Source organism: Leucopleurus acutus (genome assembly GCF_964270905.1).
Source record: "Leucopleurus acutus genome assembly, chromosome: 4".
In the NCBI taxonomy this organism is placed as follows: domain Eukaryota; kingdom Metazoa; phylum Chordata; class Mammalia; order Artiodactyla; family Delphinidae; genus Leucopleurus; species Leucopleurus acutus.
In genome coordinates, this window is record NC_139146.1 from 144,527,933 (window position 1) to 144,672,111 (window position 144,179).

General features: G+C 36.2%; 2 protein-coding genes across 4 annotated transcripts; one reads left to right on the forward strand and one right to left on the reverse strand.

Annotated features, from left to right (window-relative positions):
• Positions 1 to 958: 958 nt before the first annotated feature.
• HPGDS (hematopoietic prostaglandin D synthase) lies at positions 959 to 29,614 on the forward strand (the record flags this gene model as incomplete). Its single annotated transcript, XM_082838457.1, has 5 exons — positions 959 to 1,091; positions 7,784 to 7,876; positions 13,209 to 13,318; positions 18,071 to 18,169; positions 29,450 to 29,614. The coding sequence occupies 5 exons, from the start codon at positions 959 to 961 to the stop codon at positions 29,612 to 29,614; spliced, it is 600 nt and encodes a 199-aa protein (XP_082694583.1).
• Positions 29,615 to 34,385: 4,771 nt separating this feature from the next.
• SMARCAD1 (SNF2 related chromatin remodeling ATPase with DExD box 1) lies at positions 34,386 to 103,994 on the reverse strand. 3 transcript variants are annotated; one of them, XM_082838448.1, is made up of 24 exons: positions 103,948 to 103,994; positions 103,095 to 103,333; positions 87,936 to 88,113; positions 80,566 to 80,737; positions 77,512 to 77,578; positions 72,903 to 73,003; positions 65,804 to 65,905; positions 64,740 to 64,821; positions 62,884 to 63,275; positions 54,003 to 54,202; positions 48,354 to 48,444; positions 45,751 to 45,850; positions 44,940 to 44,999; positions 44,755 to 44,830; positions 43,872 to 44,007; positions 43,196 to 43,333; positions 41,922 to 42,017; positions 41,708 to 41,825; positions 41,392 to 41,513; positions 40,161 to 40,349; positions 39,480 to 39,598; positions 38,405 to 38,587; positions 37,173 to 37,282; positions 34,386 to 35,665 (listed from the first exon to the last, which is right to left on the reverse strand). In XM_082838448.1, exons 2-24 carry the CDS (start codon positions 103,282 to 103,284, stop codon positions 35,604 to 35,606), a joined length of 3,084 nt encoding a protein of 1,027 aa, XP_082694574.1. In that variant the 5' UTR covers positions 103,285 to 103,333; positions 103,948 to 103,994; the 3' UTR covers positions 34,386 to 35,603. The 3 variants fall into 3 exon arrangements, with proteins under 3 accessions (XP_082694574.1, XP_082694572.1, XP_082694573.1); XM_082838446.1 differs by having other exon boundaries at positions 72,903 to 73,006; positions 103,948 to 103,993; XM_082838447.1 differs by lacking the exon at positions 103,948 to 103,994 and adding an exon at positions 103,614 to 103,641 and having other exon boundaries at positions 72,903 to 73,006.
• Positions 103,995 to 144,179: the final 40,185 nt, after the last annotated feature.

The following is a 144,179-nucleotide window of genomic DNA, read 5'->3' on the forward strand; positions in this document are numbered from 1 at the left end:
ACTTTTAAAATTTTATTTTATTTATTTTTTAGCGGTACGTGGGCCTCCCACTGCCGCGGCCCCTCCCGTCGTGGAGCACAGGCTCCGGACACGCAAACTCAGCGGCCATGGCTCACGGGCCCAGCTGCTCTGCGGCATGTGGGATCCTCCCGGACCGGGGCACAAACCCATGTCCCCCGCATAGGCAGGCGGACTCCCAACCACTGCACCACCAGGGAAGCCCTTAGCAAATTTTCTAAGAAATGTTTGCTTTCTTTCTTCCTCGCTCCTCTATAGAGAGAATAAACAAGTATGCCCACCATTGTCCCATCCCAGCAGCGGTCCCCAAGGTGGGGTGTGTTTGTATGTGTAAGCAACCCAATAAAACCCAGCAGCATGGATGCAGCAAAAGAAGAGAGAAATATTTCCTCAAGTCTTTTTGATTCTCTGAGGGAAAAGCAACAGGGGAGGGAAGAGAGGAGATGACAGGTTGACATGGCTGGTTTTACGTGCCTTGTGTGTGTACCCTGCTCTTGCAATCCTTACCCAGCTGTCCTCACAAACTCAGCTGTGTCACCAAAGCAAACAACAAACCAAATGTCGACACCATTCATTATGTGTCTAAAGGCAGGACAAAAAATTCTTAAAATGCAAAGTTTTTGACTCCATTCTCTGAAGTTTGGTATATAGATACCCTATTACTCCGATGTCTTTTTACAAATAAAACTTGAATTTGATTATTTCACTGGAATATTCCATCTAGTTCTTAAAGAGAGTCAAGATTTTATTTCTATCAAGTTTTCTCCATATGTTATTGGGGTAGTGATTTATAATTCTGGTTTTGAAATATCTTCTAATATCTCTGGTTATCTCAGAAGATGCCAAAAAGTTTTCGAAAAGTCCTCCAAGAAAAATGTTGAAACATCTCTAGAGGGCTGTTAAAATAATTCCTCTATTTTTCTCCTTCCAGAATCGCACCATGCCAAACTACAAACTCACTTATTTTAATATGAGGGGGAGAGCAGAAATTATTCGTTATATATTTGCATATTTGGACATAAAGTATGAAGACCACAGAATAGAACAATCTGATTGGCCTGAAGTCAAGTCAAGTAAGTAGCACAAATGTAGTTCATGGAAATGTATGTAGAGAAAATGTTTCCAGAACCTTTTGTCTTTCCTCAGGGAAAGGAAAATAGAAAGGTTTTTAAATCTCATGTAGCTTTACACTGAGAAGCAGCAGTTCAGGCAAGTTAAATAAATGCTCTGTGACCCAGAAAATTTCCTATTGAGGTGAAAACACAAAACTGACAGAGGGGGCATATAAAAATAACACAACATGAAGCTTTATCAGAAGAGCTGAAATGGAGGAAATACTGAAGTCAAACTTTTGACCATTGGACTAGCCTGGGCTTGCTCAGATATCACTAACATTTGGATGATAGATAAGAGAAGCTGCTGTAACAGAAAACAAAACTCAGATGGCTTAAATAACAAGGAAATGAATTGTACCACATAACGGAAAATCCAGAAGTAGGCCAGGTTTCAAAGGATGGCTTTATCCATTTTTCCTCCTCAGTGTGTTGGCTAAATCATGAAGCTGGTAGCAATATGTTTGCTGCAATTCCAGCCTCGCAGTGTTGAAAAGCAATTTTGAGAGGCTAGAGGAGAAAGCACTGCTTCCTTAAGTGTTCCCAGAAGAATGAGGAAAAACTTTCCAGGAGACCTCAGCAAACCTCTCATGTTTCACTGGCTCAGATTGGGTCACGTGTCCATTTCTGAACCAATCATTGGCAAAGGGAGTGGGAGGAACCTTAGAATCATCTAGTCCACCTCTGAAGTAGGGGATGGAAGCAGTTTTCATGAGGCTTTGTGACCGTATGAGAGAGGGGCGGGTACGTGAACAAAACTGGGGTCTGTCTGATCAGAGGAAAGAGCAAATTTACAAATTGGGCGGGTAACACAATGAAAACATGCTTCTTAGCACTCAGGACAGTGAGGAAGAATTAGAAATATTATTAAACAAACAAAAGTGTGTGGTTTTCAGTTAAGTTGTAAGTCATCCTCTAGATGCTTGCCATGTTCCCTGGAAATACTAAGTGTCTAAAATTTATATTTTTACGCTAGATTATTAAAATTTCAGATAAAGATGAAGCTGAAGAAAACAACTATATAGCATTTGTAGGCTATCAGAACTGGATAGTCTGCAGACCCTATTTCATTTAATTTCTCTAACACGTCAACAGGGGATGTATTATTGTTTCTATTTTATAGTTGGATTAACTATTAATTTTATAGTTGGAAGCACACAGAGTTTAGGTACTTTTTCCAAGTTCACAGCCCTAGCAAGGTACAGCTGATTTTCAAACACAGGTCCATCTAATACTATAGCCCAAGTTATTTGCACTAGATAATGCCAACAAAAATAATACCATGATAATTGACGTATTCACAATAAGTATTGCCACTTGCCTTTTGGAAGCATGAGTTTCTCTGAAGTCATTGCCCCTGTAATTACTCCTTTTCTTACCAGAGAACTCTTCTCCGATGGGATAGAATATCTTATTTCCTGTTCTTCTGAAACTTTACCTTTAATATCCAAGCATTTCTTCTGATATCAGAATTTGTACATGAGCTTCTGTGGACATAAAATAGGTGAATATTAAATTTATCCATTAAATAAGTCAAGATGAATAGCCAGTTGTGGAGGTATTACATATAACAAATTCTGCCTTTTAGTTTTTAGATATAAGTTCTTTGTATTCTTTATACCCTATTCTACCTTAACTTTTCATTGTTATTAAAAATGGAAGTACTGCATTTTCTTAATGTTTTCACATATTCTTAGAATTGAAAGGGATCTTAAAGTTAATGATGGTTAAGCTACAGTTTCAAATGCTTTAACATACACCCAACACAAAAATGGCTTAAAGAGGAGAAAAATTTATTTCTTTTGCATAAAAGCCCAAGTTAGTATAGCAGTTCTGCCCCATGATGTTGTCAATGATGAGGCTCTTTCATTTCTGTTCATCTGCACCCGTAGTGGGTTCTTATTGACACAGTGTGAATAGTTCACCGTCCTTCCATATTCCAACTCACAGAAAGTGCAGAAGAGGGAAGAGAACACACCTCTTCCTTTTAACAGCCTGACCAGGAAGTTGCACACATCACATCAGTTATATCTGTTTGGCAAGAAATTAGTCACGTGGTCATGCATTACTACGAAGGAAGCTGGGGAATGTTGACTTTATTGTGGACAACCATTTGCCCAGCTAAAAATCCAGGATTTTATTACTTTGAGAAAAAAAGCAAAGAATAGATATTGAAAAGCAGTTTCTATTACAAACTGTATCTGGTATTGTCTCCTGTCCAATTTAGGGATGCTCTCTGGTGTTTGAAACTCGCTATGACCATCCCCTCTGCTATAATCTAGAATATCATTGGATATTTCTATTAAAATTTTCTTCCTGGTCAAACCTGGTAGATTGTACACATGTGTTTAATCTCTCCTTTAATAACATTAAAGTACTTAAAAAAAAGTCACCACCACCCCAAGGACAAAGAAATCAACCTTGAATATGATAGCACAAAATTCTGGAAGCTAGAAAACCGGTCAAAGAATGGTAAGGTCACTTACCATTAAGGCCAGTGATGCTCAAATATAAGCCTGGAGGAGGAGAAGGCAAGCTAAATCACCCCAAAGATCCTCCAGAGGGTCAGGAATTGGTTGCAAAAGATAACTTTAAGAGCTGAGCTGATACAGGGTTGCCTGGAAAAATATGAAGAAGCAGTATGACCACAAGTTCCCTCTCTCTCCCTGGAAGAAGCATAGAGATTACTTTCAAGAGGATGGACCAGAGGATTCTAGGACACCAGGCATGTCTCGGACACAATGCTACAGTAAACATGGCATTCAGTGGAAGTCTAGAAACTAGATGGTGGGACCAACAGCCCTTTCCCCTGCTCTACAATCAATGGCAACCAGACTAATATCCCTCACACAGGAAATGGGAGGAATTCTCTCTGGGGAAGCTGATCAGTCTAAGAAAAACGTCTAACAGATACTGAACAGATGGGGATCCCTCAATGAATTTGCCTAGCCCAATCTGTGGGCAAGCCCCTCCTATGCACACTGAGGTTCCAGTGAGCGTTTACCTCTTTGCCCTTTTAAATAGTAATGGCAAGTCAAAAGTTAACCCATATTTGCGAAAACTCTCTAATATAAAACAGACCTAAAACCAAACACCTCTGGAGATGTCAAGACGGTATAGCAAGAAAACAAGTTCAAAAATATAAAATCCTCAGAGAAAAGAGAAGATATTCTATACAATCTTAAAGGGATGTACGGAGACAAAAAGTTCTTGGAAATGAATGTCGGATACAAAGAAATCAATAAAATGATGAAAACTAAGTAAATCCCCCAGAAAGCACAATAGGAAAAAAACGAAAAATAAGAGAAAAAAGATAAGGAAAATTGAGAATGAACCAGTTTAGGAGGTCCAACATCTCCATGAAATTCTGGAAAGGGAGAACAAAAGGAGAGGGAGGAAAACTTAAAAGAATCTTCCTTATACAAAATTGAAATTACCTCCATGTGGCTTTCATACATTGGTCTTGGACTTACCATTTTAATCCATGGAGAACAAATTATTTTTTCTCTCACATCCAGTTATTATAAGACATTTAGTAAATTTAAGACATCATAGAGAAAAAGACATTGCAGTATAGTCACTTTAATGAAAACTCTGAAGATAAGGAAGGTCTTTGGCTGAATTCAGAATTGAGTCCCTAGGTAACTCATTACCTGTATCTCTATTTAGATGTCAACTTTTGGAGCTTCCTTGATCGTTTCTCTGATCATTATTGTGAAATTCAGTGCACCCTTCCCACCCCTGACTCTACTTCTTGATTTAGGTACTATTTCCTATGGACTGTCTGAGATCCGCCATCACATCTAGGTTCAAAGGACAACTCTCTTCTCTTCCTGGAGTGTTCCATTTATTTCCCCTGGTTTGGGTTTGCTCACCACCCAAGTAGAACAAGCTTCTGTTAGACTCTGTCTGCTAATTTACGTGTAGTGCCTGTGCCTGCAAGCATAGGAACAGCACAGAGCAGAATGGGACCATCGCTCCTGGCACAAGTGTAGACATTTTTCTAAGACGTTTTTACCAAGATCACAGTAGCTATGTTGGCAGCCGTATCATACTGAGGCCTTGCATTCAGCACCACTAAATCTCTTAAAGCTTTTTGACAGGTGCTCCTGTTAAGTTACAACTCCAACACCATGAAATTCTTTTTTTCTGGAACCAAATAAAGGACTTAGCATTTGTCTTCTTAAATTGCTTCTTGTTAGATGCAGCCCATATTCCAATTGTTAGCAATTATTCCAAGCTTGGCTAAAATGCTTCCAGTAGCTGAAAGCTTACCACCTCATAAGAAAACACATTCCATTGTAATAGCTCCAAAGGTAAGAGAATTATTCTTCATCTTGAGTTCAAATATGCCCTTTAGGACTTCCCTGGTGGTGCAGTGGTTAAGAATCTGCCCGCCAATGCAGGGGACACGGGTTCGAGCGCTGATCCGGCAAGATCCCACATGCCGCGGGGCAACTAAACCCTTGCGCCACAACTACTGAGCCTGCGCTCTAGAGCCCGTGAGCCACAACTACGGAGTCCGTGCTCTGCAACAAGAGAAGCCACCGCAATGAGAAGCCCGCGCACCGCAACGAAGAGTAGCCCCCGGTCTCTGCAACCGGGGAAAATCCCGCGCGCAGCAACAAAGACCTAACGCAGCCCACCACCAAAAAATTAATTAATTAATTAAAATATGCCCTTTAAAAATTTCTTCTTGGTTCTCATTCTGCATTTTAGAGATAGTCCAAATAAGTAAGATTATTTTTCCATTTGATAGCTACGTCATGTTGGAGATGGTGTTTATGTTCCACTTCATTTGTTCTGTCCTCTTCGGTGAAGAGTGGTAGAAGTTCTTCAGCCAATCCTCATATCATGTGATTTTCAGACCCTCTCTAACTTGGATACTATCCTCTGGGCTTGCTCTGATTTTTAATGTCTTTCAAAAACATGGCTCTTAGAACTAGAAAACAGCTGAGTAAGAGTTCCAACTGGATTTCACCTCTCACTTGGCTCTCACCTCTATCAGGTGTGTGATCTGGACTATTTCTATAACCTCTCTTCACCTCATTTCCTCATTTATAAAATGAGATGGTAGTTAATACCTACTTCATAGGGTTGTTGTAAGTACCAGAAGACTGAATGGGCATGTTAAACATTTAGTACAATGCCTAGCGCAAAAGGAAGCACCCCTCAAAATGTCAGGCATGTTAATTCCCTCTTGATTACATACTTTGCTTCAAATAAGGCATCACAGTTTGTATCAGTTTTATTTGGGACTTTGTTTTGCTCACTGCAGTATCTCAAACACCTGGAATAGGACTTGGCACACTTATTAGGTAAGTGTTCAAAGATGTTTTTATTCCTGATGTGAACTGTAGTTCATCTTGTACTTATTCAGTGCAAACGAAAGACGCTTGAAGGTTGATTCTAGTAGTTGTGTTACAGTCATGGGATTATGAGTGGCACTTTATTCTTTTCCCTGTATCCAAAACAATTATATGTCCCAGCCTAAGGCACTGGTTGGGAAAATTGTGATTAATTCGTATGGCAAAATGTATGCTTTAAAAAATGATGTTTTATTGATTTAGAAAGATTTTAAAAGGTATTATCAAATTTAAAAAAGTGGTTTACAAACATATATACATTATGATTTTGTTTTGATATATATATGGGAAAGCAATTAAAATATTTATCATTATGTGGTAGAATTATTCTATAATGAAGTGTTAGAATTTTTCTATAATGAAGAATAATAAATTATTCTCTGACAAAACTATAATAGAATTTTTCTATAATGAAGAATAATAAATTATTCTCTGACAAAAATATAATAGGTTTAGATAAGAAAACAAAGTAGGATTTACAGATAAATATTAATACACCTGCTATGAATCTGTCCTATATTTGTACAAATATGCTTGTCGCTTACTATATACTTCAAATGATCAATAAGAATTTGGCTAAGTTCCTTATCATAACTCAATATCAAACTCTTCATATTCCTCAGACTATGGTTTTAAAGAATAATTAATGTAATCTCTGAGGACTGAAAGTTTAATAAGGCTTTAAAAGTTTAAAAAAATTATATAGTAAGTGAGATAATATATAATATATATCGATAGTATCACTGTAAACTTGGGGTTTAGACCCAGTTCTGTCACTAAGTCTATAGCAGCTCTTCTAACAACTCTTCTTTTCCCCTTTTCTAAAAAAATTGGGGTATAGTCACTGTTCAATGTTATATAAGTTGCAGATGTACAATATAGTGATGCACAATTTTTAAAGGTTATACTCCATTCATAGTTATTATAAAATATTGGCTGTATTCCCCATGTTGTACAATATATCCTTGTAGCTTATTTTATACCTAATAGTTTGTACCTCTTACTCCCCCACCTCTATCTTGTCCCTCCCCTCTTCCCTCTCTCCACTTGTAGCCACTCATTTGTTCTCTATGTCTGTGAGTCTGTTTCTTTTTCTAACAACTCTCTTTTTTTAAACTTGTAAAATGTAAAGATTCCACTAGGCGATGCCTAATGTCCCTTCTAGAATTAATATTCAAGAATTCTGTAACATTACTATCATGTTTTATTTCCACAATTATCAGTAAAATGGAAGTATTATAACTTGATTTTGTTCTGGAAGTTGATTCTTTGCCATTTTATTTTAAGCTCTTCCATTTGGCAAAATTCCCATTTTGGAAGTCGATGGATTGAACCTTCACCAGAGCCTAGCAATAGCAAGATATCTGACCAAAAATACAGGTAATATATTTATTGTGTGTACAGTTTTTGATAACTGAAAAAAAAAACATGGCATATATTCAATATTCATTAAGTAACGTTATTACTGAATGGGATTAAAATATAGTGCAAAGGAGAATGGGATTCAGTGCCAGAGAAGTATAAATATACCATCTCTACCAGTTTAATTTCCCCTGAGTTCCCTAGACAATTAATTTTATACTGCCTGCAGTCTCTCCTGCCCCACACTTCCTTGTCCTCAATCCCTTATTGGAATTTAGCTGAAAAATTAGACAGATGTGTCTGAACCCAAACTTTTGCTAGCATGCATATCACAGGTTATCAGAGAAGATTAATTAATGGGAAATACGTGTGGCATAGGAAGGCTGAAATGACTCATACTATTAAAATCATGTACCCAATGTCTTTCATCCTAATCATGCTAAAAAAAACAGAAGGAGAGTCTTCTTTGCCTCCATAAAGTGCCATCTGAGGCCTCCTGAGTGGGTAGTTGGCTACTGGATTGTTTATTTAGTGCATGTGCTAACGTGATGAGATGAGGAGTAATAAGGGAAACTTAGTTCTCATCTTTGCCTGGTGCCTTCCCCCATCTTATGCTCTGCTGTCTTCTCTCCCCCCTCACACTCTCATAACACTCTTTTTGAGTGAAAGGCTACATTTGGCTTCTTTTAAAGACCCTTTCTTTACAAATAATCTGCAGAATCACCATGTCCCACTCCTGACACTGGCACCCTCTTTGCTACCCCCAAAACCACTATGATCCAAGCTGTAGAGACATGGTTATCTTTTTTTTTTTTAAATTCGTTTAATTAATTAATTTATTTATTTGGCTGTGTTGGGTCTTCGTTTCTGTGCGAGGGCTTTCTCTGGTTGCGGCGAGCAGGGGCTACTCTCCATCGCGGTGCACGGGCCTCTCACTGTCGCGGCCTCTCCTGTTGCGGAGCAGAGGCTCCAGATGCGCAGGCTCAGTAGTTGTGGCTCATGGGCCCAGTTGCTCAGCGGCAAGTGGGATCTTCCCAGACCAGGGCTTGAACCCGTGTTCCCTGCATTGGCAGGCAGATTCTCAACCACTGCGCCACCCAGGAAGGCCGAGAGACATGGTTATCTTACCAATAAAATGGGCCATAATTACTAGACCTTCATTTTTGGACCAAAGTAATGTATGTATGTTAAAAATACAAAAATTTGTGTTACACTAACACATTTCAGCCAACAAAATTTTTTGGAAGTTTAAAAGAGATGGAGGGACTTCCTTTGTGGTCCAGTGGCTAAGCCTCTGCACTCCCAGTACAGGGGGCCTGGGTTCGATCCCTGGTCAGGGAACTAGATCCCACATGCCACAACTAAGAATTCACATGCAGCAACCAAAAAAAAAAAAAAAAAAGATCCCATATGCTAAGACACAGCAGAGCCAAATAAATTAATAAATAGATAGATAGATAGCTAAATATAAGAGATGGAGATGACTTCTGACTATGGAAATTTGACTTTGAAGTGGAAATGACATTTGAGTTCAGCCTGAAAAGATACCTAGACTTTCAAGAGAAATATTTGGACTTGAGCAGTGTTTCTCAAATTTTATGTAGATCAGGATCACTTGGAGGTTCATTAAAACAGATTGTTCAGCCTTGTCTCCAGAGATTGTGATTCAATAGGCCTAGGGTGGGAAATTTGCATTCTTACCAATTTCCCAGATGATGCTTATGCAGCTGGTCCATGGAACTCACTTAGAGAATCTCTGGACTAGAACATTCCAGACAGAAAAAATGGCAGGAGAAAAAGAAAAGAACTTCAAAATTTGCTGGGTGGAGCGGAAGCAGAAAGAGAAAGGGATGGAAAAATAGATTCTGGTAAGAAAGAGCCAGAGTATTAATGTCATCCCTTAAACAATTGTAGAGTTTTTTTGGGTTTTTTTTGCGGTACATGGGCCTCTCACCGTTGCGGCCTCTCCCGTTGCAGAGCATGCGGCCTCTCCCATTGCAGAGCACAGGCTCCGGACGCGCAGGTTCAGCGGCCATGGCTCATGGGCCCAGCCGCTCCGCGGCATGTGGGATACTCCCGGACTAGGGCACGAACCCGTGTCCTCTGCATCGGCAGGCAGACTCTCAACCACTGCGCCACCAGGGAAGCCCCTGTAGAGCTGTGTTTAAATTGAGATATAATTCACATATAACATTACATTAGTTTCAGGTGTATGACATAATGATTCAGTACATGTATATATTGCTAAATGATCACACAGTAAATCTAGTTAACATCCATCACCTCACATAGTTACAGATTTTTTTCCTTGTGATGAGAACTTTTAAGAACTACTCTCTTAGCCACTTTCAAATAGATGGTATTCTTAGCTATACTCACCATGCTGTACATTACATCGCCAGGGCGTATTTATCTTCTAACTGGAAGTTTATATCTTTTGACCACTTCCACCCATTTTACTGCCCCTACCCCTGCTCCTGCCTCTGGTAACCATCTGTTCTCTGTATCTTTGAGTTAGTTATTAGCAGTAATTTTTAAAGATTCCAATATGAGTGAGATCACACAGTGTTTGTCTTTCTCTGTCTGACTTCAACTTTAAATTTTTATCTGGAAAAGCAACATAACCATGGCTATGAGCTTAGGAAGATTATTCTGGCCATACTTTGTTTGGCATGACTGCAGGGGTGCCTATTTGGGAAATATGAGAAAGTTTGTGAAGACAGAATCATCCTAGGGTTAGAAGACATACTGGCATGTGGAGGGAAGTCTATTTGAGCAGGAGAGTAAGGGCCAGGCAGATGACACCTGGACATAGCTCCTTATTCCCATAGCTCCTTGGCCTTATCCTCTTCCTCGTCCTCTTCTTAAAAGAAAAAGTTCCTTAACTTGCAGTATCCTTTCCATTGTCTGTCTTTCCCAGTTAGCCGTAAGTGCCATGCAGGCAAGGAATTGATCTCCTTTGTTCACTGCTGTAGCCCCAGTTGCGGCTGACCCCAAAGGATACATAGAGAACTATCCCAAAGGAAGCTGAGAGGGCTTCCCTGGTGGCGCAGTGGTTGAGAGTCTGCCTGCCGATACAGGGGACGCGGGTTCGAGCCCCAGTCTGGGAAGACCCCACATGCTGCGGAGCAGCTGGGCCCGTGAGCCATGGCTGCTGAGCCTGCGCGTCAGCAGCCTGTGCTCCGCAACGGGAGAGGCCGCAACAGTAAGAGGCACGCGTACCGCAAAAAAAAAAAAAAAGAAGCTGAGAATATGGCTCTGGAATTTGGGACTAAACATGTTGAATGAGTCATCTGTATAAAATTGACAGCTGAAGCCTTGAGTGTGGAAGTCAAAGTAGGGATGAAAATGAGTGAAGAGACCTTGTGATACAATTCGGAGGGATTTCTCAAGGTCAGAAAGAAGAATCAGTCTTTGAACATCACACACGTGAAAATATAGATAGCTTACAGAAGAACGCTAATTACTAAGGCATTTTCTTTCACTTTTAACAGCTTTATTGAGGCGTGATTTACATACAGTTCACCATTGTCAGTATATACAGTTCCTTGATTTTTAGTAAATTTATACATTTGTACAAAAGTAACCTATTTTATATTTTTATTTTTTATTAAAGTTACAAGTTATAGGCGTACAATATAGTGATTCACAATTTTTAAAGTTACACTCCATTCACAGTTATAATAAAATATTGGCTATATTCCCTGTGTTGTGCAATATATCCTTGTAGCTTATGTTATACATAATAGTTTGTACCTCTTAATCCCCTACTCCTATATTGCCTCTCCCCGGCCCCACTGGTAACCACTAGTTTATTCTCTGTATCTGTGAGTCTGCTTCTTTTTTGTTATATTCACTAGTTTATTGTACTTTTTAGATTCCACATATAAGTGATATCATACAGTATTTGTCTTCCTCTGTCTGACTTATTTCACTTAGCATAATACCCTCTAATTCTATCCATGTTGCTGCAAATGGCAAATATTCTTTCATTCTTTTTTATGGCTGAGTAATATTCCATTGTGTGTATGTATATATATATATATATATATATATATGTATACCATATCTTCTTTATCCATTCATCTGTTGATAGACACTTAGGTTGCTTCCTTATCTTGGCAATTGCAAATAATGCTGGTATGAACATTGGGGTGAATGTATCTTTTTGAATTAGAGATTTTGTCTTTTCCATATGTATGCCCAGGAGTGGAATTGCTGGGTCATATGGTAGTTCTATTTTTAGCTTTTTGACAAACTTCCCTACTGTTTTCCACAGTGGCTGCTCCAATTTACATTCCCACCAACAGTGTAGGAGGGTTCCCTTTTTCTTTTTCTCCACATCCTTGCCAACATTTGTTACTTGTGTCCTTTTTGATGATAGCCATATTGACAGGTGTGAGGTGATATCTCATTGTGGTTTTGATTTGCATTTCCCTGATGACTAGTGATGTTGAGCATCTTTTCATGTGCCTGTTGGCCATCTGCATGTCCTCTTTGGAAGAATATCTATTCAGTTCTTCAAACCAGTTTTTAGTTAGATTATTTGTCCTTTTGATGTTGAGTTGTATGAGCTGTTTGTATACATTGGATATTAATCCCTTATCGGTCATATCATTTGCAAATATTTTCTCCCATTCAGTAGATTGTCTTTTCATTTTGTTGACAGTTCCCTTGGCTAAAATGTAACCTATTTTAGAATGCTTCTACACTGAATCATTTTAGAATGATTCCTTAGCAAAATGATGGTCAGTGAATGGCAGTAAAGAAAAAAAACAACACTTCTATTATTTTAAACTTATAGTTCCCAGGAAGCAAACAAATGCTCCTGACAAAAAATTATCTGCACATGTAACAGTAATTCTTTCTACAAGATAAATGATAATGTATGTACAGGTTATTTATTGTAGTATCACTTGCACTAGCAAAAGACTGGAAACAAACCTAATCAGTTGAGGCTAGTTAAATAAATTGTGGCACTTCCACTTAAAGGAATCCCATGTACCTGAAAAAAGAGCAAGGATGCCCTTAAGGGACTTGTAAGAAAAGACCTCTAGGATATATGGGGGAGGTGCGTTTTGAGTGGGATTCCGATTCTTATTTTCATTAAGAAACAATGGAAGAATACAAAATAAATGAATGAAAATGGTTACCAATATGGTAGGTAGGTAAGGAAGCAAAATGAAGTGAATGGGTCAGAGGTGGAAGTTAGTCTTCACCGGACACTGTTTTATATTGTTTTGAATTTTTGAACCATATTAATATATTGCCTATTTTTAAAAAAGTTTTACTATAGTAAAATAAATTGAGCATATTCTTGGGCATAAAATGGCCTGTCTCTATTCCATAGATTTGGCTGGAAAAACAGAATTGCAACAATGTCAAGTTGATGCAGTCGTGGACACATTGGATGATTTCATGTCTCGTTTTCCTTGGGCAGAGAGAAAACAAGATATAAAAGTAATGTGATCAGTTTGCTGTTACTGCTATTAATCATATCCACTTGCCAAACATTGTTAGGTGCTTTTCAAAGTTCCTTTTTATAAAAGTAAGACATACATCTAGTTTTAAAATATCAAATTATATTAAAAAGTTTAAAACAAATTACTACAGTGATTCCCAGCCTTACCTCTTCATATTAACCCTTTCTCAGATGCAACCCTCATTTTAACACTTTTAGCTGTTTCTTTAGGATTTATATATCTCCATATTTTCTATAGGATATGTAAATATGGCTTTCTTTGATTCACAAATTTTCGATAGTTTGGGCCTCTCACTGTTGTGGCCTCTCCCGTTGCGGAGCACAGGCTCCGGACGCGCAGGCTCAGCGGCCATGGCGCATGGACCCAGCCTCTCTGTGGCATGTGGGATCTTCCCGGACCGGGGCGCGAACCCGCGTCCCCTACATCGGCAGGTGGACTCTCAACCACTGTGCCACCAGGGAAGCCCTAGATAGTTCTGATAGACTTATTATAGTAATTAGAATTTATCTCTTACATAGTCATTCTCTTTGCTTCCCTTCCCCCAAACTCCTAATATTAAAATTTTGTGGTGAGGGGGCTTCCCTAGTGGCGCAGTGGTTGAGAGTCCGCCTGCCAATGCAGGGGACACGGGTTCATGCCCTGGTCTGGGACGATCCCACATGCCACGGAGAGGCTGGGCCCGTGCACCATGGCCGCTGAGCCTGCACGTCCGGAGCCTGTGCTCCGCAACGGGAGAGGCCGCAACAGTGAGAAGCCCGCGTACCACAAAAAAAAAAAAAAAAAAAAAAATTGTGGTGAAATCTATATTCAGTCATTACATTAGTATGCCTATGCAGATACTGTACAAAACTGTGCATCATGGTATTCTTTGATTATATTTCGTTTCTCACTTTCCTCCTCAAATTAGTAATTGTCTTTTTTTCATTTGCTTAATTCTTTTTTACTTTTATTGCTGAACCTTCCCACACTATCCAATGGCCTGCCAATGCAATTTTTCACAAAAGTCAATGATATCAGATAATCTACTGTTTCCATTATTTTCTTGGAGCTATCGAGCCAGAGATTTCCATTCTCCTTTGTAGAGCTGTCTAGGATTTTGCACAGCTGTCATCATTGGACTTTCCTTCACTGCCATCCCAGGAACGTCTTTCTCTTGAGCTGGAGTCCTGTTTCCTGGATGACGTACTCTGTTTTTATTTACTCCCTTGTTTACTTGGGACACATCTCCAGTATTCGTATCTCTTATCCTCAAGACTTCTTCATGTAAAATTTTGGAAACTGTTGTTATCCTCATTTTCCAGATGAAGAAATTGAGGTTCATGTAGTGTAAATAACTTACCTAAGGTTACTTAGCTGGTAAGTGGTACACAAGGAATTCAAATCCCAGACACTCTGGCTCGGACTCCATGTTCTTAACCACTGGATGTAATGCCACAGTGGTAGCAGCCATTCAAAACAGCTGTGTAGGAGTATTTATGTACATGTTATGGCTTAAGGCCTGTATCCAAAAGCTACAGCACAGAACAAATGGCAGTCTTATCAACTTACTTAAGCAATTTATTCTAAATACTTTTTGTTTAATTAGGACCCTCTGATTTAAATAGAGATATTTGGAACATAAAAGTATTCACATTTACCGATTCCTTGACATAAACGTAAGGTGTGTGGGGAGACACACACACATACGTATATATACAGATACCTGACTAACCAGAACAGAGTCTTAAATAAAAACTCATCTTTGAGGATAGAAATACATTTGGGCTCTGGAGTCAGACTGCCAGGCTTGAATCCTGATTCTCTTTTTACCAGTTGTCAGTTAACTCCCTATCAAATTTTCAGATTCTATGTCTGTAAAGTAGGGATATCATAGAATCTGCTTCAAAGTATGTTGGGAGGATTAAATGGTAGCATAAGTACCTATGGCTAGGTGGAAAGTATTCACTAAATATTAGTTATTATAGTGTTTTCATATAATTCAGTGCTCATTGTTTTTCCTTTTATTTGTCAGACATGACATCTATATTTCACATATCCTTATAAATGCAGAGACAAGTAGATGCATAATTCTCAATTTAGAAAAAAGTATCTAAAGGTTTTTGTTCCATGTGGGCTTGCCCTTCTCTACTTCTCTATTTTTCCATTCTCCTTTTCTCCCAAAGGAAAATGTTCTTTGAACATTTATGATAAGGGGAACTCTACCTTTGTATTAGAATAACAATGCTCTTACGTGCTACCTACCTCAGAAAAACAAATTCACAGGACATATTCCAAGTTCATGAATAAATCATATGAAGGGACATGTTGCAGAAATAATTGTGAATAGCTAGACTATCTGATTAATAAGCAGGACCTGGCCAGAATACAATGAAAAATACACAGTTCTTTTGCATCTTATTACTTAGTCTCTCCGTAGTGGGCTGCATTGCTGCCACCTTGTGGTCAGATAAAATTTTCAAAAGCAGAATATTGATACAGTAAAGATGGATGAACAGTGAAAATAGTCCTCTTCTTATATGTTCTTTAAAAATCTATGGAGTACACATAATTATAAATGTTTCATGCTAAAAATTCCATTTCCAATTTAAAATTAAAAAAAATTAATTTAAAGGCAAAATATGTCTCTGAGCATTGGTCACACTGATAATCCTTGAAGTTATCACTAGTGTTTCTGTGGTTATTCAATGCATCTGTTTCAGTTTCCTCATCTGAAGAACAGGGCAGGGGGTTGGGGGGGGGGTGATGGATCAGCAGGACTGAGGGAACAGCAGTGGCCCATTTCCAATCCTAAACGATTTGGGCAGTGTGGATTTTAAAATGGTGCTTTGGAGAAATATGCAAACCTCCCTAAATCCTCTAAATGTCATTTGATAGAATACAATAGCAATGACTTTTCAATGTGCAAAAATCTCCTTCCTTATAACTCTCTGGGGGATGTGGGAGGAAATTTCTGAGTCCACCAAGTATAGGAATGGCTATCTAGGGTTTATCAGAAAAGGCTATGTAAGAAAATTTTATCTTCTTTAGGTTATTTTGGTGAGTATTCTTTAAAATGACTCTTAAATACTAATGGTTATGCTGTTTAGCAATTTACATTTCATTAGACTGATATGATTCTCACCAAACACATAAAGAGAACCTGGGCTAAGGAACTCAAGAGCACAGAGATAAGATTTTTATCTGGCACTGCATATACAAAGCATTGGTGTACCTTAAGCTGTGGAAATGCACAGTAGAAAAAGTAGCAGAATCACCCAGGTGAACGCACAGGAGTTTTTGGAAAGCTGTACAGCATCTACATCCTGTTCCATTTAACTCCCTCCTGTTTCTAGCTATTCTAGGACAGCCAAGCTGGCTATTACCTCCCCAACTGATGCTGATCTAAGCTAAGCTATGGGAAATGTCACGTGTTTCTGGGCCCATTGCCTCTTAGCTCACAGATTCTGTGGAAGGGGCTGAAGGATTCACACTATTTTATTTAGAACTATGAATATATTAACCATAGAGAGAGAACCTTATGTACAAAGGTGGTATAGAACCGTGGAAAGCATGTAAAGTCAAAATAATGACAAACTTCCCAACCTTCAGTACCTGAAATGTGGCAAACCTACGTAAATCTGTAACGATGCTTTTGCCAACTGTGCCCTACAAATATCAGGCATTATGTTATAATAATCTGTATTACCCAGCTAAGCCATAATAGTAACAAGAAGTAAGTCAGTAAATTGGTGAGATTTATCCACTATTTGACTTATCTTAATAGAGGCTGATTTTATTACAGATTTTATAATATTCATTCATTTGTGAATATTAATGATATATGTATATTTTATAATATTTTGAGTTTGGCTTACATTTCACATCCACAATACAAACCAGCCTGATTTTTGTATATAAACAAATAAATACCTCTTACCAAGAAAGAGGCCATGAATAAATTATTTGGTCTTCAAAGATTCAAGTAAAAACACAAAGATAATTTTTTTAAATGGATATATCTGTTATTTTTTCCCAAGGATATTATTTGGTTTGTAATAATATCTTACCTATTATATCAAAAGGGGGCACCTTGGATTCATTTTACAGATGATAGTCAAGGCAGAGAAATCTCACCCTAAGGTACAATGTCAAGCCAAACAGAGAAAATCTGCCCAAGAACATTACTATTTATTATGGATTACTTCCGTTAAGTGTAACTGTGAGATGAAAGACTGCTAAACTGGAGGAATCTTACAAAATAATAATATTTTATTAATAATAGTCTTACAAAATAAATTTTATTTACAAAATAAATTAATTTCTTTACCTTTAGTTAAATTATTTCACTTTAAAGGGAGTGAGCCTAAAAAAGGTAGGGAATTTTAGAAATGTAAAAACATAATGGAATCATTTTCATTAACAAAAATTAAGATAAAAAACCATGAAAAGATTTTATTGATGAAATATTTAGTCATTATATTAACAAAGAAACAATAAGAACTGATGACAATATTTATTTTTTAATCCATGAGTAATAAAGGGAAGAATAAGATCTATAGAAAATCAGACCTGAATCTCTATGCCATTCATTTAAAAAAACAAACAAGCAAGCAACCACCACCAATAACAGGTAGCTACTTCCTTTTTGAACTCATGTGGGAGAAAGAAGATGGAAAAATCTACTTCCTCTTCAACTCATTTGTTTTTCTTCTTATTATGCTTAAAGGAATCTTTTTTCTCCCTCTCTTAGGATCAGATGTTTAAGGAGCTACTCACATGTGATGCATCTCATCTTCTGCAAGATTTAGACACATACTTAGGGGAAAAAGAGTGGTTTATTGGTAACTCTGTGAGTATGTTTTACATCTTAAAAAAATACAAGCATATACATATATGGATAAACCAAAAACTTTATAAAAATGTATTGAAAAAAGTGTTACTCATAGGGATGGAGTAGGTTAGAGAGCAGGGACAAAAGCTAAACTTCTCTGAATAAAACTTTTTCAGTGGAGTTAACTTTGGAAACATGAACTAAAATATTTTATATAATTATATAACAACAACAAAAAAATTTTAAAAAGCTATCACTGACAAACTAAAGCAAAGTGAAACAAATGAACTTGTGTCAAATTGGTGCACAGGGTATGTGGAGAAGTACCTGTGGACTCTATTAGCGAAACACTATCTTAAGAAACATTGTCATTTTTAAAAACACAGTGATTTGACTATACATCTCATTATAGATATTTTCTCGGGACAAAAAAATAATAATTGTACACCAGTTTCAGTTCACGATGTACTTTTTCTTAAGGTAAAGACAACAAGCATTTTGTGTCTCTTTTTCTCGAAAAAATTACCAGTCTAGTTGTTCTGGCCACCCCTTGGACCCAGATTCTGGTCTCTAAATACTAAAAGTAACCAGAACTTCTTGGAGAAATAGCTCATTCTCAGTTTGGGACAGGAAACGTAAAACATGAGCCGGGAATACTTTGACATAATAGAACCAAATAAATTATCACAACCCCCCCCCCACAACACCAGAGTTGTGTCAGAATGACTTCGCAGTCAACTTGTAGAAGCTCTCACTGGCCAAAGACGAGAAAATTCAAGCCACAATAAGAATATTAACTGCAATGGATTGAAACAAATCAAAATGAATGAATCCATGAGTTTATGACAACCACCATCACCAAATACACACACACACACACACCTCAAAACCAAACAAAGCTTCATTGGTGACTTTTAGAAGATGTTATGGAGCCAAATTATTACAAATTTTCATTGACTTATGATGGGATTATGTCCCAATAAATCCATCGTAAATTGAAAATATCGTAAGTCAAAAAATACACCCAACCTGCTAAGTATCATAGCTTAGCCTAGCCCACCTTAAATTTGCTCAGAACACTTACATTAGCCAACAGTTTTGGGCAAAATAATCTAACACAAAGCCTTTATAATAAAGTGTTGAATATCTCACGTAATTTATTGAATATTGTAGTGAAAGTAAAAGACAGAATGGTTGTATGGGTACAGAATGATTGTAAGTGTATTAGTCGTTTACCCTCCTGATTATGTGGTTCACTGCCACTGCCCAGCATCATGAGAGAGTACCATACAGCATATCACTAACCTGGGAAAAGATCAAACTTCAAAATTCAAAGTGCAGTTTCTACTGAACATGTGTCACTTTTGCACCATGGTAAAGTCAAAAAATTGTAAGCTGAACCATCATAAGCCAGAGACTGTCTGTATTCCGAAAACTGTTAAAAACAAAAAAGTTGAGGGGTTTGAATAAAGCATTTATCGTGCCATTCCTATGCCAATTATACCTCAAGATAAAAAAAAAATGGATGGACAAAGTCTGCCTACATAAAGGTATTCTAGTTAATAAGTAAGGAAAGAGGACTTCCCTGGTGGTCCAGTGGTTAAGAATCTGCCTGCCAATGCAGGGCATACAGGTCTGATCCCTGATCTGGGAAAATCCCACATGTCGCAGAGCAACTAAGCCCATGCAGTGCGCCACAACTACTGGAGCCTGTGCACCGCAACTACTGAGCCCACGTGCTCTGGGGCCCTCGTGCTGCAACTACTGAGCCTGCGTGCTGCAACTACTAAAGCCTGTGTACCACAACCTAGAGTAGCTCCTGCTCGCCGCAACTGGAGAAAGCCCAAGTGCCACATGGAGACCCAGCGCAGCCAATAAATAAATAAATAAATAAACAAACAAACAAACAAGGAGAGTTTAAAATAAATCATCACCATTTTCCAACCCATGATGAATCAATGGATCTAAGCATTGACTATCAACAATTGTTAATATCACAAAAAAGGAGAGAACCAGACATTACGGGCCTACTGACAGAGGAGTGCACTGCCACCTATGAAGTAGTCTTGCCAAGAGAAAAATCAAATCTAAATCTGATTTAGAAGCTGTGGTAAGCTGGGGTCCCTGCTTTCAAGGAGACTCCATTCTAGGAGACGAGATACTGCTTTTTGACATGCTCTTGTGATTTATTTTAATCACTGTCTGCTGAGTCCTGAGGAGACAGAGAAGCAAACTTGCCGTATCTTTTATGTTCCTTTCTCTGCCCTTATTGACTGAACAATTTCTAAGAATGTAAAATATCTTTTCCTTCTGCTTTTTATTAAAATTCCTTTGTAACCTATCTCCTAACCCCATCTCTTAGTGCTCTCTCCCTTCCTCAAAGTGTCCCAAACACTCTGGTGTTTTGCTTTTTCCTCGGACACAAGTCAAACTCCCACCTAAGAGCCTTTACACTTGCTCCTCCTTCTGCCTGAAATGTTTAATCCCCAAATCACTGCATGTCTGAATCTTTTTTTCATCATTCAAGCCTTAGCTTAAATGTCAGCTCTTAAAGGACTTCTCTCCCTGATCCCTTGAGAATCCCTCTCATCACTCTACTTTGTCTATATCACCTTTATCACTTTATGATTTTTTTTGTTTTTAATTGAAGTATAGTTGATGTACAATATTATATGTCACTGGTGTACAATATAGTGATTCAAAATTTTAAAGATTATACTCCATTTATAGTTATTATAAATTATTCGTTATATTCCCCATGGTGTACAATATATCATTATAGCTTATTTTATACATAATACTTTTTACCTCTTAATCACCTACTCCTATATTGCCCCTCCCCCTTCCCTCTTCCCACTGATAACCACTAGTTTGTTCTCTATATCTGTGAGTGTGCTTCTTTTTTGTTATATTCACTAGTCTGTGCTATTTTTTAGATTCTGCATATAAGTGATATCATACAGTATTTGTCTTTCTCAGTCAGACTTATTTCACTTAGCATAATATACTCCAAGTCCATCCATGTTGCTGCAAATGGCAAAATTTCATTTTTTATGGCCAAGTAGTATTCCATTTATATGTATACCACATCTTCTTTATCCATTCATCAGTTGATGGATAGGTTGCTTAGGTTGCTTCCTTATCTTGGCAATTGCAAATAATGCTGGTATGAACATTGGGGTGAATGTATCTTTTCAGATGAGCTTTCATCTTTTCCAGATATGTACCCAGGAGGGGAATTGCTGGGTCATATGGTAGTTCTATTTTTAGTTTTTTGACAAACCTCCCTACTGTTTTCCACAGTGATTGCTCCAATTTACATTCCCACCAACAGTGTAGGAGGGTTCCCTTTTCCTTTTTCTCCACATCCTCGCCAACATTTGTTATTTGTGTTCTTTTTGATGATAGCCATTTTGACAGGTGTGAGGTGATAATCTCATTGTGGTTTTGATTTGCATTTCCCTGATACTTAGCGATGTTGGGCATGTTTTCATGTGCCTGTTGGCCATTTCCATGTCCTCTTTGGAAAAATGTCTATTCAGTTCTTCTGCCCATTTTTTAATTGTCTTTTTGTTATTAAATTGTATGAACTGTTTATATACATTGGATATTAACCCCTTATCAGTCATGTCATTTGCAAATATTTTCTCCCATTCAGTAGGTTCTTTTCATTTTGTCAATAGTTTCCTTTGCTGTGCAAAAAGCTTTTACATTTAATTAGGTCCCATATTTTAACTTTGCTTTTATTTCCTCTGCTTTAGGAGACAGATCCAAAAGATACTGCTATGATTTATGTCTAACTGTATTACTCTATGTTTTCCTCTAGGAGTCTTATGGTTTCTGGTCTTACATTTATGTCTTTAATACATTTTGAATTTATTTTTGTACATGGTGTTAAAGAATATTTTAATTTCATTCTTTTACATGTAGCTGTCCAGTTTTCCCAGACCCACTTGTTGAAGTGACTGTCTTTTCTCTATTGTATATTCTTGCCTCCTTTGTTATAGATTAATTGGCCATAAGTGCGTGGGTTTATTTATGGGCTCTCTATTCTGTTCCATTGATCAATGTGTCTGTTTCTGTGCCAGTACCACACTGTTTTGATTACTGCAGCTTTGCACTATAGTCTAAAGCCAGAGCGTGTGATTCCTCCAGCTCTGTTCTTCTTTCTCAAGATAGTTTTAGTTATCCAGGGTCTTTTGTGTTTCCATACAAATTTAAAAATTATTTGTTCTAATTCTGTGAAAAATGCCTTGGTATTTTGATAGAGGTTTTATTGAATCTGTAGATTGCCTTGGGTAATATGGTCATTGTAACAATATTAATTCTTCCATCCAAGAATATAGTATATCTTTCCATCTGTTTTTGTCATCTTCAGTTTCTTTCATCAGTGTCTTACAGTTTTCCAAGTACAGGTCTTTTACCTCCTTAGGTATGTTTATTCCTAGGTATTTTATTCTTTTTGATGTGATGGTAAAGGGGACTGTTTCCCTAATTTCTCTTTCTGATAACTCAGTGTATATAAATGCAACAGATTTCTGTATAATAATTTTGTATCCTGCAACTTTACCAAATTTATTGATGAGCTTTAGTATTTTCTGGTGGAGACTTTAGGAATTTCTATGTAGAGTGTCATGTCATCTGCAAACAGTGACAGCTTTACTTCTTCCTTTCCAATTTGTATTCCTTTTAATTTCTTTTGCTTATCTCATTGCTGTGACTAGGACTTCCTAAACTATGTTGAATAAAAGTGGCAAGAGTGGGCATCCTTGTCTTGCTCCTGATCTTAGAAGAAATGCTTTCAGGTTTTCCCCATTGAGTATGATGTTAGCTGTGGGTTTGTCATATGTGGCCTTTATTATGTTGAGGTAGGTTCCCTCTATGCCCACTTTCTGGAGAGTTTTTATCATAAATGGATGTCGAGTTTTGTCAAAAACTTTTTCTACATCTATTGAAATGATTATATGGTTTTTATTCTTCAATTTGTTAATGTGGTGTATCACACTGATGATTGATTTGTGGATACTGAAAAATCCTTGCATCTCTGGTATTTTGCTAGTATTTTGTTGAGGATTTTTGCATCTATGTTCATTAGTGATATTAGCCTGTAATTTTCTCTTTTTGTAGTATATTTGTCTGGTTTTGGTATCGGGGTGATGTTGGCATCACAGAATGAGTTCAGAAGTGTTCCTTCCTCAAGAAATTTTTGGAATAGTTTGAGAAGGATAGATTTTAACTCTTCTCTAAATTTTTGGTAGAATTCATCTGTGAAGCCATCTGGTCCTGGACTTTTGTTTCTTAGGAGTTTTTAAATTACTGATTCAGTTTCAGTACTGGTAAAATTTTAAATTAATTTTTATTGGAGCATAGTTGCTTTACAATGTTGTGTTAGCTTCTACTGCACAGCAAAATGAATCAGCCATACATATACATATATCCCCTCCATTTAGGACACTTCAGTTTATTAAGTAGAGTTCCTTGTGCTATACATTATGTTCCCATCAGTAGTCTATTTTATACATAGTATCAATAGCATATATGTGTCAATCCTAATCTTCCAATTCCTCCCACCCCACTCCTTTCCCCCTTGGTATCCATAGATTTGTTCTTTGTGTCTCTATTTCTGCTTGGCAATTAAGGTTATCTATACCATTTTTCTAGATTCCACATATATGTGTTAATCTGTCATACAGAGTGAAGTAAGTCAGAAAGAGAAAAACAAATATCGTATATCAGTACTGGTAATTGGTCTGTTCATATTTTCTACTTCTTCCTGGTTTAGTCTTGGGAGATTGTACCTTTGTAAGAATTTGTCCATTTCTTCTAGGTTGTCCATTTTATTTGCATATAGTTGTTTGTAATGGTCTCTTATAATCCTTTGTATATCTGTGATGTTGGCTGTAGCTTCTTTTTCATTTCTGATTTTATTGATTTGGGCCCTCTTCCTTTTTTTGTTGATAAATCTGGCTAAAGTTTTATCAGTTTTATCTTTCAAAGAACTGGCTTAGTTTCATTGATCTTTTCTAATTTTTTTTGTCTCTATTTCATTTATCTCTGCTCTGATCTTTATCTGATTTTTTTCCTTCTACTAACTTTGGGTTTTGTTTGTTCTTTTCTCTATCTCTTTTAGGTTCAAATTTAGGTTGAGATTTTTCTTGTTTTCTGAGGTAAGCTTGTATCACTATAATCTTCTTAGAACTGCTTTTTCTGCATCCCATAGGTTTTGGATTGTCGTGCTTTTGTTTTCATATATCTCTAGGTATTTTTTGATTTCCTCAGTGATCCATTAGTTGTTTAGTAGCATATCGTTTAGCCTCCACGTTTGTGTTTTTTTGCATTTTTTTTCTTCTAGTTGATTTCTAGCCTCATAGCATTGTGGTCAGAAAGATGCTTGATATGATTTCAATTTTCTTAAATTTACCAAGGCTTGTTTTGTGGTCTAGCATGTGTTCTATCCTGGAGAATGTTTCATATGCACTTGAAAAAAAATGTGTATTCTGCTGCTTTTGAATGGAATGCTCTATAAATATCAGTTTCTCCTTTTATGTCTGTTAATATTTGCCTTATGTATTTAGGTGCTCCTATGTTGGGTGCATGGTGCATATATAGTTACAATTGTTATATCTTCTTATTGGCTTGATCCCTTGATCAATATGTACTGTCCTTTGTCTCTTGTAACAGTCTTTTTTTTTTATTTTTTTAATTTTTTGCTATACGCGGGCCTCTCATTGCTGTGGCCTCTCCCGTTGTGGAGCACAGGCTCCGGACACGCAGGCTCAGCAGCCATGGCTCACGGGTCCAGGCGCTCCGCGGCATGTGGGATCTTCCCGGACCAGGGCATGAACCCGTGTCCCCTGCATTGGCAGGCGGACTCTCAACCACTGCGCCACCAGGGAAGCCCGTAAGTCTTTATTTTAAAGTCTGATATAACTATTGCTACTCTGGCTTTCTTTTGATTTCCATTTGCATGGAATATCTTTTGCCATCCCCACACTTTCAGTCTGTGTGTCTTTAGGTCTGAAGTGAGTCTCTTGCAGGCAGCATATATATGAGTCTTGTTTTTGGATCCATTCAGCAACTCTGTATCTTTTGGTTGGAGTATTTAGTCTATTTACATTTAAGGTAATTACTGATATGTATGTTCCCATTGCCATTTTATCAATTGTTTTGGTAGGTCTTTCTTCCCTTTTTCTTTTCTCTTGTGATTTGATTACCATCTTTAGTGTTATGTTTGGATTCCATTTTTCTTTTCTATTATAGATTTTTTGTTTGTGATTACCATGAGGTTTTTATATAGCAGTCTCTCTCTCTGTATATATTTATGATTGTTTTAAGCTGTGATCTCTTAATTTCAAATGCATTTTAACAACACTGCAATTGTACTCTCCTTCCCTCATGATTACTGTTTTTGATATCATATTTTGCATCTAGGTGTTTTGTGTATCCCTCAACTTTTTGTGGACATTGATGATTTTACTACATTTGTCTTTTTTTTTTTCTTAAGTTTTTTTTTTGGCCACACCCCACAGCATGTGGGATCTTAGTTCCCCTACCAGGGATCAAACCTGCACCTCCTGCATTGGAAGGCAGTCTTAACCACTGGAATCCCAGGGAAGTCCCTACTACGTTTGTCTTTTAACATTCCTACTAGCTTTGTGTGTGGATGATTTCCTACATTCATTGTATGTTTGAAACCAGTGAGCTTTTTCATTTTGTAATTTTCCTGTTTCTAGTTGTGTCCTTATCTTTTTTGCCTGGAGAATTTACTAACATTTGTTGTAAAGCTCGTTTGAGGGGCTAAACTCTTTTAGCTTTTGCTTGTCTGTAAAGCTTTTGATCTCTCCATCAAATCGGAATGAGAACTTGCTGGGGAGAATATTCTTGGTTATAGGTTTTCCCCTTTTATCACTATATATATATAGGGGATTTATATATAATGTGCCCCTCCCTTCTGGCCTGCAGAGTTTCTGCTGAAAAATCATCTGACAGCCTTATGGGTGTTTCCTCGTATGTTACTCTTCACTTTCTCTTTGCTGCTTTTAATATTTTCTTTATCCTTACTTTTTGTAATTTTAAATACAACGTCTCTTCGTGCGTTCCTCTTTGAGAACACACATCCTGTATGGTACTCTCTGTGCTTTCTGGACTTGGTAACTGTTTCCTTTCCCAGATTAGGGAATTTTTCAGCTACTATGTTTTCAAATATGTTCTCAGCCCCCTTTTCTCTATCTTTTCCTTCTGGGACCCCTATAATGCGAATATTAGTGTACTTGATGTTCTCCCAGAGGTCTCTTAAACTGTCCTCATTTTTCTTCATTCTTTTTTCTGTTCAGCATCAGTGATTTCCACTACTCAGTCTTCCACCTCATTGATCCATTCCTCTGTATCATTTAGTCTACTGTTTATTCCTTCTAGTGTGTTCATTTTAGTTACTGTATTCTTCATCTCTGTTTGGTTGTTCTTTATATTCAAACTCTTTGTTAAAAACTTCTAACTTCTCTGTGCATCAATTCTCCTTCTGAGTTCATTGATCTTCTTTATGATCATTACTCTGAACTCTTTCTTGGGTAGACTGCTTATCTCCATTCATTTAGTTCTTCTAGGGTTTTATCTTGTTCCTTTGTCTGGAGCATGTTCCTCTGCTGCCTTATTTTGTCTAGGTTGCTATTTGTATTTTTATGTATCTGGTAGGTTACATTTCCCAAACTTGGAGAAGTGGCCTTCTGTAGGAGACGTCCTATGCGTTCCAGCAGGGCACTCCACTTTTGTCACCCAAGCTATATGCTCTAGGGTTTCCCCAGGAGGGCTGTGAGGGGCTTTCTGTTGTGGCCAGCAGGCTATGTGGGTGATCTGGTAGGCTTGGTTTGTCCCTAGTCTTATTGGTTGCCAGGCCTTGCCTTGTATGGAGGCTGCTGGTTAGTGGGGCCTGGTCAAAAGAGGGCTGATTTCAGAACCCCAGGAGGTCCTGGGGCTAGTGCTGGCTCACTGGTGGATGGAGCCGGGATCCAGAAGACTCCGTGGCTGTTCCTGTCCACTGGTGGGTGAAGCTAGGTCCAGGCGTTAGTGCTGGACTATTGGCAGTCACAACTGGTCCTGGAATGTGGGAATCTTGCTCCAGGGCCCAGGGATCCTAGAGCTGGTGTCAGATTGCTGTGGAGGTGGGGGAGGCTGTTCTTGATACAGTTGGGTCTGGGGTGTCCCACAGCTTGTGTTGGCCTGCTAGTGGGCAGAGCCAGGGCCCAGCTGGTCCCAGGGCAGGGTCTGGCCTGCTGTGGGCAGGCTGGGTCCAGAAGCTGTGGAATTGTGGTTTTCTTGCATCTGGTGTCTGCCCACTGGTTGGATGAGTCTGGTCTAGAGGCTAATGCAGGCTTCCTGAGCGCAAGGCCAGCACCTGCCTATTGGTGGCTGGAGCTGGGTCTTGGCCCTCTAGTGGGAAGGGCCAGGTCTAGAGGCATGTCTCGAGTGGCTCTGGGCTCAGAAAGTCTTTAGGTAGCCTGTCTGTTGATGGGTGGGGCTGGGTCCTCCCCCACCCCCCCAGTTAGTTCTTTGGTCTGAGGCTCCCCAGCACTGTTGCCTACAGGCTGTTGGATGGGGCCAGGTCTTGGCACTCATGAGCTGGAGGGAGGATCCTACAATGGTGCCTACATGGTAGAAAACTGCCAAATATGGCTGCTGCCAGTTTCTATGTCTCTAGTTTGAGCTGCAGCTGCCTCCTTGACTCTCCAAGACCAGCAAGTAGGTCAGGCCCCTATTAAATTGCTGCTTTTGCCCTGGGTCCTGGTGTGAGATTTTATGGGCACCCTTTAAGTGTGAAGTTTCTATTTCCCCTAGTTCTTTGGAACTCCCAAAATTAAGTCCTTCTGGTCTTCAAAGCCAAATGCTCTGGGGGTTTGTCTTCCTGGTGCAGGACCCCTGGGCTGGGGGGCCTGACATGGGGCTTAGAACTCTCACTCCTATAGGAGAACCTCTGCAGTATAAGTATTCTTGTTTGTGGATTGCCCACCTGGGGGTAAGGGACTGGATTATATTGTGAGTCAGCTCCACCTACCCATCTCGTGTGGTTCCTTCTTTATGTCTTTAGCTGTAGAAGATATTTTCTGGTAGATTCTGGTCTACTTCATCGATGGTTGTTCTGCAGACACTTGTGACTTTGGTGTGCCTGTAAGAGGAGGTGAGCTCAGGGCCTTTCTACTCTGCCATCTTGGCCGATCCCCCGTACCACACTTGACGTTTGTCTTCCTGCTTCTGAAGTAAAAGCTGCACCAGAGAAGGGGTTTGCATCACATCTTGCTCTCTAGTCAATCCCAGGAGCTAGACCTGTACAGGGCACGTAGTAGGTACTCCATAAATATTTGTTGACTGAACTCTGAATCCTCTAACCAGTAGACTCTCCTAGTTGACAGGTGTTTAGTAAGCAAGTTCATAAAACACTAGAAATCAGCATTATTAAATTCCAAATAAAAGGAAAACTAAGAACAATCCATATTTAAACTTCATTCTTTGATTTATATGGAGACAAAAGTAATGTCATCCAGATTAGTATCTAGTCATAAAAGCACAAAACAAGTGTACAAATTAAAAAAAACAGGTATACAAGAGTAGGCCTATGCTGCCATCATCCTAATACTGTCCAGTGGCCAATCTTAGGGTTACACTAATGGTCAGACATATGTCTTCTGATGTGATTCAATATAATGTATGCTAGCCAAAAATATGTAACTTGAAACTATGAACTCTCTAAAGATAACTTGCACTCTCTTCCTTTTTACTCTGCAATATAAAGGAACCGATGAAATAATCATAAAAATCCTGAAGACAGGACATTCTGCAGGACTAGTGTGGAATCTTCAATAATTCAGTGACATGGGAAAAAAAAGGGTACTGTTCTGAATTGAGAGTTAAAGGACATAACCAGATGAAATGCATGGTCCTGGAATGGATCCTGCTTTATCCTATAAAGGACATTTTTGGAACAGATGGAAAAGTAATGATGGTGTGTTAAATGAGATGAAAATGTATTGTCACAGGGAGATGGAGATTGGATCAAGTTACAAAAGAGCATGTACTGTAAGATCTCATTTTAGTAAAAATACACACACATGCATAAAAAAATACCATATACAGAGGTGTTAATGTGAGTAACCTCTGTGTGTTGGGAGTATGGTATTATCTATAATTTTCTATAATACACGCATTCTGCTCTTGTAATAACATTATTTTGAATTAAAAAGAAACTATTTTTAGATTAAGAAGTTAGGCCTTTTATGGTCTAATGAAAATTTGTTTCCTTTAAACTAGGTAACTTGGGCAGATTTCTACTGGGAAATTTGCAGTACCACACTTTTGGTCTTTAAACCTGATTTGTTGGACAACCATCCCAGGCTGGTGACATTACGTAAGAAAGTCCAAAGCATTCCTGCCATAGCCAACTGGATAATGAGAAGGCCCCAAACCAAACTCTAGGTGATGCCTGCTGCCTCCAAACTTCGTTATTCTTCACAGCATCACTCTCATCAGATACGAAGCTACATCAGCGTGCTGCATAACCTGCACACTCCCCTCCCCAGCTCCATCAAGACTTTCACTTCTGCCATATTCTGCTTATCAAAAAAAAAGGAAAAAAGGGGCTGGGGGAGAAAAGGGTTTTGTTTCCAGTATCCTTTTTATTCAGAATAGCTTCACATTATTTATAACTGAAGAAAAATACTTTCAAATACAGGCTGGCTTCGCTTTGCACTAGTTCTGACATGCATGAATTTCAGTCACAATGGTTTAGTTACATAACACATTTTCCAAAAAAAACCCTGAAAAGCTTTAGACTTCAGTTTCCACGCTATATTAACTGAGTAACTGCATAAAGTATAAACTTTGCTGCTAGCTCTTCAGTCCACAAATCACTATGTAAATAACAGATAGATATATGAGCAATCATGCCACTTCTTTCAAAATCTGTTAGTGATTGATCACTGCGCATCTGTCATGCGTGCACAGAAAGCAAAGTGTTGTTTCTCAGTGATAAATCCACTTGACATTTTACAAAAATGGATAATTGAAAAAGGGAACTCACCAACAAAGATTAAAGTGCAATAAAGAAATGAAAAGTGAAAATGGTGGAAATTCAAATTGAACATAAATGGAAAGAGCTGGCTGTGAGAATGCTGATGCTGTTGCAGTTCAAGAGGCTCTAGATATGCAGCCAGAAGAACTTGGTGAAGGCAAACTTATTGACATAAATGAGGAAACTGGTTGTGACAAAGAAGATGAAGATATCCCAGAGGAGGTGAGACTAGCAAAAAACCCCTCACGTTATAAGAATTGAGATCAAAAGAATGAGAAGACAATGTAAAGCAACTATAGTCCAGTAAAAATGAGTAAAAAAACTAAAAATTGTGAATCACTATACTGTACACCTGTAACATATATGATATTGTACATCAACTATACTTCAATACAAAAAAAAAAAAAAAAGAGAAGACAAGCCACAGACAGGAAGAAAACATTTGCAAAAGGACTTTATCCAAAATACACAAAGAACTCTTAAAAGTCAACAATAAAATAAACCTGATTACAAAATGGATAAAATACCTGGACAGACACCTCATCAAAGATATACAGATGGCAAATAAGCATATGAAAAGATGTTCAACATCATATGTCACTAGGGAATTGCAAATAGGAACAAGGAGATACCATTACCTATGAGAATGGCAAAAATTCAAAATACTGACACCATCCAAATGTCCCATTCTGGTGGGGCCCCAGGAACTTTTCTTCATTGCTGATAGGCATGCGAAACAGCACATACACCTTGGAAGAGAGTTTGGCAGTTTCTTACAAAACTAAAATGCTCTTACCATATGATCCAGTAATCACACTCTGTGGTATGTGCCCAAAGGAGTTGAAAACAGGTCCACATGAAAACCAGCACATGAATGTTTGTGGCAGCTGTATCAACAACTAGAAGCAACCAAAATATCCTTTAGTAAGTTAGTGGATACATAAGTTGGGGTACATGCAAACAAGAGACCATTATTCAGTGCTAAAAAGAAATGATCTATCAAGCCATGAAAAGATATGGAGGAAACATAAATGGATTTTTAGGGCAGTAAAACTATTCTGTATGATACTATAATGGATTCATTTGTCAAACCCATAGAATGTACACCACCGAGAGTGGAGCCTACTGTAATCTATGGACTTTGGGTGATTATGACGTGTCAATGCATTTTCACTGATTGTAACGAATGTCCCATTCTGGTGCAGGATGCTGATAGTGGGGAAGGTGTGTCTGTGTGGGAGCAGGGGTACACGGGACCTCTCTGTACTTCCTGCTGAATTTGCTATGAACCTAAAACCCCTCGAAAAAATAAAGTCTATTTAAAAAGAAAAAAGAACAGGGATATTTCATGACATTGAAAGAGCAATAAAATGTTGGAAGCTGATCCAAATTTAGGATTATGACTATTTACCAAGAGACAAAAAAAAAAAAAAAAAAAAAGTGTGCTTGCAAGTTTTATAGGAAGGTACTGTTCAAACTACTCTGATAAATTTTTTTACAAGAATTAATTTACAAGAATTAAATTACAAGAATTACAAGAATTAATTACAATTACAAGAATTACAATTACAATTAATTACAATTACAAGAATTAATTACAATTACAAGAATTAATTACAATTAATTACAAGAATTAAAACTTCCTCAGTGTTTCTAATATTTTACAGTGTACTGAATATTAGTTTTACTATTTTGTTCACTTATACATTTATAATGTGCTGACAAAATTCTTAAAGGTCGTGGAAGAATCATTTTCCCCAGTGATTACACACTTTCAACTTGAATAATTTCTACAGTCCCACACTACTGTGCAAGAACTGCCCATATAAACAAGCCATTTATATAGAAATCTTCCAAATAACTATATATTTAGATTATCCCAACCTATTTTAAACCATAACTATATTGGAACATCACATTTTAGTTCAATTTACCTGTTAATATTATTAATATTGAATAGTCTAATCTTAGTATGTCATGTTGTATCAGGAAACACATAAACAAAATAGATGGCCTTATCCGTGAACTGCAGGGCAGAGGAAGGAGAATGTAGTTGAGAAGCAAAAAGTGGGGAGAGGTTGTGGGGAGGAAGAAAGAAAAGTCAAGTCCATCTAAGTGTGACCTTGTTGAAGGTGCTTCTTTCCTCCCAACAATGCTCTATGAAATTCAGGAAAAGGAAGTTAAATACTGTACACATTATTAAGGATTACACAGAAAAACAAAGTGTATTTCCCAAGTACCTTGCTTCTTTGGATTACATCTTCTTACCGTTGTCAGTGGCTGTTAAGAAATGACAATAGGTTATAAAGGACTCTCATTTGCAAAGCGCTGAATCATGTCATCAAGGCAGTCTAAAGAAAAAACTTACCTTTCACAGAAGAAATTCAAATAATACCCTAATGAAGGTAGAAACTTTTCTTCCCTCTTATGCACGTTCATTTTCCTCCACATAATTACATTCTGACAAACTTTACTGAAAACAGAATTTAGTAAAACTGATAGATACAATGTTTATCTAAATTATGAAAACTCTAAGATAATCAGCCCCTCTTGTTTACATATAATTATCATAATTCCAATAGAAAATGCAACCACAGCATGTTTTATAAGGAAATATTTCAATCATAGCATCATCATAACCTTTAGGTCACCTTTTGTTCACTGAAAGGACAACACATTCCATTACCCCATCGTGTATCTAAATTAAACATCTCCTCACTGAGCAAGTAAGCAAGTGTGAGAGAACATGAATTAATCAGAGCAGAAATGGAACTGCATATTATAATCAGAAAAATAACCATACCTTTTGGGAAGTTAAAACAATCAATTCCTTAATTTTATGGACCATTTAAGTATCTTGCTTAAGGTCACACAAATGGAAACCAAGTCTCCTGATGCTCCTATCTAACCACTATACAATAACACCAATAACTAGGAGCAATATTAATGTTTCAACATAGATTATCTATTGGTATAAAGTTACAAGTCTATGGGGTGAGAAATACAGTTATGAAAACACATACGTCTTCTATCTGTGTGTGACCTGTATCAACAAAAACATAAGTTGCTTCAGTCGGCCAAGATACTACTCCAACAACTGTGGCTTCATAGGCCCTTCACTGACAATGGATTATGATATTTACTGACATCAGTCCAATAAAGGGACTAATGAGAATACACCCAAAGTAATAAGTACCAGTTTACTGAGAAAGAGACGATATTAAGCACACAATAGCATCTCTTTTGTGCTCAATATTATGGTTTTTTCTTTTTGGGTTTTTGTTGCTGTGCGTGGGCTTTCTCTAGTTGTGCTGAGCTGGGGCTACTCTTCATTGTGGTGTGTGGGCTTCTCATTGCCATGGCTTCAGGAGCACGGGCTCTAGGCACCTGGGCTTCAGTAGTTGTAGCACGTGGGCCCTAGAGTGCATGGGCTTCAGTAGTTGTGGCACGCAGGCTCAGTAGTTGTGGTGCACGGGCTTAGTTGCTCCGCGGCATGTATGATCTTCCTGGACCAGGGCTCGAACCCGTGTCCCCTGCATTGGCAGGTGGATTCTTAACTACTGCACCACCGGGGAAGTCCTTCCATATTATTCATTTTTAAGGGTAAAGGGATGAAAGTTTAGAAACTACTAAGGGTGCGAAAATATAACTTATGATCACAAATATTTTTATTATGCCAAAAACATAATATGGCATTACAGGGAGAACCCAACTACATTCATTAAAATAAAAATATGGATTTAACAACAGCAACAAAAGAAACAGCCTATCATTGAAGATACATTAGTACAGGAAAGTTATGAGAAATCCATTATGCGATTTTTAGAATATTCTCAACATTTCACTAAGCGATTTGGGTACTGTGATGCAGAAGGAGGTATTAATACTATTTGCAGGTCCCTTCAGCCCATTACACTAAAATGTGTTGAGTATATTCAATACACTTGCAAGACTGGCTAAGTCTACTGACTCATCAGCTTTCAGAGTCTACAGTATCTGAAGAATCAATGTAAGAGCTTCATTAGCCTTCTAAGTCGAGGATTATATTACCTTAAAAACTTAGGAAGTCAGGAGGTCTTGAAAGTATAATCTCCAAAAATTAACAAATCTTTGATTTATAAATAAGTTTATTTATAATAATATTTACATAATAAAACAAAACACATGAAACTCACAAGTTATACAAAGAAACTGATGTATAATAAAACAGCAATATAGACTGACAGGCAAAAATTTAAAGAAAGACTTAATAAAGAGTTAAATATCAAGTAGACAACTTTACCTCTTCTAAATTTCACTTTGTCACCCACACTGATTTGGAATTGAACAATGGCTCTCTTTAGGAGGTCCCATACTGGAAATTCTGCAAACTGCTAAGTTATATTTTGATAAGAATTTAAAGTTAATGACCTATTTCCATGCAGTACCTAATGCTGCCTTGAAATGAAGTCACATTCAGTCTGCTTTGAAGTGAAATAGCCTGTTAATCTGTTCTGCCAGGCTAGAAAAATGTCACCAATATTTTGCTGATGTGCGGAGATGTGGCAGGAATAAACTACTATTTAGAGAGTAAAGAGAACTGGAGCAGAAATGACTGGGCAACAGTTTCAAGAGAAGCAAAAGCCAGGAGAGGGAAATCAATGAAAACATGCACAAGAATAGGCAGAGTAATAGCACAATTAGTGCAGTTGGGAAATGAACAGAAGGAATTAATCCATGGAGCAAGATAAGGGCTTCTTTAGTTACTATTCACTGGAAAACAACTTAGTGCCTAGCCAAACAAATCTGTTTTAACAGAAGTACTTGGGAGGACCTGGGGGTGTTAGTATATGGAATGCCACCTTTAAATTCATGTTGAGTTCTTGTTGACAGTGGTGAACATCTGTCTCAAATAGCAATAAAATGAAAGCTATATAATCTATACAGCTGCATTCTTTAACATAATAAAAAAGAACTTCAAATGAGACGAGCAAAAACAAGACATAAGCATTGTCAAATAAGGCACATGTAAAAATCTACACATATTATCCAGTGAAAGACAATATATATATATATTTGGAGGTAGAAATAATTACAAAAATACTGACATTTCTAAAGCATTAGCGTATTTGTTACAAACAATCACCAACTAATCCCCATTCAGAAAACTGTTTTGTAAAATGATTATTTAACATCTTCAAGACTACGTATCTGTGGCTTTTTTTTGAAATTTCACATGTGAGCATCTGGAGAATTCAGTTAGTGGCAAAAAAGTTGTCCATACTATGAGAAATGTAATATGGAAATTATAAAAAGTTATAAATGTTCATAAACCCCATGGTCATCATAATGTAAATGTCCTTGAGTGCACCAAGTTGATATTTCATCATCAGTTAGGAATTAACAATTCTTATTTCACAGGCCCATTGATGTTTTTAGTAATGTGGCTATATCTGCTGGCATACTCCCTTCGTCACCTGCAGGTCAGAAAGTGGTGTTAAAATTCTGATAAAAATATTTTATGAAACGTATTTCTTCTCTCCAATTTTCTCTACTTTTGGTGAAATTCTTAATAATCTTTCAAGGCCCAGTTTGATTCAGTGTCACTCCCTGTTAAAAAATATTCCCGTATTCCTACATATGTTAGGGCAACTTCCTCTGTGCTTGTGTTCACATTGCCAGCACAGCAGTCTACAGCTTCTGTTTTTGATTTGACAGAGATATGCAGATATAGTTTGGATCATATCCTATTCATACAGCACATAGTACTTACTCCTCAGGTTCACTAAATAAAAACATTTACCAAAAAATTCAATGCAAGGTGTAAAAGAGAATAAAAGAAAATATACAAAAAAAAATTTTTTAATGTAACAACCTGAATAGTGAAAATAAAGACAAAACTCCCAAATCCAACCAAACAGAAATCATTTCATCTACACTTATTTTCAGTCCAAAGATACAATCATTGTCTTAAAAAAATTGTTTTTTCAATTGAACAAGACCCCAGTATCTAGACACTTATCCAGGTGTCTCTCTCTCTCTCTCTCTCTCTGTGTCACCACAGAGACCCCAGTTACAGTCTAAACTTAAGAGACTACTTTTATCTACTCTTCTCCTTTCAGTAAAAAACATGATTAGGAACAAAAACTACTGCATAAACTCTCAGGGAATTCACTGACATGCTTGCCTCCAAGCTCGTCTATAGATCTGAAAATAGCCCATGAAATCCAAACTTAACATCAAATAAAAAAAGCAAGACGTAGAAACAACTAGTCATACAATTAAAAAAAAGCAAACCCTAATGTGTCATCTTTCTGGGGAAGCTGGGTGATAAGGAGGCTTTTGTTTGCCCTTTAATATCTTAGGAATTTTGAACTATGTGAATGTATTTTATATATATATATATATATATATATATATATATATATATATATATAAAATTTAAACTTTTAAAACCTTAAAAATTATTCTCCTCAAAAAGATGGAGGAAATGGAGAGGATGCTCTTATTTGACAAATGTTTCTAGTACCCAACTGCTCTTTAATCTGAAATTATTCAGTTTTTGAATAAATGCATTTTATTGCACTCTAGTGAAATGAGTATTTGGCTCGTCAAAATGAAATTAATATAAATGTGAGAGTTAATAACAATATTATGCCATGTACTTTAAATCTTTGGATTCATAAATATTACTTAGTAAGTAAATCATAAAATTGTAGCTAAAACTATAGACCCAATTTTAATTTATTTCTGGGATATTTTGATGTCAGAGACAGAATTTTTCAAAATCAAAGTGTTTGTATCAGTTCTGGCAAAATGATCTTAGTTATTGTAGTACTTTTGAAGTAAGTATGCTTGTATTCTCCCACGCTATCCCTAAACTGCACACCAAGTTAAGGACTCAAACCATCTTTATTATCCCCTTGCTACTGCTAAGTTGATGCCTTTTCATATAAATAAAGTTTATGCTGACAAATAACTTACCTTCATCTACTGTGGTCATATCTTGTTCTAGTTTCAATTTCTGTTGATTAATTTTTAGCATGGATTCTTCGATTGTCCCTTGGCCTATTAATTTTATAACTAGTACTTCTCTAAGGAAAATACAAGATATGTCCATTGGTTACATAATATATAATTACTTAATATATATAAACGACATAACTCACCTTAGAATGCAATAAGAATAATTTGAAAATTGTTTAACAAATACATCCATAAATTTAAATTCTTTTATTCAAACTACTTGAGATTGACATTTTCTGAGCACGTCACTTTTAAACATCCTTTCCTATTGATTCAAGAGATGAGAAAAAGATATCGGTACTTTAAAATTACTGGTAGAACTGTATTACAAGAAACAGCTCTGGGTTGAGGTAGGGTATTCTATTTTTAAAAAGAACATGCTTTGCTCATCAGGTTCCAAGAAATAATTTAGTACAAAAAGTAAGGAAGTGTAGTAAAGTATAAAGATTACATGGGAGGTTTTAGTTCCACCTTTAAGTACTGATAAATATTTGGTTCATAAATGAACTTACCAATGTCTTTTGGAAATACAGTAAAATACTCCACAAAGAAAACACTGATTGTCTGCTGTTTACACGTGAAAACAGAGCTGAATTATAGGTATTTTCACCTCTTTATGTCCTGTGACCAATGTCTAATTTAACCTTCACCTAAAATATCTACAGCTCACATAATCTATTTCCTATGAGGTAACAAGGTAGCAATCGTATGCACATTACCCGGTCTATCTGGCTCTTACATGGTGTAACAAGCAAGTTACTAATTAGTAATTAGTAATTACTAATCTTTTTCAAAGGGGCTGGACCACTGGTAATACTTAGTTTTCATTTGCTGCATAACTACTTGGACTGGGGGTGGTTTTATTTATTTTTTACTCTTTTGGCCACGCCACATGGCTTGTGGGATCCTAGTTGCCTGACCAGGGCTGAACCTGCACCCTCGGCAGTGAAAGCACCTAGTCCTAACCACTGGACTGCCAGGGAAGTCCCTGTTTTAATGACTAGAATATGAACAGATTACATGGTGGAGTTCATATTCAACACTGGTTGGTTGGTATAAAATACAGCGGAAGCCATGCTTTGCTGAAAATATAAAAACTAAGGCAGGACATCTGACAGATCATATTCTAATGTTCTATACAAATTAAACTGGCATTTGATTACAAATAAATTTCAACTGCAAACACTTACTTAGTCTGGCCTACTCTATGGCATCTATCTTCTGCTTGTTTGTCATTGTAAGGATTACAGTCAATATCGTGAAGTATAACAACATTTGCTGAAGTCAGGTTTATTCCTAGGCCACCAGCTTTTGTTGACAGCAGAAACACAAAGATATCCATATCGGTATTAAACTCATCAATTAGATGAATCCTATAAGACAAATATATTAGGTTAAATCTCACAAAAGGGTATATAATTAAAACTGAAAACAATCACTTCACATGGAAAATAAACTTGAAGATGTAAATACATGCTCTTGGCATTCTAGTTATTTTTCCTGTAGCATATTTTACTGAAAAGACCTATCCAATTCACCAACTTCTTTTCTATACCATTTATCTCCCTACTCTAACTATTCAGATTTGATTAATTGCTAAAGGACTGTTTTGTCCTTTGTTTAATGACTTCTGGCTTTTCTAAATTCTGCACACAGCTTTTCAATCTTTAACCTTCTCAGAGTCTGCCAGCTGTGACTCATAGACAATATACCCGATGAACTAAGAATCTCAAAATCAAACTATAATGATGTATTATTCTCTTTTAGCAAGACTTCTTTTCTTACTCTAATGCAGGGAAAAAAAAATTTACTCTGGCTGATAAAAAAAAATAAACCAAAGATACAATGCAGTTTAAACACACTAGAAAAAGCATTTCAACTAAGACAATCTTTTTAAACTTTGGGAATTAAAAAAGAAAACAAAAAAACAAACTCAAACTTACTCAATTACCCTTAAAATATGAAAAGCCCAAGATTTTAAGATAACCTTGGTTTAAAGATAAAGTGTTTTAGACTTAAAATGATTTTTAAAGAGAAAACACTGACAAATATATAATTCTAGTAGTTGTTTCAAAATATATTTGTATACGATTCAGACCAAAAATTAAATTTTCTTCATCTTAAGTTAATGAATGATTTAAAGTAACCAAACGTAAGACTCAAAGCAATACAATTCCATCAAATGCCCTAGACATTTAAAATTCTAACATTTACTCTTATTTGAGGGTAAGGTGGAGAGATTTTCTGAAACTAAAGTATACCAACCTTTCAGAAATCTGAGTCTTTCCATCTAATCTGAGGTACCTATGCTGATGATGTTTTAAGAGAACCTCTAAAATATCCAGCATCATGGTAAATTGGCTAAATAATACAACTCTATCACCCTGTGGAAATACATATATTAATTAGACACATAAAAAATAAAATTATAAGTATCTAATGAAAACCTGCTTCTTTAATAATAACAATCATAGCTAAAGTTTCTTATTTTAGATTACGTATAAGTAAATTATCTTCTAAACTTTGACCTAAAATTTATTTTTAAGACTAATTAATGGGAATAGCTACTAAGTACTACTTAGATTGTGATCTTACAAATCTATTTCACATATAAATTGTAGTATTAATTTATTTTACATAGTATCAATATCTTCAAAATATTAATTTTGAAGCAACTATATAGATTGTCACCTATGAAATAATGACAATTAAAATTATTTTTAAAAAACATCAATATAGATATATTCTACTAACTTCTGTTAGATGGAAGAAGAGTAATCAGGAAAACATATGCCCAAATATATCCAAAAAATGCTCAAACACCAGTTTCTAGAAGAATGTAGAACACAGGCTAAAGCTTCAAGAAAGTCAAATCACGCCAGAACCGTTTCAAAGAAGTTGAACTAACTGGGGAAACATATAAGGAGCAGTATTCTTCTTTAGTACCTTCTGTTTCAATTCAGACAAGATGCAGCCTAAAACTCGAAATTTTCCAGAATCTAAAATCAAGTCCATGTCTAACTGGAAGTTATTAATGTGTCGATACTGTTTACAAAGTACATGTAATTCAAAGTCTGTCATAACTTCCATATCTTCAAAGATCAGGTCAGGGTTAGCCTCACAATGTGTAGGTTCCTCAAAACAAAACAAAACAATATATACTTCAAAATGAAGATAATTTATAATATGATTAGAACAACCTAATAAAATTGTTTACATCTGATAAAATATCTAAATCATAAAACATTTTAGTGCAACAGATTTACCAAAGGAAATTGATATTCCTTTTTTTAGGTACAATAAAGGGGGGAAGTTCTTATTGTTTTAGAGATAACACACTGATAAATTTACAGATGAAATGTCTAGAATTTGGTCCAAAATGATCCTGGAGAGGATTCGAGGTGAAACAAGAGAGAGTTGTGTCATTCCAGATGATAACTGTAGAAAATGGGTGAAGGTTTCATATGCGTAGAAGATTTCATTGTACAATTCTCTCTACTTTTACATGTCTGAAATTTTCCGTAAGTTTAATATAAAAAATTTTAAAAAGGCAAATGGTTGCTTTAAACACAATGATCTGCAAGGAGAAATAGGGGTAGGTTAAGGGAGAATGAGACAAAAATAGAGAGTAACAGCTAAAACTGTAGACAAAATACAATAAAGAAGAAATAAAATGAAAAAAATAAACGGAGAAAAATGACTCATAATGCAGGACATACAATCTGATGAATATTTTTGGTGAAAAATAAATAAAAGAAGTGCATTATGGAAGTCCAGACCAGGAGCTGGCAAACTTTTCCTGTAAATATTTTAGGCTCTGTAGGCAAAATAATGTTTTGCAACTCTACTCCACTCTGCCCTCATACTGAGAAAGCAGTCACAGAGAACAAAGAAACAAAAGGGTGTGGCCGTGTTAGAACAAAACTTTATTTGTAGAAATAGCTATTGTCATATTTGGTCCTAAGGCCATAGCTGGCTGACTCTTGATGTAGACTGTCAGTCCTTGGCTCTTATGTCCCCTAAATTATTTTGAACTCTGTGTTAAAAATGTTTTTCTTAAATACGTGGTTAATTAATATGCTTACTAGGTTCAATGGTCTGATTTTTAGACTAACAATGAACCTCATGTTTATTAGTGTTAATAAAGCTTAGTTTTAGCATAATACAAAATCCTTACCTTTAGCATAAGCTGAGACATTTCCTTGAGTTTTTCAGCTGTGTAATATTGGCGATGTAATAAAGGATGATTGGCCATTTTTCTCAATTGCATCATGACATTGCACATTTCTGTGTTTTTTTCTGTAACACATTAAAAACAAGCTGATAGCTGTTTGTTGAAATACAACTCAATGCAAACAAAAGGTTTTAAAACTATTTCTTCAAATTCCAACTAATTTTAAAAAATGAGCAAATCCCACTATCATAGGACTAAACAAAATGCAGCCCTAGTACAGAATTATTTTTCATATAAAATTGTGAAAATCAGGTTATACCCATGTTATTGATAGATTTTTTCAATCTGTTGAAAAGACCCAAATAGAGTTGCTCCTGCTTCTCTGACATTGCACACAACTCAATTCGATCTTTCTTGGGGGGCAGCTGCTTGAGAACCTGTGAAAGGAAAACAGTTGAAGCAGATCATTCAAATACAGAAGAAAACAGATTTTAAAAAACCAATCATAATAAAAATATGCAGATAACAGTTACCTCTTCTTTTACTCTTCTGAGAATAAATGGTTTTATAATTTGTTTTGCATGTGCTATTCTCTCCTTTTCATATATAGTTTGCTCATCTGCTGATTTCTAAGTAAAATAAGAAAATGACCTTTTAAATTATTCATTTAAATGATCACAATAACAGTATTACACAACATGAAAATCTCCCTCACTACAATCTGAGTTATTTCCCAGAGAAACGCAATTCATTCTAGATGGACTTGAATTCTGGGCTGTAATATATTTCTTAAAGCTCCACATGTATTTTGAGGTTTTGTGACATGTAATCGTGTACTCTGCAGAGGTAATGAAATTGAACTGCACTAGGATGGTGTTCAGAAGTAATTAACTGATAAGTCATCACTGATTACATAGATAACTCTCTTGAAAAAATATGTGTGTGTTTAAGATAGTTTGGGTGGAGGGGAAGAGAGAGATAAGTAGAAAACTTGTATTTATTTGTGGAAAATGGTCCCAAAAGAAAGCTAGTGCGGGTCTACAGAAATCGGACGGTTCCTAGTCAAAACCTGTTAATTTTGGAGAAGAGGAATTTTATTCTAAGAAATCCTCCACATCCTATGATCTGCTAGGCCATCAAGTGGGATGGAATACATTAGTGAAAGTTAGAAAGGCAGTCAGTTTGCACTAGAAGATTATCACAGAAAATTCTCGCACAATACATGTGATTTGGGTGTGTCAAGAATCTATATTACCATTGCTGTACTGGAAAATGAGAGTTCTTGAAAAGTACACTTTTACTTCTTCTAAGCAATAGGGAAAAAATTAACCAGATTTTCTTTGAAATAGGATTTCCTTATTGTGACTTTTAGAAATTGTTATTTTTTAATTTATGGAGTTTTAATTCAAAACATATTTCCCAGTGGGGGAATTTTCTGGATATTCTACTTTTGCCCAGTTTTATAGTTTACCTATTAAAAAATGATAATTTACCTAATTTTAATAAAGAAGATGGTAGCTCACATATTATATATCTGAGCTACCCACTAATTTTAAATTGTCATTCTTCAGAAAATTAGGATATTAAAAACCAAAACTTTTAGACCATGATTATAGAAGCCACCAATTTATTTCCTATTGTATTCTGGCTGACTTCCCAACTCATCCGAACATAGGATATCAACTACTTAAACTTATTTCATAGCACATATGCTACATGAAAACAAGAAAAAGAGATAAAATAGAAAAACGGTCCGGGTAAAACGCAAAGTAAGACAGTTGAGAAAAAAATATGAATTTATGCTTACTGTCTTAGAAGAAAACATTCTTCGTATTTCACTGGTGCTACTACTGAACATGTGCGGCATAACAAAATTCAACAGCGACATGAGTTCTAACAGGTTATTCTGCACAGGTGTGCCTGTGAGCAGCAAACGGTTATTTGCCTGTGAACAAAGTAAATTTTAGATTAGTATTTTTTTTTTTTAAAGATCCACATCCTTCTTGTTCTCCCCCTCAGTGAGGGAGAAAAAAATTAAAACCATTATTAGTAATATAACATTCTGTCATAAAAGATAAGTAATTTAGAAAAATTATCATATATTGTACTTTAAGGTAGAATGTGTAAAACTAAGTCTCATTTTATTAAGTAGGTAACTTGTGTTCCCACATTACTTTTTGATGAGGCAATGGAAGAAGACAGATTATATCTGATATTCATGAAGTTTGTCCTATAGAACAAAGGTTGGCAAATTGAAGCTCATGAGCTAATGGTTTTTACACTTTAAATGCGGTGTTTAAAAAAAAACGAAAAAGCAAAGAACAAGTGACACAAGCTGAATGGCCCACAAAGCATGAAATATTTACTTACCTGGCCCTTTACAGAAAAAGATTGCTGGTTCCTGATATAAAATACTATATATATTAAAATACATAATCTGAAATTTTATAATAATTGGACAAATTCACAGAACACTCTCTTACATTAATTGTCATAAGGTGCTGGTAGCGGATGGAGCCCATATTCTTCAGCATATGGCCCTCATCAAAAATTGCGTAATTCAATTTTAGCCGACGAAACAGACTACGATCATCAGAACTGCTGATTGCACAATTATACCTGTTGCCAAAGAAAAAACAATCTCTAAGATCATACCTTTAAGAGCATGGACTCGTGAGATTTAATGTTTTGACAAATTATTTTTATGTACATATTTCTAATAGCCAGTAGCTAAAAGATAACACTAGACACAGTTGGTACTCAAATAAATATTGATGTACTTATATCCAAAATTATTGATGTACATGTAACCAAGTTACAAAAGCTGCAATATGCAGTTAAAAGACAATTCATATGTTATAATGTAATTAGACAACTTCTACACATCTAGGAAGAGGCCAATTTGGGTACAATTTATATGTAACCTGCAATTATTACACACTTTGCTTTATGAACTGTTATATTTTAAGAAGCAGTAGAAAAAAGAACATGAAGCTAAGACATTTCTGTTAAGAACATAACACCATTTTATTAAACTAGTAGAGTGAAACCAAGAAATAAGAGTTAACAGCAGCTAGCAAGACTACATATGAAAATGGAGTTCATTTTATTAAGAAAAGATGAATTTTCGATGAATTCTTTTAATCATGACCTCCTATAGAACTAACAAAGGACTGCCATCACGGTATTATACACCAAACTGAAAAATGCCTGAATCTTCAACATAACTCATTCTATTGCTTTTGTTGCATAGTTCTTAGCATAAACTCTCCTTTATTTTACTACTAATATTTTTAAAACATTTTTAAAAAATTTAGGTGGATGTACAAAATTTTTTTTCCAAAAAAATTTTTTCTCAATACTTACGTGGTCACGATTACATTGTATTCTTCGTATTTACTATGAATGTTATATCTAATCTGCTTACGTTCTTCTTGAGAACCTAGAATTTAAAAATGACACACACATGCTGATTGTATTTATTGTACTTTACTGTATGCTAAGATTTTAAAGAGGTCTCCAAAGTTAAAAGCATAATGACATATTCTTACCATAGTAACAGAGCACCTTTAAAGTGGGACACCATAAATTAACTTCCCTTAGCCAGTTATCTATGAAACAAAAGAGATATTACTTGCACCTGCTACAACAGGCAGACGTGTGCACTGAAATGAACACTAAAGTCTGAGAAGTTCTACCCAGAAATTATTTTTATAAAATAATAGAAGATAATTTTTAAAAATCACAAGACTCTTCACAATTTTACTCTTGATGATTAAAATGACTGAGATTTTGAGGTGGCATCAAAATGAAGAGCAGAGGGCCAACCATTATATTTATAGGTGATTATTGATTTCCAATTTAAAGAGGATTTTTTTTTTTTGGTACATTCATACATACATTCTCTTACTCTAGTCTACATTCAATCAATTGAGAAAGAATGAAAGAGTAATTTGAGTGGGGATGATCTGCATACATTCTTTCTTAATAAATGTTTAATTATAAATTCAAAAGTGTTTCTCTTAAATTACTCATTAAAACAACTTAAAAGTATTATGAAAACAACTGATCTTTTCAAATGGTATATGATCTATAATAATTTATAGATAATCTGTATAATAAGCTGAATAACTGACTTATATTGGAGTTATTTTCTTTAAAAAGACTTCCAGTATAATCAAACACACATATGCAAAGGGGTGAAAAGTGTAAGGAAACCAAAGAAATGAATATTCACCTTCACAAACTAAGAAATCTCACACACACACACACACACACACACACACACACACACACACGGTTTTTCTTCCCCTTGTATAAAATACTACTGAGTCAAGTAAAGTTGTCCACAGTATTACAAACCTATAGTTGATGCTGGAACAACAATCAAATGAGGACCTTTATTACCCTCCTGATAGAGGTACGCTAGGAATGCAATCGCTTGAATAGTTTTCCCCAGGCCCTAAAACGAAAAGTTTAAAAGACAATATACTAGATTTAAAAACAAACAAAGAACCCAAATAAATATTGGGAAAATGAAAGGAAAAAGAATACTTTTGGTTTTATTTATTTATGATTCCCCATGCAACTCTATGAGAATTTCTACTATATTCTTAGTTTTCAATAACACATAAAACAGATCATAATCTCCAAGTGATACTAGAACTTAGTTAAGAGTAGGAATGTATTTTAACTGCTAGTTAATATGTAATACACATTGATATAGAAGACCTCTGCTTGCATATAAAGGATATAATTTTGGTAACTGTTAATATAAAGCAACTACTTAATACATACTGGCTGGCTGGAGAATGATGTTCCAATGACTAACTGGAGCGGAACATAAACCTATCCTATTACCCAGCAATTTTACTCCTAAAAATATATTCAAGAGATATGAGAGCATATGTCCACAAAAAGACTTGGGTAAGAATATCGATGCAGATTTACTATAACAGCCATGCACTGGAAATAATCTAAATTGCCATCAATAGGAGAACGGATAAACAAATTGTAGCATATTTATACTATGAACTACCACAAGCCAATAAAAAAAACAAAAAACAAACTACTGGTACATGTAAGAAGAGGATGAATCTTAGTAACTTTATTATGCACCAAATGAACCAGAAACAAACAGTACATACTGTATGAATCTATTTATATGAAGTTCAAAATCAGAAAAAAATTATGCTATAGTCATAGGTGTCAGAATAGTAGTGGTGGTAATGACTGAAAAGGAGCATAAGGGAACTTTCTGGGATGATGGAAATGTTTATGACACATACAGTCAGATGGGTGTACATATATGTAAAAAGTCACTAAGCTGAACATTTGTGCATTTTATTTCAAGTAAATTATACATCAATAAAGTATTGCATTAAAAAAAAAAAAGGCTCCTGAGGAAATGTAGCTCCTTAGGAGAGCTAACATTGCCAAGTGTTAGGAAGTGAATTGCCTCCAACCCCAAACATGTTGAAGCCCTAACTCCCAATGCTGGGGTTTATTTGGAGATAGAGCCTCTAAAGAGATAAGTAAAGTTAAATAGGGTCACAAGGGTAGGGACCCAACTTCTATCATAAAAGAAGAGATGGATGTTTCTAGAGAAAAAGCCATGTGAGGACACAGCAAGGTGTCCATCTGCAAACCAAACAGAGTAGCCTCAAGAGAAACCAAACCTGCCAACACCTTGATTTTAGACTTCCAGCCTCCAGAACTGTGAGAAATAAATTTCTGTTGTTTAAGCCACACTGTCTTTAGTATTCTGTTAGGGAAGCCCTAGCAGACACTACCTTATCATAAATATTGTACTTTACAGGTTACAAAAACAGTTTCACATAATATACCTCATTTGATACCAAATATAATCTTATGATACAGGAATTACCTATGTTTTATTAATATTGGCTCTGAGAGATTAGGTCACTTGGTAAGGATTACAGAGCCCACGAAAGGCAAATTTGGTACACAGACCCCAGATCTGATTTCCAAGTCCAGTTTCCACAACTGTACTACTCTATATTCTATACGTAATTTCTAACTATTTTGAAATTCTGCATATATTATTCACTTTTATATTAGATAAATAGCATCTCTGTTTTAACGACAGTATGAGGTATGTGTGGAAACTGTCTTGAAAAACTAAAGATTATTTTACTAGAAGCTAGCTAGAGAACAAGGATTATTACCTTTGTTAATTTTTATTTTGGAAATCTAATACACAATGTAACACATATATTCAATAAACATTTTCTCCACTGAACATTACTCATTTTTAATAAACACTTTTTAAAAAGCATAGCTGGAGGAAGGAAGGTAAAGGTTAGATTAAAGGTCAAGTTTCTACATGACAATACTTGGACTATTGGCTGTAATTAACTTCCTAAGCTTACCTTCAAGCAAAATGTGATCTGGAAAAGAACAGAAACTCAGAAACATCTAATAAAAGTAAAATGACTGAAATGATGGTGATGATAAACGTGTAGATTTATTTACTAACAAGGACAGGTATCTATGATAAATTTTAAAGGGAGCTACAGAAAAGCACATGTAGTAAAATCTCTTTTAATATGACATATATATGTATATGTGTATGTATATATGCATACACACACACCTACAAAAGAAAATATTCTGGAGAAAGATATATACCAAAATAGTACTTACTCTAAGATGGCAGGATTATGTGTGATTTTGTTTTTTTTCCTGTGTATTTTTATGTAACATCTAATTTTAAAAACACATATATTTATTAATTTGATGAGAAAGACAAAAAACCTATTTTCATTTTTGAGGGGAAAGTTAGGAGGTTAGAACTAAGATAAGCAACAGAAAACTGAGAGGAGTGAGAGGGATTATACCTTGGTAAGAGCAGTAAACTAATAGGGACAAGGGAAATTTTCATCTTTTGAATGACAGCAAGGATGCCTATTAACGATAAATCCTAGAAATAGAGTACTACTTACCATTTCATCTGCCAAAATGCCATTAAGTCCATGTTTATGTACCAATGCCAGCCAATTCAAACCAACCTTCTGATAGGGCTTGAGTGACAAACTGGTAAAGAGAGAGTTACCAGATATTATAGATTTATACCTCTATTAGTTTTTTCTACTAGTTTTCTGAGAAGAGGTTTAGGTTTACAATGCACCAAAAAACTGAAGTATCTAGTTATAGTCTTACCTTTTAACTTACTGTTAAAAGCTATTTACACTTACTTAAGAAAATGAACCCAAAACATAATAATTTTAAAAAACCTCTCAAATTTTATTTTGTATTTGTTGTTTCTGGCAATAAGAATTACCAAAAAATTTTCATATTCAGTCATAATGTAATGCCACCAAATTAATTCCACAAATGATCAGAATATTAACAATGATATCATATTACTAACATAATATTTATACTCTAGAAAAATGTATTGTACTGATTTGAATATTAGCACAGTAAGGAACTTAAAGTATTAGAACAAAAACATATGCATAATTTGCTACTTTGCCAGGGTGATTTAATAAAACTTGCTGACTGAATGCCAATCACCTCTAATATCACTGGTATGTATAATTCTGGAGGATGTATGTATGTATGTGTGTATTTATGTTTGAACTACATATAAATGTAAATTTGCTAGGCATCAATAAAGACCAGTGAGTAGAAAGCAGCAGGCATGTGTCAAAAATCTTATTTAATTTGTGAACACATAAACAGACTAATCCCTGGGAGTAACTTGCTTGGATGGCAACATGGAAGGGGTCTAATGGACGAAATGGTTAGTTTTTTCTAAAAGTTCAAGTGGTTAAAAACTAATAGCAGTTATTTACTGAACATCTATTATATACAGATATATAAAAATATCATTTTCTAGCATCACCTCATTCAATCTTTTAATATTCTATTAAGGTAGTTATTTTTTAACAGATGAAAAAACCCGAGGCTCAGTAAGTTGCCTGAGGTTGCGTAGCTACAAAGTCTTATGGCTAAGATTTTAACTCATAAAAGTCTACCTCATGCAAAAGCTTATTCTTATACTCACTAGGGAAGCATAAACCCCACATTAACATAAAAACTTAGGACAAGGCCATGCTTCTCACTCTACAGCTTTTATCATATCCCCTTAATTTCCTGTTACACAGATCCTATCTGCACATGGAGAAGGGGTCTGATAAATGGCTCTGATAAATGGTTAAGGGGTCAAATTCTGAAATCAAGACACTTTAATTAGAACAGGAATCAAAGAGGTGAGGTAGAAAGATATCCATCTTAAATCAGAATCTATGTTTCAACTGTGGGGTATGCAATCTATAAAATAATTCTCATTTGAAAAAATTAAAAGTATAGGCAGGAAAAATCAGCAGTACTGCTGAAGACTTTACAGTTCATTTTTTAAAATGTCTTTGCCTTCTTGGCCAATATAATTTCTATGCCACTATGAAAGTAATAATAAACATAATATTATCATAGACATTTTAATTTTCAGGTCCAAATAAATTCTACTATACTGGTAGAGTAAATGCTAATATTGGAATTCTAGACACTATACTTTACATGAATGGGCTTTACATGCATTATTACTTTATTTAATCTACATTATAAAGTAGATACTATTATTATCATCATCTCCATTTAGAGACGGGATTTAGAGATTCTCTCTGGGATTCAGAGAAGTTAAGTAACTTGCCCAAGGTCACAGCTATCCAAATCCATGTCTGCAGTGGCAGAGCTGGTACTCAATCCAGTTCTGATCCAGAGTTCAGCCCTTAATCACTAAACAGCAAACACGAAAGTTTTCTCTCTGACCCACCCACTCTACAGTCGACACTTTCTATTTTTAAATAGAATTTTCATTATTTTCCCGAGTTCTTCCTACTGTCTTAGTCATCCCCCACACATTAAGGTTCACATTCCATGAAAATGATGAAACTTGATACGGTAGGCATATTACATCACTTATAAATGCATCCCAAGGGCCAACATGCTACCCCAATGTAAATTTATCACAAGTAGCCAAGAAATATTCTTAACAAAAATTACTGAATATATGTTATCACCAACACATGTTGAGGAACGAGTCTAACTATTAAAATATTCTTCACTATACATAAAATTTTAAAAAGTGATGAGGAAATTTTGAGAAGCACTGAATTTTTCATTCAAATAAAATTGTTTCATCCACATTCACAAAGCAGCTATGGTAGCTGTTTTGATCAGGACATTAAATACCTGTTATATTGAAGTATTTGTTTTAAAAATATAAGTGTGTATGTGTGTGTACTTGCTCCTCTGCTAGATTTATGTAAATCACAAGTAACTTTCTGCTGCTTAGTGTCACAACAGTGCTGCCCACAACACACCCTTTCTTCAGAAAGCCAGAGGAGCACTGGAAATGTAGTTCTGGCAAACAGCTTTCCAATTCCCTTGTTAAGACAAGTTTTAAAACAGGGCAACTATATTCGTTCTCTAGCAGGCGCTAATATTTAGCTGCTATACAATCATACCTTCCATTACTTTTGACATTCAACAGTTTCCTAAAAACTTTTGTGATTGCATATGAACCCCACCCACTAGTTTACAAATAAGAATGTAATCTGCTCAGGGTTATCCAAATGGTAAGAACTATAGCCTGGGCCTTTTGAATTAGGTAAGTGATCTCTTTTCAAAAGGGGACTACAGGTATCTTTAAACTGAAGGTTTTCTTACCTCCCAATAAGGAAAAAAGTGATTTTAAGATTTTCTGAGGTCATGAAAGAAAATGAGGTAGCATGTTATTTTAAAGTTACTTGTTTTGTCGGGGGAAAAAAAATCCTTCCAGAGAGTTACTATAATTTCTTTTCAGAGTGAAAATTAAATGGGGTTTAAATTTCCTGTCAGAGAAAACTAGTATCAAAATTATTCTGAAAGGTGAGAAAGGCCTGAAATAGAAAACTGGAGTATATACAATGTGCTAAATTTAAGTTTAAAATGCAGAAATACAGGGCTACAGAAACTTTTTCAAGTAGTTCATATGAAACAGATTAGCGATGCTAGCTGACCAAAAATTTATGTCCCTCAAGTATGTCATGAATGCTGAAAATACTACCACAATAATAGTTTGTACTAATAGTAGTATCCAAACTACTAAAATATTTCTATCATAGTACTCTGAGTTAGTCAACACATCTGCACTACTGATTTGCATTCACATCATTGTCAAATGGTTTCCCAGTAACTGTTTAGAAACAGGATATGGAATCATCCTGTCAAGCTGAGGATGAACAAGTCCACAAGAACCTTAGTAGATTTAGCCCAGAAAAAGACAGGAAATGCATAATTAAATATTATTTTATACTGAACATGTGAGAAACCTTTTCAGTTAAAACAGTTTAAAGCTGATAAATTTTAGATAAACCGCTAAAGCTTGAGAGATGGCTACATCTATGATAGGAATAAAATAGGAGAAATACTGAGGTATTTTTTTTTAACATTTCCTCACTGTATTATATTTTAATTTAAGGTAATTTTAGTTTTGACATTTTAAAATAAACATTATGAATATAATGGTTTTGAGATACATATGAGAATTTTTTCCCTTGCAAAGACTTTATTTTTAACAGGGAGTTACAGCATGTGTGTATTCCTTTTACCTCTAAAAGGCTATTTTTCTTCTGTTATAATTCTTAAAAATTTCTAATAGGAAAATAGTTAATATAATTTTGCTTCAAAATAAACTTTACTATAAAGAATTTGTTCTGTTAAGCAAAAGCACAACAGCTTATTCTTCAGGATAGTTTAATATTTTCCTCTGTGCTAATAAATCCTTTCCCAGGGCAAGGAAAGTACTTCAAATGTTTCTATACTAAGCAGCCATTATGCTTGGCCAGTATACCAAGTAAAAATCTGCAAGTTGCTTGTGCAACTTACATTGGCTAAACACAAAAACCAAGACAACAAATTTCACCCCCTAAAAGTGCATTTAAATAAACTCCAAAGAGACTATCTATACAGGTTTTCAGAAGTTGTACTTTGGGACTAGATCCAAGAAGCACCTAAAAAACCCCCCAAACTATTTTTCTCACCTGTTTAATATTTCATTTAAAAAATCCTCAGTCTAATAAAAAGGATAGCTTTATTACCTGATCATACTATTTACAAGTAATAGGACTTTGTGGATGTGGGTTTAAGAGAGAAATTTTTTAAGTGATGCAATAAAGCACTTGATTTTTTAAACTCCAAATTATGATAAAGTAGACTCAACTGGGTAAGCCTTGTAGAGTGAAGAACTCCCCATATCCAATGCTGTAGAACAAGGAGCAGCTCCAACTACACTTTTAGGAGATGAATTTGCTGACATGGTCATAGTTCTTTCTATGCAACAGAGAAAAGAGCTTCTTTGTGGGAACTGCATCACGTTTCCCTACACCATCCCATAGCACCCTAGAAGGGCACAGAAAAGATTGTAGCTTACTATTAAAGGCCAGTAACCATATCTTGATTTTTTTTTTCATATCTTGACTTTTAATTAACCAATGATCAGCAAATATGCTTTGATCATTAACTTAGAAAAATATCAGAAGTACATAAAATCACCAACTAAGGTAAATAATTTTAATGAGACCCTAGTGCTAATCTTATTAAATACCTATCAGAAATATTTTGAACAGAAATAATTCATTTTAAAAATTACATAACACTGCAGACTATGGATACACCATAAATCATTCTAACTAGTCTCGGACCTTAGTAACTTCGACTATTTCCATGTTATTGCCTCTGTATGTATTATCACAGTAAACAATTTTATACTTTTTTTTAAAAAAGGAAGCATTCTGAACAGTCCTGAGTTCCCAGACAACTTGAAAATAAACTTTTAAAAGAAGTTCAAAACAACGTCCCACCCGCCATATCCCAACATCATGCAAAGGAGGGGTGTTAACAATTACAAAACGCCGTTTTCATACATTCTGGTTGTTGGACAAATTTTTTAGTGAAAACAATTTAGTGTTTATTTTTTGCAAGAACTCGGACAAGGTATTTTACTGACAGTAGCAGTTTGGGGAATATACTTTTTAAATATATACTTTTTATAATTTTCCTTATATAATCTATTTAATAAAAGTGTCCTTTTCAATTTTTATGTGTTTTTACCTCAAAAAGAAAAATTTTGGGCTTTTGAAAGCATTTAATCGCATATATAGGATACTTCAATCATTTCACTTATGATCAAAAAGAAACTGAACTAAGACAAATTTTTACATTGATGCAGTTGAGCAGCTGACTCTGAAGCACTAAATTAAGAGGTAGCTAAAACCACCTTTTCAGTTTCTGTGATTATATATGAAATTATCTGTCATCAGACAAGGAAAACATAGGTTACATAAGACCATAATATCTCCTCCCTCTAAGTTACAATGTGATAATGGAGTAAAATATCCTGATTGGGGGGAGGGGGGGTGACGATCAATGAAAAACAATTCATATACCACTTACATGCCATTATAGGAAACCCTGGGTTTCCCTTTTAAACATTAGTTTTCCTACCATTTGCACATTTAAGTTTCCTAGGCACGATACAGGAATAAATTCAACATTTTTATACAACTGAGATAAAATAATGAATAGGTACATACAACAAGTATTACCTTTGGTTTAGAATGGAGGGTTGTTCTATGTTCCATCCACCTCCATTTCCAGTGAGCATGGTAACTTGTTTTGTCAATTTATTTGAAATGTCTTCACATTTGTTCATAAGCCTTATAACTACATCCCTTTCTTGGATCAGTGTTTTACAGTGCCATATCAAATCTTCTGATAAGCCATTCGTTTTGGACATCTTTGTGAACTATGGCATGAAAAGAAAAATAATTTAACAGTTCAGATCTAGTAAATAGGGAGCCAATTTCTTTCTCTGTGAGGGAAAAAAGTTTGTTAAACTTTTACTAATGACCTTAATCAAATGTGAAGAGAACCTGCATTTGCATTCTCACGTTTCACTTTGATAAATCCCACTGTCACCTCAAACTCATCATGTTGAAATAAAACATACCTTTTTCCTCAAAACGCACCATCCCAAGCTTGCTACCTTGACCCTGGTAGCTGTTCTCTTATGGGAGAAACTCTAAAGTAATTGTTAATGTCTCCTATCAGGTTTTGTCTTCAAAACCTCGGATTTATGACTATTACCAAAGGTAATAGTGCCAAATATAAAAACTGCATACTAGATCTCTTGCCTCCATTTTTGTCACTTCCTATGAATATAAGATTAATTTTCCTAAAACATACTTTGCCCTATAATCACAGTACAACCCCTCAAGCTTTCAAAACTCCAATTATTATTTGTCACTTGATATTTTTCTCTAAACTGAGACAACTACTACTTGGAAAGATATTATGTGAATCAAAAGTATACCGTGACCAATTCAATAATTTGATAAAAGTTAAGAATAGTATCAATTTCAATACAAGACTTGTATAAATGGGTTTGTATGAAAACTCAGAATTTCTTTCAAAATGTATTTGTATTTATTTTTCTAAAGGAGACACTGAATACTTTACAAGGTAAAAGCTGTAACAGAATTAGAATTTTCCCAAATAGATAGCTGAAAAAAATATATCCTGAAGAACTGTACAAAAAAACATTTTTAGTGTAAAGGATTAGAAAAAAGCCCAGTAGCTATTTGAAAGCTGTTTGTTGGGCAAAAAGAAAAATACCATAATCCAGAACAAAGGAAACTAAACTAAAACCATCTGTTAGAATAAAGCCACACATGGTTTTGATTCATAGTATCGTATTTAGCATATTCTTTCAAGTTATGACAAGAATCTCATTAACAGCTCTAAATAATCCCCATGAACACAGTATTTCTAAGTTCACTGAGAAGCTCAAGCAACAGAAATTCAATACTCAGAGGATATACTAAGAAAATTTCATAAAAAATGCAGTTTATACTAACATGTATTTTTCACATCTAACCTAGAGTAGCTTGGTAGAAATGAAACTTACTCATCTATTCCAAAGCCATGTTATTACTGTACTGCAGGAAAAAAAAACAAAACAAACCAAAAACTTAGCATGCCACAAAATGGCATCGTGAAATAAAAAGTTATTTGTACACTACTTTATATTTTCACAAGGACAACATTCATAATCACAATGTAATCTCCCACTCTGTACTTTCCAGGGAAAAAGATGTAAACATAAAGAACAGGATATGTAAGAATCAGTGCCTTGAAGATTTTAATGAGGTTTTACTAGAACTTTTAACTAAAATATTTTTATTTTTAAATGGAACCCCAAAATTATAGGCCAAAAAACCTATCTCATGCCTATTGTGGGGTAGTGTGTTTGCGATATGCTGTGTGTGAGAGAACCAACGAGAATAACCAGAAAAAAAAAAGAAGGAACAATATATTGTGTGCTTTGTATGTGCCAGAAACTACTAGGTGTCTTTTATTCACTAACTCATGCAGTTCTCACAACTGCAAGATCAGTCCACCAGTTCTGGATGAATAAAGATTCAATTTCCAAGGTCACAAAGCAGGATAAAAGATTCCAAAGTCTATGCTTTTCTCTTTTCACTAAAACTAGTACTTCCCAAAACAAAACAAAAAAACCCTTAAAAGTTAAAAAACAGAGGGGGAAGGGTGGGATTGATATGTACACGCTGCTATATTTAAAATGGATAACGAACAAGGACCTACTGTATAGCACAGGGAACTCTGCTCAATGTTATGTGGAAGCCTGGATGGGAGCAGAATTTGGGGGAGAATGGATGCATGTAAACGTATGGCTCAGTCACTTTGCTGTGCACATGAAACTATCACAACATTGTTTATCGGCTATACTCCTATATAAAATAAAAGGTTAAAAAACAAAAACCCTTTTTTCTGTAACCAACTGCCATTTTTTTGTTGGTTTCTTTTCTTTTCTTTTGTAGTTAAGTACTACCCTGGCTGGTGAAAGTACCTGGTATACAGACATAGTCCCTTGTCCTCGTGTGGTTTATAGTCATTGGGAAAGACATGCAACATACAATTTTAAGTCTTAACAACTGGTATTATAAGGGAAAAAACAAAATTTCATGGGTACTTTTCAAAAGGAGAGTAATATAATCTAGGATCTAGGAAGTCCAGAAATCAGAAAGAACTGTTTTGACTCAAGGAAGATCAATTCAGTATGTCAGAACCTAGAGAAGAGAGAAACATACATTAAAAAAAAAAAAGAAACCAGACATTACCGTTTCCTGATGAAAGAACATACCACCAACCATGTAATAGTACTGATGGGAGCATTTAATTCTAATCCTTATTCCACAGAAAATATAACCAGAAAAGCCCCAACTGGGAAGCTATAGAACAAATGATCCAGTTTCTTCACCAAAGATATTACAGGAAGGGGGGAGGGGGAGGGAGGGAGGGGGGAGGGGAAGGGGGGGGAGAGAGAGAGAGAGAGAGAGGGAAAGGGAGATGGGGAGGGGGGAACAGAGAGGATAGATGAAACAAGATCAGACATAAGCTGATAACTGAACCTGGTGATGAGTACATGAGGGTTCATTTAGTATTCTAATTTCTATGTTTGATATTTTTGTAGGGGCAATGAAGGGGTGTGCAAAAAGCAACTCTTACTCTTACTTCATGATGCTGCAACAGTTTGATTGAGACTTTTAATGAACCTGACATTTTGGTTATTTCTAAAGTCAAAGTTTCAACTTAACTCCGTGAGGCTTCCAACTCTCTTTACCCTCTCTTTCCATACAAACCAACCAACATTAGAGATGACCAAAATTATTGCTGCTGGATTAGAATTTAGATCTATCTAGTACTTGAGGGGGCTTCCCTGGTGGCGCAGTGGTTGAGAGTCCGCCTGCCGATGCAGGGGACATGGGTTCGTGCCCCGGTCCGGGAAGATCCCACATGCCGCGGAGCGGCTGGGCCCGTGAGCCATGGCCGCTGAGCCTGCGCGTCCGGAGCCTGTGCTCTGCAATGGGAGAGGCCACAGCAGTGAGAGGCCCGCGTACCGCAAAAAAAAAAAAAAAAAAAAAAAAAAAGAATTCTTCTACTTTGTTGCTTCAATATCCTCAACATGTGAGTCCTCATCCCACTGACATCTCAACCAACAGGAAGAAGAGATCCTTTAAGGATGCTTTCCCAAAATCGTGGTATACTTCTGCTTACATCTCACTGGACAGGAATTTGCCAAATTACCAAAGGGAGGCTGCAAATGTAGTCTTAATATATTGTGGGTAATGTGACCAGTCATAAATCTGTTTAAAAGCACAGAGGGGGTTAAAAAAAGAGAGAGAGAGAAAAATGATTTGATCCAAAAAAGTTTGACTCAATATGACTAGAACTGATATTGGGGGAGAGTAGAAAACTATAATCATTTCTTAACATTTCACTAATAATATATACAAAACTTCCAACACAAAATATTGTGGATATCTGCAGCTAACATTTTTTAAGAGACAGACAATTGAACGGGCACTTAACTTTATTTAATCCTTAGCCTTCTCCAGAGGTCAGTATCATAATTACACCCCACTTAGAGAAGAAGAAATACAGGAACAGAGAAAGAACTTGCTTAAGGTCGTGTAAGTTGCTAGAAAATGTCAGAATTGGGATTCAAAACCAGGCCATCTAGCTCCACTATATTATTTACTCACCCTCAAGTATGGTTTTTACAAAACCAAGGGAATAAATAAAGAGGCATGAATGGAATTCCGAAACAAGAGAACCAACAGAGAGAAAAACAACATTCCTCAGGATGTTGGGGAAATGAAATTCCAACATCACAGCTGTTCCCCTACCGTAGGTCATAAGACTCCAGAAGAGACTTTTCCAAGATGAACCTGACAAAATATCTGAAGTGTCTAAAAACTGAGGGGAAATTTAGACAATTAGGGAAGAATTTAGAGCCGAAGTAGTAAGTATATACAAAACTAAGAAAACAGAAAAACCAAGACAACTAGTAAGTAGGGAAAACAAAATGCTGAGCAAGGAAAAAAAGTAATCATGTAGTATATTACATGGCTCAGCTATAAAAGGCATTTGCATAGTCTAACAATGTAGATACTAAAAAATGATTTTCAGAATTACCACATTATTAACATATTGATAGGACTGGGAAATGGGAAATGGGCATGGGAGGTGAGACAGACAGCGAGAAGAGAGCTAATCCTACCACAATGCTATAATGTCTATGTCATGTCGAAAGATAAGGCCTGCAACTGAAAAATTTTAAAAAAGCATTATCTTTATATTCCTAGATATGGAAGTGATAAGAATCAGACAGAAGATGTAGAAGCAGTTATCTGTAGTACAGGAAATAGGCTGGAGAAGGGGATGGATATGGATTTTCAGGGAGAACAAGCCTGTAGAATTTTTTAACTTGATCTAAATACACGCATAAATAATAAAAAAATAAAAACATTAAAAAAAGCCCAACATTTAATTCCAAAACACTTTTATTAGGTGTGTGGGGGACAGGGAAAATGGGTGTCTGCCCCTAAGGAAAGGTGTAAGAACATTCTACTGTTATGTTACTGCTTGCTGAAGACAAAAAGCATTTAACAATCCTGTAAGTTACTTAGCTTCACTAAAACAAGACCTAAGAAATACAAAGTACTCTGTAAATGCGGGATCCACTAGTAATCTAAAGTTGTTGATGAGCACAGCAAATACGATCCTAATTACATAATATGAAATATACAAACATATTCATAAACAGATGGATGGTCAATAAAGTCTTAAGTGGGAAGTATCTTTGGTAGAATTTTGGCTAAACTTGATTTTCTTCTTTGTTCTCGCATGTACTGTTTCAATTTTAGACAAAGAAAACAAATCGTTCTTCAAAAAAATGATAAAGCTATTTTCTCAGAGGGAAAAAAAGAGAAAAAAAGTAATTGCTACTTAACTGGATAATTACATGAAAAAAGAACATCAACATGGCCCTGATAACTATCTCTTTGATTAAAAAGTCGTTATTACTTTAAGGTCTTTATCTTTTTAAATCACTCACAGACTGAAGTACCTATCTCTTGCCACCATGTGTCACTCTTACAGTACAAATAATTTTGCATTTCTATAGGAAGGGGGAAATCGTTTAAAAGCAGATTTAATTCCCCACCTAAGAAGTAACATTATTGAGGACAGGAGTCTTAAATACTATAAATACCTGGGAGCAGCCTACAAAGTACTCAAAATGTATTTATAATTTTAAAATAAATATTTATCAGACTTAACAAAAATGAAAACAAAGCCTGAATACAGTAATCACACACTTTACTGAAGCCACCCTATCAGGAAGTAGTATGCATTACAATTCTTCGAGTCACAAATTTAGACAGCCATTTTACAATAAAGCAAAAAAGAAAACCTGTGCTCTAAGTCACTAGTGGATGGGAGCAGCACAATGACGAGTAATGTTTCCACATGAGGTAAACCCGGGTTGCCTGGTTAACAATCAAAGAAAACTGCATTTATGCTGATCTAAATGTTAAGGAACTAAATGCATATATGAAAAATTTTTAGATTGAGCTATTTATGAATGAGCTATTCATGAATCTTGATTTGATCAGTATACTACGATTCTGATTAAAGTACAAAGATGAAACATAATAAGATTATAATAGACGTAATAGCATCTCCACCCTATTTTGCACAAAGCTAGATAAAAATTCAGTAAGTGGTTGGTGAACTGATGCCATCAAATGTGTGAAATTTGGCAACAAAAACCCCAATTTTAGCACATTAACAGTACACATTTTTAAACTAATGACATTTTGGCTGGCTTTGTTTCCAAAGTCTACATGATTTAATGATGTGATTTCTTACCATAAGCACATACTTTACTGCTATGAAGCAGAAAAATAAGAGAAATGGAAAAATTATGAAGAAAATCTGACAAACACTATTTAGATTTTGATTTTTAAAAAGGGTATAAAGCTGCAAACATAAATACCCTTAACATAAAGAACTTATTTCATTAAATAACCAAATTTTCCTCATGTAAATAAAATAAGGGTGACTAGAATATCTGAGCATTTAAATTTTTTAAAAGTGTAATTCTTTGACAATAAAGTCATAATGTACAATTTTTCAACTTCTGTTTTAAAAGGCAGTGCTAAAATAATTTCCACATTCAAATTAATTTTATAATAAAATGACACAATGAAATACCAATGATTACATTTAACCTATCAATGTTATGGAGACTTCTGTTTTAGCAAAAAATCATAATTAAAATGTGTTTACTTTGATTTGTTGGCTCAGTATGCATTGTAATGAAATATTAATGAGTTTTAAAGTTCTGCCAAATTCCCCAATCCTGAAGACTAAACTAATAAGATTCAACAATAATGTTAAGAGTTTACTAGACATTTGCACTTTGTTCTTAATATATAATGCCTTGTAATTTTCATTAAAGTATGACTGAGGAACAAAATTAAAATTTCAATTAATTCTCTTAAGAATTTCTAAAAACAGTAGCTATAAAAACAAAAGTAAATGCTTTTTCTTTTATTTTTGAAGTAGTTCACAGGTACATTAGCAAGCCTCTCTGATTAACAGGGAAGGAGTTACATAATATTGACCTTTCCTTTGATGACTTTAAGACATTAAATTGATCTTTAAATCAGTCATATTCAAAATTCTAAAGTAAATGAAAGCAGAAGCTGAAAGTTCTAAACAAATTAAAACTCAAAACTCATATACACTGACTTGCTAAACTGTTCATTTCCAGGAACTTGTGTTTACTAACTTTTTCAGAATAGCTAAGCCCTGTATTCGCTAAACTCAAGTGGCAAGTTTACTTTTTAACTGTTACATAAAATAATCAACATTTAGATGAATGGCTAGCAAAAATAGTCTCTGTATTCAACTTTCAGAAAGAGGGCAAGATGCTATAGGAGGTTTCAGTAGATAATGCATAATCTCCAAATTCATGTCAAGACTAATTTAAACTATGCCAATTAATTAGTAGGGGAAATATGCTTTCTACATGTTAAGTTACTGAATATTTTTAAAAGCATCTGGCACATATAACTCTGGTATAATTCACTTTTTGCTATAAGATACGTGGGCAAGTAGTCACAGTGACTAAACACACTGGTGCAGATAACGGCATTCCTTATTAAGTCAATTAGAATCCCAACAAGCCCGAGCAACCCAACTCTGTAATGACAGAGGAGACCATTAAAGATTAAAAGAAAGAAGAAAATGAAGACAAGAAGAACAAGAACGCCCTTCAGCAAATACTTTAACAAATAAATCACTTAGGCAAAGCCCAACAAGTTTTGAAACGGCCTACTTTGACAGATGTTCTCTGGAAAAGCAAAGGCTTTAGGCAAAACGAATATCTTTATTTATTTTTAAAGCCACGAAATACTAGTAATGTTGTTTCTATATTTTTCAAATATTTTAATTTTTTAGAAAATGCTATTTACAACCATTGTTCAGGGACCTTCCCACCCTGCCACTTCAAGATACTCATCAAGGGAACTTAGGTTCACATAGATTTGTCCCAAGTATAAGATTAATCACAAAGCAACTTTACTCCCTAAGTTAGGGAATAAAACTTCCTAAAAATTCATAAAACATCAAGAGTCACTATTGATGTGACTTCACATTCTAAAGCTGTAAAAAATCACATACTGCTTTCACAGGAGGGCCTGTTTAGAATCCATGTTATAAAAGCCCCCATTTCCACAATATGAAGCAAACTTTAAAAGACAGAGTTCTTACATTTCTCTGTATGAATAAGATTTGCTGACTGTTGACATTTATGAAACTCAAAATACAGGTATTTTAGATAAAACTTGTTTACAGGAAATGAAATTCCAGAAAATGATCATGCAAAGTGTACTTACCAGTGCTTATGCCTTCCCTTCACCTAACGCTTGAATTCTAGGCTTCCACACACTTTTCTATCTTTCCAATTAAAAACGCTGCAGCCTGCTACACTCCATAAAATGGCCGTATTGTTTAACCAAGAAAAACATGTTAGAGATTGAGCTGTCACTTTTAAAAGAAAAATAAAATAAACAATTGCTTCTTTGTGCTGAAGCATAAAACACTTAGGCTGGCATTTTAAATCATGGAGCTCCCCTGGACGTTGCTATTGCTCTTCAAGTAGTTGTAGTAAAACTTCCGCCACATTCTTGCTTTCTGCATTGTGTCTCAGTAGAAACAGATCAGAACAGGCTAGCAAACAACTCCTTCCTAAATGTAAGCTCTAATTTCTTCTTCTGCAGTGAAATGAACCAAGTTTCTATGCAAAAGAATGAGTGACAGTATGCCCAGCCAATCAGCTTGGGGTTTTTCAGGAAAATCACCCCTTAATTCATTCAAAATTAGGTCATATGACACTATTTGAAATACTATTGGCTTAGAATGAAAGTAATGTTTGACTCTACACAGGATAAGGCCACCCATCTATGCGTCCCTGGGCTGAAGATGCCTTGACTATAAACGGTACTGTGAATTAAATACACACACACAGGGGAAAACAAAAGAATGTAGCCTTACCAGAGCTTCCCAACTATTAAAGGGCCGGAGTTCTGTTATCTTCTGAGCCTTTTTCTGAGAACACTGAGGAATCAAAGTAAGTTCACCAATTGAAGCATCTTGAAGGAAGTGAAGAATTTTACCTTTATAGCCATCCTCCATTACTTCTTCACCACTACTATAGTCCTCGTCTAATGAACTACCGACATCAGAACCTGAATCATATTCAGAGTCTTCAATAACTCTTTTAGGATTAAATACAGTTTTTTTACGTTTCTTGTTAAAACCATTTTGTGGTTTCATGGAACATTTCTGTTTCAGTTTTGTTTTAGCTGCATTTTTAGGATAATTTTGACTCCTTGAAGAAACTTCTTTTCCATTTGGAAATTCACTTGGTGAAGCATATTGCATATCTGTGTACAAAGACAAAAATAACTACATTAGAAAGACATAAATTAAATATAAATTAATATAAATTAAATAACTACATTAAAGATAAAAATAAAACTTCAAGTAAGAAAATGATTTATACAAGTATTCATGCTTCTTTTAATACAGAATTCAACTATAATTTATTGTTAAATCTTGATATACTTTAAAGAGAAATACTGAAGTAGAATCTGAAGTTATACAATGAATTGAAATAGTTTCAAAAATAGGTGACAACTTTCTTAAACGAATTAAATATAAATCCTCATTTTCTATCAAAGATCCTGAGAATATAAATGGCAGCTGCATATACATAAGATGTCCCAGATGTTATTTAGAAGCCACACCCCCAGGCCAAAACTGATGGGTGTAGCAAAAATAATGCTCATCCTAAATTAAAACTATCCATAATATGACTAATTTTTCCATCACCCATCCCCACTTCTGGGTTCATCATTACCAAAAATCATTTAAATATGTTATTAAAAAGCACCACTACTTTATCACTGATTACATTATCATATTCCATGGATTTCTAAGATGCCTGTGATCGAAGGTACACTTATTTTATGTACTAGTAAGAAATACGAACAGTTACTCTATAACACAGTATTTTGTTATTTAGAATGTTTACGTTTTACTCAGTCCAAGAGCTTTTAGACTTGCATATTATCATACATTCATTCTTGTACACATATTAAAAAGTAAGCAAAATAAATTGAATATTCTTCACATTCATAATCTTTCCCTTCTGAATCTTTTTTTCAGACTCAGAATTGGTGGTTTTCTTTTCTCCACACAATATCATTCTCTGTGCCATCGAGAGCATTTGTTGTGTAGCATTTCCTAAAATAATTCATTAAAAACAGACAAAAACAACAAAAAACCTAAAGCCATTGTACTGGCCTTTTAAAAAGCTGGCCTTCTTAAGGATGTTGCTTAACATGTGTGATTCAACTCCTCCCCACTACTTCTCTACCCTTTGGTTCCTAACGTTAATAATGTTCCACTATGGGATCAGGGACTTTCTTCCATGCCAGTGATAACCATCTTATAAGTTTCTGATACTGGTGCTTTTGCTATTCATGTAAGTGCAGGCTAGGACATCTACGTTATAATGATTATAAGACACCAGCAATTGTAAGATCTTTCCTAAGAGCTGTTAAAATGTAAAAAAAAAAAATGTTTCTTTTGTACTCAATAAAACATGGTAGTTTATAAGTAGACTTAACTATCAAAAAAAAGTTAGCCAAATAGAAAAAAATGTTTATTGTTTCATTCTACACTGCAGTAAAGAACAGGCCAAAACATCTGGGAACTGGTTTCTAACATCTTGTGCAATCCCATTCTCTGGTTATTAGCTAATAGGTTTACTATTTTCTTATATACTAAGATATAATATATTGGGAAATATGAATTTTCTGTAATGACATAGAACAGATAATTACCTTGGTCTTCCGCAAACACTTTTAAAGATTCTAAAGCCTCTGTGTACATCCATTCATGTTCCTTGAGTACTTCCCTTAATTCCTAGAAATAAGTCATTGATCTTTTTATTAAAAATCTAAAATTAACAACTTGTTGAAAACTTTTATGCTCTTTTAAAAATACGTAAATCACCTGAAAACTTAATAGAATTCATATCTGATTATTTCACACTTGTTTTTATGTTGCTTTACAAATGCTTTCTTATTTAATTTCACTTTTGTAAATTGCTTCAAAGGGAAGGAAGCTTGATAGTTTTTGCATTTCTACTCTTGCTATGAAGTGCTCTGAACACTAGAGTATGAAAAAATGTTTGCTCAATTAAACTGCAACATGCAGCTAGGCTTTTATAAACTGCCAACTTCAAAACATGTAATTTGAACATATGCAAAGAACCAGTATAGCAACAAGACTTTGCATTCAGCTCATCAGAATTTAGCAGATGTACTACCTGTACATATACCTGAATAAATCAATACAAGTGTAAATGTATTCCCAATGTTAAACAAATAATGTGTTTTCAAGTACAATAAGGTGATTAAACACAGGGATTTTCAGCACTGGCATGCTTGGCATGGGTCTTTACTGACCCTGAAAGTATTTTTACTATCTACCAAATACACCAAAGCTTATTTAAGACACTGAAATACAGTATTACACTTTAAAATTCTTCATGAAAAATTTAAAGGATGAGAATATGAAGAAAGCTAAAACAAGTGACTTGGGATTATAGATGGCTTTGTAGAGGATCTGTATTTTATATGAGATGACAGTTGTTACTACAGTTATGTTTGTTATGATTACATGATGTTACCATTATAATGCTGATACTATAGTTAGCAAATAAGGTAAATAAATAATGTAAACTAGCAGTACAAAGATATTTTATAATATTGATAAATAAGAATATTTAATCAGAACAGTGCAAAACTCACCCTAAGCTTTTCACATGGTTGATCTCAAAAGACTATTTTGTAATACAAACATTTAGTACATACTGATTAAATTTCTGCACATGACTACTCACCTCTTTATCAAAATTGGGAAATTCCTTTTGCAATTTCAACACAATACTTTCCTGTTTTTCCCAATTACTGCTAGATTCTGCAGACTCATTTGACTCCTCTCCCTAATGGGGAGGTAAAAAAGAGAACCAATTTAAGATATCATCAATAACAACAGTCTTAAGACAATCACATTTGTATTTTGACTTGATTTGGAAGTTTTCACATTCGATCAAGAAGAATCCAAAAATGTTTCTTTTTGTTCATGTGAAAAGGGACAAATTTATATCTTAAGGATAAAAAATATTACTGGTTTAAGATCACTCAAAAGACCTTGACTACATATCCAATAACTCACACTTCACTCATACAATGCTCAAAATAAGCTAAATCTGCTAAAACAACTAGAATGATCCTCAAACTAACTCGAAATAATTCAGGTATACTGAAGTCTCTCCAAGCTAATGGCAAAAACCGAACCGAACCGAACCGAACCAAACCAAACGAAAACACCTCATCCGTGCTGACAATTTCATATCCTCTACAAATTTCAAACACTGAGAGAAAAAAAGTTTACTTTTACTTCAGTCTTGAATGGTTTAAATATTAACTGCTCAGTCACAACAAAAGTGACACAATGACAAAGAAACTTATACAAAACTAAATAATATATAAATTAAACATTAACTTGGGAACTGTGGCTACTCATACACACTATCTCTTCTCCTCTGTCACTTAACTTCATTTGAAGAAACTGGTTAAAATTCCACATTTAAACAAAAAAAGATTCCTTGGGCTCATATATAAGAAAAATCTTGCATTTTAGTCAATCTAAAAGCATTTATCTACTTTGCTAAGATACTGCACCACAAGCTATACAAACATGAGAGAGAAAAGCACGGTTTCATACTTTCTCTTTTACCTCCATTCTTATCCAACAACAATACTATTTTTTTCTTTCACTAAGAGAGAAATATCTAAATTGTGAGCGATACCTTTCTTGCACACAGGAATAAGATGAAGTTCCACACAACAGAGATATAAGATGGTATGTAACTTAGGAGTAGGAAGAAGAAAACTAGATGTGTTTTTGTAATAGTAAGTGGCCTGTGTCGGCTGCAGCACAGAGACCGTGGATATGCTATAAAGCTTAAAAATTAGACCAGCGCTAATATTGCTTAAAGGTCTGGAGTGCCAAACTGAGGTCAGTCTTTATTCAGAAAGCAAGAGGATTTTGAGCAGGGGAATAATAAAACATTAATATTTGGAGAAAGCATTTCAAAGCCATCAAAAATTCATACCGCCAACCTCGCTTTGCAGATGAAGACACTGAAACTCGAAGAACAATCCTTTTAAAGGTCACAGATGGATAACAGCCAGCTGAGGTACAAATAGAAACTTAGGTGTCTAACCCTGGATCAGTGTTTTTCCATTACCTAAGTGTTTCCTAAACTTTAGTCATTCACATAGCACATTCATGATTTGAAATGAGTCAAACGTCATCCAAGCATGAATAAACAAATTGTCGTATGCACATAAAACTGAGTATTATTCAGCCCTAAAAAAAGGAATGAAGTACTGACACATGCTACAACATGGATGAACCTCAAAAATATCAAGCTAAGTGAAAGAAGCTAGACACAAAAGGTCATATATTTTACGATGACATGTATATGAAATACTCAGAATAGGTAAATCCAGAGACAGAAAAAACTGACTGGTGGTTGGCAGGGGCTAGGGGGAGAAGAGAATGGGGAGAAACTGCTTAAAAAATACAGCATGCTATTACTGGGTGATAAAAATGTTTTGGGACTAGACAGGAGTGGTAGTTGTACAACACTGTGAATGTACTAAATGCCGCTGAATTTTTAATGGTTAATTTTATGCTATGTGAATTTCACCTAAAGAAAAAAAGTTAAAATATTTGGAAAACAGTAAATATCTTTTGGGAATTAAATATGTGACAGCACAAATTAAACATTCAGTAGGTCGTGTGCCGATTTGCTCTTTGCTCTCGGATCCCACACTTCTATCAGCTCTGCTAACACCTGGTGACTGAAAGTACCTATGCAGTTCAGTGGTTATGCTCGAGCTTTACAGAAGCCAGGTGATACACAACCTTTGGGCTCAAATCGTCTTAGTGGGTCCAGGGGTTATGAATCAATCCTGTGGTTATTTTTGTGGTTTCAGAATGCAAAGTTGCAACTGACAAATTTGTCACTGCCAGAAATCCCACATTAGCTCCTTGACCCATGGATTAAGGGCCATAATTGTAGAAAATACCAAATCTAAGGCACTAGCATTGTCCCTCTGAAGAAGCAGCAGCAGCAATACCATATTTCTGAGGTAACTGCAGAGACTGACTCCATCATCCCAGATCTCAGGGTAATGTGCCTCCGTGGCCTATACAAAAGCTGCATGGGTCATAGAGAATTAGTTTAGATTATCATAAACAAACAGGTGACGACCCCAACTGTAGCTGCTATACCAGCTGCTAATTTTACTAGAGAAAATCAATATAACTATGAGACTATTACTCTAGCAGTAATTAGAAAAGACTAGTAGAAGCAATCTGCTTTTGTCTGGGCAGGGTCAGTGATGGATACACCTTCACTGTTTTCAGAGCTATGGTGAATCTCCATCTCTCTTTCATAAAACAGTACTCAAGGACTTTGATAGTTTTGCACAGTCCACAGTATATCACTTTGATCCTCTATACTGAAGACGTCACACAGATTGGACTTGATAAGCAGGAAGCAGTGGCTATTTTTAGATGACTTTAGTAAGAAACATGCATGCTAGAGTAGAAAATAACCACTCTCAAATCCTGGGCCCACCACTTTCATGAATTATACAGGGGTCCAATCTGGAGCATGCTGCAAATTCCACTCTGGGAAAAAAAAAAAAGACAAATGGCTGGCACCGGTGCCTCTGAGAGAGAGGCACAACACTTCAGTGGGCTTCTTTGGATCCTGGAGGCAATGTATATATATACTTCAGTACAGTGTGTGCCGCTCTGATCAGTTTATGAAGAGCCCTTAAGTCTGTCAGGAATGGGGCCCAGATTAAGACAAGGCTCTGTAGCAGGTCCAGAGTGCAGTGCAAGGTCCTTTGCCACTTGGGTTTTGTGACCAGTAAGTAAATGCAGTGATTCCCAAAGAATCTGTGGCTCATAAGGATGTTGTATTGAAGTCTCTGGAAATCCCCAACAGGAAAATCATGGCAGAGACCCATATGGCTTCAAAGAAAGGTCCTGTCCTCTTCTGCTGACAACTACAATCTGTTCCGCTATAACATGACACATCCATTTCCAAAAATTATTGCACGTGCAATATGATGAAAATAAAAGCTACCGTGTTTAAGAAAAATTGTGTTAGAGGTATAACATTCAAAAATTTCATTAGTGACACATTTAAACAAAGGAAGAAACCTTAAAAGAAGGGTAGCATAATTTTACACGTTAAATGGTTAAGAAATACGTAAATACTGAAATAAATATGAACTCAAGTTTGCTTGGGGATGTTAACATTGGAAGAGTTGTAGCTTATGAGTTACTATGAAATGGTAGATGAACGGTTATTTGAAAATGAACAGTTATGGAAAGGCGTGACTCACTGTCCTTGTGCTATCTCGGCTGTATGGCTGAAAATATACATATTAACTTAAAAATAAACAAATAAATAAAATCAATAAATGTCTGCTAACTTTGCTAGCCTCCTCCTCTCATATTAAAGCTGCCTGGGGCTTCCCTGGTGGCACAGTGGTTAAGAATCGCCTGCCAGTGCAGGGGACATGGGTTCAAGCCCTGGTCCAGGAAGATCCCACATGCTGTGGAGCAACTAAGCCCGTGCGCCACAACTACTGAGCCCACGTGCCACAACTACTGAAGCCCGCACGCCTATAGCCCGTGCTCTGCAACTGCAACAAGAGACCACAATGAGAAGCCTGTGCACTGCAATGAAGGGTAGCCCCGGCTCGCCTCAACTAGAGAAAGCCCACGCGCAGCAATGAAGACCCAACGCAGCCAAAAAAAAATGGATAAGATAAATAAATTTAAAAATATATATATTTAAGAAAAAAATAAAACAAATACAGCTGCCTGTTAGGTTCAAGATTCAACTGGATGCCATGAACAACTCTCCTACTGTGTTCAGCATTAAAGCCACTATCTTCAGTAAAGAAAAGGCTGAAGTAAACAGTAAAACTGTTTCAACAACATTTAAAACACCTGATAACTTTATTGTTAATCTGTCATGGTGTAAACTTCTGATTTTCATTGTCACTGTCATCATCATCATCTGCATCCACATGGCCTTCAGCAGCAAATTTTTCCAAGTCTACATCTTCATTTTCTATCCCCTCAAATCCAACTTGTTTTCCTAAACCAACAGCTTGTTGTGAATTTTAAAATATTTCTCTGAAGGTTCAAGTTCTTCAAAATCAAAAATCAAGTCAAGAAAAATTTTCCACAATACATAATGCAAACACTCTTTTGTTACATCACTCCAGGCTTCTAAAATGGTGGCAATGGCCCCTCCAATGTTAAATCTCTTCTAAAATTCTATAACCATATCTGCATTCTCACCTTCAATTACAGTAATTAGTATCTTAAATGCTCACTTTAAATAGTAAGCCATAAATGCTGCTAACACATTTTTACCACGAGACTGTATGAGAGAGGTGGTTTTTGGAGGCAGAAGAAAAAAAGCCTCCTTCAACCAATATCTACTGCACTTTGCAGAATTCTTTATGATCAGATAAAGTGGGAGAAAAATGTTGAACTTCTTTTACAGAGTTTACATAACTGTTAGAACCAGCTGAATGTGAACAACTGCTTACGATATAATCCCATTGAAGACGGCAGCACTGTACACAACTTCAGGCAGTACAACTTATTGCCCATTTTGTATAGAAAAGATGGTTAGAGGTACAGATCAATGATATACCATGGACAACAGCCAAGGAGAAGAACAAGAGTGGAAGATCAGGGAAGAGGTACACGGTTGGACTTAGAAGTTTTTCTGAGAACAGAATGTAAGGGTAAGAGCATCCCATATGAATGTTCGGCAAAGGTATCTACTGCATAGGAGTTTTTAATAATCACGTGGACAAGATGATTCATTCTCTGAACACCAAAATAAGACTGGATGCATGCTTGGATGCACTTGGATGCATGCTCAACGTGTCTATATACAAACGGCCATGGCAACATGGACTAAGTTTGTGCACACAGATCAACAAGGTAAGACTTTCTCACCCCAACATTTATCTGGCTACTGCTACTGCTGAGTACCTGACCTGCCAAAGCAGAGGCCAACAATGAGTTCCCATGACAGCACCATTCCTTGGGAGATGCAGTCAACTGTCTGGTGGCAAGTTGATTAAATTCGACCCCTTTCATCATGAAAGGGACAGTAACAGAAATCTACTCTGAGTATGGATTAGCCTTTCCTACCCCCCCTGGATTTGGCAACACCAGTTATGGATTGAATTGTGTCCCTCTAAAAGTCTCATGTTGAATAATGCCCAGTACCTCAGAATATGACCTCATTTGGAGACAGGGTCTAAGGTAATTATTACTGAGGTAATCAAGTTAAAATGAGGTCATTAGGGTGGGCCCCTAATCCAATGACCGGTGTCCCCATAAAAAGAGGAAATTTGGAGATGGACAAGCACACTGTGAAGATAAGGCAGAGATCTACAAGTCAAGGAAGACCAAAGACTGCCAGCAAATCATCATCTGCATCCACATGGCCGTCAGCAGCAAATTGTTCCAAGTCTTCTGTGGTTAGATCATCAGGGTGGGACTCTAGCTCTCCAACAACTCATTTTCTATCCCCTCAAATCCAACTCTAATCAGTGAGTTAGAGAAGGATGGAACAGCCTTTAGGAGGAACCAACCCTGCTGATGCCTAGATCTTGTACTTCTAGCTTCCAGAACTGTGAGACAATATATTTCTGTTGTTTAAGCCACTCAGTTTGTGGTCCTTTGCTACACTGTCCTTAGGAAACTAATGCATCATATACAGATATACAGAAAGCTTAACTCAGTCACAGTACACTGTGACACAACGGTCAACGTTTCTGGCCAGGGGGGCTAATTTCACTGGAATTCATGGAATTCACTGATCTCACCATGTGCCTCAATACCTAGAAGGAGCTGGCATACAGAACAGTGGTATCACAATGAAAATTCAGAATGTGAACCTGTTGCTAACACCTTACAAGACTAACATGCTGTTCAACAGATGTACAAGCAAAGTAAGTGCTTTGAACCAGCAATCAATATGATGCTATTTCTTCTACAGCCGTTATACGTAGGTCTGTAAACTAAAACGTGGGCCTAGTCTCTTATACTAGTAGCTCCTCACACCTAAAACTCAAAGAATTTTTACTTCCTATCGTTATTAGTTCTCAAGGCAAGAATACTTCTATGGAGGGACACAACAACTATCCCATTAAATTAGGGTACAGATTGCCATCTGCTATTTACGGCTTCATGCATCACTAAATCACAGGCAAAGGAGGAGGTTACTGTGCTAGTTGGGGTGACTGATTTTGATTACCAAAAAGAAATTGTGCTGTCATGAATACAGACAGGAAGGACTATGTCTAGATTCACTGGGAGGCCTCTTAGTAGATCTACTCCATAAAGTAAAAGTTAATGGAACACTAGAATAACCCAGTAAAAGCATAACCACTATTATTTTTAGATAAGCAGTTAAATATCAAAGGAGTCATCTATAAGAATTATAAGTAGTTGTCACTGAGGAGTATGAAATGGTGCTGGTACTGGTAACAACTGTTTTACGTAAGTGTTGTTCAACCATATGTATCTATTAAATTTTATGAAATAAAATTTAAAGTATATTTTCCCCAAAAGGTACTTTACCACACCACTAGAATATTTTTTAAGTTTATTTTATAACTCAGAAATAAGCAACTAACACTGGATAAATTAAAAAGAAAGCAAAACCAGTCACAAATGAGATGTAACCATAAATTTTCTTAGTTGTAAGAGAGAAGACTGATTCACTGAGGTGCATTTTTAGTATGTCCACAGACTCAACAAATTCTGTGCTTAAGCAGCTAATTTTGATGTTGCAATTCAAATTAACTCACTTGATCCAATCTCTTCTTTTTCATAGACTGATCATCATTAAATTCATCTTCCTCAAATGGCTCTGAAGAAGAAGATAATTTTCTTTTCCTAGGTCCACCACCTTCTAAAACAGAGAAGGACATTCAAAGTTTGCACAGATATTATAAGAATCATTAATGCAAAACAAAGGCAAAAATGTTACTATAATAAATATACTTGTAGACAGTTCTCTTGACATCAGGCCCAATGTAATTTCTTCTACATATGACATACATTCAATAAATGTTAACTGAATTGAAGGAAAAATAAACAGAGCCTCTTTTCAGTCTTTCAGAAGTAGAAATCACTGTAAAAATGTACTTATTTGTAAACCGTCACATTATTTAATGCTAAAAATACACATCTTTAAATTGAAAGTAATTCTATAGTAGGAAGAGGTTCTCCCCAATGCCTGAATGTTCAGTAGTGAAAAAAAAAAAAATTGAGCCCATCAGCTTATCTGAATAGCATCAGATAATTGTCAATAATTGTCTACTGTACCAGGCTTTGCAGGGGACTTTTATAAACTGCTGTTCATTTACTTTCCACAAGAAACCTACAAAGTAAGTATAAACTCATTTTACAAATTAGGAGGAACTGAGATACAGAGAGCTCAAGCGATTAATGCTCTTACCTAAAAACAAGAAAGTATAACACAAGAGAGGGCTGTATGACAGTAATAGGAAATCTGCACATTCTGTTATGACTGAGAGAACTCAATCTACATGATCTGGAGAGGCTATGTTGCGTAATTTTTACTTTGTATACATTCATATACTTCTTCAGTACCTTCACTTTCAGAGAGCAAATTCCAGAGACATACTGCAGTGCTAGTATGAAAGCAGTTGCTGAAAGCTTACAAAGGTTTAAGATTTCAGTATTAATTATATCAACTATTAATTATATCTAACTATGCAGTTAGAAATAAAACTTGTAGAAATATAATATTGAAAATAAATACAGACATGACAGCTTTTAAGCTGTTAGCATGAAAATTTCATAATATGGCTATAACAAAACTGAATGCCATCAACATTTCAGTGTATAGTAATTACATGCTTTAAGTATGCATGCTTAAATTTTTTCCCCTTTGTTTCATAAAGTACATGTGCATTCTGCATATGCCAACTAATTGCCAGCATCCACTTTAAAAAGGGGAAAATACAACCACCACTCTATCATCTATATATGCTGGGGTTAAGTGAATACCATTAGTAATATCCTAATATTCAAAGTCTGAAAAAAAGCTTCAAACTAGGTGATTTATGCCATGTCACCTAGACATGTTTAATCCTTTCTTAAAAAGAACAAAAGCTTTTTCTTGGTCAATAAAGAATTCTTCAGCCCTAAGTATCTGTTTATATATCTTTCTGTGGTTAATAATATGGCATCAAATTTTTACATGTATATAAAATGGCTACAGACATAAATCTGCAAATGTATGTGGGAGAAAACACATAACTAAAAATTTAGTACAAAAGGTTACATAAGAGCACACAATGCTTAGTTACCTACATATATATTTATAATTATTAACCAAAAATTGTGCATATATCTAAAGAAAACAAGTTAATATTCTACGTTAAATACCACTTCCCAATTACGTGTCTCATACATTCCCACCTTTTTTGGGGTGCACCCATCATCAATTTCAGGAAGAAAAAAAGTAGGTTAGACATGTACCTCACACCCCAAATAAAAATATTTTTTCCTTAAATTCAATATTTAAAAATAAAAAGTAAAACATGAAACTGCAAAAAGAAAATATGAACAAAGAACACAAACAGGCAGTTCAATAGGAAAAAAAAAAGAGAAAAGATGGTCAACCTCATTAATAACTAAAGACAGGTAAAATAAAGTAGCCTTTTTTTATTCATCCTAAGATTAAAAGGACAGTTGTAGCAGACTGTGGGCAAAGAGCCACTTCTAAACATTATAAATTGTTAACAGTCTTTCTGGAAGGTAGTCTAAATAATACATCTCAGAATTTTAGATGTGTGTTTCTTTCAGTCCAACAATTCTTTTTCTAGGAATTTATTTACAAAACTGATGGAGAATGTTTGCTTAGGCGTACACAAAAATTTTTTAATTAAGTATCTAAGTGCCCATTAATAAGCTATTACACAAGTCAGGATACACTTTTACAAAGAACTGAGTAGACTTTTAGAAATAAAGAAGGTTACAAAACAGCAAAAATAACAGGATGATAGTCACATAAAAATGTTTTGCCTACTCATACATATATAGAGAAATGGAAGAAATAGCTAGACTCCTGACAACATCAGTAAATTCATATTTTTACCTTTTAAAGCAGGGTAAAATTTCAGATACACATTTTTGTTTTTATAACTTAGTATTCATAAATGAAAACTTTCAGAAGGCGATGCAAAAAAGATACCCTTATTGTTTAACATGCAGGATGATACTGTCTATAAAAGATTATAATTTGTGGTAAAACCAATGTTCAACATCAAGATTTGTGGAACTGTCCAAGATGTCTTACAGGCCTTTTGTTGGTGAGACAAAGCTGTCATTCTATACATTACCTCTAAGTGTACTATTCTAAAGATAAGGATGACTGATATATGACTATCCTGTCCATTCTAAGAGGAAGCATGGAAGTTTACTTAAAAAAAACAAGAAAAACCTGATTTTTTCTTTCCTTGTAATTTGCCACTTAACGCTAAAAAAAAAAGAAATTATATCAGTCTAGTATGAGAATAAAAAAAACTCAGCTTAAGTTCAAACTTAATAAGGACTGTAAACTCCATGAGGGCAGAGGTTTTGTCCATTTTGTTTTGGCATGTACCCTCAGTGCCTAAAATAGCATCTGGCATCCAATAGTAGGTGCACAATAAATATCTGTTAAATTAATGAATAAAGTGGAATGACATAAATTGCTCAAGAGAAAAAAGATTAGACACTGCTGTGGAATAAAGTTATCCAACAAATTTTTCAGTGGAAAGATTCTGGAATACTGAGATATTATGAAGACAAGAAAGAACATGTAAAATGCCCCAAACCATTTAGCAACTCAACAAATGTTAACTGAGCCTACCATTTTTCAGGAACTTTTACAGTAGGGATACTGTCATGAAGACACACTCAACCTTCTCCTGTACCATTTCCTATTATCAGATGGCCCTTAAGAACAAAGAAATGCTAACATGTACTAACTATGTGCCACTCACTATAAGAAATTTACAATAACTTTATCACTTCTTCATAACAATCTAAGAGTTTGATACTATTATCATACTATTTTCCTGCAATGGAGACAGACAGAAAAGTTAGGCAACACTGCCCAAGGTTATACAGCTAGTAAGTAAAGGAAAAGGAAGAACTGTATGATTTGGTTATGAATGAGAGATCATGTGGATAAAATATCATCATCTTTGGATCCACTCCAATACAATCTATTTAGGGGGGTAAATATGAGGTAGATAATTGTTGAAGAAAGATGATGGGCCCATGAGAACACATTATGGTGTTTTCTATTTTTGTATAACTACCCACTTAGGAAAACGGGCGCCCATTCACACTGTCGATGGACACATAAATTGGCAGAACTTTTAAAATTAACACTGAAGTGCATGTTCAATTTTAAAATGTGCATACCCTTTGATTCACCATCCTAGTTTGAAGTTTAGCCTAGAGAAATAATAACATAAAGATTTACTTACAAGGCTATTTACTTTTGTACTCCAGTTAATGAAATAATGTAACCATAAATGCGAATTAAGAGAGAAACAGTTAATAAACTGTTTATTTGTAGTCACAGAGGAATGTTTTGGAGGCATTTTTTCATTAGATAAATCTGATTGCATTGACAAGTTATCCATGGTAAATCATCAAATGATTTTTCTTAAAATGTAAACCAATACTATAACCATATTTTGTAATCTAATGTGTGTGTGTGTTGTATAATAGTGTGTAGGTTTGCTTTCATTCCTTAAATTATTTGGTAGTGAGATTATAGGTTATTTTTACTTGTTTGGTATGTACAAAAAAAAAATCTAGATAGCATTTACTAAAAAAATAACTGGAGGTGTTTTTTATAATGCAAGCTCCATTAAATGTATTTATTTTTGTATTCTAAGCCTGGATTACAGAGTAAATATTTACTAAATGTAGGAATGCTGATTACCAGCTAGGACGTTCCTTAAGACATTATGTTCCTGACTCAGATTTATGTAAATAAAACTATAATGCAATTAGCAAGGACACTTAAGAAAGAACACATACCTCCCAAAACTTCACTGATATGAGATTTGATCTATAGAGAACAAGCAAAATTACCAATGAAAAAACTGCCCCCTTCCCTTTTTTGGGGAAAAAATATCAACCTAGAAAATCCAGTTCCCAAGTAGCTGTATGACCTCAGGTAAATTCCCTTAACCTTTTTTTTTTTTTTAAACCTTCTTACTCTTCACAATTTTCATCTAAAAACCCTGAAGCTGTTAATACCTCCTAAGGTTCCTCTAAGAATTCATGAAGGAGCTTGGTAAATTAAAGAGTAATATTAAAATGAGAAAATATTTATTATATAACTAGTTAAGTCAGCATGGCTTGAAACTAAGTCAGGCATACCTGCATCACCAAACATCAGCAAGGCAGCAGCAATTGCTCCATCCATAGTGCTGGTTGATTCAATTAACTAACAAAATGAGAAAAGATTAATGTTTTAAAAATAATACTTTAAGAATTATTTCACAAAGTTACCAAACATTGAAGAACGAATATATTAAATATACAGAGTGGAGAAATATACATACGTATTAGCTTAAGTTCATTAAATCCTGTGATAAATTTTCAGAAAATCTGGTTTATCTAAAAGGTCTGAACTTACCTAAGCATATCTTAAAATATATTAGATTTATTTATCACCACTTTAAAGCAAAAAATAAAACATAGTCTATGTACAGTGTATTCAAGGTTTTGTTATTTTAATTGCAAGGCTGTGCACTAAAGTCTCAAAAACTTCCTACCTATGAGTGAGTTCAGGCACTGTGTGTGTGTGTGTGTGTGTGTGTTTGTGTGTGTGTGTGTGAGAGAGAGAGAGAGGGAGGGAGGGAAAGGGAAGGAGAAGGAAAGAGAGGGAGAGAAAGGAAGGGAAGGAGAGGGAAAGAGAGGGGAGAAGGAGAGAGGGAGGGAAGGAGGGAGAGAGAGAGACACTGACAGACATTTAAAATAAACCACAATTCTGGCATAATTTTTTTTTAATCTAATACTTCTTGAGTGGGATAAAGGACTCTTGAAATTTGCTCTATTTCTAAATTGCTCTAAATTAAATTGCTTGAATTTGTTCAAGAACATATTAATATATGGCTTATATAATTAAGTTTCAAAATACTATTTTTATACTGTTCTGTAACATTTTGGATTTCAGAAAAAACTAAATACCCCATATTTTTCTCTTGTTATAGTTTCCTGTATTTCCAATGAGCTACTTGTTTTAAAAAGATCTCACTTTTTAAAATAAGCTATTTTTGTATTAAATTAAATAGCCTCAAAACAAATTCATAATGCTCTTTTCTATACTAGTTTTCCTCATCTTGGATCCTCAGATATCCTGTAAGCCCCTCATTTTCAAAATAGTCAAAGCATATTCTTATCAAGCCTAGGACTAAATTTATATTTTATAACTTCCTAAATTACTTTATGTGGGTCTAAAAGCCTCTGTAGAGTAACCTATGTCACCTTTAAATCTTTTGAAATGATGGGAGATCACTTGAAATCCAGATTACTTCAAGAGAGTGCTGTTTTGATCAAGTGATAGGCTAAATTCCCAAGATTTCAGATACTACTGAAATACACATACAAAGTTCATTTATTGATATCAATCCTATTTTTCCACTGTAATTATAAAATTAAAGATCAATGTTTCTATAGGAAATAAATCCCCTTGAACTACCTGAGAAACTGGCAATCAAGCTGAAGTATTTTTAAACTGAGATTTGTTTCTTTATGTTGAATATTTTACTACTCCATCATGTTTATTCTGCTGAAAGTTCTTTCCAACACTTTTAAGTGTTGCTACTAGTGGCTACATCCGTTCCTTCTTTTTCTAGGAAAAAAACCCATTGGTAGGCAAATTATGCTACTAGAAGGGGAAAATGTAGACCCAAGATACCATTAAAGTTTCATTTAACTAACAGTAAGAAGGTATCAAAATGATCTGGGAAAAAAAGCTTCATATTAAATATACCAGAGAACAAAGGAATAATATAATCTACACTTAAAGAGTTCAGACTAGCAGGCCTAGGACCATTTTTGGTTCAGACATATTTTGCTTGACCTGAATGGTATCTTTGGTTTTGTCTTTCGTTAGTTACCATAAAAAGGAATGAGTACCGATACAACATGAAAGAACCTCAAAACCTTATACTAAGTGCAAGAAGTCAGTCATAAAAGATCACACATTCTATGTTCCCACTTATATGAAATGTCCAGAATAGGCAAATCTATAAAGACAGAAATTAGTGGTTGTCTAGGACTGGGGGAGGGAAATGGAGAGTGACTGCTAATAAGTACAAGGTTTCTTTCTGTAATGATTAAGATGTTCTAAAATTAGATTATGGTGATGGTTGCACAACTTTGTAAATATGCTAAAACCCAATAAATTATACACTTTAAATAGGTGATCTTTACGGCATGTAAATTGTATCTCAATAAAGCTGTTAAATTGATGATCAACACAAAATAAAAATCCATTCTTTTCACTTTATTTGAAAATCTGAATTATTCGATAAAAACAGGCTGTCATTGATTTCACATGGTCATATCTTACGGAAGCTAAGGAGCAGCTACCCCTCTTAGAAAGGGTATGTGCCAATGTCCACCACTTCAGAGTTACCTGCCAAGCCCACACAGATACGGTACCTCCTATGCCTCAGCTTGGGGAAGGGGAATTGTCGGGCGGGTGGGTGGTGGTGATGATAAATACAAAGGCGAAAAAACTATGCACCTATAATTAAATGATTCCCCAAAGATCATTCAATTACTAAGTGGCAGAGCTAGGGATAAACTATTTACTAACCTTCAGAGATTTATTCTCTATCTAAAACTTAATGGAATGGTGAGTTTTTATTTGCTCTTATAGTAAGACATAGATACCTATAACAGTCCAACTACAGCCACTTATTTTGTTTCTATAGTTCAATCAATATTTCTCGGCAAGGGTGCTATTGGCAGCCAATTCTTCTGTTATGTAGGACTGTCCTCAGTATTGTAGGGTGTTTAGCATCCCTGGTCACATGCACTAAATGTGAACAGCAACTCCTTGTTATTTCGGGGGGAAAAAAAGAAAAAAAGCCTCCTGACATTTCTGAGTTTCTAGTGAGAGGTGGGGGGAGGAAGGTTGTCCCCATTTTAGAACTATTCAAACACAAAAAACTTCACAACCTATGTGAGATACAGAGAAGCCCAGATTGTACTATTTATAGGTGAATAAACCTCACCTACTATAAGACTCAACAAGTAAATCTCTGGCATTTGCCTTTATTAAACATTAAAGTTAATAATTATCTTCAAACATAAGGTATCTTTAGAAAAATGACTATCCGCTAAATACAGCACTGGATATAGGAGACATTTTAATCATCAATACAACTATAATAACCAATTACTATAAAGGGGTATAACCTTAAGTAAATCACTGTCACTTCTCTGTGGAAAAAGTTCCTTCAAGGTCTGAAGTTTAGCATCTTTAAGGTCTTCCAATTCCGAAAGGTCTTCCAATTCTGAAATATCATTATTATTTCTACCTGCCATGGTAGGAAGGCCTTGGGACTCTTCATCTTCAGATGGCTCAGAACTAAAAATATTTTCAGAGGGAAAAAAACAGTGTTTTAATGTATTACTGAGGTGATTTCATTATAATTGTATATATGTGTATATATAAAATACAGTATATTTGCAGTTCTTTTCAATAATAAATGCAATCTATACCTGTCAAAGATTAAAATGACTTTTTTCATTTCAGTACAGTTGTGCATATAAATCTACTTTCCCAAAGTCAGCACCCTTTGAACATATCTCAAATTATCTGGGCTGGAATAGAAAAGAACAGCAAAAACCTGCACTTATTTTGTTAAGATCCATACTCATCCACTGCACACCCACTTTCTCTTTCCTACTTTTTCACCTGTACCCTGAATAAAAGATGAGTGCTGTCATGTTGCTCCTGAGAAATTCTGAAGCATACACTAGTACAAAGATAAAAAAATTTTCATATCCTATCTAGGTGATCAGAATCTAAGTGTTAAAATCGGAATGGCCCCATTCAATATCAGACTGTCTACCAGGAACAAAACACTTCTTCCGCAGACGGGGAGCACTTATTTTATATAAGGCTTCACGCAACAACAACTAACTTAACCTCATTACATTTCACTTCATATGTTTATCCTATATAAAAGACATCGTGAGCCAAATTTCACTCGTGTATTTCCAAACAAAAAAAAAATCTCATTTTGAAATTTTGATTTTCTACTACAGTAAGCATTCTGAAGATCAAAAAGCAGAAGTATAACAAATGGGCAGAAGTTATAGAAATCAAAGAAAGAAATATAGTTAAGTATATTCCTAGCGCCAGAGAATGCAGACTTTGCTATGCAGCTAATTCTATTCTTGGACAGTCTCTTAAACACATATCCAGGACCTGTATTTTAATAACTTCTCTATACTTTATTCATGTTAGTTCAGCTGTACCTGTTAGGGCACCGGTTATGCCTAAGAATCCCCTGAAAACATATCAAAACAGATTGTGAAGGATGAGGAATATGTATTTTAACAAGATTCTAGGCTGACTTCTTGAACCTTGCTCTGAAAAACCGTTCTAAAGTAACAAGGTAAAATAAATCTCTTCTTTTAACACTCTGTCTGGCCTTCAATATTTGAAGACAATTACATGTATCTCCCTTTCCATTACACCCAGACTTTTCATTCCTTATGTACTCATCTCTATAAATTTTCACTCTGCCTCACTACATTCACGCTCCCTAACTGATTCTGTGTCTTAGTTCACTGAGAACATGGAAGCTTTCAGGTTTGAATCCTTTTCCATTCCTGTACTGGATAAGCACTTTAAAGGTCCTTGCTCTTCTGACCATCACAACCTTAACCAAGTGATCAGATTCATCACCATTCCATGGGACAAACTTAGGTGCCCTTGATGTAGTAAGTCTTCATGTTGATAATGAATCTTATCATGCCTTGGACTTAATGCCCAATTTACAGGAAATACAAATAACAGAGGAATAAATTCAATACCATCATGAAGAAACAATCAGAAAAGTCTATTTTGTCTAAAAGACTTGATCTCTTCAGTAAGTTAAAATCCTTAAAAAAGAGGAGAGGAGGGGAGTGGACTATTTTAAGATCAAAAGATAGTTAAGAGTCATGACATCCAAATGCAGTAAATGTACCTTATTTGGGTTCTGTTTTGAAAAACTAGCTACAAAATACATGGAATCTGAATATAAACTGGGAATTAGATGATGTAGAGACTGTTCACTGATAATAGTACTTGTTTTTTGGAAGTGGGATGTACAGCAAGTATTAAGGGAGGAAATCTTTAATTTACTTTAAGATACCTCAGCTAATAATAATAATTAATGAAACAAGGGAAAACATTAAAAATTGTTAAAGGTAGGTGGTATATATAAGTGTTCATTAGCTATTATTTTATCTTCTTATATGACTGAAGCTTTAAAAGTAAAAGAAAAATATCTACAAGAACAAGAATGACCATTTTGCGTTCTTTTATCCGGTCTCAGATCAAGTTACTCCCTTCTGCTGAAGTCCCTTCTCAGCGCTAAGGGATTCATTCTAGCCCTTTCTACTTCCTACAGGGCCCTCTTAATTGCCTACCATCTTCTCTCCTGAATCTTTTCTCTCCTTAAGCTCTTCCTCCCAAGCCTGCAGTGCATTCAAGACTGCATTTCATTCAGTGTGCCAGGGGTTCTAGGCACTGTGGACACAGCAGTGGTCCACAGAAAGAAACAGACTCTCCTCTCCTTCACAAATTTTATAAGGCTGATTTTCTATTTCAGCATTTCCTATATTGTTCTCAACTTACTGGCTTATATCGTCTGCCCCATCACTTTGGTGAAACTGTCCTAAGGGCAATAATACCCTCTAAAATGTCAAATGTGATTTAAAAACACAAACCAGAACACCCCGAACCTTTCACTGGTTGTCTTCTCCTCTGTGTTCCCATCACTGTTGCTTTTTGAAAAGGCAGCCCTACCCTAACCCTCACCCCAGGGGCTCTGCAGCATCATTACTTCTGATTTTCCTTTGACCTCTTAGCCTGTCTTTAATCTCTGTAGAAGGCTTTCTTACTTTTTTCACCTCCCTGAACTGCCAGTATCACCTAGGATTCTGTCTTCAGCTCCTCTTGTCTATTAATGCTTCCTGAGAGATTGCAGCAATTGCCAGAGTTCCTAGCATCTATATCAGTGGTTCTCAAAAGGGGGGCAATTCTGCCCCCAGAGGACATGTGGCAATGTCTAGAGACATTTTTGTCTTGACTAGAGAGGTGCTACTTGGCATCTAGTTGGTAGAGATCAGGGATTCTGCTAAACATCCTACAACGTACAGGACAGCCCCTCACAACAAAGAACTACCTGGTCCAAAACGTCAACAACGTCAAGGTTAAGAAATCCTGATAACCAAGAAGGCCCATGCATGGGTACTGACTGTAACTGTGGAACGTGCACACAATGCAGTACTATGGAGTTGTGAAACAGAATACAGATTTTTATGAGCTGACATGATTTCCAGGATATATATACTGCTAAGTTAATAAAATAGAGAATAAATGTACATATATATCTATACATACACAATACAAGACACAGTGCTATCTTCTGTGTAGGAAACAAGAAGAAAAGATAAACGAAAGAAAAACAAATTATGACTAGAAACTAAACAAACTGGTTAGTTCTGAGGTAGGAGGAGGAAAGGGTCAGAAGGAGAAGGACAGAAAGTTAACACTTCTCTAAGCACACTGTACATGGAGTTTTAATTTTTGGCACTATGTTAATATTTTAAATATTTGAAAGTAAAATTTTTAAAACGAGGGACAAGGGAAAAACCCTAAAAGGAATACAAACAGAAATTAATGAACTGAACTACATTTCAAGTGAATAACAAAGAAAAATTTAAATAAGTAAGCCAAGTACTGTAACCATATACCCTCATCTAAAGACAAAATAAAACTTATAAACAAATATTAAACTCATAGTGAGCTTAATGGTCAAGAAGCATGATTACAGCAATTCTGAAACTATTTTATGTACACTGAGTGATTGAACAAATTAGCAAATATAATGATATTGGTGGAAGCAGAGTTCTCACTGTCAGAAAGAGGCAAGGAGGAGCCTTGTATTAGTAGATTAGAATGAAATATATTATTATAAACTCATGATTTAAAAAACAAACAAACAAACAAACAACATTCTCTGGTTCTCTTATATCCTAGCCCATTCTTGCTAAAAGGGCAATGACATAATCCCCTGCTTCACCAATAGCAAAGGAAGGACACAACCAGTCCACAGATTTCCAAATACCATTCCTTTAAAAAGGAACCAGTGCTACTTGGAGAAATGGCTAAGTCTAATTTCAGGCTTGGAGTAGGGAAAACACTAGTCTGCAACATCTTGCGCCAGAAGGGAAAGGCTCAAAAAATGATAGGAACCTCTCAAATCCAGAGTCTGTGTAAAGGGGCCCTCACCTGCCAAAACTGAGCAATTTCAGCATCAAAATGAGTAATAATAGTAATAGATTATAATCAGTTGAGCAAAAACGCACCTGTAATTCCATTTTTGTATTTACTGTGCTAAATAAATACATGAATAAATAAGGAGAAAAGGGAAAACTATCTATAGTAGAATAGCAAGTATAAATTCTAGAATGCTAGTTAGAATACCACATTTCACAACTACCAATGTAATAACGGATTCACGCAAGAATCATCAGCAGATGCTACAACTATTGAAGGGAAGTCGGCTAAGGAAGAGGATCCCTACCCAGTCTTAAAGTATCTCATCAGAGATTACTTAATCATTAAAAATGGGAAAATGGTTAACTTTATAGGAGAAACCTGGCAGGCTTCTGAGTGGTTAAGTTCACTTCACCAATAATGAGACAAACTGGTTATCAGTGTGCCTCCTAACATAACACACTGAGGAGGACACAAAATCATTTATGTAACTCCTATCACTTAACCTAAATTTAATCATGAAGAAACAACAGGGGTGCAGAAATTGAGAGACATCCTAAAAAATCTGGCTTGTTACCTTCAAAGGCCAATTATCATGAGAATCAAAAAGGCTGAGAAACTTTCAGATTAAACGAGACTAAAGACACATGAAAAACTAAACCCAATGTATGATGCTGGAAAAAACTTTACTATAAAGTACTACTCAAATTATGATCCATGGACTGACTGCTAGTCCTCGAAATCAAACTGTTTGTTATCTATCCATGACAAGATAAAGAACTTAAAACAGAAGGAAAAACACATTGCTTAGTTCAGTTTTTTTTTTTTTTTTTCTTTTCATTACAAGACTTTCTTGCTGAAGGAATGAGTACATTAATTTACATTCTAGGGCACATTCCTTACTGATAAACCAGTACTCTGAGTAGCACTACTATAAAGAACATTATTGGGATAACTGGTAAAATTTAAATACGGACTATATATTAGATGATATTACTGCACCAACGTTAATCAGTATTTGTGAATTTGAAATGCTACTTTTGGAGGGAATTCCCTGGTGGTCCAGTGGTTAGGACTCAGAGCTTTCACTCATGGGGCCCAGCTTCGATCCCTGGTCGGGGAACTAAGATCCTGCAAGCCACAAGGTGTGGCCAAAAAAAAAAATTAAAAAAAAAAAAAGAAATGCTACTCTTGTTACGTAAGAGAATGACCTTGTTCTTAGGAGATAAACGTGAAATTATTAGAGGCAAAGGTTTCAGTAATAATTCTAATTATTATTTTATGAAGAAGGTGACAAGCAAACATGGGGAAATGTTAACAATGGGTGAATCTTAATCTTTTTAAAAGGATGTGGAAATTGATTATTCTTGCAACTTTTCCGTAAGTTTAAATTTTTTTCAAAATAAAAAGTAAAATTTGGAGTGCTAATATAATACCAATTTTCCTTAGGATTTACCACACAGGATCATCACTATTTTTTATTTCATAGTGAAATTCAGGATAAAGGCATGTTCATCAGGGCTTATATACACAAAGAAGTTCATTTTAAGAGGAAATCCTCATCTTGGGAGTGGACAGTGTTAAGCTCTTGCACCTCTGCCACACTTTCTTCACTTAGCTTCCGATCACACAACCTTCTGACTTTTTTCTTACCTCAATGACTGCTCCTTCCTAAGAGTCTTCTGTAAGTTTCTTCTCATCTCCTGTTCCTAGAATCCAGAGTTCGCCTGGCCTAAGTCCTTCAACTAAGAGATCTTCTGTTTTCCAGCTACACTAGTGTCTCTTACTGATTTCATCTAATCATGTACCTCTTAATATCAAGTATCCTGATAACTCGTAAATTCAGATGTGGAACCTTGACCTCTCTCCAGAACCCGCACGTCACAAATCCAACTGCCTACCTGACAAGCCCACTTCAGATGCCTAAGAGTCTCCTCAATCACAGCACGTCCGAGACTGAGCTGCTGGTCTTTCCTGCGAAAGGCGCTCCCCCACTGCACCCAAGGCAGCATTCCTCATCACAGTTAGGGTTGGCTCCATCCTTCCAGTTGCTCAGGTCAGATATCTTAGGGTCATTCATCCCTGACTCCCGTCTCTCCCATTCCATTTGAAATCCATCAATAAATCCTCTCTGCTCTACCTTCAGAGTATATTTAGAATCTAACCACTTATTATTCACTCCCATAGCTACTAGCATGGTTTAAGCGTCCACCATCTTTTGCCTTGGTTATTACAACAGTATTCATCCTTCTACTACGACTCCCCTACAGCCTTAAAAACTTTTAAACATATAGATCAGATCATTTTACTCCTCTGCTCAATATGTTCCTTTAGCTTCCCATCTCGTTCAGAATAAAAGCCAAACAGCCTATGGGCTTAACATGATAAAGCTCTTTCCCTATCCCACTCCGCACCTTCTGACCTTAGGTCCTTCTCTTCGCATCATTAGCCACCACTACTCCTCCCCCAGCCCCGCCGCCCACTTTCCTCAAAAACAACAGGCAAAATACTACTTCAGGGTCATTAAACAGGCTACTCCCAATGCCCCTCCCACCATATCCACATGGCTCCCTTTTTTAGCTCCTTCACGTCTTTGCTCAAGCATCATCTTCTTAATGAAGCCTTTTCCAACCATGCGCTTTAGAAACCATGCCGTTAGCCCGGCCCCAAACCCTGTATTTCCCTTCCTGTTTGCCCATCATATGTATTATTTGACATACTGCATTTTTAATTTATTTACTGTTTTTCTATCTAACATACAAAGCTCCGTGCTAGCTCAATGAATGTGTCCCAAAAATGTTAAAATGATTTGACTCTAGGATTCAAGAACAAATCAGAAAGCAGTTACAGGTGACTGAAGGTACTTGTGAAAATAATTATCTATGGAGAATTTTTAAAACTTAAATATTTGCTCTCACTGAACTTTTTATTGAAAATCAGAACCATGGGAGTTCCCTGGTGGTCCAGTACTTAGGACTTGGTGCTTTTACTGCCGTGGCCTGGGTTCACTCCCTGGTTGGGGAACTAAGATCCCACAGCGCGTGGCCCAGCCGGAAAGAAAAAATATCAGTTATCCAGAGTCTCTCTTTCTCACTCACACACGCGCGCACACGCGCACACAGACACACACATCTCTCTATATCTTTTAAGTTAGGGAAAAATGATGAAGATGCAGTCAGGAAAAGGCAAAAAAGGGGGGAAGTCATCAAAAATTTTCAGTTTAAGTAACTTTTTCTCAAAAAAAGTCTTATACATGCAAATATAATGAATCTACTAAGTTGCTTACACTATAATCACCGTGTCTTTGCTGAATTTTTTCTCTTGAACTGTACTGGAGCAATCTGGGGAAACAACATCTTCACTATCTGAAGACAAATCAATATATTGAATTCCTCTTTGATTCTTGAAATATGATATACTTGCTTTTCTTTCATTTTCTGGGGTTTCTGGAACACTAGAATCTTCTGCAAAAGAGAAAAAGCAGAAAGGGATTTTGAATAACTTGAAAATAAAGCAAATTTGTTTTTGATAATTACAAATCATGTGCTAAAAATCTTTAGCTTCATTCACTGTTTCCATCCTAAAACCAAAAATTCCTCCCAAGTTTTAAAGAAAACATTAATAGTCAACCAGGGCTGGTATTAAATGATTTTCCAATTCACAGGTTACTTACTAGCAAGAACTTAGTGGACACTGCAAAACAGGTTTGTATTTTATATTTTAACCCTTTTCTCTCTGTGCTTTTGCTTCCTAGTACCCAGTTCTTGCCTAAGAAAACACAGACACTAGAGCCCAAACAACTTGAATTTCAATCCCATCTCTCAGCTAAGTTACTTAATCTAAGTCTCTGCATCCTCAGATGTAAAACAGAGATGCCAATAATCACAGGGCTAATGTGCACATAAAATCAGAAGATATGTATTAAGCACTTAGTTCAGTAATGGGCACACAGCCAGTATTCAACAAACATTAGCTCTTACACAAATGTTAGTGTTATGGACAAAATTATGTCCCCTCCAAAATTCCTATGTTGAAGTTTCAACCCCCAGTACCTCAGAATGTAATGTATTTGGAGGTAGGTCCTTCATAGAGGTGACTAACTTAAAAAAGGCAGTTAGGTTAGTGACCTAATCCAAAAGGACTGATGTCCTTGTAAGAGACACCAAGGATGTGTGTGCATGGAGGAAAGGTGATGTGAGCACACAGCGAGAAGGTGGCCACCTGCAGCCCAAGAAGAAAGGCCTTACAAGAAACTGAACCAGCCAACACTTTCATTTTGGACTTCTAACTTCCAGATATGGCAGAAAATAAACGTCTGCTGGTTAAGCCACCCAGTCTGTGGTATTTTGTTACGGCAGCCCTCACAAACTAATGAAGTTGGCATCACCCGTCTATGCAAAACAAATTAGTATTCTATTGAGGTCTCCTCTCTTCAAAGGGCCGAGTTCTAAAATTATTCTCCATTATACACTTGAGGAGAGATCAGATTTAAGAAATTCATATTAAAGTAAAAGTAGTCAGTGTCTTGGTTTAGTGAATACCATCACCCCTCAGTATCTGTGAGGTTTGGGGGGACTGGTTCCAGGACTTCCCTGCTCCCCACACCAAAACTGGGGCATGCTCAAGTCCCCCCCTAAAACTCTTGGCCTCGACCCCATTAACAGTCATGAAATGATAGCCATCATTATCGTAAGGCTCCTGAGTCATATTTGTAAATAACATTAACCAAGGCCTATATAACCAATCACCTGGAGTGAACTAAAAAATACTTTACTTCCTGCAATGAAGTCCTAGCAACATTACTGAAAAGCAAATCACAAAATTGTTCCAAAAGAACAATTTTATAAATGTTGAGTGTGCCCTGAGTGAAAAATTCTGCTCTGGAACAAATCACAGCTATGTTAACTGTCATATGTATGAAGACATTTACAAGTTCTGATAATTATGTAAAGTAATAAAATTATAGTCCAATTCCTGTAAAATAAGTATAAAGGTACTGGGGACACTGCTTTTACATAGTATTCCTGATATGTCACAAATCACACATAAAACTAAGAATTTAGATCTTTACTGTATCAAAACTTTGACCTAAACTTAATGCATATCATTTTAACAGTTTAACAAAAGTGTCCTGCTTTCTTATACTTGAAAAGGGCTTTCGCAAAACGATTTGGATTGTCCACTTTTCTTTAAAAAGCTTCTTTACTCAAGGACTTCCCTGGTGGCACAGTGGTTAAGAATCTGCCTGCCAATGCAGGGGACACGCGTTCGATCCCTGGTCCAGGAAGATCCTACATGTCGCGGAGCAACTAAATCTGTGCGCCACAACTACTGAGCCTGCACTCTAGAGCCCGCGAGCCACAACTACTGAAGCCCAGGCACCCTAGAGCCCGCGAGCCACAACTACTGAAGCCCAGGCACCCTAGAGCCCGCGTGCCGCAACTACTGAGCCTGCATGCCTCAACTACTGATCCCATCTGCTGCAACTACTGAAGCCCATGTGCCCTAGAGCCTGTGCTCCGCAACTAGAGAGGCCACTGCAATGAGAAGCCCACGCACCGCAGTGAAGAGTAGATCCCGCTTGCCGCAACTAGAGAAAGCCCACGCACGGCAACGAAGACCCAATGCAGCCAAAAAAAAAAAAAAAAAAAAAAGCTTTTCAAACTGGCCATTTGTATTACTGCATGGTGGGGGGTGTCTAAAAATTCTATTAATGAGTACTAGGAGAACTAGAGTTTCTTGAACTTTATATATTCATCTTATTAAAAACTACTGCTTCATCAAGAACATTCTTAAGTGAAACTAGTATTTAAAAATTTTAAGGATACAATGACAGTTTGGAATCTTGGCCTTGATTCATGCTAGGGCACTAGCAGTTTTACCTACCATTGTTTTTGCACCATCAGTGCAAATACCAACATAGTTAAAAAGGCAAGTGATGTCTTAATATTATTACGAAATAGTTTTGACCTTATGGACACCCTTTTGGGTCTTAGGGACCTCAAAGGTTCACAGACCACACTTTGAGGACTAAAGGGAAACAGTAAGAGCTTATCTATATAAAATATCAATTTACCAATATAGTCAATAATCTGGAATTAGAACAGTGCTGAAATGCTTAGATTTGTTTGTTTGGACTATTTTTGGAAGTAAACAGCAGCAAAAATATCTAATAGCCAATGGTCAAAAAGATATTCCTGATGCAATGATGCTTTCTGACCCAAAGCAAACAAGCACTTTAAGCAGCACCACAAAGGAGACAGGAAGGAAGCAAAACAGAAAAATATAGAAATGAAGGGAAGAACAGTGACAAGTAGAAACAATTATAAAGACATGGGCTACTACATAATTCTGACTTTGCTGAATGCCTTCTGTATTGAAGGCACTGTGCCAGGACGTGGGGGGTACTGAAGGAAAAAAAAGGCCAGTCACAGTTGCACTTGCCCTAAAGAAACTAATAATAGGAGCCAAGTAGCCATGTACATAAGTAGCAATGTTGTGAGTCGTAATTTGTGCCATGCGAGAGGAATAAACAAAATGCTAAAGGAACATGAGGGAAAACAGCTATCCTTTCAAATAAAAACAATAAAAAATCCTATGTTTTAGAGACAGTAGATGATATTTTCTCTACCAAAGGCAATGGGAACCTACATTATTACCATATGCAAGAAGATTCCAAGGTTCCAGGGGGTAATTCCAAATGAAATTCCCCATTAGTGGTATGCATGAGAAGACAATTTTTTTTTTTTTCTTTTGCGGTATGCGGGCCTCTCCCGTTGCGGAGCACAGGCTCCGGACGCACAGCGGCCAAGGCTCACGGGCCCAGCCGCTTTGCGGCATGTGGGATCTTCCCGGACCGGGGCACAAACCCGTGTCCCCTGCATCAGCAGGTGGACTCTCAACCACTGCACCACCAGGGAAGCCCGAGAAGACAATTTTATACCCTGAACGTTTCCAGTATACTTTTACCCATTCTCATATCTAAGTCTACCATGAAACAAAATGAGGATTTAAAACTGCTGCTGATTCTACCTTTCTAAGCGGTCCAAGATCAAGAACCACTCAAAAAACAAACCAAAAAATCACTACTGGGAGATTATGAAAGGTCATCTATAAATAAAGGTGATCTCCCAAAGCAGAATGAAAACACTTAAACCTTTATATCTGGGACTTCCCTGGTGGCATAGTGGTTAAGACTCTGCACTCCCAATGCAGGGGGCCCGGGTTCGATCCCTGCTCAAGGAACTAGATCCCACATGCATGCCACAACTAGAAGTTCACATTCCACAACTAAGGAGCCCGTGAGTCGCAACTAAGGAGCCTGCCTGCTACTACTAAGGAGCTGGTGAAACACAACTAAGGAGACTGCAAGCCGCAACTAAGAGACCCAGTGCATCCAGAAAGAAAGAAAGACACCTAGTTCTCAAAAAAAAACACACACAAAAAAACCTTTATATCCGTCCTGCAGACTTACGTAAGTGTGCCATTTTTGATATTCTAATTGTATATTGCTCTACATGGTTCAATTCTCTAACATGGCAACTGACTTTCAAGGCAGTTCTTTTGAATACCTAGTAAAGCACATCATATATTTGCCTCTTTGAAAGGTTAATTACCAAAATAATAGATTATAAAATCTTGACTGTTTTAATTTGAATGCCATAGTAGATAGGGAAAGACCTTTAGCATCTCAGATAAGTCAACCTACCTCTGATGAAAGCTCTTGAAAAAGACCAAGTATACACTGAATACAAGATTGAGGGGTAGTTTCTAATACACTACTCTAACATAAAATGAGAAAGAAGAAATATTTCAGGTTTAGGCCAAAAGAAAAGATAAAGATAAAAAGAAAAAATGTAAAGGAAGGAAAATCATGCTATTAATAATGTCAAAGTGTTAAACCTGAAAGGTACTTTTTAATAACAGAATTTATATCTACAATAAAAATATAACTGGCATATGTACAACTGCATTCTAATAATGAAATGCATAAACAATGGAGGATACATAAAGCAGAAAGTCAATAGAGACAAATATGAGGCTTTAACTCTTTTGTCTAAACTCTTAATAGAGAAGAGAGCACAAAAATAATTAAGATACAGAAAGGTGTTTTTCAAACATTTTTGACTGGAACCCACTGTAAGAGACCCATTGTAGATTATGACCCTAAACACATCGATTACTAGACAGACATATATAACTGAAACAAAGGTCTCAGAGGCTTTATTGTAAGCGATACTTTGATAATTTTCTATTTATTCTACTCCATTAAAAAAAGTTATATGCATTTAGTTAGGATATAAGAAACTGACTTTATGACATGTTTGTGATCCAGTTTGAAAAAAATGATACAAATAATAAAACATTATTATCTGACATATAATTAAATCTACAGTTAGATTATATCTCTTTTCAAGTACACTTGAACTTTTACAGAAATTGTGTAGTAGGCCAAAAAGAAAATCTCAGTAAATTCATCAAAGAAATACTACAGACCACATTCTCCTGTCACAAAAAGTGAAAACTGGAAGTAAATGTTAGTAAGAACATTGAAGCAAAATTTCAGTCACTTGGAAATTCAAAAAACAAAAGAAAAAACAAAGAAACCACCTCTTTAAACTTTAAGGTTAAACTTTCTTCAACATTTTATTGAAGAAAAAACAACAACAACAGAAAGAAAAAACAACAAAAACATACCAAAATCTACAATACAGGCATACCTTTTTTTACTGCACTTTGCAGATATTGTGCGTTTTACAAACTGAAGGTTGGTGGCAACCCTGTGTTGAGCAAGTTTACTGACACCATTTTGGTAGTAATTCTTGCAGTGTTTCAAACTTTTTCATTATTGTGATATTTGCTATGGTGATCTGTGGTCAATGATCTTTGATGTTACTACTGTAATTGTTTTGGGTGCCCAAACAGCGCCCATATAAGATGGCAAACTTAACTGATAAACGTTATGTGTGTTTTGACTGCTCCACCAACCTGCCACTTCCTTCCTCACTCTCCCTCTCTTCTAGCCTCCCTACTCCTTTTTTAAAAAAAAAGTATTTATTTGGCTGCGCTGGGTCTTGGTTGTGGCACGCAGGATCTCCCTTGTGGCATGCGGGATCTTTAGTTGCGGCATGTGGGATCTAGTTCCCTGACGAGGGATCAAACCCAGGTCCCCTGCATTGGGAGAGTGGAGTCTTAACCACTGGACCACCAGGGAAGTCCCCAGCATCCCTATTCCTTAAGAAACAACAATAAATTAGGCCAATTAATAACCCTCCAATGGCCTCTAAGTATTCAAGTGAAAGGAAAAGTTGCACATCCCTCTCTTTCAAAAGCTAGAAATGATTAAGGTTAGTAAGAAGGCATGTCGAAAGCCAAGACAGGCCAAAAGCTAGGCCTCTTGCACCAGTTAGCCAAGTTGTGAATGCAAAGGAAAAGTTGTTGAAGGAAATTAAAAGTTCTACTCCAGTGAACACACAAATAAGAAGCCAAACAGCCTTTTGCTTATTATATGGAGAAAGTTTTAGTGGCCTGGATAAAAGATTAAACCAGCCACAGCATTCCCTTAAGTCAAAGCCTAATCCAGAGCAAGGCCCCAACTCTTCCATTCTATGAAGGCTGAGAGAGGTGAGGAAGCTGCAGAAAAAAAGTTTGAAGCTAGCAGAGGTTGGTTCATAAGGTTGAAGAAGCTGTCTCCATAACATAAAAGTGCATGATGAAGCAGCAAGTGTTGATGTAGAGGCTGCAGCAAGATACCCAGAAGATCTAAGATAATTAATGAAGGTGGCTACACTAAAGAAGAGGTTTTCAATGTAAGCCAAAGAGCCTTCTAATGGAAGAAGATGCCATCTAGGACTTCCATAGCTAGAGAGGAGAAGTCAATGCCTGGCTTAAAGGACAAGTTGACTCTCCTGTTAAGGGCTAATGCAGCTGGTAACTTTAAGTTGAAGCCAATGCTAATTTACCATTCTGAAAATCCTAGGGCCCTTAAGAATTATGCTAAATCTACTCTGCCTGTGCTCTATAAATGGAAAAAAGTCTGGATGACAGTACATCTGTTTATAACACCAAATACTGAATATATTAAACCCACTGTTGAGACCTACTGCTCAGAAAAAGATTCCTTTCAAAATATGACTGCTCATTGACAATGCACCCGGTCACTTAAGAGCTCTGATAGAGATGTACAATGAGATTAATGTTTTCATGCCTGCTAACACAATATGCATTCTGCAGCCCATGGATCAAGGACTTTTGACTTAAAAGTCCTATTATTTAAGAAATATTTTCCAAAAGGCTACAGCTGCCATCAATAGCAATTCCTCTGATGGATCTGGGCAAAGTCAATTGAAAACCTTTTGGAAAGGAGTCACCATTCTAGATGCCATTAAGAACAGTTGTGATTCATGAGAAGAGGTCAAAATATCAATATAACAGGAGGCTGGAAGAAGTTGATTCCAACCCTCATGGATGACTTCAGTGGAAGAATGAACTGCAGATATGGTAGAAACAACAGAGAACTAGAATTAGAAGTGGTGCCTTGGGACTTCCCTGGCAGTCCAGTGGTTAAGACTGAGCTTCTACTGCAGGGGGTTCGGGTTTGATCCCTGGTCGGGGAAATAATATCCCAATACTGCATGCAGAGCAGCCCCCCCAAGAAAAAGAAAGAAAGAAAGAAAAAAAAATTCAGGAGAAGTGGCCCCTGAAGATGTGACTGAATTGCTGCAATCTCATGATAGAACTTTAATGGAGAAGTTGCTTCTTATGGATGAACAAAGGAAGGAGTTTCTTGAGATGAAATCTACTCCTGGTGAAGATGCTGTGAAGACTGTTGACATAACAACAAAGTATTTAGAATACTACATAAACTTAGTTGATAAAGCAGTGACAGGGTTTGGAAGGATTGACTCCAGTTTTGAAAGAAGTTCTGCTGTAGGTAAAATGTTATCAAACAGCACTGCATGCTATAGAGAAATCATTTGTGAAAGAATCAACTGATGCGGCAAACGTCACTGTGGTCCTATTTTAAGAAGCTGCCATGGCCACCCCAGGCCTCAGCAACCACCACCCTGAGCAGTCAGCAGCCCTTAACATCGAGGCAAGACCCTCCCCCAGCAAAGACATTACAACTCACCAAAGGCTCAGATGATGGTTAAAAACTTTTAGCAATGAAGTGCTTCTTAATTAAGGTACGTACATTGTTTAAGACAATGCTACTGCACACTTGAAAGACTATAGTATAGTATAAATATAACTTTTATATGCACTGGGAAACCAAAAAATTCATGTGACTTGCTTTACTGTGATACTTTATCGTGGTGGTCTGGAACCAAACCCGCAGTTTCTCTGAGGTATGCCTATAATGATGACATTTCAAATATAAGAAAAAGGATTCATCAATAAATGGTTCTGGGATAAGTGACTAGTAAATGATAAATAATGAACAAAGGAGAAAACGGTATCACCTTTTCTTTAGCCCTTATAACAAACTCCAGATGAAAGTTAAGGTTTAAAAAAATTAAAAAAAACAACTCATATCCATCAGTTTGGCCACAAAAAAACACCCCAAAAAACAAAACAAAAAATAACAAGTGTTGGCAAGGATATGGAGAGAAACTGGACCCCTTGTGCACTGTTAGTGGGAATGTAAAATGGTGCAGCTACTGTGGAAAATATATGGTAGTTTCCTGTATGATCTAGCAATTCCATTTCTGGATGTATACCCACAAGAACTGAAAGCGGGGTCTGGAAGAGATATTTGTATACTCATTTTCACAGCAGCATTATTCACAATAGCCCCAAAGTGAAAGCAACCCAAGTGTCAACCACAAATGAATAATAAAATGTAGGTATATATACAACGAAATATTCTTCAGCCTTAAAAAGTGAGGAAATTCTGATACACGTTACAATGTGGATGAATCTTGAAGACATTAGGGAAAATGAAATTAAGGCAGTAACAAAAGACAAATCCTGTATGATTCCACTTTTATAATGTACCTAGAGTAGTCAAGTACATAGAGACAGAAGATATAAGGGTGATTGCTGGGGGTAAGAAGGAATTGTTTAAGGGGTAAAGAGTTTCAGTTTTGTTTAAGATGAATTGTTAATTGTTTAAGATGAAAAGAGTTCCAAAGATTGGGTGTACAACAATGTGAATGTACTTAACCCTCTTTGACCTGTACATTTAAAACTAGTTATTGCATATTTTACGTATGTACATATTACTACAATTAAGAAGAAAATTAACACAGATGTGATAGAAGAAAATATGGATGAATATATTTATAATGTGGTGGTAGGGAATGGCTTTCTTTTACCAAATCTTTTACCAGGTCAGATCAGGACCTAAAACCTGTAAGCCTTGAAAAAGATGAACAAACTGACCATATAAAAATGTAAAACTTCTCTGTCACAAACAACAAACAGAATTAAAAGAATAAAATTAAAAAACTTATAAATCATTTATTAGAAAATGAGAAAAAGGAACACAGAAAAAGTTCAAATTGCTAATAACATTTATGAAAACATACTTAACCTTAAAAATAAAGAATAAAAATAATGCAATTTAATTGCTTATTAGCCCTTTAAAAATTAAAAATGTTTGCAATATTTTAGCCTGGTATGAAAAAGCAGACATCTGAAAACCAAGCTGTAGTGTGGTGCAAATTGGTAAAACTTCTGTGTAGGGTGATTTGGCAATTACTAAAATATTACTCATATTCTCTCTAATTTGACAATTCCATTTCCCAGAATTCTTCCACAGATTGTACAGAGGCAAAAATATCTATTCAAAAGGATGGTCACTACAGCATTCTTTTAACAACAAAAAGAAGAAATAAACCAAAACAACCGATGTCTATAAACAGGAAACTACATGAATTATAATACATCTGTGTATAATAAGATACACTGTGGTCACTAAAAAAAATTGAAGTACAGCATATTTTATATGAACTGACATGGAGAGTATAAAAAATCTACTTTTTAGTTAATAGTGAGTTGCATTACAATATGTATGTACATAATACTATTTTATCTAAAAAAAAGCTAGAATATATACAGGCAGGAAAAAAATACAAAAGAATACCAACACTAAACGAGGATTACAGAAGAGTCTCTCTTCATTACATACTGTTGTAATCATTTAATTTTTTTATATAACATTTTATTTTGAAGAAAATAGCCAAGCATGGAAAGTAAAAAGGTAGAGAAGGAAAACACAAACAAAAAATGTACATTTAAAATGTACTTAAGACATTTAGACTCACTGTACTTTCTATTAGAACAACTGAGCACTAACCCTTTTACCAATTACTGCTTTTCAACTAACATTAATAGACATTAAGAAACCAAAATTTCTATCCAAAGATATAATGATGATTCACATCTTGGCCACACACACTTAAAAAGGACTAAGGAATACCTGATGGTTACAGATCATAAGGCTAAAATGGTATATTCAGCTTCATTCAAAGGATCTTATCCATTTTACTGCTTGCAAGGACTTCAGAGAACATCTAGACAAAGGAAGTGAAATCCAAAAACGATAATGTCTTAATCAAGATCATACCATCCATAAGTGGCAGAGCATTGCTCTCTGGAAATCTTTTCTGATAACAGGTATAATTAAAATTTTTTTCTCTCACTTATTAAAAATGGTTACTTTCTACATGACAACCACATCTAAAGAGCAACCACTTTAGAAGACTGAATATATTTTATCAAGAAATTCTTCAAGCATATACTGAAACTTTCCTCCAACCCAACCCCACAATAACCTATGAACCCATCTATTTTTCTCTTTCACTCCCCCTCCCCTGGATAAAATGTGTCTTTATTCCAAGTTAAATAGTCCAGCTGTGTGCGCACTCCCATCCCCTTGATGCCTGTCTTCAGATACCTCCCCTCCCTCATCCTTTTCCTCTCCCCTAGCTTCTTCCCCTTGGATGCTCAATTTTCAACATTCCTCAAACATCTTTTCTTGACATTGCTTCCCCATCCAGCTGTTTCTCTCTTTCCCGTCTTGGAAGAGTAGTCTTCACTCCCTCAGCTTTCTACCGAAACTGCTAAAGGTCAACAGGAACTTTAATTTCCAAGGAAAGTGGTCTCTGATCAGATCCAACTTGACCTCTCTGCAACATTTGATACTGTTCACTATACACCACCCTGGAAACTCTCCTATCTTTAACTTCCAGGGCATTATCATTTTCTATGACTGTTCTAGTCATCCTTTATATCTTTCATTGGTTTCCCTTCCTCTGTCCATCATTAAATATTGATGATTCTTACCATATATCTTGCTTAGGACATTTTTTTGGAACTACCACAAGGATGACTCCAAAGTTGATTTCTCAGGTTCCCACCACTCTCTGAGCTCCAAACTCCAATGTCCAACCCTCTACTAGACCTTGCTACTGAAATATAAGAGGTAACTCAAATTCAACATGCTTTGGTGTCTTCCTCCTAATCCTACTGCCTAATTCAGTTGACAGTGCCCATCATTCAGCTGTCCAAGCAAGGAACCTGTGAGTTACCTTTAAATCCTCCACATTTAACTGATCATCAAATACCATCAAATAAATACCATATAAAACTTCCCTAAACTGCCTCCTTTGTCATCCCCACTGTCATTTCCCTACATTTAGGCTTCAATTATGGCAACATCTTCATTAATGTTTTTCCCATACTGAAATGCTCTATATTGTGTACCAAATAAAGTCCATCCTCCCTGGCACAGCATATATAGGCCCCTCCCAACCCAGCAGTTTTTGTTTCTAAATCTTTTCAGCTTCATCTATACTGCCCTACACCTCCTCTTCCCTAGATAACCTCACCTATTCCATTTACATACTACACTCCAAGGCAACATATATTTCCATCCCTAGTTCACTGAATTTCCATCCCTAGTTCACTGAATGAGTCATTGCTTAGGGTCCACTCAAAGTCATCTCTCTATGACTTTTCCTGATCCTCTACAGAAAGAAGGGATAATTTAATCACTGTGAATCAGACTGTGGTTCTACACTGCTTAATATCGTCCCTTATTATGAGTTACCACATTGTGCTATTTTAACTATATATATTTACATGTCCTTTCTTCTTGGTATCCCTTGAGGATTATGCTTAGCTCAACTTTTCATTCTTTACGAGTAAAACATAGTAGGCTCTCTCCTTTCACACTCATTTGTCATTGCTTTATTTTCTCCAAACCTGCTATGCTCCCAGAAAAGTCAAATAAAAAAAGAGAAATAAAGTGTAAGTAATAACCATTGATAATTCTGGGCACTGTGAGAGTAAAATAAACCTAGGCAGGGGGAGGTGACCACAGGTTAAGTGTATGCCCTCATATCTAAAGGCTGGATTAAGGGAGCCTGGCCTATATCAAAAGTAGTTTCAAGTATCCATAACTAAAGAATGACTGATGGCTACGGCACTGTTTCAAGACCATAAAGAGGAGGAGGAATATTTTTAAAATGTGTACAAAGGACTAATACCACCTAATCATCATCCAAAACTCCTTCTTTCAACACATATTTACTGAGGGCCTAATATACACCAGTCAGTCACTGTTCTGAGCAATGGGGATGGATAGATGAACAAGGTCTTTGCTCTTACAGATCTTATATTCTAATAAGGGAGACACATATACATAATGCAGTGTATATAGAAAAATACAGTACAGTTAAAGGGGGGAAGGGGGTGGTTGCTACTTCAGAGAGAGTGGTCAAGAAAAGACCTTCTAAAAAAGGGTAACACTTCACTAGGCCCTAATGGAACAAAGCAGAGTCACAAGCAGATATCAACAGAAAGCGTCTTGGAGGCAGATGGAAGAGCAAATGGGAAGAAGGAATGACTGAATGGGGTTTGGCATATTCAAGGAACAGTGTATCTGTGGCACAGTAACTGAAGGAGAGGGGTAGGAAATTAAATCTTAACTCATATTATGTAAAGTAATAGGATTAACTGAAAAAGAGTGATTACAGGTAATTTTAACCATATACAATTTCTGTCCTATAAGCTGACTTAGACCCTAAAACTATTTTAAATAAACAAATATAGCATCATCCCACAAAATAACAGAATCAGTTACTAGTTGATGATAAAGAAAGTAAGGTCAATATTCATATCCCACTGACAATTTCCCAATGTCCATATCCAGTCTGATCTTAAATCCAACTTCAGTGTCTTGACCTCCGCACAGGCCCAATGTGCAATTCTGCATCTCCCTCCCCCATGCTAAGTTAAGCTGCGTTTGGTCTACTGCTAAATTGAGGGCAGGACCTTTGATTCTCATTTGAATTTTTAAAGGCATGCCCAACGTCTTACAGTGGGTACTTCATACCTATTCTAATGTACGGAACTACCTTTTTTCCCTCAATCACTTAGACTAAAATTCTTAACATGCATTTTTATCTCACTCCTACACAACGACCTAATTGTAAAATCTTGCCCTTTCTTACTGTGATCTCTCATACCTCGTTCTTCTCTATCTGTACTGCCATCATTAAGTTTGGACTATGAGAGCTTCCTAAATGATTTCTCTCTCTTTAAACTCTACCCTTTAACAATACATAGTACTCATGACTGCTAGGCTGATTGTTTTTACCAAACAAGATTCTTTCATCATTTTGCCCTTCTATTCTTGCATGGATCTACAATGTAAAGTCTCAACTTTGCCTTAGTTTTCAAGATTCTCAAAAATCCACAGGATCAATTAAAATAATCTTTTCCAAAAGCAAAGCTCTCTATTCCTAGTAGGATGAACCCTCACCATTCCTGAAAAAAACCTGACTTCCATATTTCCAAGTGTCATCAAGACTGACCATATGATTTCTAAAGACAATCTCAATTTTAAGAGTAATTTACGTATGAAAAGTCCCAATAAAGAAAGATGGAGTGAAGTCTCCTTAGAAAAAAAGAGGAAAGCAGAAAAACACCTTCTGATTAGAAAAAGGATTTACAATTTTCACATTACTAATATTGATAAATAACTAAAAAATTTCATTGAATTCCAGTTTATAGAGTGCTTTTATTTTAGAGGTGAAAAAATTGTGGATCTCAGATAATCTAAGTGACTTGTCCAATGTCCCATTTAACTAAAACGAAGAAGCAGAGGCTCCCAAGGACTCAAAATCCCATGCCTACACCCTGGCCTTCCCTGCCCTCTCTAACTACACAAGAAACAGATTAAAATATTTACTGATAAAATATTAAAGTACCTGGATGTTTAGATATTAACCACAGTACGTTATGCAAACCAAATATCTGTTCAAAGAATGCACACAGGGATGTCACTCCAGTGCTTAAATCCTCCAGCGGTTTGAAATCAGGTAAGCTCAAAACTCTTCAGATAAACAAAGCCTTTCAAAATTTGACTTCTAATTACACCAAAGTATTTTAAAATATTCCTCTAATGATAACTTGTAGGGACTCTGCCCTCACTGCTACATTTAAGTAGAAGAGTAGCAAACAAAATGGGGATATCAAAGATGAAGACGTATATTACCAATTTTGAAATTTAAAAGCTGCTTGTGAAATACTGAGTTTTGCACTAAAAAAAGGTATTACTGAATTAAACATTAAAATATAACTTGGAATTAGACTGCTTGGATTTGAGCTCTGGTTCTACGAACTTGCTAACAATTTAACCTCCCTGGGGCTCATTTCTGCAAAATGTGATAATAATATCTTATAAGCTTGTTGTACAAATTAAATGAGAGGATGTGAAGCACTCACCGCTATGCCTAAAACACGGTAAAAGATCATATATATTCTAATCACTAACTGTTCGAAGAACACAGATTAAGATGGGAGTGCTAATTTCTGACTCCTTCTCAAATTCTACTGTTCCGTAACAATTAGCTGAAGAGGTTAAAAATGGTTCATTCACAATGAAGAATACCAATTATTCATTTGCACTTTGGAGAGCTCCAGGAAGTCAGGTGGTTGGCAAAATTTGTACGTCCTCTGCTCTTCATTTGCTCATAGAGGCTGTGTTCAGGCACCCTGAATAAAGTCTAACTCACAGCAGATGATCAATATTTTTTGGAGAAATACTGGAATGAATGTAAACGTCTGGCAATAACATCCTCAAAGTCTATCATAGGACTGACTCACCTAGTTCTTCCTCCCTTAGCTACCACTCTGACCTAAATTCTGATTTTAGCTTCCATCATTGGGCCATAATCTAAGAACTCCCGTAAAAGCGGAACAACTATGGAAGGATAATCAGTTGTAGGTACATGGTGCCTTTGGCAGTCCCAAAGCTGTATGTAAAAGGGCATGGTGAAGGACAATGCATCAGTATGTATGACATCAAGCACAAAAATTAGAAGCTCTTCTGCCTTTCTTCTTAAAAAACAAAAAAGAAAACCCCAAAAAACAAACAAACGAAAAAACCTCTCTATCTCTTGATGCTGAATCAATTTGCAACACTGTAACTCACCTGTTTTTTCAGTTATATCTGAATCAGGGGTGCCTGCCCTGCTAACTTCCCCTTCAGCATTCTCCTCTTCAGCACTAAGAGAAATTGGTGAAGAAGGGCCAGGCAGGGAGGGTTGAGGGGTTGGTTCGGGCGCTTCCTCAATCTTATTCCTTTTCTCAAAGCGAAAACGGTCCAGGTTGAAAAGATTCATATTGGTAGAAACCACCACCTCGTGGGGATGGGAGCTTTAAATGAACTATCTGCAGGGAGAAAATAAAAAGAGAAAAAAGAGGCCATGAAATCAATATAAAATACAAAGCCACAGCAGTTCATTCCGAAGGCAATTAAGAGCCCGCAAACATGCCAGTGGCTCAGGATGACTATCATGGCAGCGCCTCATTGTTAGGCCACAACAATCAGGTGGACAGTGGTATCCTTTTAAAATTTTCCATTGCTCTTTTCACTCCCCTTCGTTTCCCACCCCCCCACCCCGCCCCTCCTTCCTCGAACCACACGCTGACCCTCGTGCAACCTCCTTACCCCAGCACGCGCAGGCACGTTCCCCACGCTAACCCCCTGCGGGCGGCGCGCCCGCCCACAGTGAGAGGCTCCCTGCACTACGATGCTCCCTGCCTCGAAAAAGGACGTGCCAGGGCCCGTGCCTCGACACTGCGGGGACACAAAGGGGCCAAAGGAGGGGAGCGGCGGAGGCCGTGCTGGCGGGCACCCGCCCGGAAGTTGACGCGGCGCGATCCCAGCTGAGAGGAAGCTGATAGGATCAAGAAAACACAGGGAAGGTTCAGAAGTGGGGAGTGTTCTGCGGTACCTCTTTTAACGCTCGCTCGCTCGGTGTCACTCTTCCCTTGGTACTTACGGTCTTGCAGCCTCGGTGCCCTGTAACAAAGGTTGAAAAGCGAAAATAATTCCTGGCGTGGAGCGACGGTAGCCGGGCCGGGACCTTCTAAAACGGAACAGAGAAGCCTAATGAGCGCGTAGTGATGACGCAACACGCAGCCTAGGCTTTTCTCTTCCTCAGCGACTTGTAAGTGGAAAATGTCTAGGCGCGCGCTGTTGTCATGGTAGCCAATACCCGCCTCTTTGCCCTGGGAGCTTGCTTGCGGCCTGTTTCTTCAGGTTAGCCAGAAAGTTGTTAAATAAAACAATAATAAATAGCACAATGACAATATATAGCCTAATAATAATATTTAATATAATATATGATATATTATAATCTATAATATTTACATAATATGTCGACAGTATAACACCATTGTTCTAAAGCCTTTACGTATAATCTCAAGAAGGCTGTTTTTATAAAATAAGGAAACTGAGGCCTGCAGATGTTACGTAGTTAATTTGGTAAAGAGGAAAACCCAGGTATGTTGAGCTTCAAAGCGTATGAACTGCCTCCGCACTGTTGGCTGGATTGTTCCTAGAGTGGAATATGACAATTAATTCCGATATCTTAATGGAAATATTACGTTAAGAATATTTCCTCCCTTTGTTCTAACATTAAACAGGCAATTTTCTGAGTCGTAATTTGATCCACTGGTTGGCATTTACCTTGAAGAAGAATTACTACAAGTCATTATTCTGCCAAATACATTGGTCACTGTAAACTCAAATTAGCACTCTGTTTATAAATCAGTGTTTTGAATTGCAGAACACGAACCCACAATTTTATCACCTGTGGGCACGCTTATAAAATTAAATGTATAGGCCCATAAAATTCAGGATCAACGACTGAACAATTGGAATTTCCATTGTACCTATCTTTAATATCCCATGAAATGCCCTAGATTTATGCATCCATGTTAAATTATGTGATCAAAGGTTACATCAACTTATAAATAGTAAAGTATTTTTGGTGTTGAAAAATATTTGCTTTAAGATCTACTCCCTTAGCCACTTTCAAATATGCAATACAGTATGATTAACTGTAGTCACCATGCTGTACGTGTAATAGAAAAAAAGGAATATTTGCTTTATATTCAGAAAGATCTAGCATTGAAAATGGATTCCATTAGCTGAATGACTCTGAGCAAATTGTATATAACATCTCTAAGTCTCACTTTCCCCATCTTTTAATTGTGGTTGATGATACTGTTGACCTCTTAGGGCAATTTTCTGCAGCAGTCCTAACTCCTTGACATTTTGTAGAGCTGGGACAAGAGTGGAAATGGAGACCCACATACCATATATCTAAATATTGAAACATTATAAATACAAGAGCTAACAAAATGTAAAATTATAATATGTTCGTTCTATCATCCTATTTTGAAAATGACCTGGAAAGCAAGGCTGAATTTAGAATTCCTATGTGTCAGAATGTGGGAGATTCAAAGAGCATTGGTTGGCACATGTATCCTGCCTTCCCTGTGTCACCTCCTCCCACTTAGTTTGATACCATTGGAGGCCTTGTGTTCATGCATATGGACACCCACCTCAAATGTCCAAGTCTGACCCTGCCTAGGGTTGGCATATTTTTAAAAATGTATGCTGTGTTAAATTTGAATTTTAGATAAACAACGAATACTTTTTTAGTATAATTATGTCCCATGCAATACTTGGAACTTATTCATACTAAACAGTTATGTGTTGTTTGTCTGAAATTCAAATTTAACAAAGTACCCTGTATTAAATTTGGCAAACCTACTCCCACCCCACTGCTCCATCACCTCTCTGACCTAGGGGCCTTTTTGCTGGGTCTAAGGATGTAGATACTAGAAGCACTATTGGCCCTCAGCAGAAAAGACCTGGGGAAAAAATCACTGTTAGCCATTTTGGAGCCTTATGAGAAGAGAATTTTGAGAGCCAGGTACTCAAAAGCATTCCCCCCTGCGTCAGGAACTGACTTTATTATTTTAACAAACCTGTATGTTTATTTTAAGGAATAAAATATTCATTAGGTATGTGACTTTTGCTGAAGTTTTTGGTTCATTCTCACTGACTATGGTCATGGCTATTTAATTATTTTTTTATGTTTATTTTTTGTTTTTTTAAAACTTTTTAAAATTTTTAATTGAAGTATTGTTGATTTATAATGTGCATTAGTTTCTGGTGTACAGCAAAGTGGTTCAGTTATACGTATGTGTGTGTGTGTTTATATATATATATTCTTTTTCAGATTCTTTTCCCTTATAGGTTATTACAAAATGTGGAGTATAGTTTTCTGTGCTATGCAGTAGGTCCTTGTTGGTTATCTATTTATATGTAGCTTTATATGTATATATATATATATATATATATATAATGAAATATTACTCAACCATAAAAAAGAATGAAATAATGCCATTTACAGCAACATGGATGGACCTAGAGATTATCATACTAAGTAAAGTAAGCCAGACAGAGAAAGAGAAATATCATATGATATCACTTACGTGTGGAATCTAAAAAAAAAAATGATATGATACAAAAGAACTTACATATGAAACAGATCCACAGATGTAGAAAACAAACTTATGGTTACCAAAGTGGAAAGATAGGGGGAGGGGTAAATTAGGAGTTTGGGATTAACGTATACACACTACTATCAAAAGCATTTTTTAAACATCAAGGCACAGGTTCTGAGTGAACATCTCCCTCACAGATTCCTTGCCCTTTGGGACTGGATGTAGCTGAAAAAGAGCCAAATTGAGCCCTGTAAAGCACTAGGTCCAGTATAGGAAGCGTTCTCTCCCAGTTCTAAGTGTGAGGTGGTTCTGCAGCATTCATTGACCTGGGAGAATTACAATGATGGTCCAAGATTGGGAGTTTGATTGATGATGGATCAAAAGATTAAGAGAGTATATAAGAAAGTAACACAGACTGCCATAACGAAGTACGACAGAAAGGGTTGCTTGCACAGCAGAAGTTTATTTTCTTACAGCTCTGAAGGCTAGAAGTCCAGTTTCAAGGTGTTGGCAGTGTTGGTTTCTCCTGAAGATCATGAGGGAAGGATCTGCTCTAAGCCTCTCACTTTGGCTTATAGATGGCTGTCTTCTCCCCAACTTTACATAGTCTTCCGTCTGTACTTGTCTGTGTACAAGTTTCCTTTTTTAAGAAGGACACATCCTATTGGATTAGGGCCCACTTAATGATCATACTTTAACTTAATTACCTTTAGTTAGGTTTAAAGAGCCTATCTCCAAGTGTAGTCACATTATGAGATACTGGGGGTTAGAATTTCAACATATGAATTTGGTGTGGGGGGAGGGGGATGGAGACACAATGTATCTCGTAACAGGCACAAGAGAGTGGAAGGACTCTCTATTTGAACCTGAAATCTTCTAGAATGATAGCAGGAGTTGGGGCTGAAAACCAGTCCTCTGATTTTTCTTCCTTCTGACCCTAAATATGGTCATTCTCCAAAGTTCAGTCCTTGGTCCTCTGCCTGTCTCACTCTGCTCTTTCCCAGAGTGGTCTGATTATGGTGGTGACTAATTTGTCAAATCTTACTCAAATATAGACTTAAAAGAAGTTAATCTTACTGTTTATAAATTATAACTCCGTAAACATAACAATTTAAAAAAAGTGACTGTAAACATTTAATTATTGATATGGAAGAAAAATTTGAAAACCACCTTCTCTCCTAGAATGCATAGCGAAAAAAACAAAGAGATGAAATCAATAAGATTTAAAGAAGTGATAAATACAGGAGTCAGAAGACTGAGAAACAACCTTTGATTAATTAATATAATCAAAGAAAATGTCCAGAATAAATAATGAAAACTATAATAGAAAATGTTCAGGAGTTTTCATTAGTCTGCAAGTGAAAGAGTGCATTGGGTTCAAGACAGCAGCAATTAAAAGAGACTATCTACTAAAAATATCCTAAGGAATTCTTTTTTAATTTCAAGAATTAGAAACAATGTCTTGCAAGCATTTTTTTTTCCACCATAAAACCCCCTACAGCCTACAAAGGGACAAAAAAAATCAGTCAAAAACTTGTTCGTTAAACTAAATGCCTGAAGGTAATTATGCAATATCTACAAAGATTTGAGGGAAAAGATTGGGACTCAGTAATTTTCTAGCTCTCATATATATTATTAATTTATGCAAGAAAAAAATTTCAAATTTTATTTCTTGGGAATACATCTTCCTTAAAATGTTCCTAAAGACATAAATCCAGCTGACAGGGTAAACAAATGAAGGTTTCAAGAATAGACAATTCATGGTGTAAAAGTATTCTGTTAAGACTAAAGATAGTTAGGACTTAGTAATTATAAATATGGTGTACTAGTCCACTTTTTGTTGCATAACCACTACAAAATTTTAGTTGCATAAAACAATAAGCTTGATTGGCTAATGTGGCTCAACTTCAGGCTACAATAACTGTTTGCACATAGTACATACTCAGTAAATACTTGTTGAGTGAGTTAAAGATATTAATAACTAGACCAAATGTCTAAGCATACAGATAACGAGAAATAAATTTTAAAATAAGCTGAGTATCTTCAAAATGATACATGCTATGGAAGAACAACATGAACCAGAGTTTACAAATCTCAGGAAAGAGGTGACATACCTCAAGAAAGGAAGAGAAGTAAAAGAAAAAAAAAATTAGAAAGGTAGATTAAACTGGTTGTATCATGTAGATAAACAACATAACAGATAATGCCTTAAGAGAAATAGAGGGTGAAAAGGATTAAAAAAATTAAAACTAAAAATATAAAGGCAAAGATATTTCAAGAGAAAATAATAAATATTGAAGATAAACAAAGAAGATCCAACATAATTATAATTGAAGTCACTACAGAAGGAAGCCAAAGCAAAGGTGTGGAAGAAATAACTCAAAACTATAATTCAAAAAACATTTCCTGAAAATTACAAGGATTTGAAACTATGTATTGAAAGAGTACATCATTTACCTAAGAATATCAACCCGATGGCCAACACCAAGACATATTCTAGTAAAATTTAAAGAAAAATTTTAAATATTCCTTGAACATTTAGACAGAAGCAAGCAAGTGACCTATAAGGGAAAGAAAATTATATTATAGACACACTTTTAACAGCAAGTCTTCATGCCAGAAGAAAATGGAGTATTGTATTTAGGATGCTCATGGAAATAAAATGTGACCCAAGAATTTTATATTCAGCAAAAGTGCCTTTCAAATATAAAGACACAGGTAAGCTATCAACGTCATGCCAGAACTCTGTGGATATTGCTCTCTTGAGCACTCCTGAAGAATCTACTAGAAAATGAGCTTCATAAAACCAAACTGTCAAAAGAGACAATGAAGTGAGGACAGATATCAAGCACTAACTACATGGTTATTTATAGAACAAAGACAATATGAAGTTTCAAAGGCAAAGAGTATAGTATTTAATGGCTGTATGATCTGTCAATGCATACCTCTTAAAATGGGGAGAGAATGGTAGGAACATATGAAAAAAATACTTTCTTAGCTTTTTAGTAAATGTATTGCAGTAAGTGTATTAGTATTAGACTGTTATGTGTATATTATTGGGCAAAGCAAATGAATAACTCTATCATTTCCTGTTTCTTTGAGAACCAGAATCCTCAAGTAGAAGAAAGGAGCTAAATGTGTTAGAGGTTAGAGTGCAAATCCTAGAGTGCAGAGTGGTCCTTTATTTGAACTGAAAATATCTGTAGGAACTTATGAGGTTTGATACACACTATATATATATAAATGCATTGTATGTGGGTTTCCTATTTGTGTTCACTGGAAAGGCCTAGGAACTGATTAGGCTAATACATATCCCTACCTCCAAGACTGTGGTCTTGAAATATCATTTACCACTAAAGGAAACCAGGACTTTTTGGAAAAGGGACAGATTCCAGTCTGGGAGAGGAAATGTACAGAATGAGCCTGGAATGTCTTCATATACCAAAAAGCAAGGAAATTATCAAAGACCACTAACATCATGTCGAAAAGATTCAAGAGTCAACTTGAAGAGGCTCCTACTACAGGCCAAAGATGGTGCAATTTGAACTTCAATAAGATATAAAAATTGCAATTATTTGAAAGCCATTAAATATGTTTAAATCTATGAGTTTTTCTGATATTAAAAAATACTGGTTATCTTTAGAGAATGAAAGGAGACAATTATCATGAAAACTAAAAAGTATGGGAAAAGAATCATGCTTTTATCCTGCCTTTTCTCTATAAAGGTCTCTACTAAGTAATCAAATAATGATTGAAGGAAAGTGTCTCTTTATGAAAGTATTCGAACTAGTAAATGAGAAAGAAATGATAAAATTGAATCACTGCGTAAGCCTGGCCGAAATTTCCGACCTACAAAATCATAAGATATAATAAAATGGCTAACCACTAAATCTGGGGGTGGATTTGTTATGCAGTAATAGATAACTGGAACATATCCAAGCATTTTCCTACATTTTTGTCTCAAATGTACTGATTCTCTCAGTTAGAACTAAAAGATTCCTTATTTTCCCTTCTTAAAATACCAAGACTCAGAAACTGTCTAGAAATCATAGGCTCATTTCTTATTCATCTTAAGTTTGGAGTAGCTGAGTCCAAAAGTCAACACTTGATAGATTTTGTTTACGTGTTGTCACATTTTTCTCTCTGCGTTCTTTGCCAGAAGAATGATTTCCCACAGTAGTATATAATTCTTCTTTCTCAGTAATGTAAATGAGATTAAAGGCACCTCTTCTTTAGAAATATATACTTAGTCATAGAAAGGCATTATGATTTCTAATTTGTATTAAAATGCTTTTTTGGGGGGGGGAGGGATAAAATACGGATCTTATTTGGTTTCATCTTAACTGCATTCGTTCTATCTACATTTTATTGCCCACTCATTGCTCCATGTCAGTTCAATTCTATTCTATTTGAACTTGAGATATACACGCAATATAATGCTAGGCACTTTCACTCAAAAACATTTTCCGATCTTGTCACCAGCTAAATTCTCTTCTTATGGATTTCAAGTTTCCTGTAATGAGTTAGGGATTTTAAACTCCTATTTTTTTTTTACAACTTTATTGGAGTATAATTGCTTTACAATGGTGTGCTAGTTTCTGCTTTATAACAAAGTGAATCAGTTATACATATACATATGTTCCCATATCTCCTCCCTCTTGCATCTCCTTCCTTTCCACCCTCCCTATCCCACCCCTCCAGGTGGTCACAAAGCACCGAGCTGATCTCCCTGTGCTATGCGGCTGCTTCCCACTAAAATGCTTTTTATGATTCAACATGGTAGTTAAGATAAAATTCCTAGAATACAGACCATAAAATAAAATTTTGTCAGCAAGACTACTCAAATGTGGTGACTAAGATGTCGGAAATAAATTATCGCTTCAGGGGTCCCTATGGGAATAGAATTTACCTTTTATATTGTTTTGTCTTTTTTTTGTTGTTGTTTACTTTGGTCGTGCAGTGTGGCATGCAGGATCTTAGTTCCCGATCAGGGATAGAATCTGTGCCCCCTGCAGTGGAAGCGAAGAGTCTTAACCACTGGACCACCAGGGAAGTCCCAGTATTCACCTTTTAAATTAAAATAAATATTTTTGTAGGGCTGCTGTGATGGTTAATCTTATGTGTCAGTTTGACTGGGCTAAAGATGCTCAGATAGCTGGTAAAACATTATTTCTGGGTGTGTCTGTGAGGGTCTTTCTGGAAGAAATTAGCATTTGAATTGGTAGACTGAGTAATGAAGATTGCCCTTGGCAATCATCCAATCCATTGAAGGTCTGCACCGAACAAAATGGTGGAAGAAAGGCCAATTCACTGTCTGCTTGAACTAGGACGTCCATCCTTTCTTTCTTTCTCACCTGTTCTCAGGCCTTCAGACTTGGCTCTTGGACTGGAACCACACCACCGGCTTTCCTGGACTTCCAGCTTGCAGAGGGACTTCTCAGCCTCCAAAATTGAGTGAGTCAATCTCTCATAGTAAATCTCTTCCTGTATACTTATATGTATATCCTATCGTTTCTGTTTCTTCATAGAACTCTGACTAATACAGCTGCCAAAATCCTGTTAATTACTTGTTAGTTTTGAAATGGGCTCAGTGAAAATGTTTGCTACAATCTTCACATTTCTTCATTAAATAGGAGGAAAGGCTTTGTTGGAATTTTTTTTTTCTTTTTATTTACCAAAATAAAACTATGAAGCAATTTGAGGAAGGAGCAACCCTTCCAAATTTGAATTGAATTGAATAAGAAGCCAAACAGGGCTTCCCTGGTGGCGCAGTGGTTGAGAGTCCCCCTGCCGATGCAGGGGATGTGGGTTTGTGCCCCGGTCCCAGAGGATCCCGCATGCCGCGGAGCGGCTAGGCCCGTGAGCCGTGGCTGCTGGGCCTGCGCGTGCGAAGCCTGCTGCTCCGCGGCGGGAGAGGCCACGGCAGTGAGAGGCCCGCGTACCAAAAGGGATTTGCAAACCTGATATCTTAAAAACGTAAACCACACCTGGTTGGTAATGGAAACTTGTGTAAATTAACCTCCCACATGCAAATGTGAAACGGAAAAGACAAGATGTCAACTCATAAAACTAAATATATTTTTCTTCCTTGGTAAAAGGAAAATAAGACAAATATTACCACTTTGTAAGCAAATACTTCTTTTCCTAGATTAATCATTCTTAATTTGGGGAGGTGAAGGGGATGGTAATGAACCTCTTCTGAGAATCTGAGTTTTAAAAAACTGTGGAATGCCTTCCAGAAAGCTGCATATGCACATGATGGATTGTACATAATTTCAGGAGGTTCATGGACACTCTAGTACTCTGTGGTCTTCACATTAGGAAATTCTGTCAAAGAGGTCCTCAATCCTAATAACTCTGGAGGAATCCATGGTGATACCATCCCTGTATGTGCCTTTTAGAACATAAAACCTCTAGTAACTGCCATTACCAATTTAGGGGATTAAAAATATTGAGCATTTTCACCTTTTTGATAATTACCTGCTATATTTTGTTAACTATCGTAATTGTTTTTCTGGAAAAAGGTAGGATTTAAATTCTAAATAAAGTACATAATGCTTGCTTTTCAGTAACTTCCCATTAAGGAGCAAAGCTCATGTTGTAACTTTTCCTTACTTGATTATTTTCATCCTAATTTCTTCCTCTTCTTTTTTCTACTTATGCATGTCTTACAACTGTCAGGATACTCTCAACTGGAAATTGAGTTCACACACACATACACACAAGACCTTACTTTTTCTGCCAGTGTCCTTGCAATTCAATTTCTTCACAACACTCTATAACTGTTTTGTTGTTGTCCGTACCCACAGTGTCAGGATGGTGCTTGATACTTTGAATCATTCAACTCACACATCCAAGTCCAAATTTTACCATATTTGTACTTGCAGCATCTCATTTTTGTTGTAGTAATTCTTACCTTGAAATTATCCTTTTATATCTGCCACTCTGCAGATGTCATGTCTCACAGTGTATTTAAGTCATACCAGATCATTGTAATCAATCCTGTACATATATTTTTTTCTTCTTGAATTGGTCTTTACAAAGAGATTCCAAAAAAAAAAAGTTCTTTCCTTCAGCCATTTCAAATTCAATAAACATTAAACATAATTCAAAATTCTTCTTACTGCCACATCTACTTGGACTTAGTCAAAACATAGTTCTGGGAATAGATTGCATGTTAATGTTTTACATTTTTGGGCAGTGTATGTTGTCTGTGGACTGTTCCTACTTAGGTATTTGATAATATTATAAATGCCTTACATCATACATGTCTGTATTCTTGAAAGTAGAAACTTTACTGAACCAAAAACATGGGCTTCAATAAATAGTCATGGATGATAGATTTATAGTCAGATATAATGGGGAAGATGAACTCTTCATAAGAAAGTAATAAAAATTACAAAGTCATTGTGAAATTAAAGACACCTGGGTTCAAATCCCATCTCTTTTGTTTACTAGCGGTGTGATATTCTCTCAATTTCCTTATCTGTTATATAGAGAAAATAGTACCCACACCAGAGGATTTCTGTGGATTAAATTTGAAATAATCCATGCTTAGGGCAGGAGCTGGCCAATAGTTAATACCAAGTAAATATTTATTATTTTTAGAGTGGAATTCATCTTACCTAATGGCTTAGGCTTCCAGTAAGCAAATTATGTGAAAGATAACTTTTAATTAAAATTATCCTTATAAATTCTATAAATTAGTCATAAATTATAGTGTACATAGATTTGTATATACTACATAACTCCCAGTAATTAATTAATCATTATTGTGTGCCTACTCTGTACCAAAGGACTATGAGAGGTGCTAGGAAATATGAGAATGAACAAGACTGATGTGATTCTTATATTTTTTCAGATAGCTTAAAGTCTGTCAGTGAGATAATTAACCATGAATTACAAAGTAGTATAGTATATGCTATGATAGTGAAAGTAAAGTATACAGTGCTAGAGGGGCTCTTATGATTTGTTGGAGAAAGCTAGGGAGAAGGTGACAGCTGAGTCCTGAAGGATGAGTACAAAAAACCAGTAAAGGAGATAAAGTGGTGACAAGGAGGGGAAAGGCTGAAGTCCTTTAGAGATCATATAAAGGAGTATGTACTTAATCCCCAGGGCAGAAGAAAGGATCAAAGGTTTTTAAGCAGTTGCAGTTAAGAAAGTTGACTCTGGTGTTTATAAACATTGAGCTGGAGTGCAGCAAGAATGAAGGCCTATCTTTACAAAAGAATGACTGCTAATAAATGTAGAGGAACGATAAAATTGTTAAACCACTACTTTGCAGGCTTAAAATAATAATGTAGGCAAGAATCATTAATGGATGATGGCAAAATGAATGGGTGAAAGGTTGGTGAGGAATAGGATAGTCACAAGGTATTCAAGTTTTCATCCCACAGGTGATTTGCTAATTACAAAGGGAAGTTTGTATCCTTACAATGCAGAGATCTGGTGAACTTGACATTATGTGCCTCTTGACATAATGCAGTAAGTTGTAATGGGCTGCTGAATTGTGTCTCCCAAAAATTCATACGTTGACATCCTAACCGCTGGTATCTCAGAATGTTACTATATTTGGAGATAGGGATTTTAAAGATGTAATTAAGATAAAATGAAGTCATATGGGTGGACCCTAGACCAAGGAAGTGATGGTGGAGGTGGAGAAAACAGGATGGATTTTGAAACAAAATTATAAAATATAATTGGCAGGATTTGTTGATAGTTGGAGATGTAGTGGGCATTGGTGGTGGCAGGGGGAGGAGAATTCTGGGATAAACAATGACGTTGATGTTGGTTCCCCTGAGATAGGGAACAAAGGAGGAGGAACTAGTTTGGGGGAAATGATGACATCAACTTTGGATAATGACAGCCATCGATCAGGATTTCTGGACCCACAAAGCTGTCATGATAACCACATCATGGTATAGACCTGCTTGAAAGGCCACTCATTTTCCCCTAGATGACATTTTAATGTAGTTCATAATTAATTATAAAATCAAGAACTATGCCAGGCACTTAAAATTACATTATACTTAACAATCATCACATAGTCCAATTAAATAATTATTTGGCGTATTTTTTCTTTGAGCCTTAGTTCCTCACTGTAAAACAGGGATAATACTTAGTCATGTTAGGAAGCAGAAATTGTGTTGTATCCCAGGTGCCTACTATAATGGTCATGTTTATAATAAATGCTTAATAAATATATGTCAAATTGAACGCAAATCTGAAATTTCCCAATGTTCACTCCTCATTCTACCAGTAGACAAGCTTGTGCTATGACCAGTTACAATAAAGTTATTGATTTTTTCAGGCTGTAAGTAAGAATTCAGGATAAAAATTGTGGAACATATTAAGATATATCAATTAATTTAATCTTGATTACATTCATGAGGATGTTATTTTTGCATCTTATAAATGAAGAATTTGGGAAAGATTAAATGGAAGTGACCTAGACCATCTTTGCTGGTAGGAGGCAGAACTAAAACTGGAAAACAGACATGGGCTATTTTCTACTGCCCCACAGGTGCCGTAGAAAATGGTAAGTTAAAAATCTGAGCAAGAATAAATGAAACAACTGTGAATTTTATGTGATCCTAGACATTGCCCCAGCTCATGTACAATGACAGTCTACACAGGTTTCATGTTTCCTTTTTAATTTTAGGTTTGTGCCTTTTCTGAGCAGAGAAATTCACGAGGGGTGAGATGGATGCTGTGTGCACACACCTGTATAGACACACACCACCTTTCACTGGTGATTAGAAGTAATAAATGTTTAAATTTATGTTCTAAGACAAATTTAAACTTAAGTCCTTATAGAGGGAAAGATAGGTTAGTAATCCATCACAACTCTAACTCAGAATCAGTTTAATTCGTTGTCAGTTACCACCATTTTAAAGGTATTTAAGGGTAACTCTCTAGACAGATACATAATCTTAAAACACGTATAAAAAGATCAGAACTCTAATGTGATAAAATACAGCATAGATAAAATGTTTTATAAGTTCAGAGTTTGGCTCCATTTGAAATTTGTATAGCACACCTGGTTTCTCCTCTTAATATCAATATAAGATACTTCTGAGACTGATTGGAAAAGCATTTTTGAGTTAGTGTACTAGGAAGGATTACTTTATTTTTATGATTTGTGAATGACTTGCACTATATAAGAATCAATAGCAAAGTTGTCTTTGAATGACAGAATTGACCAGTCACTTTTCTCCTTAGGCAAATTAGATAGAATAACTTAAGGAATTCCTAGAAGTGCCTCTGTTCAGAAATCTAATTGTCTTACCTATAATGCCCACCGTTCAAGTTTTATTTGTGCTAAGCATTGGCCTGGTTTAAGATGGTGCTTAAAAAAAGTAAGTACCCCTAGAAAGGAAATTAAATCTCAGGTAAATGCGTTATTGTGTTTGTCATTCATTCATGTTCACTCTCTTATTCCTGTATCATTTTTTAGAATGCATGTTTATTGAGGTATAATTTACATACAGTGAAATTCACTCCTTTTAGGTGTATTGTTTGATGAGTTTTGACAAATATATGTGGTCATATAACCACCGCCACCACTAAGATATACATTTTCATCACCCCCAGAAGCTCCCTCTTGTCCTCCTGTTATCAGTCTTCACCCTCCTTCCCCAGGCCCTGCCAGCCACTGACTTAATTTCTCTCTCAATAATTTTATGTTTTATAAGCTACTTAACAATACCTGGCGCTAGGGATACAGAGGCAGTAAGATCCAGTCTCTGCAGCAAAAGATCTTGTCAAGTGGTGGAGACAGGCTTGTCAACAGAATATTACCACAGGGTGAATGTATTACAAATATGCCAATGACATAGTTTGGTGGCACAGAAGACATACAGCTAACTTTGTGGATACTGGAAAATGCTACATTAAGGAGATGATAACTGAGTTGGGTCCTGAAAGGATGAGTTGGAATAGGGTAAACAAAGAAGATGGGATAAGACTTCATGACCGGAAGCAATAGCTGCATATAGGCACTAAATTGTGCACATTTCTTTGTCTTCTGAAAAGGGGATGAAGATAAGTGTGGCTGACAAAGATCTGTTCAAGGTGTGCGTAAGGGTCAACATTCTAATCCTCCTGCTTTTGTACCCCAGCTTCGGGCATCCCTTTCCAGGATGCCTGAGTTAATGAAATAATCTATCATTAACACTTTGTCAGTGGTTGTTTCTGCCATATGTTGTTAAAGTTTAAATTTGACTTTAAATTACATAGTGAAAGCCTTGAGTTTGAATCATCAGCAAACCAGTAAGGAGGTTAACTGAATTTGCAGCGTTTGAGTTTGAGACAGTTTTTGTACTGGAGAACATTTCTTGCTTTTACAAAAATCATACCTGAAGACCACTTTTATGTAACAACAAGAAGTCTTAACTTGGTGTCAATTTATTCTTCCTGTCTTCCTTTCCCCCACATATTTCCTGTTTTAGTTAGGAATGCTTTTGCTGTAAGAAGCAGAGAAACTAACATGGCTTCAATCATAAGGCCATTTATTGTTTTCCTTACAAGAAGTCTGCTAGTTGTTGGTCTCAGAAGTGGTCAAAATATCGTCAAGGACCCAGATTTTCCTAACTTCCTCTCCAACATTCTTAGGATTTCATCCACATATTATCGTCTTATGGTTGTTTGTCAGAGGGCTACACAATTCCAAACACCACATCCACATTTACAGCAAGAAGAGAAGGGGCAGTGCAGTGAGCTCTCTTTTTTCACTTATCTCCTTATTAGAAAGCCACTCAGAAGATTGCCCTGATCAGTTGATTGAACAGAACTGGGTCACATGTCTACCCTTAGATCAAAGGGAGGCCTGGAAAATGAGAATCTGCTTTTCCTAGCTCTGTAGTAGAAAGTGACAAAGAAAAGGGGGGTGGGGGGACTAGAAATGCTTTTATATTGCCAGTCAACAGTATTTGCCATGCATCCCAACAGTCTTTTGATTCCTATTTAGTATAGGAAATTACTACCCTTAAATTCAAGAATTTTGGGTGTTCTGTCTGCAATCTCTCTTCTGCTCCCATACCTTCCTATCAAAATCATTAGATTCTTCAACACCGTTTCAGATGCCACACTTATTAGCCTCAGTTGGATAATATCCCTCACATCTTTAATTCCTCCTGTTTTATATATTTATTTAAAAATATTTATTTATTTATTTGGCTGCACTGGGTCTTAGTTGCAGCATGTGGGATCTAGTTCCCTGAGCAGGGATCAAACCCTGGCCCCCTGCGTTGGGAGCACGGAGTCTTACCCACTGGACCCCCAGGGAAGTCCCTCCTCCTCCTACTTTAACCCCAAAACCTGGTCTGCCAGTCTCCAATCCATTCTCCAGAAATATCACATCAGCTTTACACACTTATGTGGCTCTCCATTGCTACAGGAAATGGTACAACATCTTTAACATGGTTCATAAGATTCTGTGTTCTGGCCCTTGACCTTTGAGTTCCTCTCCAGTCTCATCTTCAGCCAAGACCCTCCTGTCCTCACTGTAGTCATCCTGAACTTTCAGTTCCTCCTATGCACCGTTCTCCCTCTCCGTTCCTAGCCTTTACACAAACTGTTCCCTTGCCCTAAAAAACTGTTCCTTGCATTCTGGTGATGTCTCGACCCACGTCATTTAGCTGACTGACTTTCATGCCCTCCCTCAATCATTCTCGGTGTTCTTAGATCATACAGTGATTCCCCATCAGATGTCATTATCACACTGTGTTATAATTGCTTATATAATTCTCTGTCACTGCTCATAGATTCTAAGCTGCATGTCAGAGCCTGTTGAAGTGTTCTTCGAAATAGATGCTCTATAAATATTTTGGGAACAAAGGAATGAATGACTTGAGCTCAGACTGAAACTCACCAAGTTTAATTGGATTAAATGACAAATAGTTAAGAAATACATAAATGTACTTTTAACAATTTGATATACAAACACTTTTAATATTGCACTTAGGGTTGAGTTCTGGGATTAAATTATAGGGGGAATATAGGTATCAAAATGTAATTGGTTAAATGTGAGCTTTTAGTGAAAATTCTGGGAAAGGTGTGTTAACAGCATAATCCCAAATCTATTTTTGCCATATTCAGCCTACATAAGTGAAACTATTTAAGTGTGCTTATTTACTTGATGAAGGATTTCAGAAGTGAAGGGAAAAAATCATTATTCCAGCAATGATTTGTCATTACAGGTCTGAACTGCCAGAGGCACCAAGCCACCCAAAATCTATATAGCGTGAGTCACAAACCAAACAGGTCTTACTGTGTCTGAATTCCAGTTCCTAATCATGCAGTTAACTGTGAATGTGACAACATTTTGAGATAAAAGAACTGATTCTGCAAGGGACATTTCATCTCACTCATTTCTGTAACTTAGGAAAGAGAGTCATAGAATATAAGGGTACGTTAAAATAATAAAATAATTCACAATTAATATGTATTCATATTTAAAGAAGCTCTAAGCAATAAAAAATTTAGAACCATTTTAAAATTTATTTTATTTATTTATTTTTGGGTGCGTTGGGTCTTCATTGCCGTGCACAGGCTTTCTCTAGTTGTGGCGAGCAGGGACTACTCTTCGTTGCGGCATGTGGGATTCTCATTGCGGTGGCTTCTCTTGTTTTGGAGCATGAGCTCTAGGTGCACAGGCTTCAATAGTTGTGGCACGCAGACTCAGTAGTTGTGGCTTGGGGGCTCTAGAGCACAGGCTCAGTAGTTGTGGCACACAGGCTTAGTTGCTCCATGGCATGTGGGATCTTCCCCGACCAGGGCTCGAACCCGTGTCCCCTCCGTTGGCAAGCGGATTGTTAACTGCTGCGCCACCAGGGAAGTCCCTAGGATCATTTTTAAAACAATTTTCTCCTCAAAGCATTTTATATGCCCTATAAGATAAGGAGCAACTGGGCCTATGGATGGATTCTGTTGTGGTGCATGATAGGTGCACAAATATTTGACTGGATTGATTGGTTCAAATGGGTATAAGGAAATCTAGTTTCTAATCCCAGCTTGGGCTGCATGAAAGTAGATAAATCACTTAAAACTAGACTAATCGATATGTAAATTGTGTGGTATATTAGAAAGTGATCATTGCTTTTGGAAAGAAAAGGGTAAAGCAAGATTGAGGAGATCAGGAGGAGGGGTGGGTGTTTAGGTGAGTGCATATGTTTGGCATATATGAGCCCTCAGTAAAGTACTGTCTACCATTATTATGACTTTGGTTCTTATCTGAAAATGAAAACATTAAGTTGAGTGATTCCTAGTGCTTGAAAAAATATTTGTGTTCCATTTCAGGGTTTTGCGGCTAACGGGCTCTGTTGCAGACTTCTAAGTTTTGTAAAGTTATTGTACTTCTATTTGTTGCTTAAGAATTTTTTGTGTTTGTCTTCCTTGTGATTTCTATAAAACAGTATGGCTTTAATAATGTAGGGATTATTTTTAAAATACACTGATTTGTTTAAAACAAACTCAAAATAAAAATTTTAGTGCATTTAAGAAAAAATATGTAACAGTATGAGATAGTAGTTTTTTTGTCAGGCCAGTTTCCTTTGAATCGTATCTTTTTGGTCATTGATTCATGATTGTTTTAAGTTTTTCAACAAATACTGGCGCAGAGCCTCATTCTAACATATTCCTGTTTGAAATTGACATAGTTATCATTATTGTCTTGGAAACAAACATTTGCAGCACATATGTTAGGACCTGTCCCCAAAGTCTGTTGAACGTCATTAAAAGTACGTGTTCTGCATTGCTGTAAATCGTAAGCTAGAATCCATATGTCAGTCCCAGATGAGTTTCTACCTGAATATTAATTTTTTTAAAAATGAAATAAGGAAGAAAAAAAGAGACATCCTTAAATGTTTAAACCCACTTAACTATCTATAGTAGAGGACTTGAGAAGGGGTGATATATAGCAATCTTACTTGTTTCTATAGCAATCTTACTATTCCTTTGCTTGCACAAGTATCTAGAGTCCAGCAAAGGAAAATATACAATAGCTCAAAATACTCTAATGTTCTAATAATCTTCCACTCTTCATCCTCTTCTATTTATTTTAGCTGATATAAATTATACTTTTATGAGTTCCAGAAGCCTTGGTAGAAAATTTTCAATAACTTAAAATATATGTGTACTATTACCACACAACAAATTATCCTCCAAACATAGTAGGTTAAAACTACAAACATTTACATTGTTAAGGAATCTGGAAGTGACTTAGCTAAATGATCCTGGCTCAGTATTTCTCATGAGAAAGCAATCAGGTTTTTATCTGAGTCTGTAGTCATTTCAAGACTCAAGTAGGACTGGAGGATCCACTTCCAAACTCGCTGATGTGGTTATTTGCAGGCTTCAGGCCCTTACTAATGAGTCTGGCCATGGTAGCTAGCATCCCCAGAGCAAGTGATCCAAAAAGAGGGAGATGGAAGTGTTTTTTTTGTTTGTTTGTTTGTTTGTTTGTTTTTTGCGGTACACGGGCCTCTCACGGTTGTGGCCTCTCCTGTTGCGGAGCACAGGCTCCAGACGCACAGGCTCAGCAGCCATGGCTCACGGGCCCAGCCGCTCTGCGGCATGTGGGATATTCCCGGACCGGGTCATGAACCCGCGTCCCCTGCATTGGCAGGTGGACTCTCAACCACTGCGCCACCAGGGAAGCCCTGGAAGTGTTTTTTATAAGCTCATATCATTCCTGTCATGCCATCACTTCTGCTGTATTCCATTGGTCCCACAGACTAATCCTAGTACAATGAGAGTATGAGAACCAGGAGGCAGGGATCACTGGGGGTCTTGTTGAATCATCAGCTACATATATATATATGTAGTTTATTAGTTAAATATATATATATTTTAACCAATAGTTAAATCTACCCAGCTGACTGCCAGATTAGAGTCTAATGACTTTATTATACCAAACATTGTTTTGGTGGAGTATTTAGGCAAACAATTGCTTCCAGCCATTTTTACTGAGAGACCACCTTTGAATTGGCTTTTCCCTTGCAGAAAGATTATAATACAACTTTGACACACTCATCATTAAATTATCAGAAAAAACTTTAAAAAATAATCCTGAAGATGAGAAATAAAGGGATTTTATAATCTTCTAAAGAAATTATAAAGAAATTAAACAAACAAGAAGGTGAAATTAAAGAAATAGTAATAAAACACATACGATAGAAAAAAAATTCCAAATCTTTTCTTTGATGAGACCGTTAAAACAGAACCTGGCCACGGAAAAATGAAAGAAAGCAAAGGTATACAAGGTTAGACATGAAAAGGAGATATTGCCATAGATCAGGAGGTAGAAAAGCATTGAGACCATTATGTGAGACTTCATGGCTACAAATTTGAAAACCTAGAAAAAATGGATTATTTATGGAGACCAATGGTTCTCAAAATGTAGCCCCTCAGTCAGCAGCATTAGTATCACCAAGGAACTTGCTATAAGTAAAATTCTCAGACCCACTAAATCAGAAACCCTGGGAGTGGGATTTAGTAATCTGTGTTTTAACAAGCATGCTGAAGTACAGGAAACACTGAAAAGAACAACCATAAAGGTGATTGGAAAGGTGATTTAAACTCTTACATTAAACAAAGCACCTGGATCATATGAATTCACAGCTGTGTTTTATCTAACCTTTAAAGGATCCATCAATATTTTTATGAACAATTTCTTTTTTTAATATTTTTAAAATTTATTTATTTTATTTTTGGCTACGTTGGGTCTTCATTGCTGCACGCAGGCTTTCTCTAGTTGCGGTGAGCGGGGGCTACTCTTCGTTGTGGTGCACTGGCTTCTCATTGTGGTGGCTTCTCTTGTTGTGGAGCACAGGCTCTAGGCGCGTGTGTGTCAGTGGTTGCAGCACGCGGGCTCAGTAGTTGTGGCGCACAGGCTTAGTTGCTCCGCGGCATGTGGGATCTTCCCGGACCAGGGCTCGAACCCGTGTCTGCTGCATTGGCAGGCGGATTCTTAACCACTGCGCCACCAGGGAAGTCCCCTATGAATAATTTCTAAGCATTAAAAATATATTGGGGCAAAAAAAGAATGATGACAGAGGAGAATGTGATTGGGTGGTCACATAAGGATTTTCAGGAGTGCTGATAATGTTTTATTTCTTGACCTGAGTGGTTAGTAGTTATTTGCTTTTTAATTATTTTTAAACTGAACATATGTATGCATGTATAGATAGGTTGACTGATAGATAATTTATGTTCTCTTCTGTATGTTTATTTATTCAACCCACATTTATTTAGTGCCTCCCATGTGGCAGACACTGTTCCAGGCACTTGGGATACTTCAATAAACAAAACAATGTTCTCTGTCCTCATGGAGCTTACATTATTGGGGGAAAATATCAAAAAAATAAATACAACAGCAAATTATATCATATTAGAAGGTGATAAGTCTATGGAAAAAAGTAAGGTAGAGGAGTTAAGGGGGACAAGGAGGGCTAGGATGAAGGTCTCATTGTTAAAATGAGATTTTATTAAAGACAGGAAGGCAAGGTGGTAAAACATGAGAGTATCAGGGAGAGGCAGAGGGAACAACTAGTAAAAAGCCTTAAATTACAAACATGCCTGATATTTTTGAGGAAGAGCAAGGAGGCCAGCATAACTGGAGCAGAGTGGGTGGCAAGGGGAAAAGAAGTTAGAGAGCTAACCGGACCAGTCATTTAAGTCCTTGGCCACTGTAAAGTTTTTGCTTTTAAACAGAGTATAATAGGGAGAAATTGTAGGATTTGGTTATGAGAAATTATATGATCTGACTTATGTGTTTAGAAGTATCACTGCAGTACTGAGAATAAACAGAAGGGTAGAAGGATGAAGACCATTTAGGAGGCTTCCATTGCATTAATGACCATTGCAGTAATTTAGGCAAGAGATGTTGGATTGGACCAGGGTTGTAGCAGAGCAGGTGATGAGAAGTAGTTGGATTCCAGATGGATTATAAAAGTATAGCCAACAAAATACCTGGACAGAATGAAAGTGAGGTGTGAGAGAAAGAGAAGAATCAAGGATGCCTCATTGTTTTTGATCTGAGCAACTGAAGTATGGAGTTGCCAGCAACTGAAATGAAGAAGGCTGAGGTGTTTTCGGGGAAGACAAATGTATAGCTTGCAATTAAAAAGTTTACAAAACAGAAATTGAGTCCCAGATGTAGAAAACAAACTTATGGTTACCAAGGGAGAAATGGGGGGAGGGATAAATTGGGAGATTAGATTTGACATATGCACACTGCTATATATAAAATAGATAACTAATAAGGACCTACTGTAGAGCATAGGGAGCTCTACTCAGTACTCTACAATAGCCTATATGGGAAAAGAATCCAAAAACAAGTGGATATATGTATATGTACAACTATTCACTTTGCTGTACACCTGAAACTAACACAACACTGTAAATCAACTATACTCCAATAAAAAAGTTAATTAAAAAACAAAAAGTTGACAAAACAGCATATATAATATTATCTATTTTTGTACAATTATAAATGTACATACACACATATTTAGGGAGATGTATGAAGTGATGGGCTCAAAAAAGGCTAATGATAGAAAGGTCCTTAAGTATCATTATGAAATAAAAATGAGAAGGTACAGAATATTAAGTACAGTAGGTTTATGTGTCAACAAAAGTGTGGGGAAAAACAATTTATATTTGTGTTTGCTTGTATGTGCGTGAAATACCTTTGTTAATTTATTGGCACCATTACTTACTTCAAGGAAGGGAAACTGGCCTAAAAGGCCAGGACTAAAAGGGGACAGGACTAAACGGCAGATTGTTTTACTGCATACTGTTGTATATCTGCTCAACACTGAACCATGTGCATGTGTTATCTGTTCAGAACTAATTAATTAATGAATATGTAAAAATCTAATTTCCATTGCTGGTGGAAGTGAAAGGATGTAGTGTTATATTATTGTTAGAAATGTGAAATTATACAGCTTTTTTTTTGTAATGCAGTATGACAACATCAATTATAAATAAAACTACATATACATATTTATTTATTTATTTCAACTTGGTAATTCCACTACTGGGATCTATATTACAGAAACAAAATACCAGTAAGTAAGAACATAGTAAAAGATTGTTTGTTGCAGTATTGAAAATAAGATGACTGCTTGTATGCAAGAAATACAAAATGTAGGAAAGTGTCTCTATAACCCTATATTTTAGCAAAACCACACATTCCCACTCATATATGTATGTGTATATTAGTATTGTATGTACATGTTTATATACATTTGCTTGTGATGACATGAGCATTGGAGACAAAAATGGAAGGCCATGTTAATTTGAGAAGGGGGGCGGTTAGAATAGTGGCTAACACATAGACTGTAGAGTCCAACTGCCTGGGTTCAAGTGTGTCCCTGCCACTTAACACCTGTGGACCTTGGACAAGTTACTTTATCCTTGATTGTCTCAGTTTCCTTGTTTATTACATCTGGACAATAGTGTCTGCCATGTGGGATTGTTGATACGTATAAAGCACTCTGAACCATTATAATGGTAAATGTGTAAAGTGTTAGGTCTGGAATTACTATTCTATAACGTTGATTTTTGGTGCAAGATAAGGGAAGGATGTGGGGAGAGCAGCAAAAACAAAAGCAAAACAGTCAGCATTAGGGAAAAAACCTAGTGAATTTATGATTCAGTTAATGCTTTTCTGTAAAGTTGCATATGTGTGTATGTATATACACATAAAAAATGGTTGGGGGCTTCCCTGGTGACGCAGTGGTTGAGAGTCTGCCTGCCGATGCGGGGGACGCGGGTTCGTGCCCTGGTCCGGGAAGATCCCACATGCCGCGGAGCGGCTGGGCCCGTGAGCCATGGCCGCTGAGCCTGCGCATCCGGAGCCTGTGCTCCGCAACGGGAGAGGCCATAACAGTGAGAGGCCTGCGTACTGCAAAAAAAAAAAAAAAAAGGTTGGCATTTTCTCTAATAAACATGATTTATAAGAATAATGAGAAAAATAAAAGTAATTTTTATACATTAAAGGTAATTAATATATATTAATATATGTTAAATAGCAGTTGTAGAAGGAAAGGAGTGTGCCACAAAAATCAAAATTCTGGAATGTATGGACAAACTGGAAATGCCTTAGATCCTCACTTTCAGTAATTAGGTGGCTGATTGTGAAGAAAAGGATAGGTTAGTAACGTAGTAGAGTCATTTGACAAGGGTGGGCAGAATATATATATTCCCATTCATTAAAAAATCAGGACTGATCTGAGATTCCTAGTGGGGGTTGGTTGATGGGGTTCTTTTTACTTCTTTTTTGTTTTGTGCAGTGAAATGTGTGCTTATATAAGAATATAGCAAAAGGAAATGGGAACTAAATGAGTAAGAGTGAATTTCCTCAGCTCAGATCCTGTGATAAAGGCTCATGTTACATTGTATTCAACCATATATAAACTTGTACCTACATATATTAATATACACATACATATATATAGTGGATGTCATGGTTTATCAAAAATGGGTTTATGGAGATATTTACCTGCATTTTGCGTTTCTTATCAGAATTACTCCTGGAGTCCTTTCTGTGTCAGTTGCTCTAATTCATTATTTTTAGTGATTGCATAATATTCCATGGTGCATATGTGCCATTATTTCTTTAAAGGAGAGCATTCCACAAAGTGAGAATTTTAAAAAGGGTTGCTCTTACTCTCTGCCCTTGACCCAGTTGCACCTAGAAGCGCTGGCCAAGAGAACTCCCCATGCATATTGACTGCTAGATAACAGATCTGATTATTGCTTTGAGATAGCTCTTTTTCAAGTGGGAAAAACGTCAAATATTTGGAAATAATAGCTGAAGTCCATAGGAATCATGATTGTAAGGATTTTGGAGGTTTCCTGGTTTTGAGAAGTACCTTAAGGAAAAAAACAACAACAAGCTACTCGATCTTTGTAAAACACAGGCCTTATCTTGTTTTAAAGTTTGAAACTCTTCTAAGACTTCCATTGCCCTTAGAAGATCCAAATTCCTTGAAACAGCTAATTAGGCACTTGAAAACCTTTTTCGTTTTCTCTAGCCATATCTCCTTTGCACTCAATTCTTAAACTATTCTGAACTGTGAGGAAGTTACCTTGGAAGCTTGATGGTGTCACTCATTTCTGAACTTTTTTATATACTTTTTTTTTTGAACTACCCTACTTATTAATAGTTTCCCTAATTTCTGTTCATTTTTCAAGTCTCAACTTTGACATCTTCTTTGAAATGCCGTAGCCTGACTCCTCTACCTGTTGAGGTTTCCCTGCTATGTGCTCCTACAATACCTACACTATTTTAATTATTCTTTAAATTATATATTTTTCCTGGACTCTTACCTTCCAGAGGTAGTACATTTTCACTGCCTGTCACGTAAGAGCTGCTCAATAAAAATTTGTTGAATGAATAAATGCATTAAAAAGTAAGACTACTAAGAAGAATGGAAATAAAGTTGGCTTGGAAACCTGATTTGGCCCTAGTATGTAGCAGTAAAAAAGCCCCGAGGAGATGAGGAGATGATCTGTCCAAATGGCTGAGGGACAAGTTAATGGTTAGCAATCCATGCTGAAGAAAATTTAAAATCTTTGATGAAATGATTCAGCAGTATTTTGTAGTTAAAATAACCAATAGCTGCAAAATTTTGTAAGTGTGGTCCAAACAGAGGTTAAAGTATTAATGTCACATTAAAATATTAGTATAGAGCAAAATTCAATACAATTGGTGTTAAATCAGTTAAATTATAGAAGTACAAGTAACATGAAATAAATTGTAAGGCAGTCTCCATGATAACATGTTTCCAAGAAAAAAGATCAGACTGTATTATATCAAAATATCACAGTATTTTAAAAATAATATTGCTAAATCAATTAGGTATATAACTGATTTACCACCTTCTCATGCTATGATTAATAATTATTATTTTTAATAGAAGATACAGGTTCTGTAATATTTCATTACACATTTTATTAAATTGTTAATTTTCATATTTTTTAATTGTTAGTACATTTTCATCCTCTTAAACATTGCATGAATAAAAATTTTCAAAACAATGTTATAGATATGTAATTCACATTTCATATCATTTAAACATTTAAAGTATACAATTCAGTATTTTTTAGTATATTCACAGGGTTGTGCAGCCATCACCACAATCTACTTTGAGAACATTTTCTTCTGCACTAAAAGAAACCCTGAACCCATTACTTGTCACTTCCCATCCCCTTCCCTCTTTCCTTCAGCCCTATGCAACAACTAATCCACTTTGTGTCTGCCTCTTCAGGACATTTCTTATAAATGGAATTACACAATATGTGTCTGGCTTCTTTCACCTAGCAAACTGTTTTTTAAAAGTTTATCCATACTGTAGTATGTATGAATACTTCATTCTTTTTTATTATCAAATAACAAATTATCAAAAACAAAATATCAAATAATATCTATTGCTTGGTTATACCATATTTTATTTATCCATTCATCAATTGTTGGACTGAATATACTTTAAAAAGCATGTTTGAGTAAATTACCCTAATCATTAGGTACTGTGAGAGCAGATCCATCTACACTATGGAATTATAACAAAAGCAGTTGGTTACCAAAATATCCTCTGACCTATGTTGGTTCAAAAGAGTTTGTGTAATAAAAATTTCTAGGAAGAATACTTTTCTCAACAAAATCTAGGATTCTACAGTTTCTGAAATATGCCACTTTACCTCACAGGGTTGATGTGAGGATTAAGTTATGTAATACAATGACCTGTTTGTAATGTTTTAGGTTCAGATTAGGAGCTGAAATAGTCCTATCCTTCAGCTGTTTCACAGCGTCCCACCACTTCTGCTATTAACTGCACCAAATCCACTACTCTGATTCCTCCTTAGTTTTGTGATCCTTCAGTCCAGTCCAAATCTTAGGTGTTTCTGTACTCAGGCACAATCTGCCTTCTCCACCCAGCACCGTGGCTCTTTGACCCTGATAGAGAAGGTTGCATATAGTGCTGATCGGTGCCTCCAGAAGTATTTTATCTTCAATATTACTAGGGGAATCACTGCCAATAGAAAGTCCTTTTACAGTCTTTGGACAGTTTTCTTTTTCTTTCCTGTTTTCTTTGGCAACTGTTTCAAACATACTTCAAATGCTCTAATTCCTGTATGAATCACAATGAATCACATTCAGCAGATGACCTCACTAGTGAGAAAATTCTACTGATTAAGGAAGAATTTACCTCCTACTTTATCTACATTTAACTCCCCTCTTGTATTTTAGTATTCTTGATCTGTGCTCTTGATTTCAGTCTCTTCAAGGATCATGTTTCTTGTCGACAGCTTCATCACCTTCCTATCTATTCACTCCATTAGCTCTTTTAATAGAAGTCTACACAGATTCTTTCTTCTTCTCCTGTTCACTCTTCAAACCACTAAGTTTAGGGATCATTTGTCCAAGAGCCATATGTAACCCTTCATCTGTTTCCCTTTTCTCATTCTCCTCATTCCTCCCCAAGTTGGGCACAGAAAAGCTAGTCTGTGCTTCCTTGACTGTCATCTGGGTATTTTCCCCACTAAACTGTAAGACAAGGATTTCTGGAGACAGCCGTTGTGTCTTGTTATTTTTGAATCCCCAGAGACCTTATTTGTTCTTGGCATATAGTTGCTGAATGGAACGTGGGGTTGGAGAGGGGAGATGGCCAAATCAGAAAGATGCTTAGCCTTCCTTAAATTAAATTTGTATGGTAAAATGTTATTTATATAAATATTTTAGAAATTGTATGCTGTATGGGAAGTTCAAAGAGAATTGTCAATCCCTTCACTGTCCATGATATGTTTCTATTTATCAGAGTTATGGTATAGCTTTGCCTGATATTAGACAACAACAATATAGTATTATTAGTCTAATTTCAGTTATTTAATTTATTTTTATTATTTTATTTATTTATTTTTTGGCCACACCACATGGCATGCACGTGGGATCTTTTTTCCTGTGCCCCCTGCACTGCAGGCACAGAGTCCTGTGCCCCCTGCACCGCAAGCACAGAGATCGAACCTGTGCCCCCTGCACTGCAAGCAGAGTTTTAACCACTGGATCACCAGGGAAGTCCCCTAATTTCAGTTATTTAAAAAAATATTGGCCACAACTTTACTTCTTTAATTTGAATCTGGCATTTTCTAGGCAATTGGTTTTCAATTGGGGATTCACATCACTTACTGATGAGTTTTGGGAGGTCCCAATTATTATACAGATGATTAGGACCTACTCTAGACTTACAGAATCCTTTTACTTGATATTTTTGATACATTCTTGGTATATTCTGGAACTATATGCTTGGTGGATTCATGGTATCTTATGTCTCAGAATTATTGTATATTCAAAGTTTTTTTCTTATAAAGATTATGTTCAGCCATTTTCATAAATTGGATGTAATATCCACTCTTCCTTGAAAATAGGTTAATCATTATGTTTATAGATAGTTTGTCTAAAATATTTTTTCTGGATTGATTTTATTATCTTATTTTATATACCACAGAAACAACCAAATTTCTTTGTCAGTTGCATAATTCTTAAGAACTCTTATCTGATCTTTCACTTTGGAAAATTATTAGTAATAATTTAACCATAGTCATTTAAAATGTGTCATATTCAGATAGTTCTTTGTTTTTCTCTAATGCTCCCCTGAAAGCTCTTACAAGCAGCTACAGGCCTTAATACACCATCAGCAAAGGACTGTCTCAGTGCTCTGTGGAAAAAGATGATGCCAGGTATCATTGGGTACAGGCTTCTGGTGGCATTGCTTAAACAACTTTGGCACCATACCAATAGACTGAGTCAGGATTTCCAGAACTCCAGTCAAGAAGCAGAGGGTATATGAGACTGCTAACCCTAGATCAAGCAGTACAAGAATTGGTTACATAGGATTAAATGGACTAATCAGAGAAGATTGTAATGTTTATATGGAATATTGTTTATGTTTTAATATTCTGTTTTTTGGATATATAAGAAACTGCTTTTTGTTTTCTCCTAAGCTATCTATAACCCATAACAGTTTAGTAGACTCTGCTTTTTTTCTATTGCAGTATAGTTGCTTTGCAAGGTTGTATTAGTTTCTGCTGTATAGTGAAGTAAATCAGCTGTATGTATACATATATCCCCTCCCTCTTGGACCTCCCTCTCTGCCCCCAATCTCACCCATTTAGGTTGTCACAGAGCACCGAGCTGAGCTCGCTGTGCTATACAGCATGTTCCCACTAGCTATCTGTTTTACACATGGTGGTGTATTTATGTCAAACCTAATCTCACAGTTCATCACACCCTCCCCTTCCCCACCGTGTCCACACATCCGTTCTCTACATCTGTGTTTCTATTCCTGCCCTGCAAATAGGTTCATCTGTACCATTTTTCTACAGTCCACATATATGTGTTCATATACGATATTTGTTTTTCTCTTTCTGACTTACTTCACTCTGTATCACAGATTATAGGTCCATCCACATCTCTACAAACGACCCAAATTCATTCCTTTTTAGGGCTGAGCATATTCACCACATCTTCTTTATCCATTCATCTGTCGATGGACGTTTAGGTTGTTTCCATGTCCTGGCTGTTGTAAATAGTGCTGCAATGAACATTGGGGTACATCAGACTTTTTGAATTATGGTTTTCTCTGGGTATATGCCCAGTAGTGGGATTGCTGGGTCATATGGTAGTTCTATTTTTAGTTTTTTAAGGAACCTCCATACTGTCCTCCACAGTGGCTGTATCAATTTACATTCCCACCAGCTGTGCAGGAGGGTTCCCTTTTCTCCACACCCTCTCCAGCATTTGTTGTTTGTAGATTTTCTGATGATGGCCATTCTGACTGGTGTGAGGTGATACATCATTGTAGTTTTGATTTGCATTTCTCTAATAATTAGGGTTGTTGACCATCTTTCATGTGCCCCATGACCATCTGTATGTCCTCTTGGGAGAGATGTCTGTTTAGGTCTTCTGCCCATTTTTGGATTGGGTTGTTTGTTTTTTTGATATTGAGCTCCAAGAGCTGTTTGTGTATTTTGGAGGTTAATCCTTCGTCTGTTGCTTTGTTTGCAAATATTTTCTCCCATTCTGAGGGCTGTCTTTTCGTCTTGTTTATGGTTTCCTTTGTTGTGCAAAAGCTTTTAAGTTTCATTAGGTCTCATTTGTTTATTTTTGTCTTCATTACTCTAGGAGGTGGGTCAGAAAAGATCTTGCTGTGGTTTATGTCAAGGAGTGTTTTTTCCTGTGTTTTCCTCTAACAGTTTTATAGTGACTGGTCTTACATTTAGGTTTTTAACCCATTTTGAGTTTATTTTGTGTATGGTTTTATGTAGTGTTCTAATTTCATTCTTTTATATGTAGCTATCCATTTCTCCCAGCACCACTTATTGAAGAGGCTGTCTTTTCTCCATTGTATAGTCTTGCCTCCTTTGTCATAGACTAGTTGACCATAGGTGTGTGGTTTATCTCTGAGCTTTCTATCCTGTACCATTGATCTATATTTCTGTTTTTGTGCCAGTACCATACTGTCTTGATTACTGTAACTTTGTAGTATAGTAGTATAGTCTGAAGTCAAGGAGCCTGATTCCTCCAGCTGCATTTTTCTTTCTCAATATTGCTTTGGCTATTTGGGGTCTTTTATGTTTCCATACAAACTGTAGAATTTTTGTTTCTAATTCTGTGAAAAATGCCATTGGTAATTTGATAAGGATTGCATTGAACCTGTAGATTGCTTTGGGTAGTATAGTCATTTTCACAATATTGATTCTTCCAATCCAGGAACATGATATATCTCTTTGTCTGTTTGTGTCATCTTTGATTTCTTTCATTAGAGTTTTATAATTTTCTGAGTACAGGTCTTCTGTCTCCTTTGGTAGGTTGATTCCTAGGTATTTTATTCCTTTTGTTGCAATGGTAAATGGAATTGTTTCCTTAATTTCTCTTTCTGATCTTTCATTGTTAGTGTATAGAAGTGCAAGAGATTTCTGCATTAATTTTGTATCCTGCAACCTTACAATAAAATTCATTGATTAATTCTAGGAGTTTTCTGGTGGCATCTTTAGGGTTTTCTAGGTATAGTATAATGTCATCTGCAAACAGTGACAGTCTTACTTCTGCTTTTCCAATTTGGATTATTTTTATTTCTTTTTCTTCTCTGATTGCTGTGGCTAGGACTTCCAAACTATGTTGAATAAGAGTGGTGAGAGTGGACATCCTTGTCTTGCTCCTGATCTTAGAGGAAATGCTTTCAGTTTTTCACCATTGAGAATGATGTTTGTTGTGGGTTTGTCATATATTTTTTGAGAAAGATAGGTATTAGCTCTTTAAATGTTTGATAGAATTCACCTGTGAAGCCATTTGTTCCTGGACTGTTTTTTGTTGGAAGATTTTTAATTACAGTTTCCATTTCATTGCTTGTGATTGATTTGTTTATATTTTCTAATTCTTCCTGGTTCAGTCTTGGAAAGTTGTACCTTTCCAAGAATTTGTCCATTTCTTCCAGCTTGTCCATTTTATTGGCATATAGTTGCTTGTGATAATCTCTTATGATCCTTTGTATTTCTGCAGTGTCAGTTGTAATTTCTCCTTTTTCATTTCTAATTTTATTGATTTGAGTCCTCTCCCTTTTTTTCTTGATGAGTCTGGCTAAAGGTTTATCTACTTTGTTTATCTTCTCAAACAACCAACTTTTAGTTTTATTGATCTTTGCTATTGTTTTCTTTATTTCTATTTCATTTATTTCTGCTCTGATCTTTATGATTTCTTTCCTTCTACTAGCTTTGGGTTTTCTTTGTTCTTGTTTTTCTAGTTGCTTTAGGTGTAAGATTAGATTGTTTGAGATTTTTCTTGTTTCTTGAGGTGAGATTGAATTGCTATAAACTTCCCTCTTAGAACTGCTTTTGCTGCATCCCATAGGTTTTGGGTCATCATGTTTTAGTCAAGATGGTGGACTAGGAGGATGCAGAGTTTCCCTCTCCTCACAACTAGGGCACCTACCAGGCACTGGTGGGTGACCACAAAAACCTAAGGGGACAGGAGGAACCTCCAAACAAGTGGGTAGGATGTGTGGCGGGGGAGGAGCAGAGGCAGGATGCAACCGGTGCCCTGAGAGGTGGCTGTGGAAGGGAAGGGGTTCCCATGCTCAGAGGGGCCCACCCATGGTGAAGGGATCAACGGGAATGGGGAGAGACCCTTGGGAGATCAGAGGATCGGAAGAGAATGTGGCCATTGTTTCCCCTGACCACTTGGGCCCCGGGAAGCCTGCTGAGGTCCTGGGCCTGATCCTCTGCCCTCCAAGGCTCCCTCTGGCTGCACTGAGACTAAGCCCCGCCCACACCCACCCACCCAGGTCCTTACCTCCAAACTCTGCACTCTGAGGGCCTGTCTGGCCATGCTGCCTTTTCCCACAACATGGGTCCTGGGCCTAGGCCCTCCCCCCACCCTAAACTCCACCCCTGCCTAAACCCCACCCCCCACAGCCAAGGCCTTTTCTGCCCCCCCTTCCTTTTTTTTCTGTTGTGGGTCTGTTTTACCTTGTTGTTGTTGTTTCGTGTATACTTTTATTTTTTCTAAAAAATATTTTATCTTTCTAATTTTATTTTATTCTTTATTCTTTGTTACTGTTCTGCTCCTTTTGGTTGTTCTACCCCCCCCTTTTTTTTCTGTTGTGTTTCTGTTTTACCTTGTTGTTGTTTCACTCATATTTTTATTTTTTCTAATATATTTTTTATTTTTCTAATTTTATTTTATTTTTTATTCTTTGTTATTGTACTGCTCTTTTTTGAAATTTTCCTTTTGCTGTCCTGCACAGCTTGTGAGATCTTTGTTCCCAGGCCAGGGGTTGGGCCTGAGCTCCTGTGGTGGAAGCACTGAGTCCAAACCACTGGACTAACAGAGAACCTTAGACCCCAGGGAATATTAACCGGAGTGAGATCTCCCAGAGGTCCTCATCTCGGTACCAAGACTCGGCTCTGCCCAACTGCCTGCAAACTCCAGTGCTGGACGCCTCAAGCCAAACAATCAGTAATACGGGAATACAGCCCCACGCATCAGAAAAAAATTATATGACAAAAACTATGTTACAGATGAAGAAGTCTGTCTGGCAGAGATTTAAATGGCTTCCATCCCTTCCCTGTGGAAAAACCAATTTGGGTACTTACGTGTAAATTGGATTCGATTTTGTTACATCACTGAAATTATCAATCCTTACCAAATTTTATTTATTTATTTATTACTTAAATTTTATTCTATTTATTTTTTTATACAGCAGGTTCTTATTAGTCATCCATTTTATACACATCAGTAGATACATGTCAATCACAATCTCCCAATTGTTCACACCCCCACCCCCACCCACCGCCACTTTCCCCCCTTGCTGTCCATATGTTTGTTCTCCACATCTGAGTCTCAATTTCTGTCCTGCAAACCAGTTCATCTGTACCATTTTTCTAGGTTCCTCATACATGCGTTAATATGAGGTATTTGTTTTTCTCTTTCTGACTAAACTCTGTATGACAGTCTCTAGATTCATCCATGTCTTTACAAATGCACAACTTTGTTCCTTTTAATGGCTGAGTAATATTTTATTGTATATATATACCACATTTTGTTTATCCATTCGTTTCTTGATGGGCATTTAGGTTGCTTCCATGACCTGGCTATTGTAAATAGTGCTGCAATGAACATTGGGGTGCATGTGTCTTTTTGAATTATGGTTTTCTTTGGGTATATGCCCAGGAGTGGGATTGCTGAGTCATATGGTAATTCTATTTTTAGTTTTTTAAGGAACCTCCATACTGTTCTCTATAGTGGCTGTATCAATTTACATTCCCACCAGCAGCTCAATAGGGTTCCCTTTTCTCCACACCCTCTCCAGTATTTGTTGTTTGTAGAATTTCTGATGATGGCCATTCTGACTGGTGTGAGGTGATACCTCATTGTAGTTTTGATTTGCATTTCTCTTAATAATTAGTGATGTTGAGCAGCTTTTCATGTGCTTCTTGGCTATCTGTATATCCTCTTTGGAGAAATGTCTATTTAGGTCTTCTGCCCATTTTTGGATTGGGTTGTTTGTCTTTTTAATATTGAGCTGCATGAGCTGTTTATATATTTCGGAGATTAATTCATTGTCCGTTGATTTGTTTGCAAATATTTTCTCCCATTCTGAGGGTTGTCTTTTTGTGTTGTTTGTAGTTTCCTTTGTTTGAAAAGGCTTTTAAGTTTCATTAGGTCCCATTGTTTTATTTTTGTTTTTATTTCCATTACTCTAGGAGGTGGGTCAGAAAAGATCTTGCTGTGATTTATGTCAAAGAGTGTTCTTCCTATGTTTTCCTCTAAGAGTTTCAGAGTGTACGGTCTTACATTTAGGTCTTGAATCCATTTTGAGTTTATTTTTGTGTATGGTGTTAGGGAGTATTCTAATTTCATTCTTTTACATGTAGCTGTAGGAGTTTTCCCAGCACCACTTATTGAAGGAACTTTTTCTCCATTGTATATCCTTGCCTCCTTTGTCATAGATTAGTTGACCATAGGTGCGTGGGTTTATCTCTCGGCTTTCTGTTCTGTTCCATTGATATATATTTCTGTTTTTCTGCCAGTACCATATTGTCTTGATTACTGTAGCTTTGTAGTATAGTCTGAAGTCAGGGAGTCTGATTCCTCCAGCTCCATTTTTTCCCCTCAAGACTGCTTTGGCTATTCGGGGTCTTTTGTGTCTCCATACAAATTTTAAGATTTTTTGTTCCAGTTCTGTAAAAAATGCCATTGGTAATTTGACAGGGATTGCATTGAATCTGTAGATTGTTTTGGGTAGTATAGTTATTTTCACAATATTGATTCTTCCAATCCAAGAACATGGTATATCTCTCCATCTGTTAGTATCATCTTTAATTTCTTAAACAGTGTCTTATAGTTTTCTGAATACAGGTCTTTTGTATCCCTAGGTAAGTTTATTGCTAGGTATTTTATTCTTTTTGTTGCAGTGGTAAATGGGAGTGTTTCCTTACCTTCTCTTCAAGATTTTTCATAATTAGTGTATAGGATTGCAAGAGATTTCTGTGCATTAATTTTGTATCCTGCAACTTTACCAAATTCATTGATTAGTTAGCTCTAGTAGTTTTCTGGTGGCATCTTTAGGATTCTCTATGTATAGTACCATGTCATCTGCAAACAATGACAGTTTCACTTCTTCTTTTCCAATTTGTGTTCCTTTTTCTTTCTTTTTCTTCTCTGATTGCCATGGCTAGGACTTGTAAAACTATGTTGAATAATACTGGTGAGAGTGGATATCCTTGTCTTGTTTCTGATCTTAGAGGAAATGGTTTCAGTTTTTCACCATTGAGAATGATGTTTGCTGTGAGTTTGTCATATATGGCCTTTATTATGTTGAGGTATCTTCCCTGTATGCCCACTTTCTGGAGAGTTTTTATCATAAATGGGTGTTGAATTTTGTCAAAAGCTTTTTCTGCATCTATTGAGATGATCATATGGTTTTTATTCTTCAGATTGTTAATACGATGTATCACATTGATTGATTTGCATATATTGAAGAAACCTTGCATCCCTGGGATAAATCCCACTTTATCATGGTGTATGATGGTGTATGTTGCATTCTGTTTGCTAGTATTTTGTTGAGGATTTTTGCATTGATATTCATCAGTGATATTGGTCTGTAATTTTCTTTTTTTGTAGTATCTTTCTCTGGTTTTGGTATCAGGGTGATGGTGGCCTCATAGAATGAGTTTGAGAGTGTTCCTTCCTCTGCAATTTTTTGGAAGAGTTTGAGAATGATAGGTGTTAGCTCTTCTCTAAATGTTTGATAGAATTCACCTGTGAAGCCATCCGGTCCTGGACTTTTGTTTGTTCGAAGATTTTTAATCACAGTTTCAATTTCATTACTTGTGATTGGTCTGTTCATATTTTCTATTTCTTTCTGGATCAGTCTTGGAACGTTACACTTTTCTAAGAATTTGTCTATTTCTTCCAGGTTGTCCATTTTATTGGCATAGAGTTGTGTGTAGTAGTCTCTTAGGATGCTTTGTATTTCTGCAGTGTCTGTTGTAACTTCTCCTTTTTCATTTCTAATATTATTGATTTGAGTCCTCTCCCTCTTTTTCTTGATGAGTCTGGCTAATGGTTTATCAATTTTGTTTATGTTCTCAAAGAACCAGCTTTCAGTTTTATTCATCTTTGCTATTGTTTTCCTTGTTTCTATTTCATTTTTTTTGCTCTGATCTTTATGATTTCTTTCCTTCTGCTAACTTTGGGTTTTTTTGTTCTTCTTTCTCTAGTTCTTTTAGGTGTAAGGTTAGATTGTTTATTTGAGATGTTTCTTGTTTATTGAGGTAGGCTTGTATGGCTATAAGCTTCCCTCTTAGAATTCCTTTGTCTACATCCCATAGGTTTTGGATCATCGTGTTTTCATTGTCATTTGTCTCTACGTATTTTTTGATTTCCTCTTTGATTTCTTCAGTCATCTCTTTGTTATTTAGTAACGTATTGTTTAGCCTCCATGTGTTAGTGGTTTTTACATTTTTTTCCCTGTAATTGATTTCTAATCTCAAGCATTGTGGTTTGAAAAGTTGCTTGATATTATTTCAATTTTCTTAAATTTACTGGGGCTTGATTTGTGACCCAAGATGTGATCTATCCTGGAGAATGTTCGGTACGCACTTGAGAAGAAAGTGTAATCTGCTGTTTTTGGATGGAATTTCCTATAAATATCAATTAAATCTATTTGGTCTATTGTGTCATTTAAAGGTTGTGTTTCCTTATTAATTTTCTGTTTGGATGATCTGTCCATTGGTGTAAGTGAGGTGTTAAAGTCCCCTATTATTACTGTGTTACTGTCGATTTCCTCTTTTATAGCTGTTAGCAGTAGCCTTATGTATTGAGGTGCTCCTATGTTGGGTGCATATATATTTATGATTGTTATATCTTCTTCTTGGATTGATCCCTTGATCATCATGTAGCGTCCTTCCTTTTCTCTTGTAACATTCTTCATTTTAAAGTCTATTTTATCTGATATGAGTATTGCTACTCCAGCTTACTTTTGATTTCCATATGCATGGAATATTTTTTTCCATCCCCTCACTTTCAGTCTGTATGTGTCCCTAGTTCTTAAGTGGGTCTCTTGTAGACAGCATATATATGGGTCGTGTTTTTGTATCCATTCAGCAAGCCTCTGTCTTTTGGTTGGAGCATTTAATCCATTCACGTTTAAGGTAATTATGGATATGTATGTTCCTATGACCATTTACTTAATTGTTTTGGGTTTGTTTTTGTAGTTCCTTTTCTTCTCTTGTGTTTCCCACTTAGAGAAGTTCCTTTAGCATTTGTTGTAGAGCTGGTTTCATGGTGCTGAATTCTCTTAGCTTTTGCTTGTCTGTAAAGCTTTTGAATTCTCCATAGAATCTGAATGAGAACCTTGCTGGGTAGAGTAATCTTGGTTGTAGGTTCTTCCCTTTCATCACTTTAAATATATCATGCCACTCCCTTCTGACTTGTAGAGTTTCTGCTGAGAAATCAGGTGTTAACCTTATAGGAGTTCCCTTGTATGTTTTTTGTCATTTTTCCCTTGCTGCTTTCAATAATTTTTCTTTCTCTTTAATTTTTGTCAGTTTGATTACTTTGTGTCTTGGCGTGTTTCTCCTTGGATTTATCCTGTATTGGACTCTCTGCACTTCCTGGACTTGGGTGGCTATTTCCTTTCCCATGTTAGGGAAGTTTTCAGTTATAATCTCTTCAAATATTTTCTCAGGTCCTTTCTCTCTGTCTTCTCCTTCTGGGACCCCTATAATGCGAATATTGTTGCGTTTAACATTGTCCCAGAGGTCTCTTAGGCTGTTTTCATTTCTTTTCATTCTTTTTTCTTTATTCTGTTCCAGAGCAGTTAATTCCACCATTCTGTCTTCCAGGTCACTTATCCGTTCTTCTGCCTCAGTTATTCTGCTATTGATTCCTTCTAGTGTATTTTTCATCTCAGTTATTGTGTTGTTCATATCTGTTTGTTTGTTCTTTAATTCTTCTAGATCTTTGTTAAACATTTCTTGCATCTTCTTGATCTTTGCTTCCATTCTTTTTCTGAGGTCCTGGATCATCTTCACTGTCTTTATTCTGCATTCTTCTGGAAGGTTGCCTATCTCCACTTCATTTCATTGTGTTTCTGGGGTTTTATCTTGTTCCTTCATCTGGGACATAGCCCTCTGCCTTTTCATCTTGTCTATCTTTCTGTGAATGTTGTTATTGTTCCACAGTCTGCAGGATTGTAGTTCTTCTTGCTTCTGCTGTCTGCCCTCTGGTAGATGAGGCTATCTAAGTGGTGTATGCAAGTTTCCTGATGGGAGGGACTGGTGGTGGGTAGAGCTGGCTGTTGCTCAGGTGGGCAGAGCTCAGTAAAACTTTAATCCATTGTCTGCTGATGGGTGGTGCTGGGTTCCCTCCCTGTTGGTTGTTTGGCCTGAGGCAACCCAACACTGGAGCCTACCCAGGCTCTTTGGTGGGGCTAATGGCGGACTTTGGAAGGGCTCATGCCAAGGGGTACTTCCAAGAACTTCTGTTGCCAGTGTCCTTGTCCTCACGGTGAGACACAGCCACCCCCCACCTAGCTCTGGTTCAGTCTCCTATGGGGTCACTGCTCCTTCCTCTGGGGCCCGATGTGCACACTACTTTGTGTATGCCCTCCAAGAGTGGAGTCTCTGTTTCCCCCAGTCCTGCCAAAGTCCTGCAGTCAAATCCTGCTAGCCTCAAAGTCTGATTCTCTAGGAATTCCTCCTCCCAGTGCTGGCACCCTGGGTTGGGAAGCCTGACGTACGGCTCAGAACCTTCACTCCAGTAGGTGGACTTCTGTGGTATAAGTGTTCCCCAGTTTGTGAGTCACCCCCCAGCAGTTATGGGATTTGATTTTATTGTGATTGCGCCCCTCTTACTGTCTCATTGTGGCTTCTCCTTTGTCTTTGGATGGGAGGGTATCGTTTTTGGTGAGTTCCAATGTCTTCCTGTTGATGATTGTTCAGCAGTTAGTTTTGATTCTGGTGTTCTCGCAAGATGGGGTGAGAGCATGTCCTTCTACTCTTCCATCTTGAACCAATCCCCAATCCTTACCAAATTTTAAATTCTGCAACTTTCCTTTAATATCTGACTATAGTCATCCACACTTTTTCCAGTTTTTCTCCCTTCGCCTGACTCCGCATCATGAAGAACTGAAAGCTGACTGATGAAATCCCCAGGATTCTAGGCTGCCTTGCAGCCTACCCTTTCTACAGGATTGGAAGAGGCTCTGCTAGCTGAAGGCTGATGACCTGATATAACCCATGAAGGACTTGTCACTGCAACAGCCTGTATGTGGGCTGGATTTCTCACTGAACAAGTCATTGTCTGGACCACTAAGGAAGTCCAGAGAGATGCTTGGGCCAAGCATGCCCTTCTTATATAAGGTGTAACCAAGACTGTGGGCAACATCACCAAGAGCATTGCCATCCTAGCTTGAGAGCATGAAACTCAATAAGTAGTGCTGCATAACCAAAAAATTGTCCTCAGCAACCTCTTGGAATTCCCTGGACTGGTTACCCTTGTTGGGGGAGGGGGAATTTTCCCCCCTTACCCCTCTGAGTTCTTATGGATGGACTAATAATAAAACTTACACAAGACAGATTAATAGGAGAAAAAGAAGCAAATTCTAATTCCTGTGCATGTAGGTCTCAGAGAAGTGGCACCTAAGAAGCGGCCAAAGCAGGCAGCTTTTATATTTTTTAGACAAAGAAACAATAAATTTGTGAGAAATTGACAGGACAAAGAAACTTAGGCTTTGGATGCTTGATTAAGAATCTAAACAGAGTTTGGGCTTGGTATAGTAAATTAAAGAAGTAACAAGGTTTGTTTATAGAGTGATCTCTACAGAATTCCCTAACTCTGGTGATAAGAGTGTTCTTCTACTTCCAGGTGCAGGGAGTGTAACTTTCATATCAGAGATTTATTTCCTGCTTTTAAGGAGCCAGAGAGGAGGGTCAACGTGTCCCTCTGACATCAGGTCTTTCTTAGGCAACTTTAATTCAAAATAATGTCATTGAGGCACATTTTGAGGTGTCCTGCCCTGGGCCCCAACACCCTCAAGGTTCAACTCTTGGCTCTTTATACTAATATTTCTCTTTTTCCTTAAGGCATCCCTCTTTTAAAATGCCAAGTCTTTAGGGCCTCCAGGGCCCTAAAACAATTGACATTTGCTACCACCTCTCAACAAATGGTTCAACTGAGTTTACAGAAATAATACCAACAAGAATCATTGAGAGACTATTTCTCAGACCTTGCTTCATCCTACTTAGGAGGTTTATGATCAGCTCTGAGTTTTTCAGGTTGAATGACATTCATTTGTCTTGAACAATTGTCATTGCCTTGACAATATTGAGCTTCATCTGAGTCCTGAGTTACTGGACCCTTCCATCCCACTCTTGTGTTCCAAGAAATGGCTGAAATAAAAGACTACCTGCTCTCACATACTCCTAGATAAGACCCATCCCGCCTCCTCCCTCAGTGAATCCTTTATGTATTTTAGCTGTGTAAAACCCCATTTCCTTTTCCTTCAGGTGTTCCTTATTAATGAACGATCTATTATAGTAGCCTGAATAAAACCATCTCCTTAATTGTCAGGTATGTTTTAGCTTTCACACTAGGCTTGATTATATGGGTTTGACATCAAAATTGTGATAGAGCTGAAATGTGACTTTACAGGGCAGGACAATTATAATTCAGCCTAACCAGAAAGGCAGCTCACTAGTTTAAAGAAGTTAATTCACCTTTATTAAATTTATTTAATTAAATTAAATTAAATAAATTAAATAAATTAAATTAAATTAAATAAAATTAAATTTATTAAATTTATTAAATTAAATTTATTTTAAATAAATTTATTTTAATAAATAAATAAATAAATAAATAAATAAATAAATTTATTTTAAATAAATTTTAATTTAAATTAAATTAAATTTATTAAATTAAATAAATTAAATAAATTAAATTAAATAAAATAAAATTAAATTTATTAAATTAAAGTTAATTCACCTTTATTAAATTTACTGTTATTAAACACTTTTTGGATTAGGAGATCTGTATCAAACAAGGAGGAGTAGCAGTAAAAATGTCATGTTATAATTCCTAAAATAGAGTAGACCCTGAGCATCCAAAATGCTGCACATCTGCCCTGAGATTTTAAGAAAAGAAATCAAGCAGAAAACTTATTAAGGAATAGGGCATTCCATCCAAAAACAACAGAGTACACTTTCTTCTCAAGTGCTCATGGAACTTTCTCCAGGATAGGTCATATCTTGGGTCACAAATCAAGCCTCAGTAAATTTAAGAAAATGGAAGTCATATCAAGTATCTTTTCCAACACAACGCTATGAGACTAGATGTCAATTAGAGGAAAAAAAACTGTAAAAGATACAAGCACATGGAGGCTAAACAATACGCTGCTAAATAACCAAGAGATCACTGAAGAAATCAAAGAGGAAATCAAAAATTACCTAGAAACAAATGACAATGAAAACACGATGGCCCAAAACCTATGAGATGCAGCAAAAGCAGTTCTAAGAGGGAAGTTTATAGCAATACAAGCCTACCTCAAGAAACAAGAAAAATCTCAAATAAACAACCCAACTTTACACGTAAAGCAATTAGAGAAAGAAGAACAAAAAAACCCAAAGTTAGCAGAAGGAAAGAAAT

What these genes read in the sequence shown, in the direction of transcription:
- SMARCAD1 (XM_082838446.1), bottom strand. Translation starts at nt 103,284, where the DNA reads ATGAATCTTTTCAACCTGGACCGTTTTCGCTTTGAGAAAAGGAATAAG. An exon ending in AGATATAACTGAAAAAACAG is followed by an intron (nt 88,114 to 103,094) that starts GTGAGTTACAGT and finishes TCTCTTTTGCAG; the next exon opens with AAGATTCTAGTGTTCCAGAA. An exon ending in GCATTTTGGCAGATGAAATG is followed by an intron (nt 45,851 to 48,353) that starts GTAAGTAGTACT and finishes TTTTCGTTTTAG; the next exon opens with GGCCTGGGGAAAACTATTCA.